The sequence below is a fragment of the Pipistrellus hanaki genome (assembly GCF_964339955.1).
Source record: "Pipistrellus hanaki genome assembly, chromosome: 3".
Lineage (NCBI taxonomy): Eukaryota > Metazoa > Chordata > Mammalia > Chiroptera > Vespertilionidae > Pipistrellus > Pipistrellus hanaki.
In genome coordinates this window covers 133,999,746-134,116,911 of record NC_140505.1, presented here as the reverse complement: position 1 = coordinate 134,116,911, position 117,166 = coordinate 133,999,746, and the positions used below count along the sequence as shown (strand labels likewise).

Below are 117,166 nucleotides of genomic sequence, written 5' to 3'. Positions count from 1 at the left end.
CAGGACTATCTACAGTTAAACTGGCCAACTTGGGGCTCTTTTTAAATCTGCACAGTCAATTAGAAAAAAACTACAAAACTAAGCAATGACCCAAACTCAAGCACCTAAGCTACCAGCTGAAGCAATCTTATTTAATAAAAGAGTAATGTGCAAAATGACTGTCACTCCAACACACAAGATGGCTGCCCCATGTGGTCAAAGATGGCTGCCACAAGATGGCTGCCACAAGATGGTCAGCAGGGGAGGTCAGTTGGGAGGGACCAGGCCTGCAAGGGAGGACAGTTGGGAGTGACCAGGCCAGCAGGGGAGGGCAGTTAGGGGCAATCAGGCTGGCAGGGGAACAATTAGGCATCAATCAGGCTGGCAGGGGAGTGGTTAGGGGGTGATCAGGCTGGCAGGCAGAAGCGGTTAGGGGCAATCAGGAAAACAGGCAGGCAAGCAGTTGGGAGCCAGATGTCCTGGATTGTGAGAAGGATGTTCCAGATTGGAGAGGGTGCAGGCTGGGCTGAGGAACACATCCCCCGTGCTCCCCCCGACCCCTGTGCACGAATTTTGTGCACTGGGCCTCTAGTTGGAGATATAAAAGATAACATTATGGAAGCACAGCATTTAGCTGTTTGACAAAATAGAAAGAAATGGTTAGAACAAGGCTGTAAATTTGACTCTGAAAGAATGACCACTCTTCTCTAATTGCATACAACAAGACAAATTACAATATGTACGACTTAACTCACTGGAATGCTGAGGAAATGGTTTTATGGGGAAAACAATACTACTGGGAGCCATTTCCATAGATAGCTTTCTAGGTGGACCAAAAATACCAAATCTTCCCAAAGGCAGCCCTGGAAAGCCCATTCATACCTCCGTGGGGCATTTTCCCTTGCCTTCAGGACCCTATGAGGTCTGGCAAATGCACTTTATTCAGCTGCTCCCTTCTCAAGGATACAAATGTGTGTTTGCAATGATTTGTATTTTTTCTCTTTGGGTGGAAACATTCTCATGCTGCAAAGCCACAGCCTCAGCAGTAAAGGAATTACTCCTAGAAACTATGTTCCCCACTTAAGGAATCCCCTCAGAGCTCCCCAGTGACCAGGGAACTCATTTTCACAGGGCAAATTATACGATCTGTCTGTAAGATCTGGCCGACTTCACATACCTGTTGTGTTTATCATCCCCAGTTCTCTGATCTTATAGAACAGACTAAAGAGTAATCAAAACTCAATTGGCAAAACTCATAGGGTCCTTTACTCTGCCTTGGTCTAAGGCTCTCCCCTTGGTATTGCTCAGCCTATGATCTTCTCCCTTTGGCAAGCCTCGTTTGTCTCCTTTTGAAATTATTACTTGGAGACCCATGAAATTAGATAAAAGAATGTAAGAATCTGCATTGCTGAAAGAGACCTCTTGTCCTATCTAAAAAAAGGATAATATGCAAATTGACTTTCAGTCTAACCCACAAGATGGCCAGCAGGGGAGGGCAGTTGTGGGCTATCAGGCCTGAACCAGAACTAGTGGCTTGGCCATTGAACCTTGAAAGCTTACAAAACCTAACTGGACATAACTCCAAATTTAAAGTCATTTTTTATTCTCAAACCTCAAAAAATATTGATGGTACAAATGACCTTCCTGTGTCCAGATCCATTCATAAGCTCTGCCAACCCACAAAGAAATACCTATATATACAGTCTGGACTCTTACCAATAACTTGCCTATCTGTTTTTAAAATATAAACAGTTCAGGCATACTTTCAGGTTTTGTCCCTTTAAAAATGTATGACTACACTCTTGTATGATGCAAATGACCATGAGTTCACAACTCAATGAGCATTAAGTGACTATAATATTACTTTAAAAATATATATATATTTTATTGATTTTTTTTACAGAGAGGAAGAGAGAGGGACAGAGAGTTAGAAACATTGATGAGAGAGAGTCATCAATCAGCTGCCTCTTACACACCCCCCACTGGGGATGTGCCCGCAACCAAGGTACATGCCCTTTACCGGAATCGAACCTGGGACCTTTCAGTCTGCAGGCCGACTCTCTATCCACTCAGCCAAACTGGTTTCGGCCAATATTACTTCTTATGTTACCTCTCTGAAGTTGGGAAATTCAAGGAATAATGCCACTCAGTCCTGCAAATGTCCTGCTCCCAAATACTACTCGGGGTCTAGATAAAAAATCTGGTATTTGATGTAAAACAGATAAAAATCTATCTCTTATGGAATTCCAGCCTGTAAACTTGGAACAAACTCTTTTAATCCTAACCCAAATCTATAGAAACCCCAGGTGCTCTTTCAATCATTCTCACGATAACTAGAGTTTCTTCTGTGTTGTCAACTATTGTGATCATCCAGCATATGAAGGCTACAAAGTCCCTCCTTCTTAAGTAGAACATACTACTCCCCTCAAAGTCTGGGTTGAAGGACCTAACTACATGATTTCACTTGAAGATACTGGCTGTTTATTCTTGTGTGGGATTCAAATATATCACCTTGTCAACCCCATGGTGAGGCAGATATGATATTATGGTATCAACACCTGATACTGTCACCGGAAGATTCTCCCTTCCTCTGCCATTATCCATAATCTATAAACTTCTACCAAAACAGACCAAATGGAATTGGTATTTTGGGGATGGTCTTTTCAGTCCTCTTTCTGCCTGATACCCCATAATAAATGCAACTTTGGGTAGGCCTTCACTAGACCTTCCTTTCAGGTATGGAGTAGCTGAATTAAAAGACTATCAAAAATCCTACTATTTTTGTAGCACAAATATTGAGTGCTACTACAACTGCTCTTGAAGGACAACAAGCAATAACTGAGTCTGGCTGGAAGTATACTTCACAACTGTGGGGCTCTAGCTGTGATAGCTGTCCAACAAAGCGATACTTATGCCCTAATGGGAGAAGGTTTTCTATGTTAACAAATTAGATAAAGTGGTACAATAGTTTGAGGTTCTAAAACACAGTGTTAAGGTCCTTGAAGAGACAGAACAGTACCCCATAAGTTAGGATTGGACAGACTTATTTAGCTAGCTGCTTAGAGGAATAGGGTTTCATTCTACATTACAGGACTTAATCAGATTGGTTTTTGTGATTATACTGTTCACTACCTTATTTTGTGATTATACTGTTCACTGTCTGACTAGTGCATCCAACAACAACTAATAGCCACTACCACAATAATGGTAGCCCAATGCCTAGAGGTGTTACAATGAATAAATTCAACTGAGACCACCTCTACAAAGGAACTTTTGATCTGAGGATGTGACTTAGCCCTACTAACTCTCTTACTGTATACTACCCTCTCTTCTATTTGGAAATGACATATCAGGAATGAGCATTCCTGGAGATGAGGGATCAATGTGGTTCTCCCAATGACATACCAATGATACTTCCCAATGGTTGATCATCAATGCTTTCTCATAAAAGATCTCAATCCAAAGAGGGAAACATGAAAGAAAAACAGCAAAATGGAGTTGATGTTGTCAAGACAGCACTGTAAAATACAGCTGGGAGGTCTCTGGGAAGCTGAGCTAACTCCCTTCCATGTGAAACTGAACTTTTGAACTGTGCTAAACCAAAGAGCTACATCCTCATACATATGATTTCCCATATGACTCTTATTCCCAACAAGAGTTGGGAAATCATTCCAACAAGTGCAAAGACCTTGACTTTGCTTTCCTTATTAGTTCTTATTTTGTCCATTTCCTCTTCTCAGGTAATTTGGTAATGATGGGAGTGAAAAATAACTTTGAAGTTCTGATTAATTTAACAATGTTGACCTGATGTTTTTCCTGGCCTTTGTCACCATCCTCTTTAGCTCATGATGAGTTTCTTTACCCACAGGTCCTGAGAGAGAAACCCTGGATGAGAACAGTGTTGAAGACTTAATTATCTCATCTCTAACTGGGTTGAGATAGAGAGAAAGGGCTGGGAAATCAACTAAGAAAAGAGATCCAATTTCAGTGTTTCCCTTTATAAAAGTCCTGTTTCTTACAAAGTTCAGCATATGAAGGAAGGTTCTCAATGCCAGAGACAATAGAAAAACAAACAAACAAACAAACAACAAAACACCTCAAAAAACAAAACAAAATCTATACATGTAAAAGGCTAATATGCTGTGCCCTTCCCTCTGGGTAATGATGTCACATAGCAACGCCCGGCTTCCTCTCCCTAGCAACGACTAGCCTGCTTGCAGTTTCTTCAGCCCAGGAACATGACTTGCTTTATAGCCAGGTGGAAACACTTTACACTATAATCAAATGTCTGTGACGTGTTTTACCGTGCCTCATCTCATTTGATCCTCACAGAAGTCATGGAGTAGGTAGATAGGAGATTTGGTTGAATCCTATTTTCTTTTCATTAGCTGGAAAATGGAGATTTTAGAAAACTTAGAAACTTGACCCATCTGAAAAGAAGAAATGGTGGACCTTGAAAATGATTTCAGGTTTTCTCACTGCACAGAATATAGTCAAACACTGCTGCAGTTAAATATTTTAACCTTTGTTCTCCCTGGGTGATCTACAATAATAATCTGCTTCATGTTGATATTTACTGCTGTGTTGCTGACAATTACCTGAAAGAGAAGTTGGGGTGCTTCACTGGGCTGGAAAAAGTTTAGCTACATCAGAAAGCAGGTCTAATTAAGCAAGAATATTCTATGTCTATAAAAGGCTAAGTTGACTCGTGCATGCACAATACATAAAAGCTCTCACTGGTGCCCATTGCTCATGTGTGTTTCCATCTTTCATTGTCTATCAGTGAATTTGGTTGACACTTCTATTATAGAGAAAGGGCAAATAGCGATATTAAAATATTTCTTCTAATTAATTTCCTTTCAATGTACATGAATTTGTGCACTGGGCCGCTAGTTATAAATAAATAATCCCATTCTATTTCATACATTTTAAAATTAAATAGATAACAGAGAGGTTGATACAATTTAACATAAAATAACATTTCTATTATAATTAAAAAAATACATCTTAAAAGATTTTGGAGAGGAAGGGAGAGGGACAGAGGTAGAAACATCAATGATGAAAGAGAACCATTGATTGGCTGCCTCCTGCATGGGAATCAAACTCCGACCTTGATCCCTCATAGGTGGTTCATAGGTGGATGCTCAACCAGTGAGCCATGATGGCCAGGTTCTAGTATAATTTTAAATATGGACACCTAAGAGAAAGTTATAAAACTTCTACTTTCCTTCTATTAACTCCAATTTAAAAAATGGTCCTATTGTTCTCACTCTATGTTTATATGTATTGTGGTGGTAGTGGCAAGGGATCTGTCGGGCAAGGCTCTACTATGAAAGTGCCTTGAAAAGTAAAAAGTGTGTTATTCAAACATCAAGCATCATCACTGTTCACTAGGTGCACTGTTGCTTCTTTTAGAAATATGGCAACAATTTAATAGCATTACAAGATAGACATGACCTCCTTCCCTTACCCCAGCCGGCCCTGCCCCCTGGTCAAACTCCCAGATGAACTCGAGGTGGAAGCGACAATTTGCATACTATGCTTTTATTACATAGAAGGAGGGCGATTGTTATACACCTCAAACTAATATAATGTTATGTGGTCAGTTGTACTCAATTAGACAAATAGTACTTACCTGCTTTATAGTATTAAAGTGAGATAGTGCCCGGGACTCCATTAAAAAAAAACAGCAACCAGTGCCTGGCACAAATAAAGCACTCAAAAACGCTGACAATTATTATTAAACTAGAGGCCCAGTGCACCCATGTCTGCAAGGGTAGGGTCCCTAGAGGCTGCCAGCTGCCAGCCAGAGCTTCCCTTCACACTTGCCTTGGCCTGCTGCCACCCACTCACCTGCTCCACCATCCCACCCTGGTCCAGCTCTCATGAAGGCCCATAGGGGCTGGCAGAGCCTCCACTGCTGCCTGCTGCCAGTGCCACATCACCTTGGCCATGTTACTCACTGCCCCCTGGTGGTCAGTGCACATCGAACTACCGGTTGGTGGAACTCCTACCCGTAGGAACAATATGCATATTAGCCTTTTATTACATAGGAATTTGCAAAAATACCTACAGTGGAAGGGCACCTCTGTGTTCTGTTGAGAACTACCATAAGCATACATCTCTCAGGATATCATGTCACCTTTTGTGTACTGTCAAAAAATCAGCGACATCAACTTAGTGTTAGTTTGGTTATCTCCTGGGCACTTATTAAATCCTTATTCTGTTAGGTCTTGTGCCAGAAAATTAGTTGCTCTTAATCCAATACTTGATCACTGGGGGAAACAGTTTGCAGCGCTGACATCTGAAGTATATGCCAGCGCTTCCAAAAGATTATTTTGAGAAAATAACCAAGGACACCTTGAAAGGCACCCAAGTCTGGCGGGAAGGTGAGAAGGGCTGGGCATTGTGCGCTGGGATGTGCAGAAGGGCGCTCCCTGCCTCTGACTACCAGTTGGTGTTCAGAAGGCTCCGGCATTCTTTCTTTAAAAAAAAAATTTTTTTTTTTAATTGATTTTTTACAGAGAGGAAGGGAGAGAGATAGAGTTAGAATCATCGATGACAGAGAGAGTCATCGATCAGCTGCCTCCTGCACAATCCCACTGGGGATGTGCCCACAACCAAGGCACATGCCCTTGACCGGAATCAAACCCGGGACCCTTCAGTCCGCAGGCCGACGCTCTATCCGCTGGGCCAAACCAGCCTCGGCTCCGGCATTATTTCTAACCGGAGGCTGAACAGATGGAGGAGCTGCTCTCCTTTGGAGTGAAGTCACGTGCCCACAGGCGAAGGTGGCAGCCCAGAGCGCCCTTCCCCCTCTGGCCGAAGGGGCCTCACCTGGCACAGGTGTCCCCAGGTGGCCGAGCGCGGGGCCACCCGGCTCTCCTCCCGCTGGGAGCCGGAGAGGGGAGAAGAAGAGGGGACGGGGGCAGGCTGGCCGCCGCGGGGATCCGGAGCTCGCTGGCCGGGCACCCGGCCGAGGGCACCCCGCGGGGAGAGGCCGCGCCTCCTCCCGGAACTGGCCGGCGGCCGGCGGGATCGGCGGGATCCGGGCGCCGCGCTCTGCGCCGGGGGCCATGGAGGTCCTGCCCGCGGGCGGGCGCCCGGAGCCTGAGGCGGGGCCGGAGGACATCGCGGAGGAAGCGGTCCCCGCAGGGCCGCCGGCTCCCCCCCGGCGGGAGCCCCCGGATGCCTGGGAGGGCGAGGAGGACGCGGAGCCCGGCGAGCGGCGGGGCGGGCGCACCGGCCGCACGGCGTCCCTGGTGAGCGGGCTGCTCACCGAGCTGTACAGCTGCACCGAGGAGGAGGAGGCGGCGGCCGGCGGGGGCCGCCCGCAGCGCCGCGACAGCCTCGACAGCCCCACCGAGGCCTCGGGCTCCGACGTGGTGCTGGGCGGGCGCGGCGACTCCCGGGAGCTGCAGGAGCTGCAGGAGCTGCGGGAGCGGCCGAGCCTGCGGCACCAGCGGCTGTACCTGCGGCAGAAAGGTGAGACCGGGAGGGGGCCTGCGGGGCTGGGGGTCTGCGGGGCGGGGGGCCACTCGGAAGGAGAGGCAGCAGCCCCCCACCTCCACCCCGCGCCCCGCCCTGCGCTCCCGGGCCCCGCGCTCACCTGTGCGCCCCGGGCCTGAACGGTCCAGCGCGCAGGTGTTAAGTTCGGGGTGTCTCCATCGGTGTGTTGCTGGCGTCCACAGTGTCACGGAACACGACTAGACGTACTTCTTACCGTCCCCCCCGCCCGCATCCCCTTGGAGCCGCGGAGCGCAGCCCGGTTGTTGGCGTGGCAGCCGCGGTCCCCGCCCCGCGTGTCAGCGGAGGCTCCGCGGGGAGAGGCAGTCCGGGTTCTGGTGTCGCCGGAACAGCTGTTAGGAGAGGTCTGGGGTTTCCGATAAGTGCACGCGACATAGGGCGCTGGGACCCGTGAGGCATCTGGGGGCTATTTTATTTTATTTTTTAGTGTAAGTAATCCGCCTCCCTGGGCACCCTACTTGGGGATAGTGTTTGACCAGGGAGGCAGAATCATTCCATAATTCGGTTTCCAAGCAGAACGTGTGAATTCCGTTTCTACCGGAACGGCTGGTTTCAAGAAGCTCGCTAGATGGGCTTTTTATTAGTGGAGGGCCCTAGTGTGTTGGCATTATCACTTGGAGGATGTTGATGTTATCGGCTGGAAAGGTCATCTGAACATGGCCTTGGTTTTCAGGGCGTGAGGAGAATTTGGTGTTTCTTTTGTCATTAGACTCTAATGCTGTGTCCTAATTGAGATCGCTCTCCCCTCCCCCCAACTGTTAGTAAGTAGTTTGCCCTTCTGGCACTAACTCAGTTATTACAGTTGTCTTTATTAAAACAGATAGGTCAAGACTTCAATTTACAAAATGAAGTGAGATGTGGAAAACAGGCTAAAACCACAGCATTTCTTGAATTCATGTCCTTGTGCTAATCTATCAGGGGAGAGGGGAAAAGAGAGGTTGCATACTAGAATGATATCCTGTCTGCTCCAATTGAAAAATCAGACTAGCTGGTGCTAGAAAACAAAAGGAAAGGAAAAAACATAACCAGAAAAGGAATAAATCAGTCTGCTTTCTCAAATCTATGTAAACAGCTTGCAGCTTCCTCTTTTGGCTTCCCAGTGAAGATATTTTTCCCAGCTGATTGTTACAAATGACTTCCACCTTCCTCCCCCTGCCTGGGACTTGGCTGGAGTTGTGCCATTTCGTTTTATACAATTATTTGGCTGCTCTCAGAGCGTCTGTTTATGCCTGGAGTTCTGTAGGGCAATAGTTCTTTTAGAACCCAACAAAATCAATCTTGGAGAATCATGATTTGGCTTTTCATTACCGAGCAAATTAGGTGGATTAATAGTAATTACTTAGTAATTTCCTTTTGGAAGAGGAAATACGGCAAGCTAATTTTTAAAGAAGTAACACTACAGCTTTGCAAGTGGATTTCAAACAAGTGACCACTGTAATAATAATTCTTTTATTTATTTATTTAAATTCTTTATTGTTTAAAGTATTACATAAGTCTCCTTTTCCCTCCATTGACCAACTACCGGCCGCCCTCACACCCCAGCACATGCCTCACCCCCCTATCCCCCTTGTCTGTGTCCATTGGTTATGCTCATATTTATGCATGCAAGTCCTTTGGTTGATTTCTTACTCCCTCACCCCCTGCCTTCCCTCATACTTTGGACAGTCTGTTCAATGCTTCTGTGACTCTGGTTCTATTTTTGTTCAGTTTATGTTGTTCATTATATTCCACAAATGAGTGAGATCCTGTGATATTTACATTTCTCTGACTGGCTTTTTCGCTTAGCATAATGCTCTCCAGTTCCATCCATGCTGTTGCAAATGGTAAGAGTTCTTTCTCTTTTACAGCAACATAGTATTCCATCGTGTAAATGTATAATAGTTTTCTGTAGTAATCATTCTTAAGACCTGTAAGTAAGTGTTGCCCAGGTCTCAGTCTTATTGCATGGTTAGTTGCTTGTTAATCTTTTCTTGCAGTCAATTCTGTAGGATGAACAAGATACCATATTCTAATAGCTACACCTCCTCCTACTTTATCAATAAACACCATTAGAGTACTAAGAAAGAAATAATCAGGTGACGGAAACAGCTGTCTGCTTAATTTTACAGCTTATTAGGTTACCTATTTTGTTTTGTGTGTGTTTTTTTCAGGGTCAAAAAAAAAAAAAAATCAGTATAGTGCCTAGTAGGAAGTCTCATATAATGCATATAACCTGTGTATTAATTCTCTCATTTTTTTCTGTTAGAGATTTTGCTGTAGCATCGATGTAGCACCTATTTTTACATATTTAACATGTGTGGGTCCTTTATTTATTTTTTTTTAAGAGTCAGGGTTTTGGTTTCTTTTCTTTCTTTTTTTTTTTTTTTAAATATATATTTTATTGATTTTTTACAGAGAGGAAGAGAGAGGGACAGAGAGTTAGAAACATCGATGAGAGAGAGACATTGATCAGCTGCCTCCTGCACACCCCTCACTGGGGATGTGCCCGCAACCAAGGTACATGCCCCTGACCGGAATCGATCCCGGGACCTTTCAGTCCGCAGGCCGACGCTCTATCCACTGAGCCAAACCGGTTTCAGCTGTGTGGGTCCTTTATTTATTTGAGGCACCAAAATAGTTTCTCAGGAAATCTACACTCTTCTCAGTGTTTTCGGGATGAACTTTGGAGTCAAATGTTTGAGCTGATATCCTGCTACTGTTCCTTAACTAACTGTGGGAACTCAGGCAAGCTATTTAACCTCTCTGTCTCATTTCTCTCACTTATAAGTAGGGATAATAATAATACCTACTTCACAGGACTGTACTGAGAATTATATAAGTTAATGTGTATAATGTGCTCAATAAGTGTTAGATATAACAATAATATTTATTATAGACACTGGGATTCCTTGGTATGAAAATTGTCCATTGTTTGTCACTTGATGATCTTATTTTTTCCTATTTATTTAAAACTGTGCTAGGAGTTGTAGCTGATGCTATGGGGCATACAAAGATAAAGAAGACTTTATTTCTGTCTTTGGGATGCTTGTATACCAGCAAATCATGATATACATTTCCAAACTCAATCCTGAAGATTTCCCCATATTGGACACTACATATAATTCAGAGACCCACAGAGATGTAGGTACCTTAAGAGTCACTGAAAAAAAATGACTCTTTTGTGGAAGAAAGTATAATTTAAATGCAAGATGATAGTCCTACCCCTAGAAGGAAAAATTTTAAACATTCAAAGAAAGCCTATCTGCTCTCTCTGAAGGAATCTAAGAATGAAGAGCCTCTGATCTCCTCTGGTAGCTGGTTCTCATAGTTGATCATTCTTAGGACCCAAATAGTAAGGGAGCTCTTATTTCCCATGACATGCCACCGTGTTTGAACTCAGGGTGAGAGAAATAACTGGTCTGTGTTCTCTTCTTCATAGCCATTCCTTATTCTTATTTTAGTGCTATTTATGTTAATGTTTATAAAGAATATTCACATTTGTTTCTCAGAATAACCTAGAATCCTAAGCATACTTTTGAGTCTTGGAGCACGACCTTGCCTGAGATCACACAGGTAGTTGGTTGGTCCATGGGAAGTTCGTATTCACTGAAGGTCAAATAGCATTCTCCAAATGACGTGGTCAGCTATGACAGAGGTTAAAGCAACGCCCTGCACTTCTCTTATACAGACCCACAAAGTTCACTTCCTCTGACCTCTGAAGTATTTTTCTTACTTTGGAACATTTCTTTTGTTCTCTTCTGATCCTGTCTAGTTTCTCCAAATCATTTTCAACATGAGTAGATCCAACCCCCACACAGGACCTCTACTGAGGGCCTAGCCAACGCCAAGCTGGGTGGAAGGCTTTCCTGCCTGGCAGGCCACACTGTGATGACTGCCGTCATGTCAGGAGTGACAAACAGCACTCCCAAACTGTAATGATCAGTCACATGATGATTGCTGCCACTTCCCATTCCCAAGTCTTTTTTCACTACTGCTGTTGAGAATATTAGCTTTCTGAATATAGAATTATCTTTAATTTATTCATTTAAAGGAAATTTACTTTCTGCACATTTGAAAAATCATACAGAGTCTCAGAGATAAAATATTGTACCTAATATTCAAGCTATTGGAAGGCGGAGTATTTTAAAACAAAACCAGTATTTTCACATTTATTTGCATTAGAAAATGTGGCAGTATTATTTACTTTTGACTGATTATTTGTGCCGGGCCAGCTCAGCCAAGAGTTCGGTGAGCCTTACGGTGAGTGAGGGCGGTGAAGGATTGAAGAAAAGACAAAGAGAATAAGCTGGTCTTATGGATCTCCTGTGCCTGGCTGAGGCCACAGAGAAGGATCCAGACGCCAAGCTCATGCTTTATTTTATTTTATGGTCAGAGGTAAACAAGGTAGTGGTTACCATGGTTACAGTGTTCTTGGTGGCTTTGCCAAAAGGTCAGTCTGAGGCTTAACCCTATAGCCGCTCCCTACAATTATTTACAAACAAAGGTGAATACTTTAAAAAAATCAGTGAATGAAATAAGCCAGCCAATGAAAAAACAAAACAAAACACCACATGATCTCACTCATTTATGGGTAATAAGGAACATTATAAACTGATGAACAAAAAGATAGATACAGAGACAGTAAAGAAACAAACAGACTGTCAAATTACAGCGGGGAGGGTAGGGAGATATGGGGAAGATAAGAGATCAACCAAAGGATTTGTATGCATGCATATAAGCATAACCAATGGACGAAAAACTCGGGGGAGGGGAGGAGGGCATGTATGGGAGTAGGAGGTGGGGTGGGGGATTGGTAAGGTATGTACACATGTAAATACCTTAATAAAAAAGTGAGAAAAAAATATTTATTAGGTTCTGGCTGGTATGGATCAGGCCCTGGCTGGTTTGGCTCTGTGAACAGAGTGGACTGAAGGGCTGTGGATTCTATTCTGGTCAAGGGCAGGCACCTCAGGTCCTGGTCGGGGCCCATGTGGGAGACAAACAGTCGATGTGTCTCTCTCACATTGATGTTTCTCTCTCTGTCTCTCCCCATCCTCCTTCCCTTTCACTCTCTTTAAAAATCAATGGAAAAATATCCGTCAGTGAGGACTAACAATGACAATAAAATATTGATCAGGTTTATCATTGATGCAACAGACTCAAAAAGATTATTTTCTTGCAGCTTAGCCTCTAAGTACATTGATGATACCAAATACACACGCCAATTTTCAGGCTAGGAAAGGAAAATTTGCAACCATAGCTAAATATGGTAAAAGTCAAGAGTCTTTCTTACATATTACAGGTAGATAAAATTTATTTTACAGTGTTTGTCTCATTGACAGGGCAAGAAATGGATGAGTGAATTCTTTGAGCAGGATATCTTAACCGAATACTGAGTGAGAACCCAGAATTACCTGCACAGATGTTCTAGAATCGAGATAATTATCTTATAATTAGTATCATGTTGGCATTTGTATTCCTCTCAGGGTGTTTATCGTTCTGTTTTAAATCTTCTTTTTGGATAGACACTAATGAACTGAAGACGATTCTCCGAGAGCTTAAGCACAGAATTGGCATTCAGTCGGCAAAGCTGCTCCGGCAGCTGAAGCAGAAAGATCGGCTTCTGCATAAGGTCCAGAGGAACTGCGACATCGTGACCGCCTGCTTGCAGGCCGTGTCACAGAAGAGAAGTAAGTGCTGGAGTCGGGTTAGCCCTTTGGCCACAGGCGACTGGAATGGTAGTGAGCCGAGCCAATAGTAGCGTTCTTTAATCTGTTGAAAAGTTTTAAATGGAAACTTATCCCCTCAGAACTAAGAACTAGGAACTAGTTTTGTTTTTCCCCCCCAGTTAAAATGTATGTTGCATGTCTGAAGTTACAAACTTAGTTTTTTTATTCTCAATTTGCAGCAGCACTTCACTGTGACATTGGTTATTTTTACGTGATGCTAAACAATGACAAAAATCTTTATTCTGAAAACAGCACCCAATAGATACAACCTAAAAGGCATATCTTTGTTTTTGTATTCTCGTTGTGCTTAGTAAGTGGATTAAAAACTGATTTAAAAGGAGGCTTTTGTAACAGGATCTTACCATTTGCTCTGAGACCTGAAAGGGACAAAATACTTTAACAAACCCATCTATAGGTAATCTGGTCATAGCTAAGAGATGCATGGTTTGTTAATTGAGTTAAAACTTGTTAAATTACTTGTTAATGCATGTCAAATACCAGATAAAAGCTTATGGATTAGTTTTATATTCTCCATGCAGTCATTTTATGTTTTATTCTGCTAACGTGTCCCTGTTTTTGTTTTGTATTCTTTATTAACATGCAGCATGGCAGAACAGTATGTTCAGGTATGGTAAATACAGGCACCAACGAAGTGTTTTGCTAAAACAGCTGTGGCAACTTTTTAGGTGCATGTGAAAGTTGCCTTTTCCTGTTCCTTTACTCTGTCACATTTAATATGTAAAGTGACACCTCTTAGAGTTTTTTTTTTTTAATTCTAAATTAAGATATGTTTCTTTTTATAAAACAATTTTCAGGGCATGGGTAGTTTCAGATTACATTAATGGTTATATTCTATTCTTATGTTTATTATTGGAAGAAAGTACTATGTTTTCTTCCTGCTCTTTTATTATATCACTGTTTGTTATCCCCAAATTCTTCTTCTTGCTGTTTACTAAAGAAGGTTTCAACTTAATGTGTATTAAATACAATGATGCTAGATTATCATCCTATATAATACAAGGCTAATATGCAAATCGACTGAACTGCAGAACGACCACTTGCTATGATGCGCACTGACCACCGGGGGGGGGGGGGGGCAGACACTCAATGCAGGAGCTGCCCTCTGGTGGTCAGTATGCTCCCACAGGGGGAGCGCCACTCAGCCAGAAGCTGGGCGCAAGGCTGGCAAGCGCAGCGGTGGTGGTGGGAGCCTCTTCTACCTCTGTGGCAGTGCTAAGGATGTCTGATTGATGGCAGGGAGTGGGCCCAAGCTGTCAGTTTGGACATCCCCTGAGGGCTCCTGGATTGTGAGAGGGCACAGGCTGGGCTGAGGGACCCTCCCACCAAGTGCACGAATTTTGTGCACCGAGCTTCTAGTAATGACATAATGGTCCATGTGAGAAGCAGGAATGTTGTTGAGTAGACTTTTTTTTTTTTTTAAAAAAAGCATATGTATTTTAATTGATTTCAGAGAGAGGAAGGGAGAAGGGGAGAGAGAGATAGAAACATCAGTGATGAGAGAGAATCATCGGCTTGGCTGCCTCCTGCACAACCCCCACTGGGGATGGAGCCCACAACCCAGGCTTGTGCCCTGACTGGGAATTGAACCGTGATCTCTCGTGGTTTGTGGGTCAATGCTCAACCACTGGTAACATGGGCCGGGTGTTGAGTAGACTGTTTTTGAATAGAGTTTTCTCCAGAGCCAGGAACTTGTCTGAAATAGCAAGAAAAGGAGGAGGAAATAGCTATGTAGATGTGTGTATATCTATGTCTGTCTATAAAACATTGGCATGCATTACAGTATCTGATGTTTCTCCATGGATTCTGATTGATTCACAAGTGCCCAGTAGATATGTTATCATTTTCCTCTTTTATTTTAAGATACAAGTTTTGATTTCGATATTTCTCTTTTCACAATTGTGTTTTCATCTACCCATTATTGTTGCTTGTATCAAAAGTTAAAAGCACAAAGTGGTAAGTGCACTTTGTGGTAAGTGGAGTTTGGATGTGTGGGATAGCATAGGGGAGATGGAGCCAGTGTGAGGAGACTGAGAGCAATGTCTGGCTAGAACAGGACCATGAGCTGGTGATTACCAGGGACTGATAGCCATTTAGGATTTGAACCTTCCTGCTTGATGAAAGGACCAGCATTTATGTCTTTTTAGAAAAATGTGTCCATAAGCATCCGTTTAACTTGTAAATTAGTGAATGCACACTTCCCATTGTTGATTTAAGACATAATGGTGCATCAAAATGACCACTTTCAGCATATGATACTGCTTTATGATGTAGATAAACAGTGTTAGAAATTTGATTAGGTGGTTCTTTGAAATCCCTTTTAGATCTCCAGAGGTTAGATGTTTTGTGACTAAATGCTTGCTTTCGGTAGTTTCACTTTTTGCCTCTTTCCTCAAGTCCAATAATAACAATTAGAGTTCTGAAGAGTTGAGATTTTACTGTCACTCTGAACTTTCATTTTAGTAGTGATTGGCACTGATGCATTCAAATACACGTCGACTCATTTACATTTAATATGCAAAAATCCAGATAACCTTTCCCCCTCACATGGATTCAGTGCTTATAGTCCTTTCCATAAGTGACTTTCCTCCTTCCATAACCTACTTTGGAATACAACTCTTTTAATATTTATTAAAATGGGTTATTTCCTGTTGATAAATTAAAGAGGTATAATAATTTTGAAATAATCATAAGTAAGTGTGGATTATGAACCAAAATGACTAGATCGTTTTTATTTCTAACAGAGATGATGTAACTACTTAGACTTTATAGTTCCTTACACTAAGCCTTATGGTAGAATCCCTTTATTTTAAAATGGGTGGAATAAGAAAAAGATCAAAATTTGCTTTATAGAATAGCAGATTTCCCCCTTATATTTACTCATTCATCTAAGGATAATCATGGTATAACCAATTTAATATTAATAATAAAATCAATGCCCTAGCTGGTTTGGCTCAGTGGATAGAGTGTTGTCCTATGGACTGAAAGGTCCCGGGTTTGATTCCAGTTAAGGGCACATGCCTGAGTTGTGGGCTCAATTCCCAGTAGGGAGCATGCAGGAAGCAGCCAATCAATGATGTTCTCTCACCATTGATATTTCTACCTCTTTCTCTCTCTTTCTCTCTCTCTGATATCAATACAAATATTAAAAAAATAAAATCAATAATAATAAGAATGGCAGCAGCTGTAACCATTCATTATATACTTGCTTCCTGCCAAAATGTTGTTTTTATCTCATAGCAATTCAAATAAATGTATGTATCTTTAGGCACATTGTGTTAGGAAACTGAGATTCAGAAAATTTAATTTGCTAAAGTCTCATAGATAAGTGGTTGAGATGGAATTTAAAGCTAGATACCTCAAAAATCTACTCTTTCTACCATAAATTGTGACAAGAGGGTTCTATTTCTAGCAATTAATTGATACTTCTGTAATATTATTAGAACACTAGAAGTCTGATACACGAAATACAAAGAGCAGGCCTTCCTTCTCCCGGCTGCCGGCACTGGCTTCCTTCTGGCACCCGGGACCCGGGCTTCCCTCGCAGCCCTGGCTTTGTCTGGAAGGACATCCGAAAGGACATCCGGTCTAATTAGAATATTATACTTTTATTATTATAGATGGCTGTCACAATAAGAAATTTGTAACATGCATAGGACATAATAGAATGTTCAGGTTTATGTATTCTGAATATGAGTCTTTGTCAGATATGTGTGTTGCAAATACCTTTTCCATTGATTTTTTTTTAGAGAGAGTGGAAGAGAGAGGTAAAGATAGAAATAGCGATGTGAGAGAAACACAGCAATCGGTAGCCTCCTGCATCCCCTGACCAGGGCCTGGGCTGGGGACAAGCCTGCAACCAATGTACGTGCCCTTGACTAGAATTGAACCTGGGACCCTTTGGTCTGCAGGCTGATGCTCTATCTTTTGGCCAAACCAGCTAGGGCTCTGCTGTTGCTTTCTCAAATTTCTTAGTTTTTGAACAAGGCGTCCATAAATTATGTAGCCAGTTTTGCCGTTATGGCTGGTACTTTTTCTATCCTGTTTAAGAAATCTTCTTTCAATAGCAAACTCATGAAGAATTTCTCCCACATTATTTTCTAGAAGCTTTATTGTTTTGTTTTCATATCTAGATCTAGATCCACCTGGAATGGATTCATTATGCTGTGTAACATGAAAGGACTCCTATTGCATTTTGTCCACATGGATATCTAATGGACCCAGCCCTGTTTATTGAAGAGACCATTCTTTTACCATGGCTCTGGGGAGCTATCTATCTGTCTATCTATAAAAGCCTAAGCGACTGTTACGATGTGTTGACTGAACTATTGGTCGACCAGTCGCTATGACACACACTGACCACCAGGGGGCAGACATTCAATGCAGGAGTCTTCTAATTTATAAATATGGTATTTTAAAATTTATTTGAATATTTTACAGTTTTCTATGTAGAGGTCTTTTGTATATGTTTTATTAGAGTTATTCTTAAGTAGCTCAGATTTCTTGGTATCTTTTTAAAAATTAATGATCTGTTTGTTTCTAGTACATATAAATATAGTTGTTTTTGCATATTGACCTTATATCTAGTAATCTTACTTTTTCTCTTTTTTTATTCTAATTATCTGTAAGTTATTTTGTATGTTTCTAAGTATATAATCTTCAACATCTGTGAGTATTGTCATGCTGGGGGTCTTAATCCAGCATCTAAAAGGGGTTCCAGAATCTGGAGAAGGTGCTGTATGTAAATTAATCAAGAGTCCAGAGACAAAACATAATTTTGAAAGGCATATTTGGGGCGCCAGAGGAGCTTGGCTAAAGAAACCAAATTCTCCCTTGTCTCAAGGACCCCTGTCTTTTTATTTACACAAATTGTCCTAAGGCAAAGTAGATATACACATAAAGGCCAGGGTTTAGTTTACAGAATCCATTGTCAGATTGGAAGAACTGCCTACAGCTGTTCAGGTGTTTGGCCAGTAGGAGGCAATAACATGTAGATTGAAATGCCCTCAGCTGTCTGGCAGCAAGCAATCCTTTATGCATCCTTTTCAGGTTTGGGAAATGCCCTCAGCCATTTCCAGGTGATTCAGTCCTGCTGACATGCTGGAATTGGCTTCCGGTACTGTCAGTTGTCTGTATTTAAAGATTAATTTTAATTGAGAGGGAGGAAAGGAGAAAGAACAAGCAGGGGGAGATTGAGAGAGAGAGAGAGAGAGAGAGAGAGAGAGAGAGAGAGAGAGAGAGAGAGAGAAACATATGCCTGATCAGGGATCAAACCCCAAACCAAGGTATGTTCCCTGACCAGGAGCCAACCCTCGACTTTCTGGTGCATGGGATGGCGCTCTAACCAACTGAGCCACACAAGCCAATGATGGATTTCTTTACCATTCTTTAATGTCTTTTTCTCATCCTGTGCACTGGCTAGGATCTCTAGAATAATGTTGTTGAATTTATTTTTATTTCTTTAATATTTTATTGATTTTTTTACAGAGAGGAAGGGAGAGAGAGAGAGAGAGAGAGAGAGAGAGAGAGAGAGAGAGAGAGGGAGAGGGAGAGAGAGAGAGAGTTAGAAACATCAATCAGCTGCCTCCTGCACACCCCCCACTGGGGATGTGCCCCCAACCAAGGTACATGCCCTTGACTGGAATCGAACCTGGGACCTTCAGTCCGCAGACCGACGCTCTATCCACTGAGCCAAACCGGTTTCGGCTCTAGAATAATGTTGAATAGGAGTAGAGACAATGGGATGAAAATTTTTGTTTATGTTCAACCTAAGAGGGAAAGTTTTCTTTTCATGTTTCACCATTAAGTGCAATGCTTCCTAAAAGTTTTCTGTAGAAATCCTGTATCAAATTAAGGAATTTCACCCTGGCCAGTGTGGTTCAGTGGCTGAGCATGGACCTAGGAACCAGGAGGTTCAATTCCTGGTCAGAGCACATGCATGGATTGCAGGCTTAATCCCCAGTGTGGGGCATGCAGGGGACAGCCGTTCTCATCATTGATGTTTCTACCTCTTGCTCCCTTTCCCTTCCTCTCTGAAATAAAAATATATATGTATAGTTTTAAAAACTAAGGAATCTCCTTGTCCAATTTGCTAATATGATGGATTTTAACATATACTTTATTGGTGTATTGAGCTAATACGATGAATTTTGTATATTTTATGGAATGTTAAAACATCTTTGCATTCTTGGAAAATACTAAACAACATATATTTATATAATCTGGATTTGGTCTGCTAATATTTTGTTTATGATTTTTACAGCTATGTTATGAGTGAGATTAACCTATAATTTTCCTTTCTTGAAATGCTCTTTTTAGAGCTTGGGAGCTTCATAAAGAAGTTACGGAGTATGCCCTCCTTTTCCATTCTTTGGAAGACATTGTGATAGACTGGATTATTTTTTCCTTCATCTTTGGTAGAATTCACTAGCAAAACATTTGGTCTAATTTTTTTTTTTTTTTTTTTTTTTTTTTTTTTTTTTTGTAGGAAGGGCTGAAATTATGGAATCAACTTTAAACAAAATATTATAGGATTATTTGTATTTTTAACCCTTTGCACTCCGCTGTTCCCTCTCAGGGGACATCGGAATTCTAGCATATCACTCGGATGTCCCCTCTCAGGGGACATTGCAGTTTATTAGTGATTACGGGGAGTTGAGTTAATTCAATGCACGTTTCCGCCACAAAGTAGCATCGAGTAGCTGGTAGCCAATGTCCAGAATGGTTCGGAGTGCAAAGGGTTAAATTTATTTTTGTATTAGCTGTGGGAAATTATATAGAATGCCCATTTCACATAATTTTTCACATTTATGGGCATAATATTCTTTGGGATCCTTTAGTGTTTTAAGATACTAAAACAATCTCACTGATTTAAACAGGAATTCACTTACTACTTAAAAATATTTTTATCATTGAGTGTATCCTTGTAAAGAATATTCTAATACATGTATATCTATTTTAAAAATAATTAAAGATCTGTGTATGTGGCTATCTACTTATCAAGATTGAATAATAGATATTACTGTCATGTTAGAAGTCCCCGTGTGTACCTTCCTGGTTGAAATCTGACCCACATTTATGTTAATTACTAGAGGCCCGGTGCATGAAATTCGTGCGTGGGTAAATTCTCTATGCCTGGCCGGCGATCGAGTGTCTGGTGTGGAAGGGCAGTTCCCAGCTACCTCTGGGCCCTGGGCAGCACCTGGGCCCTGGGGCCCCCATGCACCCTCCCTCCCCCTGAGTTACAGCACCCAAGTCCCCATGGGGAGATGCGGTGAGTGCACCCAGACGCCATGGCCATATGCCATGGGCCAGGGCACAGCGTGGGCCACTGGGCCGCCCAGCTGTGCTGCACGGAAGCCGGGTGGACAGTGTGCTCTCTCCCGGCCGGCCTCGCAGGCTGGCTCCTGTGCAAACCCACAGGGAGCACAACCAGCCCCTGTGGTCCCAGCGACTGTGGCCTGGCTCAATCGGAAAATGCTGCGCAGGTGCCTGGAACCTGAGCATGAGTGGTGGTGGGGGGGCAGGTGGTAGTTGGGAGGGGTGGGGGGGCTTCCTTCTCTGGCATGCGAGCCCTGGCATCCCTAGGGAGGGTAGCAGGGGGAGTGAGAGCGAGCTCGGTGAACATCCGCATTCTCACAGCACCTCTGTCCCTGTCAGCCCCGCCCCCAGGTAGCTGGTGAGAGAGGTCGCAGCTCATCGCTGATGCCTGCCAGGTTCCGCCTCACCCCCAGGTGGTCAGCACATGTCTTAGCAAGCAACCGAACTCCTGGTCTCCTGGTCGAACTCCCAGTCGAGGGGACAATTTGCATATTAATTGGGCTTTTATTATCAATATATAGGATTCCCTTGTTCTTCTCTATCATTCTTCCATCTCCTGTGTGTATTCATAAGCAACATACTCTGTAGTTTTGAAAAACTGAGTAGCAAACCCAAGCCTCGTTTGTAGGGGAAGGATGATGTTACCCCTGTTTAATGAAAGCTCTCAAAAGACAAACAGTCTCTGGGTCACACAGTCTGAGGTTGGGTTTCCCTGAGAATGCGCAGGGACCCCCCTTCTGGGAGAGCCGGGGGCAAGGTTATACATGAGTCATGTGACATCTGCCAGGGCTAGTTGCTGAATGAGCAGCTAGGCTGGGGGAGTGGCCTGCTTTTTATTTTTGATTCAAAGCTCACCATGACTTTGCTGCTGCTCTCAAAAGTAGGTCAAAGCTGAACACGGCCGTGGACATGGAGGGGAAGGGAGAGCAGGCACTTCCTCAGCATGCCATGAGATAAGCACAGACGAGAGTCCTGGGCGTTCTGTGCTCATGTGAGAAAGACGGTGCAAGAGCAGGAAGCCTCGCAGGCGGACTGTTCTCAGGACAAGTGTCGCTTGAGCCACCCTGCTCCCGCCTGGGCTGGTTGTGCTGTGCCTGGGACCTCCCTTCCCTCTCATCCTGGACGCTGTCTTTGTCTCTCTCCTCTGTTGGATATCTTGCTTTCTGTCTTCTCGTGTTTTCTTCTTTCTTGACTGTTGTTTTTATATTGTTGCCCATCACAACTTTTTTAGGGCTTGTGTAGGAATGAAAATGTCTTTATTAAATCCTCACTTTGATTGACAAGTCTGAAACTTGTTTCCTTTCATTCTCTCAAAACTCTTAAGTGTCTTGTCACTGGGCCATTTTTCCATTTTGTCATACTTTACTTATTCTCCTATGTATTGTAAATTTGCGTAATATTTAAAAGTACAGTCATAATTTTTGAACCTCCAAATTCTGAGAAATTAGTGTGGCTTTGAAAAAAACATGTTTCTTTGTTATTGCAAAGAAAACTGTTTTTTAGGGGGAAAATCTGAATCTCAAAGTCATAATAATTTAGAGCTAGAAGAGCACTTAAACCTGATTTCTGTTTTCTCCGAACCTATGCCTGAGCAGAGTGACACATGGGAGAGTAAATAGTGTGGCTGAAACTCACTCAGAGGGTTGGTGACTCAGTCCAGGCTCCCCTGGTTGGTGGGTGCCCTTGCTATCAGTTATGACCAAAGAAAATTCAATCTATGGCCAGTAGGGGGAGCTCTTTTTCTCTTTTATGCTTTCCCAAGACCTGCACATTTATGTTCCCTGTGTTGTCAGAGCTTGAATCCTGGTTCATCCACTTTCTGGATGTGCCATTTCGTGCAAGTTCCTTAACACCCCTGAGCTTCAGTTTTATCATCAGTAAAGAGGGGATGATATGATAATAACCACTTCATAGGGTCATTGTGAGAACTGAGTGAGTTAAAGTATCTATATAAAATGCTTAGAACCGTGTCTGGCTCTATTATTTACTGCTATTGCCATTATCTCTGCACCGGGGATGTTAAAGGCTGCCTTTCCCACCATCATGCGCATCCCTGCCTGTTTAAGGCAACTGTGAAGGTTGCTGGGACTCTTCACAGTAAATGAAGTCAGTGGGATGGGGTTAGTTGAGGAGGAGATATTGAATAATCGTAAGTAGGGATTTTATAATTTATCAGCTCTTTGAGAAAGGATGGCTCACTTTTCTTCAATAACATAGAAGGAGTTGCTACTCCTTTCAGTGTTTCATTTGAGATGATAATATGTAAATATGTTTTTCAGACACTTGTTATGTATCAAAGTAGGCAACTGTCCGTGTGTGCAAAGGCAATAGGAACAAAAGTAAGAACCAGCAAAATCCTCCTTGAAGCACCAGGAGGCATTTCAAAGAAGAAGTAGGGTTAGAAGGTGATTGAAATCTGCCGTGGGGATGAGGGGAAGAGGGCTGGAGAGACCTTCCAGGCTGAGACAGTGGTGCAGAGGCTGTGAGAAGATTGGGTTTCTCAGGTACTTGTCTAGCATTATTGGATATAATTTAAAAAATATATATTTTATTGATTTTTCACAGAGAGGAAGAGAGAGGGATAGAGAGTAAGAAACATCGATGAGAGAAAAACATCGATCAGCTGCCTCCTGCACACCCCCTACTGGGGATGTGCCCACAACCAAGGTACATGCCCTTGAGCGGAACCGAACCCGGGACCCCTCAGTCCGCAGGCCAACACTCTATCCACTGAGCCAAACCGGTTCTGACATGGATATAATTTTTTGAGGGAAATGGAAGAAGTTGAGGCTGGAGTTTATATTGTGTCTTGTAGCACCACTGCTGAGTGGCAGAATGGCACAATTGGATTTGCATGTTTCACAGGTCACTTGGCAGCAGGCTGGAGAGGGTGAGTGGATGTGAGGAGTATCAGGAAGAGGCTGATGCAGTAAGCCAGTGGAAGTGATGGGCCCTGGGCCAAGGAGCTCTGGGAATGGAGAGAAGGCAAAGGGAGGCTTAGGAAGAGATTGGATTGGACTGGGAGGGAGGTGTGGGAAGAGGAGGAATCTGGGACTGAGGGCCTGGCGAAGGTGTGGGAGGGACCAGTAAGTGCTTGCAGCTGAACTCCTGGCTCAGAGATCCACACAGGCCTGCTGGGAAGAAAGAGCCATTGGAGCCGAAATCGGTTTGGCTCAGCGGTAGAGCGTTGGTCTGTGGACTGAAAAGTCCCAGGTTCGATTCCGGTCAAGGGCATGTACCTTGGTTGCGGGCACATCCCCGGTAGGGGGTGTGCAAGAGGCAGCTGGTCGATGTTTCTCTCTCACCGATGTTTCTCTCTCTCTTTCTCCCTTCCTCTCTGTAAGAAAATCAATAAAATATATTAAAAAACAAAACAAAACCCAAAACACTAATCCTATAGGATCAGGGTTCTACCCTTAAAAAAAAAAAAAGAAAGAAAGAAAGAGCCATTGGCGTAGGAGCGCCAGGAAGCAGAGCAGTGCCCAGGAAGCTGCCAGAGGACAGAGGAGAGTTTCAGAGGTGCAGGTTTTTCCGCTCTAGACCATTTCTTCAGAATTAATAAAACACATGTGCATGCATCTGTAATTACCATAGAGAAGTCAAATAGGAAGAGAATCGTAAAGGGCATTGGATTTTTGCCATTTTAAAACGACATGCGCAGAATTTCTGTTTAATCAAGCGATGGAGACAGAAGCCACATAACACTCGGCTTCCATAGCAAGGGTGTGCTGTCCTTTCCCAGGGTGTTGGGCGGTGAGATGGGATGAGGACTAGGCTTGTTCTGCCTTCCTTGTAAAGAGACTTTTCCACCCCACCCCACCTTTGGCTAGAATCGATGAACCTTTTCTCCTTCTGAACCCATTTCCTATCCTAACTTCTATAAAAGCACACATATTTTATTATGTTTCCTTTTTTATTGGGGTAATTTTTCTCTTTATAACATTAGACATAGATCTTCTGGGGGAAGGACTAAATCATCATAGGCTCATTGAATGTTGGATGGATGGATGGCTGGCTGGCTGGATAAATTGGCTCCAAGTTACCGTGTGTGCACATGTGAAGCAGATGCTTGTTAATGAGAGCAAGAGAGACTGGCTAGAACAGGCTGGGCGCTTGGGAACAACAGTACGTGTTTGGAATTACCACTTGGATAAATGGGAAAGGGCCTGATGAGGAAGGAGCAGCCTCCAGATTGCTGAGATTGGAACTTTGTAGACGGTAAATGTGCATTGATTTTGTGAAGTTATAATATCTTAGGCTCTTGGAACCTCAGAATGAATCTAATGTAAACCACCCTTTGAACAAGGACTCTAGGGTCCTTCCTAGTGTTGTTTTGTAAGTCAGTGAGCTAGATACAAGATGCTTTAGCAAGCTAATTAATTAGTAGTCTTTTCTTGTGCACGGGTTCAGAGCAGAATGTCAAATTCTGAACCAACACATAGAGGAAGTTCTCTCTATTTTATACCTTTTGTTCTTCTTCTTTGCAGATTTTACAAAGAACTCTGTGTAAGTTATTTTTTGCAGATAGTTTGTGACCTTGGATGCATAACGAACAAACACTTGGCATGAGAATATGGGAATATTATCAGTATCATCATTAGCTTGTTATGGCAGAGGGCTAGCTTGAAAGGTCAGACAGCTAAGTTTATATATATATATATATATATATATATATATATATATATATATATATATATATATTTTATTGATTTTTCACAGAGAGGAAGAGAGAGATAGAGAGTTAGAAACATCGATGAGAGAGCCTCCTGCACACCCCGCACTGGGGATGTGCCCACAAACAAGGTACATGCCCTTGACCGGAATCGAACCTGGGACCTTTCAGGCCCCAGGCTGACGCTCTATCCACTGAGCCAAACCGGTTTCGGGTAGACAGCTAAGTTTTTATCTTTTCTGTTATTCAAACTAAAACAGTTATTTTACAAAATAAGAGACTGAGAATAACAGAGTTGACCTACAGAATAGGAGTCTGTCTAAGAATGACAGAGTAGTTCAAACAGCAGTTTTCCAAAGGAGGGATTACTGTGCTTCACTGGCTAGATTGAGAGCCATGTGAGAGTTTGGCCATTTGGCAAGTACACATTTATTCACTGATAATGTTAATATGCTCTTACCTAACACAAGGGTGGAGCGAGGAGAGAAAAGTAAGTTGCATTATTCTAGTTTGAAAATCTGAAAAGTTATTAAAAAATTTATGTATCAGGCAGCAGGAGAATAGCAAAGGCAGGTAATTCAGCTGTGTTGTCTTTATGGAGTATCTCTGTAACAGCATTGCACAATTTTATCTTCCAATTTCAAATATGCACCTGACTCTGTCTCCTTCCCCATGTTGCAGGAGGTTTTTCCCTACTTTCTCGTTGGCATTTTTGTCATCGTTTTTACTTTCAGTGGATTATATGCCTTTGAACAATAATGTAACTTAATTTTTTTTTTCTGGTGAGTGCATGAACAAGTAGGTGTTTGTAATGAACTCTGTATAGGAATATATTTTGATACCTTATGTTGGAACGTAATAGTTTCTAATGAATGCACCTCATAGCCTGTTGCCTGGCGTTTCAGACAGATCTCTTATAGTTCCGTCCAATATTGCCTTTTAAACATCATTTGCAGAAAGGTGTGCTCCAGGACATGGTCACTGAGGCAGCATCAAAGCTTGTCGTTGGGTCGAAACCGGTTTGGCTCAGTGGATAGAGCGTTGGCCTGCGGATTGAAAGGTCCCGGGTTCGATTCAGTCAAGGGCATGTACCTTGGTTGCGGGCACATCCCCAGTAGGGGGCGTGCAAGAGGCAGCTGATAGATGATTCTCATCGATGTTTCTAACTTTCTATCCCTCTCTCTTCCTCTCTGTAAAAAATCAATAAAATATATTAGAGAAAAAAAAAAAAAAAAAAAAAAAAAGCTTGTCGTTGGGCCTGCAAATCTCTCCTGGAAGTTTCACATGCACTCCAAGTACCGTAGCTGCGCACGATTGCGTTTTGCATGTCTGGGTCCTCCAGCTGAAGGTGGAAGGCAGAAAGGGCCTTCTTTTCACATTTAGTGCCACGACCCAGGGCCCAGCAGAGGACAGGCTTGCTGCTTCCTCTGATCTGGGATTGGACTCTCTGCTTCCTGGCTCTGATAGTCAGCAGTTTTCTGATTTGTGAGAGGACACCGTTCCTACAATCAGTTATGTAATATTCTTAAAAACGAGTGGAAAAGAGCCACAAACTAATTTCTTGTTTCCTCCATACATATTGCCTCTTTGGGGTCAGCTCTCTTTTAGTCCACAATGCTTGCCCTCTTTGAGCTTTTTTTTTTTTGCCCTAATTCTCCTAAAATCACCCATAAAGGTAAAGGGACCCAACACTCAACCCTTGTAATATGGGGAGGTTTGTAGTCCTCAGGTGTTGGGTGATGGGTTGTTTTTGGGTTTTTGAGATATAATTAACATATAATATTATATTAGTTTCAGGTGATGTTTGTATATATTGCAAAATGATTACCACAATAAGTTTAATTAAAATCCATCAGCACAGAATTCCAGATGATTCTGTGCTTTTATGAAAGAGGCTTTTATGTTTTGTGTTTGATCCCCTGTGAAGGCCCCCAGGGCTGCAGCTCTCCTACAGCAGACACGGGCTTTCATGGAGCTAAGCAGTCTGTACATGTCTATACCAATAGGTTTCTTTTGCTGCTCTTGGAAAGCTGTGGTAATGATGATCCTCCCTTTTAGAAGAGAAGCTACCTTTGGGAGCAGTGTTGGGCTGTGAGTTCAGGGGTCCCGGATTCTGTTTGAATACTACTGGTTTTTCTGCAGATCATCCTTTGCCTTTGTTTGTGAGCACAGCATTCTTCCCAAGGACATCCTGGTGACACTTGTTCAGGGATCTCATTCAGCAAATGCCTTTCCCTTTTCGAAGTTTTGGTCACATCAGAAAACATAACAATCCCTGGGGAACGACCACTTCTCTCTGCCATCCCAGCCTGACCATATTTTTATGTAGTTGCAGTTTTACCCTTTTCTATGCATGCAAACAGTAACCATCGGCCCCACCTGTGGGGGGTGGTTTGCAATGTAAAAGCGGTGCCACCTGGGCATACTTCTTCGCTATCCAGTGGCATCCACGTCCTCTGGATGGCTGGGACCAGGCTCTCTGAAACTTCCGCATTAAGTTAATGCTCCTTGCACTTGAATTTCAACCTGTGTTTTCCTTGAAACCATATCCAGCGTATGTGTCAGTGCTGTGAACATAGGGAATGTGAGCCTCACAGTGATTAAATGACCTGACTGAGTTTTTCCAGTAAATCAACCCAATTCTCCACTCAATTTATATGGCACCATGGAATTTGAGATCCTTGGGGACCATCTGGTTCAGTGCACTCATTTTACAGATATGAGAAAATTAAAGGCCCAGAAGGGTTAAATATTATAGTAGATGTTTACCACTACCACACACATTAGGGTGGCTGCTGTAACACAACAAAGCAGAACACATTAACAAGTGCTGGAGAGAATGTGAAAAGAAAAACAAAACAAAACACCTGCAAGCCGCGCCCACTGTTGGTGGGAGAGTAAAATGGTGCTGCTGCTAAGGAAATGTTATGACAGCTCCTCAAAAATGAAAAATAGGATTACCATATGACCTGGCAATTCTTTTTCTGGGTCTATACCCCAAAGGAGTGAAAGCAAGGTCTAGAAGAGATATTTATACCCCCCACATTCATAGCAGCATCATTCACAATAGCCATGGGTGGAAGCAGCCCAACTGTCCCTCACAGATGAATGGGTCGGCAAGACGGAGCCTCACACATACGGTAGGATATTATTCAGTCTTAAAAAGGAAGGGTGTTCTGACACATGCTACGACATGGATGAATCTAGAAGACCATTATGCTAAGTGAACGATCCAGTCACAAAAAGACAGAGTGTGATTTCACATATGTGATGTACTTAGAATACTCACATTCGGAGACAAGGATCCGGGGAGGGAGAGGAATAGGGAGTTATGCTTTACTGGATGGAGAGTTTTTGTGTGGGAAGATGAAAAGTGTCCTGGAGGTGGTTGCACAACAGTTTGAATACTTCCCACTACTGAACTGTACACTGGAAAAGTTTTAATATAGTCCATTTTATGTGTACTTGACCACACACACACATGCACACACAAGACGCTTATGGCCTCATGGGCAGTTGGCATTGCATTTCCTCTCAGCTCCCTCTTCTGTTTCTGTCCTAAAATGCCACCCATAGCATTCTTTCAGAAAACAGTGGTCACGGATCAAAGGCTAAAGCTTCCTTCCCCAACTGGTTTGTCACCGTCCAGAAAAACAATGTTCATTGTCGCTGCTCAGATGCTGTTTAACTCTCACCTTCCTCTCTTCTTCACATTGCTCCTCCTCCGCTGTGCTCTGGGCAGGAAGGGTTACACACGGTACCTAAGACGTGCCATGTTCTCTCTTGCCATGTGCTGAGCCCTCTGCCTGGGCCTCTTTTCTCCTCTACCTCTAAACGGCAGCTTCTGTGTTAGGAAGTGGCTGGGGCGTGATCTGTTCTGGAATGCAATTTTGACCACATAGTCTGTGTTGGGTGCTTATTACTCTTTTCAGGGTCATCCTGGCCACATGGAACTGTTATAACTCTGTTTCCTGGTCTGCATCTCATGCTGGGCTGTTCTTGGACAGTCTTGATGTTCCCAGTGTCTAGCACATTTTTCTCACAGAGTAAATGGTCGAAAATATTTGCTGAAAGATGAACTATACCTTGGAAGATACTGCTATAAGAGACATTCAAAACTGTCACCAGCCTAGTTCAGGGGTTGAGTGTCAGCCAATGAACCAGGAGGTCACGGTTCAATTCCCAGTCAAGACACATGCCCTGGTTGTGGGGCTTGATCCCCAGTGTGAAGCATGCACGAGGCAACCAGTCAATGATTCTCTCTAATCATTGATGTTTCTATCTTTCTCCATCTCCCTTTCTCTCTGAAATCAATAAAAATTTATTTAAAAAAATAAACATTTAAAAACTATTCCTCTTTAAAAACAAACCACTGACACGAATTGCTGATCTGCAAAACTTGCCTTTTTTTTTTTAAAAAGGTATTTCTTATTTTAAAATATATATATATTTTATTGATTTTTTACAGAGAGGAAGAAAGAGGGCTAGAGAGTTAGAAACATCAATGAGAGAGAAACATTGATCAGCTGCCTCTTGCACACCCCCTACTGAGGCTGTGCCCCCAACCAGGGTACATGCCCTTGACCGGAATTGAACCCGGGACCTTTCAGTCCGCAGAACCCGATGCTCTTTCCATTGAGCCAAACTGGTTTCAGCAGGTATCTCCTATTTTTTTATTAGAGTAAAATACACGTAACATAAACTTAGCCACTGTAACTATTTTTAAGTGTGCAATTCAGTGGTATTAAGTACATTCATGGTGTACCATCATCACCCTTACTCATTTTTAGTGCTCTTCCCATTTTGTAAAACGGAAACCCTTTAAACAATAACTCCCCATCCTTCTCTCCCCCCAGCTCCTGGCAACCACCATGTAGTAATTGTCCTTTGTGTGACTGGCTTATTTTGCTTGACAGAATGTCTTCAAGGTTCATCCATGCTGTCAGAATGTCCTTCCTTTTTAAGGCTGAATAATATTCCACTGTGTGTATAGGCCACATTTTGTTTATCCATTTATCCCACTTGGGTTGCTCTCCCACCACATTGGCTGTTGTGAACAAAGCTGCTGTGAACATGGGGTGGCCCTGACTTTTTAGACAAGGCTGGCCTGCCCCTATGCCTTCCATACAGCACCATATAAAAATACGCCTTTAGCACCCAGATTCTTTACAACCTCTATCCTGACCATTTCTCTCCATGTAGTTGCTTCCTGTTCTGTTCCAGTCTCCTCAGCTTTGATCTTATGACTTGTTTTCCTCACCTACCCCTGCTTCTAAGGCTTCCCTCTGCACTGGGCTGCATGCCTACCCATGTTTGGTGTTTGTGGTTTTGGATCAGTGATGCTACAGGTCCAGTCTGAAGATGTGCTTCTATACCTCATGGTGTTTGGGAGTTCTTGATAGACTGTCTTCCCTTTCCTCCTCCTCCCCCTCCTCCTCCTTCTCCTTCTCCCCTTCTCCTCCTCCTCCTCCTCCTCTTCCTTCTCCTCCTCCTCCTCCTCTTCTTCCTTTCTTCCTCCTCCTCCTCCTCTTCCTTCTCCTCCTCCTCCTCCTCCTCCTCCTCCTCCTCCTTCTTTCCTCCTCCTCCTCCTCCTCTTCCTTCTCCTCCTCCTCCTCTTCTTCCTTCTCCTCCTCCTCCTCTTCTTCTTTCTCCTACTCCTCCTCTTCTTCCTTATCCTCCTCCTCCTCCTCCTTTTCCTTGTTCTCCTCTTCCTCCTCCTCCTCCTCTTCTTCCTTGTCCTCCTCCTCCTCCTCTTCTTCCTTGTCCTCCTCCTCCTCCTCTTCTTCCTTTTCCTCATCCTTCTTCTCCCCCTCCTCTCCCCTCCCCCAGGTCTTTATCTCCCACATTTCCAGCTATTCCCATCAGAGAAAGGAGGATTCCCTGGCCGAAGCCCTCCCAGGCTCTGTCCATCATGAAGCCTCTCCTTATCCTTGCCCCGCCCCCCATCTCCCACGATGGGAAAGCCAAGGGACCTCCTGTCCTAGAGACGACCTACAGCACATATAACGCCCACTCCCAACAGCCTTGTTAGCGGGTCTGGGCGGAGAGAGGAGGTGAGAGCAGGTTCTTTCACTTCTGTTCCGACAGGGGCCGTCCTGCTTCTCAGTTACCACATGCTCTTTTCCTCCTCATTCCTTCACTTCATCCTAAACCTGTTCCTTCTCTGTCCCTCCCCAAAGTGCCACTGGCAGGAGGCTGGCCGTGAGGAACACACTTCACCGCAGGTGTCGCCTGGAGGGAAGCTGTGGCCCAGAGGGAAACGAGATGGCCGACTGGTGAACTGAGTCTCAGACAGTATCGTGCTTTGGACTTGCAAAGTGTTCTTTGAACTTCTTCCCCTTGGAATCTCTCCAGACAGTCTTTTCCTCTTGCCTGTAGGGATCTGTTTTGGAGCTCAGCTGTCCTTATTGTGAGGAAGCCAGGAGGCTCAGGAGCTGGGAGGGTAACCTGCATCACTGCCCTGTCCCAGCTTTTCCCTCATGGGAGAGCCAGGTATAGGTACATTTGCTGCCTGTAGCATCCCTTCTCTGTATGGCCAGGCAGGAGGGGGGAAGTATTTGAAACATCTCTGACTAACGTTCATTGCACCGCATTTTGTGATCAAAATGTCAGATCGGGCACCGCATTTTGTGATGCAAGTGTCTGACTCACTGCATTAGAGCTTCAGCGTCTCCAAATGGTTAACCAAGTGTTTCTACTGTGTGTGATTTTGTGCAAGTTTTCAAACACGCTTTTTAAAAGTCTGGTCGATTTGGTCTGAATCATCGCAGATGCTCTCCTCACTCTGAGACAGTGATTACGACAGCCGCTCCCTGCCCAAGAGGGCACACGACAATGGCACAAAAATTACTCACAACTGATTATCTGCCGGGTCTGTATCATTTAACATTTTCTGTCCATGGAGAGAGTTTTGGTTTGTTGCTTTCTCAGCTAATTAACAAGCTTCCTGTTTCACATTTGGGGACTTATGTTTAGAGACAAATCGTTTCTGTAGTTTCTTGTGGAACTTCAAAGTGGCTCCGATATTTCCTGGATGTGTTGTAGGGAGGGCTGATGGAGAGACGTGCACTGCAAGGTCTCTCTGTGGGACCTGCCACACCTATAATATAAAAGGCTAACATGAAAAGTGTCCCCTCAAGAATTCAACTGGGAGACTGGGAGTTCATTCGCTCGCTATGATGTGTGCTGACCACCAGGGGTGGCGCAGAAATTGCGGGTGACCCACAGCGGCAGCGGGTGCTGAGGGAGTGAGGGAAGGAGGAGGAAAGAAACCCGATCTGCCCTGATTGCAGGCCTGGCTTAGGGTCCCTACCTGTGCACGAATTTTGTGCACTGGGCCTCTAGTATCATATAAGGCCCAGTGCACTTATATGATACTAGAGTAATCTGGTCTTCTGTAGTCCTCACCTAAGCACTTCACTCATCTGCTCTGGTATCATGGGATTCTTTTGTTAATTGGTTGTGCTAAGCTGACCTTGTTGAAGATACTTTGTTATCTCTACCCATATCTTTTTTTTTTTTTATAGACAAATAATATAAGGGGAGAAATGTACGTAATTTGAGGAAATTGCGGACATTTCATTTACTTGGTAACATAAACGGGGCTGTGAACAAGTCATCATTCAGAGCTTCCAAAATGTTTTTTTGTTTTGTTTATCCTCATCCAAGGATATTTTTCCCATTGATTTTGAGAGAGAGAGAGAGAAAAAGAAACACTGATGTGAGAGACATTAGTGCCTCCTGAACTAGTCCCGACAGGGACCAGGGATTGAATCTGCAACCCAGGTACGTGCCCTTGACTGCGAATCAAATCTTGACCCTTTGGAGCGTGGGCTGATGCTCTAACCACTGATCCACACTGGCCAGGGCCCAAAATGTTTTTGATCGTGTTCAGATAAAAAAAAAAAATATCTGATTATATTTTTTCATGTGTGGCTATAGAGTGAGACAGTCCTGGGTTCAAATCCCAGCTCCATTGCTTATTTGTTTTTAAGAAATTGGAAAAGTTGCTTAACCTCTTGGTTTGCTTGTTTGATCATTCATTCATTCATTTGCTTGTCCCTTGATTCCTTCCTCTGTAAATAAAAAAATCAGAGAAGTATAAGGAAAAATACAATAAATCCCATAGTCCCACCACTGAGAATTAACTATATTTGACTGTATTTTCTCTTAGTCATTTTTTCCTATCCCTAGTTAAAAATTACCTCAATAATATATGTGTACACTTTCCTTTCACTCCCCATTGCTTGCAAAACAATATTTACCTTGTTCAATTAAAATGAGATAAAAAAAAATTAAAGCACCTGGCCAGTGCCTCGTCCACGGTAGACGATTGGTGTGTGGTCATTATTATCAGTTATTGCTCTCCTTCTCCTATGCTTGCTTCTTTCACTGCTTACATCTCCATTAGAGAATATAGTCCTGGCAAATGGACGAACATATGCAAACCTTTTCTTTTGAGGAGTTATTTCTCCTTCTAGGAAGTATTTGAAACCCTCAACTTGAGGAATTGTTATCACTACATGGAGGGATATAAAACTTATTTATAGCGCAAATAATGAAAATGTATTGAAAAAAGCAGAACTTACTAATATAAATGATAGGCTACATTTGGGGAACTCTTTAATATAAAGTGATTGAACCCAATTATAAAATATTTCACACATTACCTAAAAAGCTATAATAGTGGAGGGACAGAAAGCTTGAGGAAAAAAATTGCTTATTTAAACCCTGCCGAGGAAGATTGATTTATATCATGCTTGTGGTGACCTCGCAGAGCAAGCTTCTGTCAGGTAATTAATGTGGGGTTTTATTAATTTATGAAGAGCAGGGAAGGACTAGTGTGTCTTTATTGAAGCAAATTCTCTCCCAAGTGACAGGTTAAAAAAATCTAGGTGATGAAAAATGTGAGCAACTTGTCAACTTAAATGAATATTCCTCTTTATGGACTTCTTCGATTGTCTTTGCACTAAATCTCTATGCCAAAATGAGTGGTAGTAGCATAATTAAAGAGCATGGAAGTTAGAGTGAGCAGGTAGCGTAGTTTGTAATCTAACAGTGTTAATAATGTCTTCCCTTTTAAAAATACTCTCGGTGTCTTTAATACTGTAAATGATATCATAGGGGATGCTTACACAGGCATACCTCAGAGATCTACAGGTTGGGCTCCAGACCACCACAGCAAGTGAGCTGTAACCTTTTTGGTGGTAGAGGGTCTTGCCTTCAATTTGCAGAAAACATCTGTGAAGCACAATAAAGTGAGGTGTGTCTGCGAAGAGGGTATGTCCAGGCAGTGCAATGAGTTTGTTACTGGTATCATTTGATCCTTATGATAATCCCTCTGGAGTAGGCTATTTGATGATGCTATTATGAATGAGAAAACTGAGACAGTGAACTTACCCGGGTTTACATAGCTAACCCGGAGGAGCTGAGTTTCAAATCTTGCAGCTTGTTCTAGGGTCTGTGATTTTCAACTACTATACATTGCTGACTGCCATTATATCTAGAATTTCAAGAGCATCTCTTACCTGATAAGTAGAGCAAATATGTGATCTTGGAGCCTCGTATATTTTGGAAATTTGACGAGGAAACTAAAAATAATATTTGTGGATTTTTTTATTTTTTTTTTGTACATGGCACGAACGCCAGTCAAAATAACTGTTCATAAACACATCTACTCCCTTCTCTTGTGGCTGTATAGAAAGCCCTTCTTTAGTGAATGGGAAGGCATGCCTCTCTTCTTGACAGGCTGAGGTTATGATGTTCTTTATTTTATTAACTAGAGGCCCAGCGCACAAAATTTGTGCACTGGGGAAGAAGGGGGGTCCCTCAGCCCGGCTTGTGCCCTCTCACAGTCCAGGAGCCCTGCGATCAATCACCCCAAAGAGGAAGGCCCTGCCCACCCACCGCAGCCCACCAGTCGGTGGCCTGGGTCTCCCTCTTTGGGACAATCGTGGAGCCCCCTGTTTGACCTATCATCCCGCAGGTGGCCTCGCTCTGCAGGGCGATCGTGGGGTGATGGCCAGGCCCCAACCAATCACATCGCACCTGCCTTGGCTGGCCTGGTGCCAGTGGGTGCCATAGTGTAATCTTCCAGATGGTGGTTCCGCTGTTTGCCCGTTCGGTTGATTTGCATATTATGTTTTATTATTCTAGATATTTTTATTTATTTCAGAGAAAAAGAGAGAGGGATAAAGATAGAAACATCAGTGACGAGAGAATCATTGATTGGATGCCTCCGGCATGTCCCCTACTGAGGATTGAGCCCGCAACCTGGGCATGTGCCTTGACCAGAATTAAACCTGGAACCCTTCAGGCTGCAGGTGGTAGAGGGTCTTGCCTTTGATGGACGTGCTGTCCACTGAGCCAAACCGGCTAGGGCTGATGTTCTTTATTTTTAATGTTCATGAGCTGAGTGTTCAATATGCGTGGAGCTGCAGGCAGGGGAGGAGAGAGAGAGAACAATGAATAAGCTCAGTCCTTGTGTCGATGATCTATTGAGAGGAAAAGCTCGGCCTATAAATAATTCAAGGGCATGGATGAATCAGGTGGGGGAGTGGGCGAAGTCTGACATGTGGAGGACAGGTGTGAAGGCAGATGCCATTTTGAAATGTCAAGTCAGCAGGATCCTAAATCTGCTCTTCCTTGTGTGTCAGACATGCCATTGAAAACCACATTTCCTAGTGCCTACTGTGTATCAGGCCCTGTGCTAGACAATTGTTTTGAATTTTCCTACAATATGCTGTGGAACTTGTTTTTGTTTTTGTTAATCCTCGTCTGATACTTTTTCATTGATATTTAGAGTGGGAGGGAGGGGGAGAGAGAGAGAAAGAAACAGCGATGTGAGAGAGACATGTTGATTGGTTGCCTCCCATTTGGGTCCCGACCCAGGGCTGGGGAGCGAGCCTGCCCTGGAGCTGCATTGACCCTGTCAGTGGGCGGACATTCTATCCTAGGGGTGTCGAACTCAATCAGAGAAGGGGCCAAAATCTAAAATCCAGCCTAAATCGCGGGCCGAATGGTTTACTGAACAGTCATAAACTGACAATGTCATAAACTGACAGCGGAGTGCAGTGATGACAGCGCGGTGCGGGCCACATTGCAAGGCCTGGTGGGCTGGATTTGGCCTGCGGGCCTTGTGTTTGACACATGTGCTCTATCCAGTGAGCCAAACTGGTGAGGGTGGCGACTTAGTTTGATTTTTTTTCACTAGAGAATTTTTTTTTAAATTTATTGATTATTATTACATATGTGTCCCTATGGGGACTTAGTTTTTAAGTATTAGGAAGGTTTAACATTTAGAGAAACCAGAGGTAATAATCTGTTTGCTCCCTAGGAGCTGGCATTGCTGATTGATACTGGCATTAGGCCAGACCGACGTACTGCCGGTGACATTCTGGTGAGCTGGGACTAAAGACGGTGGTAATTAAAAGTGCCAGCGTTGCTATATATGGATGTAGGAATACTAGGCCACATTCATATTGCTTCTAGAAGAGAAGGAACACATAGAAAGTGTATTTATTAAGAACTGTCTGCTTCCTTAGGAGTTTTTCTCTATTACCAAAACTTTAAGTTGACTTTCAAGCACTAGAACACATACATTCCCAAGGATACACTGGTGGACTCCTGTATGTCTTTGTAGGTAAAGATAAAAATGAATGTCTGTCCCCAGATATGCTACCCTTTAGAATGTCGAGGCCTGTATTGACTAACATACCATAAAATTTCTCTTATCCCAAATCTGTCACCGGTATAATTCAGAAGACATGCATTTTCCTTTTAATATAGTTTCTACCATGATTTGAAATCCCTGTCTATTACCTGTCTTGGAGTCTTATACAATGGGAATAATGATGGAAAAATAATGTCAGTTCTTAATAAATACATAAAAATTCAATTTGTTCAGAAAATTCTTTAAATTTTTTTAAATGTATTTATTGATTTAAAGAGAGAGGAAGGGAGGGAAGGAGAGAGAGAGAGAGAGAGAGAGAGAGAGAGAGAGAGAGAGAGAGAGAGACATCAATTTATTGTTCTACTTATTTTTGCATTTGTTGGTTGACTCCTGTATGTACCCTGATCAGGGACTGAACCCACAATCTTGGTGTATCAGGACAACACTCCAACCAACTGAGTTACCTGGACAGGGATATTCTTTTGAAGTCAACAAAGTATAATGATACGTTAAAAAATTCTTAGGAATTAAGGATCTTTTTTTTTTTTTTTTTTTTTTTTTTTTTTTTTTTTGTTAAGCTTCATTTTATCTGAAAATATAATAACCCAAATTATTTTCTCTAAGCATTGAAGTTGGTCAACATTTATATTGGATTGAGGCATTTTTATAGAGGAATAGACTCTGAGCCGTTAAATTGATCTCAGAGAATCAGTGTGATGCTTGTCACCAGGAGCTCATAATACTAGGGAATACCTACCCTGTTTCCCCGAAAATAAGACAGTGTCTTATATTAATTTTTTCTCCCAAAGTTGCGCTAGGTCTTATTTTCAGGGGATGTCTTATCTTTCCATGCGCTAGGTCTTATTTTCGGAGGATGTCTTATTTTTGGGGAAACATGGTAGTATTCCCACATCCATATATAGCAACGCTGACACCTTTAATTACCACCGTCTTTAGTCCCAGCTCACCAGAACGTCCCCGGCAGTATGTCGGTCTGGCCTAATGCCAGTATCAATCAGCAATGCCAGCTCCTAGGTAGCAAATAGATTACTACCTCTGGTTTCTCTAAATTTCAAACCTTCCTAATACTTAAAAACTAAGTCCCCATAAGGACACATTGTACTGGTATCGGAAGTTAAACCTCACCTCATTCCAAATGTCCTTTCTCAGTGCTCCCGATTGCTGGGCTTTCAGGTTTCACCTTAGAAGTCCAAGGGACAAGACATTTAAGGCCTCCAAAGGCTATATATTTCTTTGCATCCTTAAATTTTGCTGTATCTGCCTCTCTCTAATTCCAGTTCACCAGTTCTGAATTGGCCCCTTCGAGTAAACATGAAGCTAGTCTCACTATTCCTTCCAGTGCCTGAGGGTACCGGGGTAAGAGAATAAAAGAGGAGTGTGTGGTGAGGACCCCTGGGGGCTGTTCTGGCCAGTGGGTGAGACCCTGGGTCCTCTGCAGGGCAGACTTCTGGGTTGACTGCCAACAGGGCCATCTTAACCTTCATCTTGGACGGTAACAACGAGCACTAAGAAAAGGAGGACACCCAAATATAAATGTGTTGAGGGCCTGTTTTGTAGCAGTACTGTGCTAGATGTTAATTCTAAAGGCGAGGAATCTGAAACCCAGAAATTAAGGAGCTTGCCCAAGGACATACAGTGATAAATATGGGCATTAGAATTCTAACCCTGGTGTGCCTGCCTCTGTGGCCAGCACTTTTCTGGCACACCACATTGCCTGCTGGAGGGCCTTATTGGGTGCAGTGACAGTACTTTCACACACTCCCTCAGCAGCCCACACATTCCGTCTTCTCTTCTGAATGAACCCCGCTGAGAGATGTCAGGCTCCCAGGCCAATATTAATGTTGGTTTTAATCTCTCCCCTCTTCCTGATGCTTTTCTTGTCTCACCATCAAAATGAAGCACATTTTCTAAACTAAACTAATCTGCATCAGTTTATAAGACACACCTCCTTTCACATTCCTTGACTGGGCCAAGGGAATCTTAGAGTGGCTGGGTGCAAAAGGTTGGGAAATCTAAGCTAACTAGTTAATCATGACCAGGTTAAACAATGCTTTTATCCTCTAACGTGATGTGTCTTCCAGTTACACTCACTCCTGATGTGGACGTAAAGTGTAATTGTGAATATCATAACTAAAGAACACAGCTGAGCTTTGTCCTAGGCCTACTTTCAGGTGAAAGTGAATAGTTCCGTTCAATAAAGCTCTGGGAAAGTGTTGGAATATACAATACTTGAGAGGAGGCAGAGGGAACGGTATCCCTACAAGTACTCGCATAGAATGAAAGGGAACCTTTCACACTGCCTTGCCACTACCCATGTGTCTCTCCCTCAGTAAAATGTATGTTTCTTGAGGGTAGAGAATGTATTGGATTCATACTTTCTTTGGCCATACATAGCATAATGCCTTTTCTGCAGCAGTTGATGAGTAAGTGTTTAATGAATGAATGAATGAATGAATGAATGAATAAGTAAATAAAGATGCCTTTATATAGTCAACATGAACCTACCTCAAGTGATATTGAATCAATTTCAGTTATTTCGAGACAAGAAAATACTTTACAGGAAACGACAAGCCAAGAGGACTAATAGGATGATTTGTAAAATCTTGGGTTATCTATGAGTTTCAGGTTACGAGGCCCTTTAATTGGATATTTCCAATTAAGTACATTTCTGGTATGTACTCTAAAATGGGACTTCCACTCCAGCTGTGAATTAAATAACTATATATGTTTTTAACTTATACATATTTCTGGTCTGTAAATAAAACTAGTTATTCTTAAAATACTTCACTCCAAATATTTGAGTGTGTTTGAGGAGGAGTGTTAGGGGTGATTTTGTGCCAATGAAAGGGGATGGTTCTGAGAAAGCATAAACAGGGACCCTCAGGAGGTAGAAGATAGGGCTGAGTAGGATCTGATGTTGGAATTTCAAAGCCTCTCTGTGCCATGCTTGACAGAATCCTTGCTCCGAAATAAACAAAATACAAAAGGCACACCTGATTGTCTTTAAGGATGCCTGTGTTTAAAAAGAGAAACCAGTTTTTATGACTCAGAAGAGAGAATCATGCAACAAGAAAATAAAATGTCTCGTACAAAATGCGACCTGTCAGATCACTGTAAGGTTTTTCCCTTCCCCCTCGATTTCCTTCTGCTGCCCTGACTCTGAGTCTCTCTCATGAGAGCCTTTTCTGATGCTTGTCAGCATGAGCTCATAGTGTGTGGGCTCCGTCCTGGAGGAGGAGTAGAAAGAACTGCTTATTAAGGCCCCACTTTAGGTCTAAGGAGCGTGTTAACATTGTACAGTGCTGGCCAGTTACTGTCCTGCTAGGTAGTGGCTCACAGACCTTCAGGAGCAGAGAGAACAGTGGCTTTTATGTCACCAGACCCCCACTCTTTCTGATAGCAGGAGTGCAGGGATGTACCCATTCTGCCAATGGGCGACAGCACCAGACCTGATGCCTGGTTAGGCGTTCTGACCCTCAGAGGCCCTGCAGGTGAACGGCTCCCTGCGAGCTGGTGATGTGGCTGCAGGGATGGGTTCCAGGCCCCTTTTCCGGGCAGCTGGCTCCCCTTGCCTTCTCTCTCCTCACAGCCGTCTTCGGGCCTTTTCTCTTGGTAATTGTCACCACCAGTTCTGCTCAGTCCCTGATGACAGGCACGTAGGCCCTTTTTATTTTAAGACTTTACTGTTACACAGAAATAGCAGCATTAGGAAATCACAGGAGTCCCAGACCTGATTCCCTTCTGGAAGCCCTTGGGACTCAGCTTTTATTTCTTATGTGGGGCTTCCTTTTTCTTCTGGCTCCTTCCCCCGTTTCCCGTTAAAGGAACAGTTTGCTTTTAAGACAGCCTTGCTCCCAGCACGTAGGCCTGGAGATCCCTGCTCCCTTGTTCCTGGGAGCTCCTGTCTCCGGGGATGTTCCATGGGAAATGGGATCTCTGAGATATTCAGAGCATTTCCTCAAAACATTCATTTTCTTTAGCAATCCAAGCCATCCACCGCCCATGTGAAGTTTTCACTGAGCCTTTTTCCCCCCACATTCAGCTTAGAACGTAATTGTTTGGGGCCAGACCAAGGTACGCTTTGCCCAAATACGAACTCACTGATACTGTGTGATGAGTAGCAGTCCCTTGGCCAGTAAAGAGTGCTGGTAAGGTGGATGGGGCGGACATCTCGCCTGCTGTGGGCCTCAAGCAGCGTCCCTGCCGGCCTTGTTTCCTCTGCGGGCTGCCGGCAGATGACATCTCTTGCTATTTGAAAAACAATATTCCAGACATGATTAAGAAACCATGACTCACACAATAACTATAATAGTAGGCTTGTGCCCCAGCCGCTTTTAGAGCGTTGTATTTTAGTGCCCATTTAATTATCCGTTTGCTATAAATGTTGGCAGTCTTGATTCTCTAATGTAAACAAAATAATATTATTTAATTCCCCAGCTAGTTATTGCTATAACAATAGAAACTCTTTAAAACTTTATTTTCTGGTTTCAATGTCTGTGTAAGCTTAGAATGGGACATTTTTAAGGAAGCTCTTGTTTATTTTTAAAAAGAAAAATGAGCCAGTTTTTGCTTATAGTAAGTCTAAGAGAGGTGAAATAGAATTTTCATCTTGAAAGTAAACATGCCCTGTCACTAACTAGTAAAAAGTGGAACTGAAGAAGGATTTGAGAGAGAGGCCCTGTTGTCAGCCATGATGTGTCTGAGTGGGCTACAGGCTCGGTCCAAGATTTTGGCTTTGGCCGTCCCGGAATTTGATTTTTTTAAAAAAATATATTTTATTGAGAGAATCCAAGATGGCTGCCGAGGTAAACACCTAGCCGCAGCTGCACACAACAATTTCAATAAAATAACAACTAAAATATAAAATGGACATTATCCAGAACTACAGGAAAGTCGACTGACTGGAAATTCTACAACGAGAAGCAAGGAGAAAACCAGAAGGAAGAGCAGAGGAGCTGTAAAAGCCTAAGGTACGGAGACACGCGGTGCGTGGAGAGGACGGAGCTGGAGAGGAAGGGCGGGGTGGCCGAGTGCCAGGCTGGCTTTCCCTAGCGGGAAGCAGATAAAAGATAAAAGCTCCGACTGTGCTGGGCCCCAGTTCCAACTGCTCTGAACCTCAGTTCTAGGCCAGACCCGGGGACCCAGGCTCATCCACAGGGAGCTGGGCTGTAAGGCGGAACCCCGGGAGAGCGGCGAAAGGAGGTCCTGGAGGCGCGCACATTGCGTGCAGAGAAGGGACGGTTGGCTGTGCCGCGGGATTGCCCTGGTGGGAAGGAGACAGGGGCTCTAGACTGCTCTGAACGCCACCTCCAACTCCACTTCCAACTGAACTGAACCCCAATACCGGGCTCATTGGGGGAAAGCCTAGACTGTTTGGTAGCAGGCGAAAATCAAGGGCACCTTTCTCTCAGAGGTGCTTGCAGCAAGTACTGAAGGACCCTGAGACCCAGGAGCCGCATAGGGTGGGGCTGATGGAAGCCAAGGCTGTAGGCTCCACCCTGAAACCCCACCCCATATGTAGCTGCGAAATGCGACAAGGAAATAGATCACAAATGAAAGAAATGAAGGACAAAAAGCGACTGGATATAGAGTTCAAATCTACGCTTATAAGGTTTTTCAAGAATTTCCTAGAAAAGATCGATAAGACCTATGAGGATATGAAAAGGGATCAACTAGAATTAATAAGGAATCAACAAGAAATAAAGAATACATTGTCTGAAATAAAAAATATTATACAGAGTCCTAAAAACAGAATGGAAGATTGCAAGAATCAAGTCAAAGATTTGGAACATAAAGAGCCAGAAGACACTCCTCCACAGAAGCTAGAAGGCAAGAGAATCCAGAAAATTGAAGATAATGTAAGAAAACTCTGGGACAACTTCAAGCGAACCAACATCAGAATTATGGGGGTCCCAGAAGATGAGAGAGAGCAAGATATCGAAAACATACTGAAAGAAATAGTGACAGAAAACTTCCCCCACCTGGTGAAAGAATTAGACTTACAAGTCCAGGAAGCACACAGAACTCCAAACAAAAGGAATCCAAAGAGGACCACACGAAGACAAATCATAATTAAAATTCCAAGAGCAAAAGACAAAGAGAGAATATTAAAAGCAGCAAGAGCAAAGCAGGTAGTTACCTATAAAGGAGCACCTATACGATTGTCAGCTGATTTCTCAACAGAAACCATGCAGGCCAGACGGGAATGGCAAGAAATATTCAAGGTGATGAATAGTAAGAACCTCCAGCCAAAGATAATCTATCCAGCAAAGCTATCACTCAGAATTGAAGGCCAGATAAAGAGCTTCACTAATAAAAAAAAGCTAAAGGAGTTCATCACCACCAAACCAGAATTATATGAATTGCTGAAGGGGGTTCTTTCAGAAGAGAAAGTAAATAAAGATAAAAATTATGAACAAAAAATACGTAACTATCAACAAGTGAATCTAAAAACCAAGGAAATTAAAAAAAAATCTGATGAACAATATTAACTGTTGAATATAATAGAATCAGAGGTATGGAAGGGGAGTGAACTGACGATTCTTGGGGAAAATGGGAGAGGGGGATGTGGGAAGAGACTGAACATAAACTGTGCACCTATGGATGAGGACAATGGGGAGTGGGGAAAGGGCAGAGGGTCAGGTGGGAACCTGGTGGAGGAGAGCAATGGTGGGGGGTTGGGGGAAGGAACATTTGTAATAATATGAACAATAAAAATTTATTTAAAAATAAATAAATAAGTAAATATAATAAGGGAATATTATGAAATTGTATGCAAATAAATTTGATAAATAAAATGGATAAATTCTTTTAAAAGCACAAAAATATATTTTATTGATTTTTAAATATATATTTTTATTGATTTTGTTCAGAGAGGAAGGGAGAGAGATAGAGAGTTAGAAACATCGATGAGAGAGAGTCATTGATCAGCTGCCTCTTGCACACCCCCCACTGGGGATGTGCCCGCAACCAAGGTACATGCCCTTGACCGGAATCGAAGCTGGGTGCCCTCAGTCCCCAAGCCGACGCTCTATCCATTGAGCCAAACCAGTTTCGGCTATTTTATTGATTTTTTACAGAGAGGAAGGGAGAGAGATAGAGAGCTAGGAATGTTGATGAGAGAGAAACATCGATCAGCTGCCTCTTGCACACCCCCTACTGGGGATATACCTGCAACCAATGTACATGCCCTTGACCGGAATCGAATCTGGGACCTTTCAGTCTGCAGACTGACACTCTACCGCTGAGCCAAACCGGTTTCGGTGGAATTTGATTTCTTCAGCTCACTGAGAGTTGAGTGGACTCAGGGGTATTGACTACGGTTAAGTGGTCAGTATGTTTTGCTCCTCTGTGGCAACGTTTCGATGGAAGTGAAATGACAATCAGAAGTTTGCATGATGAGCATGGAGCCGGAGCCAAAGGGACAGATGGTCTGAGGGGCGTGTCAGCCAGCCTTGGGAGCTGGATGTCGGCGTCTGTCCCCAGGGGCAGAGTTGGAGAGCAGAGGGCCTGGCTCCCCCTCTTGGCGGGCAAGGCTGTCTTTCCTGCTGGCCCAGTGCAGGCAGCTGGTTGTGAATAGCCTCTTGTTAGGATAGAACACAAACAGATGAGAACTCAGGAAGACCAGACCATGCATGTGGTTACCAGCTTGTTTTCCAGGATTCCACCTCTCCTCCCAGTTTTCTGTCTTTGATTCTGGGTGTTTATCACCCTCTTCACCCCAGAGGCCTGTTGCACCCTCTAAAAAACTGGCCAAAGCCAAGCATCAGACCTCTCTATTATTGAGATGGAACAGAAGAGGGAATGGAAAGCTCATTAAAATGAGGAGAAAGCTAACGGAAAACAAACATGTATCAAACCTATAATATCATCAGGCTGCCCTGCCAGTACGGCTCAGTAGTTGAGAGCATTGACCTATGAACTAGGAAGTCATGGTTTGATTCCAGGTCAGGGCACATGCCTGGGTGGTGGGCTCAATCCACATGCAGGAGGCAGCTGATCAATGATTCTCTCTCATTGATGTTTCTATCTCTCCCCCTCTCCCTTCCTCTCTGAAATCAATAAAAATATATTTAAAAAAATAATCATGCTGATGAAGGATAGATTTCTGCATGTGCACGTGGTGTGGAACCTACACCAGTTAGTCACGACCAAGTTGAATGATGACTTCATCTTCTGAAACGATGAGGCAGAGCACTGTCTTTTTCAAAGCATTTTTACTTTAGTCGGGCAGGCAGAATTGAATAGTTTATCCACCTGGTTTATTTGTGCAGATGACTAATCTCATTTTAACAGATTCTTATATATGAAATGTATATTTCATGCTTAGAGCTGTACTATTTCTGACGTTGTCCTCAAATTCCGGGGGCACTTCACAAAAACCAAAATGTACTAATATAAAACAAATGTGCCAGAGTTATTAGAATGACTTCTTTATTATTTTTTAGCTCTTTCAAAATATCATTAGGAATACATTTAAAAAAATATTCAACACTTTTCACTCAGTAACAGCCTTTGGTTTTGATGCTCAAATTGTTCCATCCTTGGCCAGTCGAAGCCTATGCATGTGGCTCTGTGTCCTTTTGAGATGACCCCATTTGCTTTGGAGCACCTGCTTCCTTTCTGAGCTCGTCAAGATGTTTCAGGCTCATCTTGTACTTTCTCTGGCCCAGATCTGGGATCAGTCACACCTCAAAGTGCCCTTGGTTCTTTTTAGTGGAGAGTTGTTTTAGAGACCACAATCTGGGGGCTGCGGGGGCTGGGTTGTCCTTACTTTTAAATGTACCCGTGGATACATGTGTATTTTTGAAAAGAAAAAAGATGTAAGAAAATCTGTTGTCCTTTTTGTTTTTATTTTTTTGGTATGTTTGTATTTTCTGTTACACTGAGAACATCTTGGTTCCTTTTGACATTACCATACTTATTTATTTGCTTTGTCTATAGTATATATAAGAATTTTAAAAAGTATATATAAGAATTAAAAAAATAACTCGAATATTGCTAATGACAATGAAGTGTAAGACTTTGTTTCAGTTCTATTTGCTTTGGAATCACCCTTCATGTTCAGTCGTAACAATGTATTCTAAAGCAACTTATTTTTTCCCTGTGTTCTTATGTCATGAAAAAAATCTCCCATTAAGTTAATTCATTTTCAATTTTTAAGATTTTCTTAATTTTATTAATATAACTTGAGTCAAAACTATATTATGTAAGGCACATCCAAAAGAAGGCTCAGTTTTTTATTCTTGTCTCTTATGACCATACTGTTTTCTCCCACATAAGTAGTCCTTAAAAAAAAAAATTATTTTTCAAGTAAGTTTACATTCAAAATTATTTTGTAATAGTTTCAGGTATACAGCAAAGTGGTCAATCATATACTATACAAAGTGGTCCCCTGATATTTCAAGTACCCACCTTGTACCAAATATAGTTATTATAATATTATTGACTACATTCCTTGTGCTGTATTTTATATCCCCATGAATATTTTGGAACTACCAATTTGTAGTTGTTGTTTTTTTAAAAATATATTTTTTATTGATTTTTACAGAGAGGAAAGGAGAGGGATAGAGAGTTTAGAAACATCGAAGAGAGAGAAACATCAATCAGCTGCCTCCTGCACACCTCCTACTGGGGATGTGCCCACAATCAAGGTACATGCCCTTGAACAGAATCGAACCTGGGACCTTTCTGTCTGCAGGCCGCACTCTAACCACTGAGCCAAACCAGTTAGGGCCCAATTTGTAGTTTTTAATCCATTCATGCTCTGGCAACCATCAGACTGTTCTCTGTGTCTTATGAGTCTGTTTCTGTCTTGTTTGTTCATTTATTTTGCTCTTTAGATTACAAACACAAGTAAAATCATATGGTATTTGTCTTGCTCTGACTTAATTCACTTAGCATGATACCAAGTAGGTCCATTCATGCTGTCACAAATAGTAAGACTTCATTTCTTTTTTATGGCTGAGTGATATTCCATTGCATGTATATACCACAGCTTTTTTATCCACTTGTCTATGGATAGGCACTTGGGTTGCTTCCATATCTTGGCTATTGTAAATAATGTTGCAGAGGTGTAGATAGTCTTTCAAATTAATGTTTTGGGTTTCTCTGGATATATACTAAGAAGTGGAATTGCTGGGTCATAAGGCAGTTCCATTTTTTATTTTTTAAGGAAACTTCATTCTGTTTTCCATAGTGGCTGCATTCCCAATAACAGTGCACCAGGGTTCCCTTTTCTCTACATCCTCTCCACACTTGTTTGTTGATTTATTGATGATGGCCATTCTGACAGGCGGGAGGTGATCTCATTGTGGCTTTAATTTTACATTTTTCTGATGATTAGTGACTTGGAACATCTTTTCATATGTCTATTGGCATATTGGTATGTCCTCTTTGGAGAGTGTCTATTCAAGTCCTGCAGCCATTTTGGACTTGCATTATTTGCTTTTTTATTTTTTGGTGTTGAGTTGTATAAGTGCTTTATAAATTTTGGATATTAATCCTTTATCAGATATATCCCACATGAATGTTCTTTAAATTAGTTTTTGTTTTATCCATCTAGTGTTCCTTTTAAAAATATATATATTTTATTGATTTTTTACAGAGAAGAAAGGAGAGGGATAGAGAGTTAGAGACATCCATCAGTTGCCTCCTGCACACCTCCTACTGGGGATGTGCCGGCAACCACAGTACTTGCCTTTGACTGGAATCGAACCTGGGATCTTTCAGTCCGCAGGCCGATGATCTATCCACTGAGTCAAACCGGTCTTGGCTAGTGTTCCTTTTTTTAATGTTAGCAAATACAAATATATTTGTATTTCCCCCACATCCTTCCCCATTCTTCATATATATAATTGATTTCAGAGAGGAAGGGAGAGGGAGAGATATTGTAGAAACATCAATGATGAGAGGGAATCATTGATTGGCTGCTTCGTACAGCCCCCTATTGGGGATCAAGCCTGCAAACCCGGCATATGCCCCTGACCAGATAAAACCGGAATTGAACTGGGACCCTTCAGTCTGCAGGCTGACCTCTATGCACTGAGCCAAACTGGCCAGGGCTTCATTCATTTTTTATGATTTACATTCCACTAGTGAGTGCCGTAATTTAAGAGTGATTTTAAAAAACACACAGTAATGGTACTTAGTTCTGAACTACTGAATCGGATCTCTAGCTGCAGAGATGAACCACTTTGAAAAACAAAAACAAAACTGCTTTTAATTGGGAACTACTTTTTTTTTTTCCTTCTTGAAACCCACACTTCCAAGATAAAGAACCAGCTCTGTGGTTGAGTATCATGGATGTTTCATCATTCCCTTCCTCTCTGAAACCAATATAAATATATAGTTTTAAAAAAGATAAAGACCTATTATTATGACTACCATTTTTTTTAAATGTGCTCGCTGTGCCTCTCCGAGCTGCCAGGAAAGAGTTAAAAACAATTTGGGATGAAGCTCGGGCTTCGCCCTGGGCCAGCCTCCGCTCAGGGGAAGGGGGCACTGGCATCTCACTGGCGTTCTGCACCGGAGACTTGCTCCCTTGGGGGCCCACTCCAGCCCCTCCCTGACTTTGCGAGAAGCTCGGAAATCTCTGGTGCTGCTTCTGGCTCGCTCACCCACCCGCTCCGGGTTTTCGGGCTCCGCAGCTCGGCTGCTCCCGGGCCCTAGAGCCGCCCCTTCCGCGCACAGTGATGCCAGCATTGGGGGCGGGAGCGCCGCCGCCGCCTCCCGAGCTCTCCCGCCCTCCTCCCCGCCCTCCTCCCCGCCCCAAGCCCTCTCCTGCCTCCGCCGTGCGGCTCCGGCTCCGCACTGCAGATGCCTGCTGGCCGCCTGGCGCTTGTCGGCTCCGGTGGTGCCCCGCAGGCCCCCTGCACCCCGAGCACCGGCAGGTCCCCTCCACCCCCGAGCACCGGCGGCTCTCACGCTGTTCCCAAGGGACCCTCGACTGAGCAGTCTCGGAGCCACCGAGAAGCCTCTCCGCCGGCGGCGGGGCGGAGGGGTCCCTGGGTGGACCGTGGCTGCACCGGAGCCCGCCCGGGGCGCTCCTGGATGCGGCAGGACAAGCTGCCCGGCTCCCTGCGGCGCGGAGGGAGATGCCTGAAGCGGCAGGGCGGCGGCGGCGGCGGCGGCGGCGGCGGCGTGGGCACCATCCTGAGCAATGTGCTCAAGAAGCGCAGCTGCATCTCCCGGACCGCGCCCCGGCTGCTCTGCACGCTGGAGCCGGGTGAGCACCCTGGGCTGCGGATGGGGCGCTGGGAACCAGCGCGGCGCCCCGGGAGCTGGTGCTGCCTCTGCCTTCCCTGGGCTCCGCCGGGGCTGGGAGCGCCCCGGGCCGCGGAGCGAGGGGTACCGCGGCTTGGCTCAGGCGGGGCTGGGTCGACCTGGGAAGGCGGATCGCAGAGCTGGGCCTGGGTGGAGGCAGCGGCCTCCCCAGGCGCGGAGGACCCGGAGTTCGCCCGCGGCCCGAGGGCCCCCACCCCTGCGGCCTGTGCGAGGTCCGGTCCCGCTTGTGCCCTGAGCTGGGCAAGGGCAGGCGCCTGCCCAGGCTCTCTGGGGCCGCGCTACCCATTGGGCGCCAGGCTCATTTGAAAGAGGTGGAGAAAATCAGCAATCAGCAATGGTTTGATGTTTAGGGTCCGAGGGGAAGGCAGTGGCTTCAAAGGAAAAATCGGCGGGGGACGGAGGGAGGGGGTGGCGGTAAGAGGGGAGGAATTTGCTGAGGGTCCCGCGGTGTGGGTGCCGGGGTCCGCTCGCCTGGAGCCTCCTGTGTGTGCTCCGGTTCGGAGCGGGCAGGGAACACTTATGCAGCCTAGAGATGCTTTCTTACAGGGAAAGTCGGGGAGCGCACCTGACGGTGCCAGGCTAGGCCCTTTTCTGCTGTCACCCTGTGTGGACACATCCCTGCTTCTCCAGGCTGCGTGGCTCCGCGCCTGCTCCACCAGCCCGCATCCCTCCCCGGGGCTTTGTGAGCCCGGCCCTGGCGCGGGAGCCTGGGCTCAGAGCTTCCTGGCCGGGGTGGCCGCAGAGGGAGCCAGCTGCGCCCGCTGCCCGGTGCTTACGCTCTCCTGCCCCTGGAGTGGCACCAGCTGGGTTCCCGGCGGGGTGGACCTCCCCCAGCCCCTTCCCCCCAGCCCCTGCCTCCCAGCGCCTTCGGAGACCTGCTAGCCTGAGGCTGCAGGGGAGAATCTGCCACGGCCCTGAGCCCCCACAGGGTGGAAAGCCTGGCTTCCTTTCCGAACCTCGTGGTTCCTTTGTTTTTCTCCCCAAGGAAGTGTCTAGTTACAGAAACTGGAGTGTTTCTTCACCGTCTTACTTTGCCCTTTAAGAAAAAAACAAAACAAAAAAACTCCTTCCCACATGAGAAGTGTTTTGTATTTCTGAACCCGGAACAGCTGTGATGATCAGATAAAATATAAACCTTCTCTCCCCTCCCCCCTTCCCCACACACTTCATTCACTTACAGTGGTCGGCAAACTAGTTAGTCAACAGAGCCAAATATCAACAGTACAATGATTGAAATTTTTTTTGAGAGCCGAATTTTTTAAACTTAAACTTCTTCTAATGCCACTTCTTCAAAAATAGACTCGCCCAGGCCGTGGTATTTTGTGGAAGAGCCACACTCAAGGGGCCCAAGAGCCGCATGTGGCTCGCGAGCTGCAGTTTGCCGACCACGGAGTTAGGCGAATCGGTGAAAATGACCTGATTTGAGGGTTTTTTTTTTTTTTTTTTTTTGGCCTATAGGCAGCAAATGATCAATTCTAGTTCAAGCCTGTGACTCATTTCTGACCAGGAGAAAATAGTTGAGATTTTGACTAACTAATGCCAGCTGGATGTCAGCGCCCCCGGGCACTCGGCAGGACTCTCGGCAGATGCTCCGAAAAAGTCCGGGGAGTGTTTTGGGAAATAGATCCGGGGAATAGATCCAGGGAATCCGGGCTTTTCGGTCGATAGAAATCATTCTGTGTGGCTGAACTTCCTGGTCTTTGTTATACTACAGCAAACGTCATGACTAGACCTCCTCCATTCAGCACCCTGGGTCTGGACAGCAACCGCACCACCGGCTGTGTTTCTTCCAGCCTTAAATCCTGCGCTGGAGCTGGAGGCACTCTTGTGCCCATTGCTTCGTTTCTGGGCACTGAGGCCTGGGCTGCCTCTAGACCAACCCGGAGAGATGAAAATCTGTGGGAGGTGCTGCATATATACTGGGGGGAGAAAATGTTATCTACCCATACAGTTTGGTTTTGAACCTGAAGCTTTGAAAAGAGGTATCTTGGGTTTCTCTACCACAGCTTGACCTTAGAAATGTGGGACCCATCTCATGTGTTCACAGCCTTCTTCCAGGAGTCCACCAAGGGCATCTGCATACTCTCCTGGGCTTGGGCAGGTCAGACACATCTCTTTCCAGCTTCTTGCCTCCGTATATATGTTTTTAAAAAGACAGGTCTACTTTATTATTATAATTTTGCAAATTCTGAAGGTTGTTCCTACCCACGTGCCAGCCCAACGTAGTTGTGGAGAGGTTTTCAGTATGCCTAATCGGCTATCGACATCTTAGAAGCAAACATTTCATCATAAACGCCATCATAAATTGTAAAACTGAATGCTCTGCCTAATGTTTGGTATATTTTGATCCTTGAGCTTTTAAGTCATATCTTTTAAAAAGTGACTTAAAATGTAATTGCTTTGAATTTGAAATTGTAGAAAAAGAATATATAGCATTTTTAGATTTGATTATATTATTTTAAAATACAATTGAAGTAGGGATAAAAATTGTCCTTTAATTTTACCTCAATAATGACAGCACATATGCTTCTAACATGGAATTCTGGAATAAAAAAAAAACACCAATATAAATATCAAGCATATAGCCTTTATGTGTTCTCCTATTTATGTACTTCAATTCCATAGATTTGGGATTTGGAGCAGAGAAGTTCCAAAATAAAGTTAAAACTTTGGAACTTTATCTCTAAAGTTGTAGGTAACTTAGCATTAGAGTTCAGTTATATTTTTAGCTTGCAGTCTATAATTAAACATACAAACTTTTCTTTTCTTCAATAGCTAAGTTTATGAAGACATAATTTAAAAACATGGAAATCTCCAAAGGACTACTAAGGATTCCATAATTGGGAAGGCAATGACATTATTTTTATAACTTTTGATATTCCACTGACATTTCCCTAATAGACATAAATCATTCAAATGCCCTAGAAAACAAATTCTGTAAGTAGAGAATTCTCTTCCTAATTTTCATAAATATTAATTATACAAGGCTAGGTGATTTACAGTTAATCGTCACAACTGTCTACTGAGATAAGTATTATTTATCCTAATTTTGAAGATAAAGAATTGAGACTTCCCTAGCCAGTTTGGCTCAGTAGATAGAGCATTGGCCTGTGCACTGAAGGGTCCTGGTTTTGATTCCGGTCAAGGGCACATACCTTGAATGGAGACTCTTCCCCCACCTGGGCCCTGATTGGAGCATGTGCATGAAGCAACTGATGTGTTTCTCTCATATGGATATTTCTGTCTTTCCCTCTCTTCTACTCTCTAAAAATCAATGGAAAAATATCCTCGGGTGAGGATTTAAAAAAAAAGAAAAAAAAATTGAGACTGAGGCAGGTTAAATTATTTATTTGACTCTAGGAACCAAAGTTGAATGGAGGCCTAACTCCAAGCCTGTGATGTCTTTTTTTTTTTTTTTTTTTTTTTTTAATGTATTTGTTTTTTGGCTTGGCACTACTCCAGACAGCTGTGCAACCCACCATCTTAGGGGGGAAGCACCATATTATTGCCATAGGATATTTTTTCTATAGTAATAACCAATTTTCTTTTTCTTCAACAAAATTGACTAAAAATTAGTAATAGTTTAAAAAACTTCATGATGGTTCAGTTAATTTTTACTTCTATTTTTGACATAACTTATTTTCTCCCAAAGTGACAGTTATGTGTTTTTCTTTTAGGAGTTGACACCAAGTTGAAGTTCACTCTTGAGCCGTCTTTAGGTCAAAATGGTTTTCAGCAGGTAATTTTATTTTTGGTTTTGATAATACTCTTCTTTGGGGGGTATCTACAGGAGACATATTCTCAAAATGGAAAAACTTTGACAAGTATAAGAAGACAAATCATTTTAAAAACATAGATGACACTTGGGTTTATACTTCCCATGAAAATTTTTGTATTTTCTATTAATGGTGCAAGTGTGAAAAAATTTACAAAACCAAACATTTACTATTCTGAATCCATAATACATGTTTTGGTTCTGACCAGTGTTTCCCAATTATTGTTCGTGGATTGCAGATGGATCACAGGTGTGTTAAGGGTGCTCAAGGTGGGGCTTGTGGCAGTCATAGTCCTCACACCAGTCATATCTGGCTGAAAGAAGTTGACTGTTACCCCAATGTGCTGTACAAAGTTTATGGTCTACAGATGTCAAGATGAAAAAAAGATTGAAAAATGCTTACCCAGGTCAATAGCATCATTTTGCCAGTATTTCTTCTTTGTTCCTAGTGGTATGATGCTCTCAAGGCAGTTGCCAGACTATCAACAGGAATACCAAAAGAATGGAGGAGAAAGGTAAGGAGGATTTGTAGGGCTGAAATACAAAAGGGCCATCACTCTGTCCCTCTTTAAAGCTCTGGAATGTAAAAAGTGACATTCTAAATCTAGCAATTTGAAACATGTCCCCTTTCATTATTCATTCATTCAGTATTTATTGATTATTTATTTTGTACCAGGTACTGTCCTAGGTACAGGGGATATAGCAGTGGAAAGAAAAACCAGACCAAAATGTTTGTACTTATGGAGGTTACAGTGAATAAAATATAAAGCATGTCAGATGGTGATAAGTGCCACGGATAAAAATAAAGCAGAAAAACAAGTGAAACTGTGGGAAATGGTGATAAGGAGGTGGAATTTTAAACAGCAAAGTGACATTTAAATGGGGCCTTGCAGGAGGTGAGCAGTGGCCATGCAGCTACCCTGGGGGAAGAGTGTGCCATAAAACACTCAGGTGGGAGCAACTCAGGAATATACAAGCAAATGCAAAAGGACAGGGTAGCTGAAGCACGGTGAAAAGGGGGAAAGCAATAGGAGAAAGGGTCATAGAGGTAGTGTTAAGGGGTTAGGAGGATGGCAGATCATGTAAGACCTTGTAGGCCATAGTAGGACTTTGCTCTGTGTGAGATGGGAAGCATTGGGTAGTTTTGAGCAGGGGAATTACATGATACAACTTATATTTTAAGTGGACCACTCTGACCACTAACTTGAGAAGATGAGGGACAAGGACAGAAGTGGGAGACTAGTAGAGGCTTATAATAATTTAGGCAAGAGATGGAGCAAGGGGTCTGATTCTAGGTATATTTTCAAGGCTGAGTTGACATGAATTCCTATTAGATTGAAGATGAGGTAATAGGATGCCAACGATGACTTCACGATTTTGACCTGAGCTACCGGAAGGGGAGAGTTACTATTTACTCAGGTGGGAGGAGCAGATGTGTGTGCTCATACGTGTGCTTGTGCAGTTGAGGTGGGGATGGGTTAGCTGTTCGGCTTTGTATCTATTAAGGTTAAGATACCTATTAGATATCTAAGTTAAAGGTGTCAAATGGGCATTTTGACATATGATTCTGATGCTTAGGAGAGAAGTCTGAGTGGAGATATTAATCAGTGATATTCCTGCTAACTATGCCCAGATACCAAAACTTGAAGTGCTCTCTTGTTATATCAATTTATAGACCTAGTCTAATTCTGCTAGAATTTGAATATCGGGGGTTCCTCAAAATATACATTAAAAATGACATTAAGAAATACATCTTTTAGAAGCAACTTTTCAAGGTAATGTATAAAAATTTCCTTTGACTCAAAAATGTTACAAGTTATTTATTATGGGAGCTCATCTATTGTGTTAATTGATGTGTGTGTGTGTGTGTGTGTGTGTATGTGTGTGTGTGTGTGTGTGAGAGAGAGAGAGAGAGAGAGAGAGAGAGAGAGAGAGAGAGAGAGAGAGAAAGAGAAAGAGAAAGAGAGAGATGATTTTAAAGCAGAGACCACCTCATAGTGAGAAAAGGCCCCTTTTCCATGAGTTGCCAGGTGGCTATTGCTCAAGCAGAGACAACAATTCAGAGTTAAATATAACAAGCTTGTAACATAATATAGCTAATTCAATGAACTGAAATATAATTTGAAAAAAATTAACAGTATTCCTAATGTTAGGACTATTGCTTCGTACATAGTGGAACTCAACAAATGTTAATTGAAATTTTGAACACATGAAAGGTCCTAAGATGAATTCAGTACAATACACATCTCAATGCGGCTCTTCTGGATTTCTGCATGTGGCTATTTCTGGTCTAGGAACAGGTCCCATTTTCTTGTTGCAATAACTAGTCCTAGTAAAGGTGAAATTATGTATTTGACTTTAGCATTCTTCTTTATTCACATTTTAGGTTTGGTTGACCTTGGCAGATCATTATTTGCACAGTATAGCCATTGATTGGGACAAAACCTTGCGCTTCACTTTCAATGAAAGGAGTAATCCAGATGATGACTCCATGGGAATTCAGATAGTCAAGGTAATGCCCCTGAGCTTGGCCTGCTGTCCTAACTTAGAAAGAAGATTCTAAGAGCCAGACATTTCCTGGATAGAGCATCAAGCCTTATGTTCTGAATGTCTGTATATTTTCTGTTTCTTCTTTAGTTAATAGATTTTTAATGAAGAACTTTGACTATATACTTTGTCTTCAAAAGTTTGTATGTTGCCAGTAAGAATAAAATGTTTCCATTCAGATTCAACTTACTTGCTCACATGACAAGATGAATTTATTTTTAGCACTGGTCAGTGATGTTAACTGAATTTTCACATAAAAATAAAGTTAAGGGTACTCCTATTATAATAATTGGGCTCTTATTAGGGTCTTTGATAATTTCTTAACTGTCAATTTATGAATATAATTAGATTGACTGGTAGGTCAATCTAATTACATTAGCTGGTTAGGTTCAGACTAGCTCTGGAGGCAGCGGTGGTTTGTCTACCTGGATTATTGCAGTTGGTTAGAACCTGGTGCCAAAGCTGCTGATTCGATTTGATCTCACTGTTATTCTCTTACATAATCCTGCAGCATGTGGCTTTAATTTTATATGAGTACATCACAGTGTGACACTAGGCTGTGGTTTTAAAAGGAAACTTGTTTCATCTAAATTTTGGTCACCACAAGAGGGCTAATGTTTTGGCAGATTTGAAGTGATTTTTTTTTTCTTTTTTCTGGAGGAAGTACTAACTAAAAGGAGCTACTTTCTGGTCTAATTTTGTCTGTTTCAGACAAATGGTAAAAATATATATGGAATTTTATATGGTATGCTTGAAAAGCCTTTACATTTTGACATTTCAGCTGTTTATTTAGAATTTCAGAATGTGTTTCTCACAGATGAAGCATTGCATATTTGAAATATTTTATTTCTGTTTAAATTGTAAATTAAGGCAATGCACATTTTATAACGATCACATTATTAAGAGGGTCTTTTATTTTATCATTGAAGTGAATACTATATCAGTAAAATGACTTCAGCTCCTGAGAATCATAGTCTCTGGGGCTTGGGGCAGTCACAGTCCTCACAGTAATTTTATCCTGGTAATAAAATTATGGATATTGCCCTTATTAAATGTTAAATTTTTGTCTGTTTTACACACATTTATAAAACAATTTGGATAGAATAATTTTTCTGTTTTAGACAGAATGAGTCTTCTGTATCTCTACAATACAGGTTGTACTTTCTGTGATTTTGGTTTTGCTCCTTAATACTATTTGGAGTTTTGATAGCTAAGTAAACTTTATATCCTTTTTTTGTAGAAAGAAGTAATGTTGGCATGTATCATACATATTGAAATGACTTGTTTTATTTCAGATATATTATTAAATAAACTGCCAACTTATATGAAATTTTATTAATACTAAATCCCTCTTTGTGTTAATTCTGGAAATACTTGAAGTAGAAAATTTGCCTGACTGTAATTCTTCTTGAAAGTGTGTAAGCATATTAGATAACATTAGGCAAAAAAGAAAAGGAATTTCTTTTGACCCAGGTTGCATATACAATTAAAAAAAATACTACAGTCCATGTTGATAATCTACTTAATGCTGAGGCAAAGAAATAACTAGGGTTTTTGTTTTTATTTTTTGGTTTTGAGAGAGAGAGAGAGAGAGAGAGAGAGAGAGAGAGAGAGAGAGAGAGAATAGTGACTCCAAAAATTACCGTTTTCCTCTTATTTAGGATCTTCACCGCACAGGCTGCAGTTCTTACTGTGGCCAGGAGGCAGAGCAAGACAGGGTTGTGTTGAAGCGGGTCCTGTTGGCCTATGCCCGATGGAACAAGAATGTTGGTTACTGCCAAGGCTTTAACATCCTGGCTGCACTAATTCTGGAAGTGGTGGAAGGCAATGAAGGGGATGCTCTGAAAGTGAGTATCAGGCTCTGAAGAGGCAGCTGAAATTCTTCAGAGAGTTAAATATTGAAACTATAATTTCTCTTCTCTGATGCCACTTTCTTCCAAGGTGTTTGCCATACCTTCTTAATTACCCATGATACCGTTCCTCCTAGGTTAAAGCCAGGCCAAGTGACAGATTCATGCAGCTACCAAATGTGAAGAGGATGATTAGGTGTTTAGATTCACTTATAAGACATCTATTTTTAAAGCAAGTTAGTTATTAATTATATTAATACTTACTGTTGCATAACAAATTAGCTGCTTAAAACAGCAAACTTGGTATTACCTCACTGTTTCTTTAAGTTAGGAATCTGGGCGTGGCTTAACTGGCTGAGTCACATGATTCTGGCATTCAAACTGTTGGCTGGGGTGTGGTCTCATCTGAAGGCTCCACTAGGTGGGAACATTTACTTCCAAGTTCATTTATGTGGTTGCTGGAAAACTTTAATTCCTCACAGGTCTTGAACTTGTTGGCTATTGGTCAGAGCCCTTCTTTAGTTCTGCTTTGTGCAGCTCACCATTGTGCAACATTCTGGTTGGTATCCCTTAATGAACATGAGAGTGAAAGAGAGTGAGCAACACAGAAGAGATTAAGTTACAGATGTGAAGCCTCTATATCAGAAGTCACATTTCATCATTTTTCCCACATTCTGTTCATTAGGAGCCAGTCACTAGGTCCAGCCCATGCTCCAGAGAAAGGGTTAATATAAGAGTATTACTCTCAGGATGTGGGGAATCCCCAGGGTCATAGTGGAAACTGCCTACTCCACCAGTTATCCTAAATTCTAGTTGGATCTCATTAGATTGCTTTATTCTTGCATATCTGAGATGAGGTATGGAGAAGGTAGGCTGAGAGTAAATGTCTATGATGGAAGCAGTTTGCTTGGAGAAAGGCTATGGAAGCGAATAATATTTTAATCTTTTAAAAAAATATATTTTATTGATTTTTTACAGAGAGGAAGAGAGAGGGATAGAGAGTTAGAAACGTCAATGAGAGAGAAACATTGATCAGCTGCCTCTTGCACTCTCCCTACTGGAGATGTGCCCGCAACCAAGGTACATACCCTTGACTGGAATCAAACCTGGGACCTTTCAGTCCGAAGGCTGATGCTCTATCCACTGAGCCAAACTGGTTTCAGCTAATATTTTATTTTATTTTATTTTATTTTATTTTATTTTATTTATTTTATTTATTTAAATATTTTATTGATTTTTTACAGAGAGGAAGGGAGAGAGATAGAGAGCTAGAAACGTTGACGAGAGAGAAACATCGACCAGCTGCCTCTTGCACACCCCCTACTGGGGATGTGCCCGCAACCAATGTACATGCCCTTGACCGGAATCGAACCCGGGACCTTTCAGTCCGCAGACCGACGCTCTACCACTGAGCCAAACTGGTTTCGGCTGGTTTCAGCTAATATTTTAATCTTTGATGTCTAGAGCCTTTATTAGTAAAAATAAATAAATAAATAAATTCTGAAAACACTTTGAGATGGGACACTAACAGTTTAAGCATGTAGGTCTGAATGTGATTCAGTGAATTACTAGAAATAAGTCTTCAGGAGGAATGAAGCATTTATATTTGGAAGATGACCACTTCCTTCCTTGCTTGGGGCAATATGGGATTGTTTCTTATTTGAAAAAAATATATTTTATTGATTCCTTATAGAGAGGAAGGGAGAGGGATAGAGAGTTAGAAACATCTATCAGCTGCCTCCTGCACACCTCCTACTGGGGATGTGCCCACAACCAGGGTACATGTCCTTGACCGGAATTGAACCTGGGACTCTTGAGTCCATAGGCCAATGCTCTATCCACTGAGCAAAACCGATCAGGGAAGGGGTTGCTTCTTCTTGAATCCCCAGGCTGCTGACTGCTGTTGATTGCAATGCTTTGTGGTGGATGTGATGATTACCTAGTCATTGTATTCAAGAGCACCTTCCCCCCACTCCCATTCTTTGTTTGACTGTGGCAAATACCATTGTGATACTCTCAACCACTGACTAATTCTGATATGGAAAGATAAGCAAATTTCCTCTGGTTCATACACATTATGTGGAATTAATTATAAAGCCTGACACGATCTCAATCTGTATTCACTCTCTCACTTTTTCCATTCATGTATTTAAGGAAACAGCTTTGAAGCTACTTGTTCATCAAATAGGCAGGGGTGGCAGGGGAAGGCAGTGACAAATCAAATACATGACTTTAAAACATTTTTTATTAAGAAGCAATTTTGTTTACTTAGGCTATCAGATTTAGTGATTCCCGCCTTCCCCCCCTCCCCCCACACACGATTTTACTTGTATGACTATAAAATGGGAACTGTTCTGTTGAAAAGCTGAAATAAACAGTTCAGGTTGGGGTTGGGGTGGGAAGGTTTGGGGAAAGGGTTATAATGCCAATCACATCATGAAATGACTCAGTGATGGTACTTGAGAAAGTAAAAAGTCACATAAAACAATGGATTAAATAAAGCTCAGAAACAGAATATTTAAGAAAATGAACTTTGTGGAATGAAATGACATTATCATCATTTAGGAATTGGGTTAGGCAATTAATGTGCAGGGAAAGGTTGGGTTTATGAAGAAACACTTCCGATGCAAAGGAAAATATTGGGTGTTGGTGTTTTTCCAACAGCTATTTTGGCCTCTGCAAGTTGTAATTAGTAATGAAATATATAATTTATTAAATGGAGGCAAACCATTTTCTTTGCTTTTTTTGCACTTAGTAACTTTTATTTTTGGTGAGGTGTCTGTTAAGGTTTTTGGGCATTTTTTTAATTGAGTTGTTTTTTTTTTTTTGTTTTTAAAGTTTGTTTTTTTATTATTGAATTTTAAAATTCTTTGTGTATTTTGGACGACAGTCCTTTATCAGATGGATCTCTTGAAAGTATTTTCTCCCTGACTGTGGTTTGTCTTCTAATCTACTTTCACAGAGCAGAAGTTTTTAATTTTAATGTAGTCTAGCTTATTAGTATTTCCTGCATGGATTATGCCTTTGGTGTTGTGTTATATCTAAAAAGTCATTCCTATACCCAAGATCATCTAGGCTATGCTATCATCTAGGAATTTTATAGTATTGCATTTTACATTTAAGTTTATGATCTCTGTTGAGACAGTTTTTGTGAAGGGTGTAAGGTTTGTGTCTGTATTCAATTTGTTTTGCATTTGGATGTTCTGTTGTCTCAGCACCATTTGTTGAAGAGACTATCTTTGTTCTATTGCCTGCCTTCTTTCCTTCCTTCGTTCCTTCCTTCTTCTTCTTCTTTTTTTTTTTTCTTTTTTAATATGCAATGTTTGGTCTTTCAAATACAGTAGTGGGTGGAGTGACGTTGCTGATATAAGACATAGCCTGCTCTTATGTCTTACATCTGACTTTGAGATGCTTTTGGATAGAGAATTTTATTGTATCGCAGAATTACTATGAGAATTGGTATTTTTTGTTTGTTTTTGTTTTCTTGTAATCTTGAGGTTCATAATTTTTTCATAAAAACTTAACCCTTTGCACTCCGCTGTCCCCTCTCAGGGGACATCGGAATTCTAGCATATCACTCGGATGTCCCCTCTCAGGGGAGATTGCAGTTTATTAGTGATTACGGGGAATTGAGTTTCCGCCGCAAAGTAGCGTCGAGTAGCTGGTAGCCAATGTCCAGAATGGTTCGGAGTGCAAAGGGTTAAATATTCTCTCAGTTTTATATAATTTACCTTCGGTGAAAAGTGATCCTGTATGTCCTCCTCTCCTTACCTATGGCGTGTGAAGTCTGCCCGGGCTCTGTGCTCTGCTGGAAACTCACTCCCCGCTCACCTGGCCTGGGCACTCGAGACTTCCTCCCTTGACACGGATTGAATATACTCTTTTTATTGCTAAGTTACCATTTTCAGAGCGATGATACTTTTCCCTGGTAAATTCCCTATATAGGAAGGCAACAGCAGCTCCTGGGCCTTCTAATTGCTGGAATAAAGGCCTCAAAGGGAGTGGGGGGGTGGGGGTGATGCGGGGGGAGATGAGTAGAGGGTGTTTCTTGAGACTATGTCTCTATCTTTATTGACTTAGTTAAAACTCTCACCTTAAAAGTAGAGATTATAAGCCAAAGATGAGGGGGAAATGGGCCATTGGCGGTCTGGGAGATAGTTTTTGGGGGAAATTAGGTTTTGCAAAATGATGAAAATCAAAATGTGAGACAGCTCCTTTCCACATGTAGGGCCAGCTGTGATTTTGTTTTCAATTTTGGCTTTCTTGTGCTCTGGAGAATGAGCAGGTCTTCTAGAAGGGAGGGCATATGAAGAGCATATGTGCTGACAGGGAAGGGATCAGAGATTAGAACACGTGTTTTGCTGGGCCATTCTAGAGGATCTTGATTTCTTAGAAAAGGTAATGCAAATAAAAAAAAAATCAGAATGAAAATAGTAATTTGAAGAACTTAGTATGAGACATCCTTAGAAAGGAATCCAGATTTTAAAAGTATCATTTGTCCAAACAAAACCTTGTTGCATTCTCCCAGGAAAGGAAAGTGGACAAAGAGCCCACATGAGGTATTCTGATAACCCAGGTTGAGGGTAAGTGAATCCTGAGACCGTCTTCAGGGGGGCGTTTTGTGATGGGCCAGTCTTGATTTTCGTAGTCAAGTTGGAAAAGTGCTGACTTCAAGGAGCCAGTGGTGGGATTCCTGCTGGCTGCTGCTGAAGCATGTGCTCCATCTCGTACTTCTCAGAGTGAGGCTGAGGGTTGTCTGATCACAGTCACTCATGGGTAGCCTCAGGCCTAGCAGCCCATGTAGAAATTGTAGACCGTAGCAGTCTGTGAGTCTGAGCTGCTTTGATAACTTACTTAGATAATTATGAATTATCTAGATAATTACGCACATGCTCTTCGCCCAGGGTGGAGATGAGCCTCAAAGATCCAGAACATTTGGTATTGACACATTTGAATGATAGTGCGCTTTAGCTAACTGCATTTTATCCATTTAGATATGTTTTCTACCTTTTTCTTCAGATTATGATTTACCTTATTGATAAGGTACTTCCCGAGAGCTATTTTGTCAATAACCTCCGGGCATTGTCTGTGGATATGGCTGTCTTCAGAGACCTCTTGAGACTGAAGCTCCCTGAATTATCTGAGCACCTGGACACTCTTCAGAGAACTGCAAACAAGGAGAGCGGAGGTAGTGATGACTCAATGCTGTTATACCTTTGAAATTGTTTACTTCTTTGACTCCACCTGGAACGGAAATATATCTTTTCACATATTTCTGTTGATGAGAGTTTGATGCTATGAAATAGATTTTTAGAGAATGGAAACAAAACAAAACAAAACAAACAAAAAACTAACATAGGGCCACATATTGAACCCTTGAATGGTCATAGTTAGGAAATTGGTCAAGAACCTCATACGTCATCAGTACCAGATCAACCACTAAATCTGCTGTCTTTTAGATGAAGAATGGTGTACATGCCTCGCCATTGAGTTAAACTCTACGTTTATAGGCATTTTAAAGCTGAGCCGTATGTACCATTTAGCACACACTGTGGTTTTTCCTGTAGCACTGAGGTTATGGAAAAGTGGAATATGTATTTTCATAAAGCTGTAGGAGATAATTTGAATTGAAATGTTTAATGTTACTTTTATTGATTCATGCTAAGGGTATGCAGATTTACTTGAGATGAATGGGCCAGTTCTTGCTGGAGAAGGAGCTCCAGGAAGAACTCGAAACCTGAAGGAAGGTGCTGGGCTGGGTAAGGTGGCAATGGAGACAGCTCTACCTCAGCTCTGAGAGTCACCGCCTACAGCAGGCATCAGCTAGTTTTCCGGAAGCTAGTGCTGTAGTACACCCTGCATGCACTTCCCTGGCTGTGCTCAGGGCCCAGAAAGAAGAGTCAGAGTGTATTGTGTTTTCTGTAAATGGTTGCTAGTTACTGGCCACACATTTAAACCTAGGAAAATAGTAAATGATTTTGAGGACCTAATCTATGATTAAAATACACTGGAAATTTTAGTGACACCTGGGTGTCTCTAAGCATTTCCTTCTAAGTGATTTGAATAATCTTCTTATTTAATTTGGCTGTGCAGTATAATTATGCACCTGTGTGGATTTCATAAGACTCCCGGGTCGGACAACCTTGATCTGTCCCATAGTCAGACACGCTGTACTGGGGTCCATGTTGTTCCCCAAGTGCTCTGCATTGGCCTGCAAGGGGCGACCTCAGATTTCAGTCTCTGGGAAGAGATGCTCCCTTTGCTCCTAGGTGAGAAGGAAGGAAACAAGGGCAGGAGAGATCTCTTTTGCTTATACTTGGGTAAATGCATATTCTGACTGTAATTAGGAGGGAGAAGCAGTCCCCATATCTAAATTTTATTTCATTAAAATACATACTTATGCCATCACAGAAAATGAGAGGGAGCTCTGTGCTTTTTAGTGAATTTAGAAACTTCAAAGTGAGCTGGATCTCAGATGTTTAAAACTGTGTAGTTTAGTTCAACATATTTTAAAATTTCATGTTTTAATGAAACTACCAAGCACCTTACTAGACACATATATATTATCTCATTAAATATATGCATACAAATTCATTGGTTGATGGCTTCCCACTCACCCTCCCCTGCTGACACATTCTTGATTGTTGGGAACAGATGGCATCTACTTTAGAGAAGGGGTCAGGCTTGTTCAGAATTTAGAATTAAAATTAGAATTTTAATCTCTAGATATCTAGGGGTTTTCCAGCTATCTTTCTCTAATTGATTTGTAGTTTGATTCCACTGTGGTCTGAGAACTATGTATGCTTTAAGAAGTAGACAAGCAATTCCTAATGAGCAATTTTACTTTTATGAGCAGGATTTGAATAAAAGTGGGCTTTAGGATATTTTGGAAATCAGTGTTTGCTTTTGAGGGACTAAAATCTTTTTTTTTTTTTTTTTTAATCTCATTTTTGGTGAGGAAAACATTCTCCTTAATTTTCAGCATCCCATAATAGGTAGAACCAAATTAAGCATTAGGTTAAGATTTCTGAAGTACCATAAAGAATTTGTGAAGTTCATATCACTGAGATCTTTATTAAACACACCTATGTTCTTCTAGAAAAAGGGAGGAAGAAAGAGGAAAGAGCCATAGTTTAGCCCCATAAACAAATCAGTCAGGAAGAGGAACACAGTAAGTAGGGTGGACTTGGGAGGCTGAACGAGGGCGCCTTTCTAGCTTGCAAACTGTCCATTCTGAGGAAACGGCGTGTTTGCTTCACTGCAGGTGGATACGAGCCCCCGCTCACGAATGTCTTCACGATGCAGTGGTTCCTGACTCTCTTCGCCACCTGCCTCCCTAACCACACCGTTCTAAAGATCTGGGATTCCGTCTTTTTTGAAGGTTCAGAAATCATCCTAAGGGTGTCGCTGGCCATCTGGGCGAAGTTGGGAGAGTAAGTGACTGCCCCTTCTCTTCTGTTCTGTGGTGTTGGGGGCCTTGAGCCGTTTTTTATGCTCTCACATGTAAAGCACCGATAATTAAGTGTGAGGAAAGGAGGAAGTTGTGAACTTTGTGCAGTGGCTTTAGTCTTGGGGATCTCAGCTGGCACATTCTTTTTTTCTTTTTCTTTTAATCTTTATTGTTGAAAGTATTAATAGATTCTCCTTTCTCCCCATTAACCTCTTCCAGCCTACTCCCATCGTCCTTCCCCACCCCAGGCCCTCACCACCCCCTGTCTGTGCTCCCGGGATATGCATATATGCATACACATTCATTGGTTGATGGCTTCCCACTCACCTCCCCTGCTGACACATTCTTGATTGTTGGGGACAGATGGCATCTACTTTAGAGAAGGGGGCAGGCTTGTTCAGGCCTGGAATTCTCCTCCTCCTCCTCCTCCCAGTGTTTGTCCAGCTGGCTTACTCTTTGTCAGCATCTCTCTGGACACTAGTTTTGAAGAGGGAGACTGAGGTGCATGAGGAACTGTGAGGTCCGGAAAGAAGTAGGTGGATTTGTTGGTTAATGCCACAATTTGGATTATGTTTGAATCCTTATTATTTATTGTGTCCAGCGTTTTAGGGCTGTGATGAAATTTAATGAGGTAATATATATATAAGGTGTCTAGCAAAGTGCTTGGTACATTGTCAGTAGAACATGGGCAACTTTTTTCCTTTCATCAAGAATTAACACTGTGGGGGGCAATCTATTACTATCAAATGCATCACTAAAGAGATTTTACTTATGTTCTTTACTAGCAGCTGGGCTGAAAAATACAGGGGTGGGCAAAAGTAGGTTTACAGTTGTAGGTATGTGAAACAGTTTATTCTTGTGTCATTATTTATTAACTAGAAGCCCGATGCATGAAGATTCGTGCTAGAATGGGCTTTCCTTTCCCTGGCTGCCGGCACCACCTTTCCACTCTGGCCCAGCCCCTTTCTGCTCAGGCCCGGGAGCTGCCTCTTTCCGCTCTGGCCCTGCCTTCCCACACTGCCCAGAGGCCCTGAGAGACCTGGGGTGGGGCCCCTGTCACTCAGCGTCTATGTATGCAAATTAACCACCATCTTTGTTGGGTTAATTTGCATATACTTCTGATTGGCTGGTAGCATAACAGAGGTACAGTCAATTTACATAATTGTGTATTATTAGGTACGATTATTGTATTATTTTCCATATGAACAACAGTAAATCTACTTTTGCCAATCCCTGTATTAGGATGAAATTGTTATAGTGGTAACTTAAGATACAAAGGTGTTTTTTTGTGTGTGTCAGAAGTTTGGCGTGTTTTTTTAAATCATTACCTGAGGATATTTTCCCATTGATTTTTAGAAAGAGTGGAAGAGAGAGGGAAAGACAGACAGAAATATCAATGTGAGTGAAACATACCTATTGGTTGTCTCTTGCATATGCCCACCAATCCTGCAACGGTGGTACATGCCCTTGACCAGAATGGAACCTGGGACCCTTCAGTCCCCAGGCCAAGGCTCTATCCATTGAACCAAACCTGCTAGGGCTTACTGACAGTGTTTTATTTCAAAAGCCTTTTAGCCTTTAATGTATAAATTGTTTTCTGGGAGACATAAAGCATTTTTAATTTTTTTTGTAAGAAAGATACACCAAACTATTGATTCAAGGATTTAAAAAAAAAATCATGATTGTGTGTATTTTAAACATCCCAGAGCTCCTACAATTGTTTTATTGTAGGTTACTTTTCAATATCAAATAAATTCATTGGTGCTATTTACTTATCTTTTATTTTTTTATCCTCACCTGAGGACATTTTTTTTTTTTTTTAAAGAGTGCTAGAGGGAGAGAGAAAAGGGACGGGGGGTGGGGGGGGGGAGGAGAGAGAGAGAGAGAGAGAGAGAGAGAGAGAGAGAGAGAGAGAGAGAGAAACATTGTGTGAGACTAACACAATGATTGGCTGCCTCCAGCACTCTGACTGGGGTAGGGATTGAGCCTGTAGTCGAGGTACATGCTCTTGACCTGTTATTGAACCCTTGACCTTTCGGTCCACAGGCTGACATTCTAACAACTGAGCAAACTGGCCAGGGCTTTGCTTATCTTTTCAATTTCTCTCATTATCTCCCTCTTTTTGTAGTAGTGTACTTCCAATCCACTCTACATCTTGTAAGTTCTTTGAGTTTTGATAGTTTCTCTAGGTGTGATAGCCCAGTTACTGAGTAACTAGCTCATCCTATATAATAAAAGGGTAATATGCAAATTGACCAAAGGGCAGAATGACCAGTCTCTATGACATACCAGGGGGCAGATGGTCGACACAGGAGCTGCCCCTGGTGGTCAATGCGTTCCCACAGGGGGAGCACTACTCAGCCAAGAAGCTGGGCTCATGGCTGGCTAGGGCAGGAGCCTCTCTCACCTCTGTGGCAGTTGCACATCCCCTGAGGGCTCCTGGACTGCGAAAGGGCTCAGGCCAGGCTGAGGAGCCCCTCCCCACCCCCATCCAGTGCACAATGTCCTGCACCGGCCTCTAGTAGGGTTATAATAGTAAAGCCCTTTACTGTATGCTGACTCAGTTACAGTCACCTTGGATTGGTTCTTGATTATGTGGCAGGAGGAAAGAGGTGATTCTGGTTTTATTCCCATCTAGTCATTATCTATAGGATTAGAATTTAGTCATATTGTCATTCCAGGGATGTCACATTGTTGAAAAGGTAATGGCTACACTTTTAAATCCAGTATTCATTGAGTGCTTGCAATGGACTGGCATTGCTCTGAGCACTCTACATGTAAAACTAACTCCTTTGGTACTCATCATCATCCTATGAGTGGATCCTACTATTATCCCCATTTTACAGATGTGGGAGCTGAGGCACAGAGAAGTTAATTGCCCAAGGTCACCCTTGTTAGAAGTGGAAGGGCCTGTGATTGAACCCAGGTCTCCTGGCTCTGGAATATATGATTTTAATAATGTGAATATACTGATAATATATGGCTACTATTTATGCAGTTCAGAGGATATATGGATCAGACTGGAAGAATTTTAAGTGTTTCAGAGACTTTGTTCACTATAATTTTAAATGTTTTGAGTGTGCAACTTGTTAAGCAGAAAGAAAGGCGACCAACATACATCAAGTGCCTACAGTGCCATCATTTCCTTAGACGTTGTAAACACATGGTCTCATTCATCCTGCCCATAGCCCTGTGATGTAGGTGGGACTTAAACCTGGATCTTTTTGACTCCAGGGCCCGTGCTCTTCCCCACAAACTGTCCCTTGGGAAAATCATAAGCAGCAGATAGGTAATCTCCAGGCATGCATGCCGGAGTAACATGTGCCCTGTGTATGGTTATCCATAGGACCTCTCCTTTCCCTTCGCTTCTGCAACTTGAATGCCTCCCTCTCACTCACACCGAGGGCACTTTTAGAATATGTAAGTTGTAGAGCATCAGCTCACCTTCCCTGGCATCTCTTTTGCGTGTCCTTTCTCCTCTGACCCTGCTGCTCTGGCTCGCTCTTTCTTGACCTCATGCCTGGCCTGTCTCGATGTGTCTTCCCTGGTTTCCCCATCACACCCACCCTTGCCATGACCTCCAGGCTGACCTTGCCGAGGGCATATCTGTCCCCACACTCCCCATTCAGAGCCTTCCAGGGATGTTTGCCCTAAAGGAGCTCAGCTGGAGGTGAGCCCTTCTGTGTCCTCTGTCTGCAGTTCTCTCCCTGCAGCTCTCCCCGGCTCCATCCTGGCCCTGGGGAGCCACTTGCAGATTCTTGGGTAGGGCCTGCAAAATACTTTTCCATCAAAATACTTTTCCTTGTCAACCTGGAGAATATTTTTCAAAATTAATCTTCAGCATTATTTCTCTTCCTCATCCACCAGGGTAAACGTAACCACTTTTTTTTTTTTTTTTTTAATTGATGCCCACATACTACTTTGTATTCTTGTAATAACACCTCAACAGCTCCTCTCGTTTATTTATTTATTTACCTGATTGTGGCAGTGAGATTTGAACAGCACTGCAGAGCCTGAAGTTTTCTTTCCCATCATCTATTTTTTGGGGGAGGGCTCTATGAAAATCCCCCAGCGTACATCATAGTGTATCTTGTGGTTGGTGAGCCAACAGAGTCATCCTCCCACACAGAGCATGTCATGGTGGATAGAACAGATGCACCGCGCTCTTTGTTTCGGACCACTCCTTTTTTTTTTTTTCCCCTTGAGAAGAAGGATTAACATGTACCCTGCCTCACAGGTTGCCAGGTAACAGCTTCTTTATTTACATGTGGAAACGAATGTAAGAAGCAGGGTGCGATCTCCAGCTAGCAGCAGGGCCCTGAGAAGAACTGAAAAAATCCTGCCTGTGAAAGCATCCTGTGGACTGATGACATAGGCAGATAAAGTTCTAGTATTTCTCATCTTTTGTTTCTCCTGTGGTTTGGTTTCAGTCTATCAGTGAGACCGCGGTTTGTAGATTAACAGCAAGAGATTTCCTCCTGGGGATAATTGTTCTTCAGATCTAATTTCATGGTTATGATTCTCATCAGCGGTGGGTATTCTGACATGTAAAATGTGTCACATGGAAGCAGTAAAAGTGCCACCGGTAGGGCTGGGAGGCTGGAGGCTGGGGAGCCATGTAGGAAAGATGGGAACTCATCCCATAATAAGACCTCCGAGATGCCTTGGGTATTTTTTTTATCTTTTCTCTGTATATGGCAGGCCATATGGTGAGTGTGTCCAATATTTTGATATTTGTTGATTGCTAATGTTACTGATGTGATGGCCAGGGGCTATAGATTCTGTCGGACCTGGAGTAGGTACCTAGGAGACAGCATGGGTGTCCGACACAATTCCTTGTTCTGTCCTTCTGCTTCTAGGCAGATAGAAAGCTGTGAAACGGCAGATGAATTCTACAGCACCATGGGGCGCCTCACCCAGGAGATGCTGGAGCATGATCTTCTAGAAAGCCATGAACTCATGCAGGTGAGTGCGCAGCTCAGCCCCGCCTTGGCTGGGGGACTCGGGCACCGTGGGAACAAGCAGTCCGGAGCAGTGGTCTTGGGAAAAGTATCTGGCCAGCCTTCAGATTTAATTCTTCAGTTGACCAAGATTGGATAAGAATCTTAACCATGTCACAAGAGGAAAAAAGAAATGAATAATAGATATTTATTGTGGTTTTCATTCAAACTTGTTGCTTAAAAATCATGAGGTGCAATACAAAAATGAATTTAAAAAACTGAGGAATAAAAGAGTACATTTGAGGTGTTATTACAAAAATACAGTTATTCTCAATCTGATTCTTAGTCTTTCAAGGGGAGACTTGTGGGGGTGAAGTAATTATTTGGGGGGAGGAATGACTGAGGATTAGAAGGTAGATTGTTGTAATCAGCACTTTGGTTTGTTTTGCCCACATTTTCAACTGATGTTATATGTGAATCATAAATTTCAACATGTAAGACGAAGGGTTTTGTTATTTTGCGGCATGTTACTCTATCTCAATATCCTATTTACTAAGTCAGACAGAAGAGAGTGAGTATAGGAAAGAGCAGATTTGTTAACTCTCTTCTGTGAGATTCTGTAAAATAACTTCATCTCCATTCTCCGATGCTTCTGACCACTTTCCTCTGGTTCTTCCTCTTGCCCTTTGACCAACTGTAGGTCTTCCCAAAGTTGTCCTTGGGCCTCGGTTACTTCCTCTCTCTCTTCTTTTTCTTGTTCCCATAGTTTATTTTTATGCTGGGTTCCATCCCTGAGGTCAATTTTGGGGCCCAGTCAAACACTCAAGCTCTGTTTTAGGACATAAGATGTATGGAGCTTCCATTCCTCTATTCTTCTCCCAGCACCACAGCTCCTTTTTAGAATTCCCAGTGTTTAGCAGACAGTTATTGATTTGTTGAGAATATTGACCACTTAATATAACTTCCCTGAACATTGATATTTTTTAGTTCAGCTTTTCTTTCCATTCGCATCTCTTTTCTTCCTTCCTGTGTGTCTCAGAGGAGGAAGTGTTCTGATATTGCCATCTCTGCTTGATTTCACCTCTTCTCACATTGTCATTGCTCCCTCTCTCTCTCCCTCTCCTTCTCCCTCTCCCTCTCCCTTTGTGTGCCAGGTCCATGCCTGACATTTCCTTTTTTCTTTTTCTTTTTAAAAAAATATATTTTATTGATTTTTTACAGAGAGGAAGGGAGAGGGATAGAGAGCTAGAAACATGGATGAGAGAGAAACATCGACCAGCTGCCTCTTGCACACCCCCTACTGGGGATGTGCCCGCAACCAATGTACATGCCGTTGACTGGAATCGAACCTGGGACCTTTCAGTCTGCAGACCGACGCTCTATCCACTGAGCCAAACTGGTTTTGCCTTGACATTTTCTTTTACATAATTTTTTTAAATATATATATATTAAATATATATATGTATATATGTATATATTGTATATAATATATATATACACACACACACACATACACATACATATATATACACATATATTATTTCAGAGAAGTAGGGAGAGAGAGAGAGAGATAGAAACATCAATGATGAGAGAGAATCATTGATCGGTTGCCTTCTGCATGCTCCCCACTGGGGTTGAGCCCACAACCCAGGCATGGGAATCAACTGCACCTCCTGGTTCATAGATCAATGCTCAGTCCCTGAGCCATGCCGGTTGGGCTACATCATTTTCTTTTAGGACATTCATAGATGATGTCCTTCCTCTCAGATTCCCTCTGCGCTAATACAATCAGCATTTTGCTGCCAAAGTAATAGTCTGTTTGCCCATTTCATTGTCATTCATAAAACCTTCAGTGCTTCCCTGTTATTAACTATAGGATATAAAATGCTTCAGCCTTGTTTCAGAGGTTCTATGTTAACCTCTGCAAAGATTTATTGAACATCTCTACAGGTCAGAAGTCTTCCTTGGCCCTGCCCAGTGTGGCTCAGTTGGTTGGAGCATTGTCCCATACACCAAAAGGTCTTGGGTTGGATTGCCAGGGAGGGGACATACTCAGGTTATGGGTTCAATCCCTCATTGGGGTGCGTGCAGGAGGCAACTGATGTATCTTTCTCATATGGATGTTTCTCTGTTTCCCTCTTCCTCTCTCTCTAAAATCAGTAAAAATCTATCCTTAGGTGAGGATTAAAAAAAAATCTTCCTTTAAGACTAATAACAGTTGGTGAGGCTCTGTGTGTGCTCGCACACATATACATGGGTGCACACACATGTAAGTGTGTATATGTGTGTATGTGTTGGAGGCAGTGATGCAGAGCAGAGAGGCTGTTCCTGGTGGAGGGGGGCAGGGTGAGTAAAAGCATGGCAGTGGAAACCTCTGTTGTGTGTGAAGGAAACTATAAGTAGTTTGGTATTTAGGGAAGGGTTATAGGAGACCTCAACCCATGTTGAGGAGCTTAGCCTTGATCTTTTAGGTCAATGGTTGTGAAATGGAGTTCTTTTTTTAAAATATATTTTATTGATTTTTTTTACAGAGAGGAAGAGAGAGGGATAAAGAGTTAGAAACATCCATGAGAGAGAATTATCAATCAGCTGCCTCTTGCACACCCCCTACTGGGGATGTGCCTGCAACCAAGGTACATGCCCTTGACCCGAATCAAACCTGGGACCTTTCAGTCCGCAGGCCAACGCTCTATCCACTGAGCTAAACCGGTTTCAGCGAAATGGAGTTCTTGAGCTTGCTGGAGTTCTGGGGCTTCTGTGAAGAGCCTTCAGAAAGGGAAAAACAACTGTGGAGCTGAAAGGTTTTAAGGAGAGGAGGGTTAGGGTCTGAGTTCTCATATCGACTACAGGGGCAGCTCTGTGAAGGGTGGACTTGACGGGGCCATGTTTGATAGCACAAGGCCTGTGAGCAGCAGTAAAGGGTAGAAACAAACATGGAATAGAGACAGTACTTAGAAGGTGAAGTTGATAGGACTTGGCCACAGAAATGATATGGTCTGATGAAAGAAATGGAGGGGACAAGGGCAATCACACATTTCTGGCTTAGAAAGAGGAGGGCAGGAAGATGAATTAGCTCTCAGAGAGGCTGCATGGAGGTACACTTTGGCTGCCCGTTACTCTCCTGTCCAAAGGTATTCTTCACCACTTTGCAACCAGAACCTATCACACTGGTTGTAGCACTGTAAGTCCCTGCCCGTGCCAGTTGAGGGCTTGCACTGCCTTCTCACACCATCTGTGAAAATCCTACCCACCCACCTGGGTCCTCCCCAGTCTCCTTCCTCCCACCCCCACACAGCCTCTGTACCTCAGCCCTCATTAGTTATGCCTCCTCTGTATTTAAGATTTCTAACAACTGGTTAATTGCTATTACAGATGATTCGATGTTGTTTGGTATATTTTGTATGTGTTCATCTTATTTCTCTAATGAGGTAGCAAGCTCCTTAATGCTAGGGGCCTCATATTGCTCTGTATGTCCATGACAATCTATCGAGTTCTGAGAATACACCTGGTTGCTCAATGAATACGCAGAATCACAAAACATTAGAACTTGAGGCAGTGGTTTTCAAAGTTGACTGTGTATAAAAAACAGCTCAACAGTGTATTAAAATTCAGGTGTTTGCTCCATGGGTGGTTCTGAGGCAGATGGCTTAAAAAAATACTTAGAAAAACTCTGGCTTTAGAGAAGCTTAAAGATTAACTAATCTAATTCTGCCACTTTACAGAGAAGAAGCTAAGACTTGGAGAGCTAGCATCTGCCAGTTTCTTAGGTTGTCTAATGGCAGACCCAGGACTGGAGCCCAAGGCCCCAACCTCTGGTTATACCTTATTTAAAAAATGTCTTTCTAAAGCTGAAATCCTCCTAAGAAGAACAAGGCAGCATTTTATTTTACTTAAAGCCCAAACACTGCCAGAATGAATGAGATTCATGTTGAGATCTACTCCTGTCATCTTTGTCCTCTAGGAATTTCCAACCTTAGGGATTAGGAGGAAAGAGGACCCTTTGTTACCTCTTAAAGGGAATCCTAGAGGGGAAAATGCTGGCTGGGGCTTGATAGATTAGATCCCCTTTTAGTAGCATTATTTTTTTCCGGCCCAAGAAAACATCCGGGTGATGATAAACTGAACTTAATTTTATACAACTTATGTTTTCATGTTTCTTGTAAAAACATGTCAATAACGAAAAAGAAATAGAATTTCTTTTCAGTGGAGCCTAAATATAAATGTCTATGGGAGTGTGTGTTGATAGTTTGGGTAGGAAATAGACTTGCTGTTTTTCCTTGGCCTCATAGAGTATTAAGAGAGAAATGCTGGCTATCATTTCAAACCACTCTTTCTGTATTCACTCGTTAAAAACAGTTAATCCAGTGGCTGGGACCCAATTATGGTGCACCTTCAGTCTGTCTGCAAACCTGAGATGGCTCCGGGTGAAACATGAATGGTGTGTGAGGCCAGAGAAGAGACGAAAGGGTTCTGCCTGCTTGGTCTTCTCCATTTCTTTCAGCTCTAAGTGCCAGACACAAAGTACTGTTTTTCTCCCCTGTAAATCACATCACTTTTTCTTTTATTAGCAATGGCTATTTAAAAAAAAAAAATTGAGAGTGTTAGAAAAAGAGATTGGGTGCCCTAGCTGGTTTGGCTCAGTGGCTAGAGCATCGGCCTGAGGACCAAAGGGTCCCGGGTTCAATTCCAGTCAAGGGCACATACCTTGGTTGCAGGCTCCTCCCTTGCCCCAGCCCTGGTCAGGGCTAGTGCAGGAGGTAACCAATCGATATGTTTCTATCACACTGATGTTTCTCTGTGTTTTTCCCTATCTCCTCCACTCTCCCTAAAAATCAATGGAAACATATCCCTCTTGTGGATAATTTCCTGTTTCCTGGGGCAGCTCTCATGTGCCACGGGCGGGATCTGCCCTTGGATTGTTGGCTGTTTTCCATCAGTGATGGAGTGGGAATGACAAGGATGCGGATGCTTGTTCAATAGAAAGACGATGTTTGGTTAATTAGTGCTGCCAGAAACGGAAACCGTCTGCCTGCAAAGCAGTGCGTGCGGGGAGCGTCCCGGCAGTGCCATCTGCGGAGACCCTGAGAGCAGCGCCTGCCGGGGAGGGAGATGGAACTAAATGACGTTTCAATTTTTTCCTGACCCTCAGATTCTGCGAGTCTACCTTATTTGGGTTCTGAGATGATGAGTACAATTTATTTCTTGGAATTGGTTGTAAATCCGTGACTTACAAAGTTAGAAACCCAGAGCTACTTGGGAACCCTGAGCACTATGGGGTTGTGCCAGGAAAGCTTATGTTTGTGGGGTCAACATGCCTCCACATACATGAGACCTTCAAAGGATTGAGTGCATGTGGGCGAAGAAGGACTAGACACTGTTTTTCAGGCACACTGGTTTCGTCTTTGAAGGATTAACTAAAAGCAGACGATAGGGAAAGGAAGCGCAAAAATAGAAAATGAAAGCTCAGTGGAGCCAGTTTTCTTTTGGTTGAATGTCTTTTGTTGAGCGGTCTTTGAAGGAGCTGGCTCAGAACCCAGGCCATCTACCCCGAGGCCAAAGTATTGTCTATTCCTTTAAAAAAAAATAAAAAAAAAATATATATATATGTTTTATTGATTTCAGAGAGGAAAAGAGAGGGAGGGAGGGAGGGGGAGAGAGAGAGAGAGAGAGAGAGAGAGAGAGAAACATCAATGATGAAAGAGCATACTAAGTGATCAGCTGCCTCCTGCATGCACACACTAGGAATTGAGCCGGCAACCTGGACATGTGCCCTGACCAGGAATCAAACCATGACCTCCTGGTTCATAGGTGGATGCTCAACCACTGAGCCACACCAGCTGGGCTCCATTCCTTTCTTATAAACTTCCTTCATGAGGCTGGATAAATAATTCTGATAACTTTTTCTAAAACTGGCAAAAATAAAATACAGTGAACCTTCAGCTATTTTACCCCACTAATTGTCTTTAGTGAGACATTTTACCTCATTTGGAAGAAAATTTTAAATGTATAGCATTAATGAGTTCATCTGTGAAGCTTGAATCGAAACGGCATGGGTTTCTTAAATATCTGAACCAAGTTTCTAAATTGTTCCGGAAGGAAGGTCCCGTGAGTGGGGGGCAGGCTGACGCTTGGTGCGGCGGTAGGACCCCGCTTGGTGTGTGGTGGTCAGAGGCTGGTGCTGCTTAACTGAGGCCCCTGACGGTGTCCCACTCTGGACTTAAAGTTGGGGTGGTGAGGAGAGGATGTCCCTTCTCTCCATTTCCCTCAAAGGGTACACGGAGCTAAGACAGGTCCCAGAGCAAGGAAGGAAGGATTCTGTGCTGGCAATAAGGCAGCTTCTTGAGGGATGAGCTGTTGGCAACCTTTGTGGGAGCAATGTGAGAGTTCACTCTGACCATATGAATGAAATTATATGAAGTATTCCAGGCATACAGAAATGTATTAAATGTATTAAACATAGTATTACAGCCGAAACCGGTTTGGCTCAGTGGATAGAGCGTCGGTCTGCCGACTGAAAGGTCCCGGGTTCGATTCCGGTCAAGGGCATGTACCTTGGTTGCAGGCACATCCCCAATAGGGGGTGTGCAAGAGGCAACTCATTGATGATTCTCTCTCATCGATGTTTCTAACTTTCTATCCCTCTCTCTTCCTCTTTGTAAAAAGTCAATAAAATATATTAAAAAAAATAGTATTACAAAACTACACACCCATCACCCATCTTAATAAACCATTAACAACACATTTGAACACCCTCATATGCTTATCTTTGGTTTTCCCATCCCTCCTCACCCCTTTTCTCCCCTTTCCTTTTCAAGTTACCCACAATCCCAACTTTAACACCCTTCATTTTTCAGAGGAGGAAAATGAGGCCCAGAGAGGTTGGGATCTGGCCAATCTGAGACTAAAGGGAACCACAAGATACTCCTGCTTCTCTCCATCGGGGAGCAGCTCACTGTTAGTAAATTTGTACTGCGTCTGAGCCTTGTGTGTATAATCAGATATGTGGCATATAGAATGGCTCAGAGATGACTTTTTGGTCCCTACGATCTGTGTAGCTTTGGATAACAGGCAATAAAGAATAGAGGGGAAGGGATTTTAGCCAACACTCACTTGTGTAGAATCTGCGGGTGGTACAGGAAGATGTAAGCAGATGCCTTATATCTGTTTGGGGACGGTCTGATGGACAGACTGTTTAGAATCAGATGGCAGTGGGCTGTCCCTGTGGTGGCTCTGAGCTGTAGAGTAAGACAGCAGCACAGTCAGCCCCTTTCAGAGCCCTCCATTCCTGCCCATGCATACAGTTCATGTCTCCGCTAAACCTTCAGAACAACTCTCCTGCTGAAATGAAAAATACCACCTTAAAATATTTCCCCCCAAAATATCAGGATATTTAAGAAGCTTCCTGGGAGAAAGTTAGTGTGATTAAGATACATTTTCTGGCCGTAGCCAGTTTGGCTCAGTGGATAGAGCGTCGGCTTGAGGAGTGAACGGTTCCAGGTTCTATTCCTGTCAACGGCATGTACCCTGGTTGCAGGCTTCTGGCCCTGGTTGGGGGCATGTAGGAAGCAACCAATCAATGTGTCTTTCTCTCCCTTCCACTCTCTCTAAAAATCAATGGAAAAAATATCCTCAGTTGAGGATAAAAAAAAAAAAAAGATATATTTTTCTGGTGAATAAAAACCTTAAAGATTGAATAAATAATATAATTAAAATTTTGGAGCAATTAAATTTTGATAAAATTAAGAAAGCAAATAAGATTATCTCCTTCCTGCTAATAAAATGGCATATAATTTTGAAATTCTGGAGAAAGCACAGGTGTTTTTCTCATTTTTATTTATAGATTTTTAACATTCTGGGCTTTTACACTGTCACTTAAAAAAACACACATCGAAATCAGCAATTTTCACCTCGGCTTTATTCACAGATATTTGAAAAGGTGTGTTTGGAGAAAGCATGCAGCCCATCATATGATTGTCCACTTATTTTTATCCAGGCTTGCGTAATGTCTATAAAAATCATCAAACAGCTTTGAAAAAGCAAGTACGAGTACTACATATGAAAAACATCAATGGGTTCTTTATTAAAGAAGTAAGGGAGCTGCCCTGGTTGGGTAGCTCAGTTGGTTGGAGCATTGTCCTGTGCACCGAAAAGTTGCAGGTTCGATTCCCTACAGGGCACATACCTAGGGTGTAGATTCAATCCCTGGTCGGGGTGTACGTATATGGTCGCGTTGTATATGAGAGGCAACCGATCCTCTCTCTCTTCTCCCCCCCTTCCTCCTGCCCTGTCTCCCTTCCCTTCTCTCCCCCCCTCCCCTTTTCTCTCTCTCTAAAACCATAAACATATCTTCAAGTGAGGATAAAAAGGTAAGGGGGCTGTGGCTTTCTGAATTCACGCACCCTGAACCGAGCAGAAGGAACGGACTCCCCCGTGGCTCCCCCTTGCTCACCAGGTGGAATGCCTGGTTGCAGTCGGGTTGGTTTGAAAACTCACCGTTGTGTTTAGCATGTTCTTTTGTCTTTCTCTAAAGCGGACACTGGAGGAGGACCTTTCCACTCTCTGTTTCAGAAGCAGTTTTTACCTTTTCACACTCAAATCATGTCTTTCCAGGCTGATAGAGTTTCTTAAGGGCTCCATTTCAGCTGTGGCATTTTTGCTCCTGGTTTTCAGACGGTTTACTCCATGGCGCCATTCCCGTTCCCACAACTGGCAGAGCTGAGGGAAAAGTACACCTACAACATCACACCGTTCCCAGCTGCAGTGAAACCCGCCTCCGTGTCTGGGTAAGGCCTCTTTTTCCCCTACTTTAACTTGTTATTGTAACTTAATAGTTGGGAAGCCCTAGAAATATATTCAAAGTAGTTTGGTTCTTAAAATCTGGATTTTTTTTTTTTAAAGGTTTTGATTTAAATTCAAGAGAGTGATTTTTAAAACCATACTTTCCAAGGAAGACTAAGAATATAAACTGAAGGGACCTGCAGCAACTCCACAACTTATGTAAAAATATAAAATACTAAAAAAAACTCCATAATTAAAATAGTGTAGAACTAATGCATGAAAAGACAGATGAGCTTATTTAAAATTCTGTAAAGACCAGACATTGACAGATACACAGGAATACAGCATATGAAAACTTGGCATATCAAACTGTAGTGAAAAGAGGTATTACTTAGTAAACGGTACTGGGCCAATGAGACCTACTCTGGAAGGAAATAAAGTTAGAGTTTTCCTTCACATCAGACAGTAGGATACATTTCATATAGTTGAGAGACGTAAATGGGAAAAAATGAAGTAATAACATTAGCAGAAGAAAATGTGGAGAAATGTCTCTAGGTCTTTGGAATTGAGAAGGCCTTAATAATCAAAATAAAAAAATAAAAAACAATAAGGGAAAAAAACACTAAGTATTTAAAAATAATGTTCTGGCCGAAACTGGTTTGGCTCAGTGGTAGAGCGTCGGTCTGCGGACTGAAAGGTCCCGGGTTCGATTCCGGTCAGGGGCATGTACGTTGGTTGCGGGCACATCGCCGGTGGGGGGTGTGCGGGAGGCGGCTGGTCGATGTTTCTCTCTCATCGACGTTTCTAGCTCTCTATCTCTCTCCCTTCCTCTCTGTAAAAAATCAATAAAATATATTTAAAAAAAAAATAAATAAAAATAATGTTCTGTATGACTAAAACCAAAACAGAACAAAATAGAACCCCCATAAGCAGACACAAAAATATTCATGGAAAAATATTTGTAATTGATACCTCTCATAAAGTTCCTAGAAATTAATACAGAATGACCACCCAACTGAAAAACGATGGGAGGATGGGACTAGGTAGTTTACATAAAAGGCAGCATCAAGAGAAATGTAGCATATAACTAGATTGAGAGTATGTTAACTTTGCCTGTCAGATTTACAAGAATTCAAAAGGTTGATGTGCACGCTTGATAAGGCCAGGGGACACAGGCACACTGCAGGTGAGAGGTTGCTTACTACAGGATTCGTGGCAGGCAGTTTGGCAGTATTGTCCAAAATTCGTAATGGATTTTGACCCAGAAATTCTACCTCAACGAATTATCACACAAATATATTTCTACACATGCAAAACACAGGATGCATAAGGTTACTTACTGCAGCATTGTTCAAAATGGCATAATATTGAAACCCAAACGTGCACTTCATGCATACAATACAGTGCAGCTGTAAAAAACAATGAGGAAGCTCTTTGTATGAATATGGAGAGGTTTCTTCAGTGAATAAAAGCAAGATGCAGAAAAGTGTATATAGTATGCTAATATTTATGTAAGAAAGAGGAGAAAAATAAGACTATCCTATATAATAAAAGCCCAGCAACTGAAACAGTGGAATGACCAGAGATCAGAAGGACCACGGCCTCTCACCCCAGTTGGCCCCACCCCCTAGGGAGCAGTTAGGAGCCATGAGACAGGCAAGCAGGCAGAGGCAGTTAGGGGTGATAAGATAGGCAGGCAAGTGGTTAAGGGCAATCAGGCAGGCAAGTGAGCAGATAGGGGTTATCAGACAGGCAGGCCAGCAGTTAGAAGCCAGTGGTCCCGGATTGCGAGAGGGATGTCTGATTGCCGGTTTAGGCCTAATCCTGCAGGAATCCCTGCAGGTGGTGCCTAAACTGGCAGTCAGACATCTCCCGAAAGGTCCCAGATTGCAAGAGGGTGCAGACCAGGCAAGCCCCACCCCCACCCCTGTGCACAAACTTTGTGCACCAGTACTCTAGTACAGTGTTTCCCAACCTTCTCTCATGATGAGAATCACCTGGTGGAGTTGTTAAAACACAGATTCCTGAATCCCAACTAAGAAGTGCTAAACTAGGATTTTTGGGAACATATAGGTAAAATTGCATACCTAACTTAGTGCTCTGTATATAACATCTGTCTTAGAGCACTAGTTAAGTATACAATTTTACCTATATGTTCCCAAAAATCCTAGTTTAGCACTTCTTAGTTGGGATTCAGGAATCTGTGTTTTAACAACTCCACCAGGTGATTCTCATCATGAGAGAAGGTTGGGAAACACTGCTCTAGTATAGTCATATCTGCTTATCCATGCATAAAAAAACTAAAGACTAAATAAGAAGTTAGTCCTGCATCACCTGTAGGGATTAGGTAGAACAGCTGGGCAGAAATTGGATAGGGATAAGAGACTTATATATTATATTCCATCATTTTTCAGTTGGGTGGTCATTCTGTATTAATTTCTAGAAACTTTATGAGAGAGATCAATTACAAATATTTTTCCATGAATATTTTTGTGTCTGCTTATGGGGGTTCTATTTTGTTCTGTTTTGGTTTTAGTCATACATATGACTATATATATATATATATATATGTCATTTAAATCATGTGACTGTGTTACTTATATTTTTTTAAAAATGCCAGTATTTTCTTTGAATATTTTTTTCTGTTATGTTTTCCAAGACGACATGGTAGGATCAGAGACAGTGATGAAGAGAATGACCCAGATGATGAAGATACTATTGCTAATGCTGTGGGGTGTCTTGGACCTTTCAGTGGGCTCCTGGCACCTGAACTGCAGAAGTACCAAAAACAAATTAAAGGTAAAAAAGGTGGCTCTCTATTTAGATTATCACAATGTGTTAGTTCACTATTACTGTATCCTATAACTGCCTATTTATTTCCTGAGCTGGTTACCCCTATTGAAGGTCTTTGTTAAAAGTATCTTTTCTGGATCAGCTGTTGTGGCTCAGTGGTTGAGTGTTGACCTATGAACCAGGAGGTCAAGGTTCAATTCCCGGTCAGGGCATATACTCAGTTTTGTTGGTTTGATCCCCAATGTGGGGCATGCAGGAAGCAGCCTATCAATTCTCTCTCTCCCTCCCTGAAGGGACCTTCCTGGGGGGGGGGGGGGGGGAACATATATATATATATATATATATATATATATATATCTTCTAAGTACTTTTCTCATTTATTAGGATTTCTCTGTGTTATGGGTTGCATGCATAATATATATTTCTTCTTTTTTTTATGATGACTTTTGCCCGGTACTTGTCTGATTCAGTTCCTTAGCATAGAGCCTGGGATGTAATAGTTGCTTGCTACCTTGTGTTTGAGTTTAAATTGAATTCTTTCTAGACTGGCTCCTCTTCCATAGAGAAGTACCCTCTGAATCTAAAACATTATTGTGGCCTCTCCTTCAATTTGAGAGATAAGAAACTCATCTCATAAGGCATTCTTCTGGGTTCCTCCACTTAGCCCATGGTTTCTAGTTTCAGAGAGATAATCTCTGCCTACGAGTTCTATTAATAGTTCATCTCTTTGGGACAAAACAGAATGAGTCCGCTCCCTCTTTGACTGGATGGCTCTTCGGTTTTTTGAGGACAACCATCACATCTCCAAAAGTTTTCTTCATGGCCCAAGGTCAGAATTTCTTTAAGCATTTCTCATAAGATATGATTTTCAGAACTTTGAATAGTATTTAAAAATTCACTGCTAAATGTCCCGCAGTGTGGCAGAGTCCCTTTTAAAATGCGGTGCTCTGAACAGAATGCCATCTATATATTTTTTTTTTGTGCAGGATAAGCTTCCTGTGGTCTAGACATTCTTGATAATGAACTCTTTTGAAGCAGTTCATGGTGCTCTCACTTGGTTCTTTCCCATTCTGAGTGGCAGCTCTTCCTTGAGGATATTCATTCTACATTTTCTAGTTTGAAGACCATTCTCCTTGCTAAAAGGGCACAGTGACAAGATCGATGTCAGACACCCTTGCATTCTCTTTGTTATCTGCTAACTTTACCTTGAACCTTCTCAAAGTCATGTGACTGTCTTCTCATTTTTGTTCTTCTTGCTTAGTTTTCTTCTTCATCTTTATCTTGTTTTTCTTCATTTTCCTCCTCTTCCTCATCATCTCATCATTGCTTTTACTTCTTCGTCTTTTTCCTAGTGCTAGTATGAGTGTTTTCCCTAAGCCTTATCTTGTTTTGAGTTTTGACCTGTTTCATGGTTTGGGTTCATACTTTTTGTATGTAATGTCTTTGGTATGCATTTTCCTCTCACCTTTTTAAAAGGCTTTTAAAACTGTGAACCCAACAAGAGCCCCATTGATTTCATAATGCCTTCCACCCTCCCTCTTGTTGCCTGGATTTCAGCTTTTGGTTTCTAGCTACGGGATCAATGCGGAACTTAATTCTAACATTTTTGAATCTGCATTTCTGAAGACTGGCTCTGTGCCCCCTCCTCCTCCCCCCCCCCCTCCCTGTTTTTCTTTCTGTGCAGGTCTGTGCCCAGGATGACCTGACCATGGTCTCCTCTTTTATCATTCCTCTGTTTGTTGGTTTTACTTAAATTCAGATGTGCAGATCCCCTTTTAATTTCCTTTTCCTCGAACATGTGTCTCAGGGAAAAAAGGAAGTAAGTAGCCAGATGTTTAGCACTCTAACACTTTCAGTGGCTGTTAGGATGGTCGGATCCCTACTGAGGGTTCTATTTCAGCTCGTCCCCTGGCCAGCTGTGCACATTGTGCTGAGGAGCCCGGGTCTGCCCCCCTCGGCTGTGCAGTCTAGAAGCGTGCTTCCGCACAGTGCTTGTTTCTCTCTCTTGATGTAATCTCCGTTTTATTTAAGGGACAACCCTGCTGGGTGTAGGTGTCCTGGGAGCAGAAACCACAACGGACATAACACACATAAGTGTATGGTCAGGAAATGGTTGTTAAACAAATAAAAACATGCATTAGTAGGGATAGAGTGATTCAAAGTCTTGATCATTTCATAGAATGTATTTTTAACTTAAAAACTTACTTAAAAAAAAATCCTTACCCATGGATATGTTTTATTGATTTTAGAGAGAGGGGAAAAGGGAGACAGCGAAGCATTGATGTGAGAGAGAAGCATCAGTTAGTGGCCTCTCACAAGTGCCTTAAACAGGGATCAAACCCATAGTCTGGGTATGTGTTCTGATTAGGAGTCGAACCCACAACCTTTCAGTGTATGGGATGATGCACCAACCAACTGAGCTGTACCAGCCAGGGCTAAAATCTTACCTTTAATGGCTGATTAAACACTACAAACTACAAGTCCCTTATAAATCCTCACTCATTTATGTGGACATCTGTACAATGACTTGACATCTGCAATTACATTTTTCTGAGGGCATTTTCGAAAATAACAGTGACTTTTATCTGGAAAAAATTGATCTTATGTCTGTATAATAAACAAAGTGGTAATAACATAAAACTATGAACCCAGACAGCTCATTTCAGACCCACAATTAAGCTAAGAAGAAAATGCAGAAGTCTCTTCAGGACTGATTCAAAAACAAGCACTAGACAAATTCTAGTGTACATTTTTTTAATTAATATATTTTATTGCTTTTTTTTTTTTTTTTTTACAGAGAGGAAGAGAGAGGGATAGAGAGTTAGAAACATCGATGAGGGAGAATCATCAATCAGCTGCCTCTTGTACACCCCCTACTGGGGATGTGCCCGCAACCAAGGTACATGCCATTGACCGGAATCGAACCTGGGACCTTTCAGTCGGCAGGCTGACGCTCTATCCACTGAGCCAAACTGGATTAGGCATGTACATTTTTGTGTGTGTATGGTTTAGAATTTTCTGGAAGTTGTGATACCACTCTGGTTACAGTGGAATCAATTGCCCTTTTGTCCCTTTCTCCTCCACTGTCACCTCTCCTTGTCTCTGCTGCTGCGAGTACAGAACCCCACGAAGAGCAGAGTCTGAGGTCTAACAACATTGCGGAGCTGAGTCCGGGAGCCATCAATTCCTGCCGCAGTGAGTACCACGCTGCTTTCAACAGCATGATGATGGAGCGCATGACCACGGACATCAACGCGCTGAAGCGGCAGTATTCTCGGATTAAAAGGAAGCAGCAGCAGCAGGTTCATCAGGTGTATATCAGAGCAGGTAATGGGCTTCTTCGAATCAACTTCAACTCTGTGCCAGCCTGGTAAGGGAGAGCACGTCCTGCTCTGGTCTCACGGCAGCTGCTCACTGCAGCTCAGCATCCAGAAACTCAGCTGGCATGGGTGATGGCACATTTAGCATCTCATTTTTAAAATTTTATTTTATCAGGCTCTACGGAAGACAAGGACCGGGAAGCTGATGGTATTGAACACATCTTCACTCTGTGTGCTTCTGGAGAGGGGTTTACAAATGATCACAGTGTTGCAAAGCCAAGCAATCCTTGGACTTGAGACATTTTGGAGCTGTTGCCTCTCAAATTCCAGGCATTGAGAAATAGAACTTTGCGATCTGTACATGACTAAATCGAGCTACCGATTGGTCATTTAAATGGTTATAATAAAGGGTTATGTAATCTGAGAAAAGGGAAAGGCTGCCCCCACGCCTGACTCTGCTGAAAACACACGGTAATGCAGTTGGAAATGCTCTTTTCCCAGGATTGTCAGGCTTCTTTTCTTTTTAATTCCCCAAATCCCAGGGAGCAATAATCTGCTTTGTTGTTTAATATACGCTGATTTTGGAATTGGTTTGTCTTGTTCTCGGTGAAATTTGAATGAAAATGATTCCTGTCCAGAATATACCAATGTATAAATTTGACATGTTTTTAAGAGGCTTGGGAGCATGTGACTGATCTTGACCCAAAACTGAATTTAGCTCCTCCTTCTCAGGAAGGGTAGGCTGTGCCGCAGTCAGCATGGCCAGGTTCGGTGAGCCTTAGGAGGGGCGGCAAAGGATTAAAGAAGACAGACAAAGAGAATACAGCTGGGGCTAGGTGGATCTCTGACACAGACACAGCCTGAAAATAGAAGCTTTATTTTATAGTCAGAGCACACAAAGCAAAAAAAGGGAAGTGGTCAACATGTTTAAAATGTTCTTGTGGGTTTGACTTGTTTTGGCAGCACTTGCTGCACCTCCCACAGCCCATTAACTACCTAGGAAGGAGCAAGGGAGGACTATAAGGTCAGGCTTAATTGTGCCAGGAGGGCTCTGCCCTCCAAGCTGAGGCTTGTTGGTGGCCCTGCCACAGGTCAGTCTGAGGCTTGACCCTATAGCTGCTTCCTACAGTAGGTGACTACCTGAAGATTTGTACTTTATCCTGAATCACACATTAATCACAGAAGAAACGAGCAACTGCAGCTCTGCAGTTTTCAAAGCATTGGTACATACACATCCTCATGTTGTCCTTGAGGGGAGTCTATGAGGAAGGCAAGGAACAGGTATCTCATATCCGTTTAGAAGATGAGGAAGTGGTGACTCATGAGGACTTCTCAGTCGTCAGAGATGATATAGTGATAGTGAGTGGTCCAGACAGGGCTGGGATCCATTCGTTCTAATTCTTTGTAAAGTCCTTTTTCAATCGAACTGTGTGAATCGTCGGGTGATTCTGTGCTGACTCAGCCCAGCGCCTCGTTCTCTAGTCAGGGGTCAGCAGACTATGGTCTGCAGGCCAAACCCTGCTTGTTGCCTGTTTGTGTAAATAAAGTTTTCCTGGAATACAGGCATGACCATTGTTTACACACTGTCTGTGACTGACTTTACACTACCATGACTAAAATATTTGTAATCTGGCCCTGCACAGTAAAAGTTTGCCAACCCTTACTCTGGATCATGGTTTATGTGGCTCATTTTAGGGAGAGATTGTTCTAGGGCAGTGGTCGGCAAACTCATTAGTCAACAGAGCCAAATATCAACAGTACAATGATTGAAATTTCTTTTGAGAGCCGAAAACCTTCTGCGCATGAGCCACAAAGTTTCAACTGCATGTACGTGCGTGCCCGCACGTGGCATTTTGTGGAAGAGTCACACTAGAGGGGCCAAAGAGCCGCATGTGGCTTGCAAGCCGCAGTTTGCTGACCACTGTTCTAAAGCATTGCTCCTCAAACTCTCCTGTGCATAGGGTCCAGCTGGGGGTCTGTGAAAAGGAAGAGCGTGTTTCTGTAGGTTTGGGTGGGGCTCAGGTTATGCATTTTCAACAAGCGGTGGGTGCCAGTGCTGCCTGGTGGGGCTCACATGTGGAAAGGAAGGTTTTAGAGGAGGTGGTGGAGGACAGGATTAGCAGCTCCGGTGCAGACTGATCTTGAGCTAGAAGCCAAAGACCGTAGTTTCTGAGACTTAACGGAAGGAGGGAAGGAAGTTGGTTGGGGTACCAGCCTCCTAGGTTACAGAGGGCAAGAAGTTGAAGTGTTTCAGACTTGATAGCTTGTTTTTATGGAGAAATTGGGGGCAAGTAGTTTTCCTCTCACCCTGCTCTCTCCCACATTAGTCATACGCAGTATGTTCTTTGCCTGCCAGAAGTCAACTGATAACCCCTGTTGGACTTACTATGTTTTAAAAAATCTTCAACGTTTTCTGGATAGAAGACCTGTGAGGTTGTGCCTCAGAGACAAAAGCTCCCCTCACCCCCAAATCATTAGGCCTCTACCTAGTCACGAGGGGTCAGTCTCTGTTCCTTTCTATGACCTCGGCCCCTTCTCTCCACCTCTTTAGAGAGGAGGGAACAGCGCCCCGGTTGGAATTCAGTTTCTGCGTCTGCAGTCACATGCTCCCAGCGCCTGGGAACCAAACCGCGTGGGCAGGGCTGGGGACAGGCTGGGACCCGGTGACTTGAGGGCACGTCTCTCACCCGCTTCCTTCCGATGTTTCTTTCAGACAAAGGGCCGGTGACCAGCCTCCTCCCGTCTCAGGTGAACAACTCCCCAGTGATCAATCACCTCCTTTTGGGAAAGAAGATGAAAATGTCCAATCGAGCCGCCAGGAACGCCGTCATCCACATGCCCGGCCACGCGGGGGGCAAAGCATCCCCGGGGCCCTGCGAAGACCTCCGGACCAAGCTCAACTCCCCGTGGCGAACGCACATCCGAGTCCACAAGAAGGCCCTGCCGAGGGCCCGGGGCCAGCCGGGCTGCGGGGACACCGTGGGGCTGATCGAGGAGCCGAGCGAGGGCCGCCCGGGGGCCTCCGAGCCCAGCGCGTCCCCTGCGGGCGAAGGCGCAGGCGGCGGCGCGGAGGGCAGCGCCGGGCGCACCATCGAGGGCCGGTCCCCCGAGCCCGCCTTCGGGGAGGCCGATGTGTCGGAGGTGCAGGTGAAGTTGGAAGCCTTGGAACTGAGCCAGAGGGAAGCCGCTGCCCACGCGGAGCCCACGCGGCACCCGCCCTGCCAGCGGCACCTCCCGGAGCTGCCCGAGGCGCCCGGGGAGGACAGGGCCGCTGGCAAACCCCCCCACAGCGGCCGCCCCAAAACCCCTATCTTCAGCCCCTTCCCCAGCGTCAAGCCGCTGCGCAAGTCTGCGGCCGCCAGGAACCTGGGGCTGTACGGCCCCACGGAGCGGACCCCGGCTGTGCGCTTCCCGCACCTGAGCCACAGCCTCAGCACCGCCGCCGCCGCCGGGGGAGGCGGCACCAAGAAGCGGTGACTCCCCAAAACCCCGCGCCTAGGCCCCCCTTTTCATCCCTTTTCATGGCGGAGCAGGGGTTCCCCCTCAATGGCGCCGGAAGAACAGCAACTGCCCGGTGAAAACAGATAGATGGGCTCGGAGATGGAATGGGAAGATTCACTATGGGAGCGAGGTGAGGGGTGTCTGTCCATCCACTGATGACCGGTACATGGATTCTTGGTGGCGAAATAAATAACGGTGGTTTTAAAATGCGAAGTCTTCCCACTTTTGTCAGCTGTTTCGAAAAGACTGTGTACCTAGACTTGTTAGTCCCTCTTCCTTCTTCCTGTCCTGGGGCCTTCAGGGTCCCTTGGGTGTTAATACGCACGCATGCACCACTAGCTTGCTAGAACAGAAACTGTAAAGAGAAAGTAAGTTTCTTTTTTAAAAATATATTTTATTGACTTTTTTTACAGAGAGGAAGGGAGAGGGGTAGAGAGTTAGAAATATCAATCAGCTGCCGCCTGCACACACCTACTGGGGATGTGCCCGGAACCTAGCCGCCAAGCCGAGGCTCTGTCCACTGAGCCAAACCGGTTTCAGCAGAAAGTAAGTTTCTTAGTAGCAAAAAACTTCCTGATTTCCCTCTTCATGCCCTATGGGGGAAGGGCATGTTTGTATGTGTGAGTTTTCCTTCAGTTGTTGCTTTCAGCCAGTCTCAAGATGTTTTTGATTCTTATGCTAAAGAGCAGGAGAAAACTCCAGATAGCCTTTCCCTCCCTTTCTACTAGTATCTCTAGCTGCAAAATGAAGGAAACTTTCATCTGTTGAAATTTAGGTTGATGGCTAACTTGAAGATCTTAACGCAGAGAACACAGATGGGGTAGGCACTCGACTACTGCTCACAACAGCTTGCTAAGTCCCCTAAGCTTTCCCCAAGGCCCATTTTCTACTCTTAGGAGCGTGGTGGTCCTCCGTGGTGGGGTGACATGATGGGCTGTATGGGCAGCTTGTCCCACGTCCGCTGTACAGCTCACTCCCCTGCCAGCTCTCGCGGCAGATGCAGAGGCTGTTACTTGAATTTTGTGCTGCTTTTGACTGGAATGCTTGGAATACTTTGTTCCTTGAACACTACCTTTCTCTGGAGAAGGGCCAGTGCTTTCCAGCTCTCTCACCCACTCCTCCCTGGTCCCAGCAGGTCAGAGAGGGACCTGCTGTTGCCACTCTGCAATGGGAACTCAGCCACCGAGCAGTGAAGTAGCCCCTCAGATACGCCAGGTAAATACTGCCCCTCTTCAGGGTGACATGGCCACGGTTCCTCCAGTGCAGCAGCCGGGTTTCATGCTCTTTCCATGCAGATGCGCTGGCTACAAAGGTTCTACACACCACCACTGGGAAGCCATACACTGCACGCTCTCCTGACTCCCAAGGGCCCTCCTCCAGGCAGGGACAGCCCTGCGGTGGTTTTACTAAACCACCTCGACCCCTTTGACCTCAACAGTTAGTGCATTTTAAAACATGCCACGTGCAGCTCTCATTTGGCTAAACCAAAGGCTCACTCCTCGGTCCCCTTCTCCCAGCATCAGGAGAACAGACTCAGCATCTTTCCTTGTCTTGGAAGACCATGGCCGTGCTGGCAGGCATAGTGCTGAGGCAGCCACTCTTATCTGAGCTAGTTGGGTCGCTAATTCTGAAACCAAAGCTGTAGTTTTAGACAAGGCTTTTCCTAGGAGAGGTACATGTTTTTATAATAAAATAGGAAATGTGGTGGTGTGGGCTTTTTTGAACAGGAAACACAAGAATGACATATATAGCAAGAAAAAGCCACTTTATCCCTTTTCCGGTATTTTGACCCCCCGATGAATGGAAGATGGAAAACATGACTGATAAGATACTGCAGTTTTGCTTGAAATCTGTGCCGCTTGAAGTTAGCAGGTAGCTTCTTAAAAAGCCGCCAAGCCTACAGCCTGTGTCTTGTTGGGGGGAGTGTGGGGGTGAGGGGGGAAGGTGGAGGGTTGGGCTGACTTTGCAACCCACCCGGAAACGGAGACCCACTGCGTTTCCCAAAGTGAAGCAAATGACACGATTTCCTTCCACCTGTTCAACTGTACAGAAAAGAATGATTCCACCTCAGATTCTTCCCTCCTCTCCCCCCACCCCCTTGCCCCCAATGACTGCCTTGTTCCCCTTGAGGGATGTCTGACAGCACAGAATTGTTCTTTCCTCTGTCAGGCAGCTCCCAGCAACCTGCGGTGGGGGCCCAGGAAGGCAGTGGTGGTGTGGAGGCCCCTGGCTGCGGCCCAGCTGTCTCTGTTCCCAGCACACGCCCGTTGCCCAGGGCTGGTCTAGGAAAGGGATGGATGAGAGAGCACATTGTGTGGGATGAGCATTTGTTGGATGAATGAATAACTGAAAGCATAATAGTCTTTTGAAGAAAAAAAAAATGACCTTGTCAAGGATGTAAAAAACTAACAGATTTCCTGTGGAAGCATTCTCTGTTCCGATACTGTGCATGCACTGTACCATGGACTCACTTTCCGTTGTGAATTGGTGAGCTTCTAAGCCTTCCTACTTTGGAATATAAAGAATCTGCAGTAGCCTCGACCACACAGCATGGACAAAGACCTCTATGGACTCGTTCTCGTATTGGACACCATGCAAGCCCAAAAGCCCTCACCGGGCAGTGCTCCTTCATCCTCGGAGATGCCTGCACCTGCCAGCACGGGCACGAGCTCCCCTGGCCCTCCACACCTGTCCTCCCAGACCACCCACACACACCGAGTTTGTAATGTCGACCTCTGGGTGGTCACTGATTGGGATATTCTATTCCATTTTTGTCTCTCTCGCTGTTCTAAAGACTGTGTCGATTACAAAGATATGTGCATAAAGACGTTCATTGTTGTAGCTGGGGTGCTGTTTTCTGTCTGCGAGTGCACAGAACCCTGCTGGGAGGCCCCCCACATTGGTCACGTGAACCAGGGAAACACCGCAGTAAGCTCCACCCCACCCCCTATCCCCCAGTCTAATATGCGGGTTGCATGGTGGCCATGGCCTGCTGAGCCCCTGGCAGAATAGAGGGTTCCTCAATATGAGTAAGCAAAGAGATCACTGGAGAGTGTGTGTGCGTGTATAAGATTAACCTTTAGATTTTTCTTTGTTTTAATAAAGTAGAACAATAAGAATGCAACTTAGCTTTCTGGTCTGAGGATTCTGGATGGATAGAGAGCCGTGATGGAGCACACAGCAGCTGCCCTCAACCCCCACAGGAGGCAGCGTTGTAAATACATATGCTTCCTAGTTAGAAAAGTGACATCCGCTCTAAAAGAATTAGGGAAACAGCACAAGGAATCACCCATGTCCTAGTGTTGGTCTTTCTGATGTGTGTGTGTGTGTGTGTGTGTGTGTACACCAGTGTCTATTAAAGGTGTGGTGAGCACACTAGTTTAGGTGGTCCTTCCAGGAATTGCTCTTGTGCAGCATCATTTTCAGTGACTAGTGTGCTCACCTGTGTCCATGCCAGAATTCACAGAACCAGCACCTGCTGTCACACAGGTTGTCTCTGATTGTGGAGAGCACTGGAGCATCCTAAGGCTACATCCTCAGCTGCTTTCTAGGGCGTGCTCATAGACGTAGGATTGCAGTCAGAGAATGTACGCCTTTTTCAGACGTACATACACTGCCGCATTGCCATCCTTAAAGGTGGGACTTAGGCGAGCAGTGAGCGAGCATGCCTGCTTCTCTTTGCCTCTGGGAGGGGAGCACGTTTCTTTTGTCCTAGGCCTGCACTGTTGATAGAAGCAGTGATACCAGGCATTCCTCTCACTCCTGACTCTTAAAGGAACCATTCACTAAGATGTTCGCTGAAATTTCTGGTAGGTAACTTACCAGGTTAAGAAATTATCTTTTTATTCTTTTCTCACTAAGATGTTTGTTTTTTTATAAGTCAACAAGTTGGTTTCTTTAAACATTTTTTTTAAATTAATTTTATTTTAGGGAGGAAGGGAGATGGGGAGAGAAATAGAACCATCAGTGATGAGAATCACTGATCGGCTGCCTCCTGCATGCCTCCCACTGGGGATTGAGCCTGCAACCTGGGCATGTGTCCCAACTGGAAATCAAACCTTGACTTCCTGGTTCAAATTGATGCTCAACCACTGAGCCACGCCTGCTGGGCTCGGCTTCCTTCCCGCCCCACGTGCAAAGTGCGTACCACTGACATAGGGACTAAGAGGGAGTCACAGGGAGCCGGGTAGAGAGCACAGAGCCCGAGTCAGGACCACCATGTGCCTCGGCTCCTCACACAGGTCTTTGAGGGAAAGATATTCCAAGTGGAGGGAACAATCGGTACAGAGTTACTGGGACCCATATGTATAGAGACATCCGTATAGGTATGGAAATGGGACTGGGATAGTCTAGGTAAAATAGACATACACACACACACACACATCTAGAGATTAGCATGAGCTTCACTCAAGAGTGGGGAAACTTTCACACAGTATCCTGTTTATATTAATAAAAGTAAGTTCCTATGTTATGATTGCCACACGTCACACTGCTTGCGTTTTCACAGCACTCCTGTGCTAAGCGAATCATCGCTAGGTGCTCACTTCCAATAAGTGAGCATTTCCTTCCCAGTCCCTCCCACTGCAGCCTCTGGATCGAGGTTTCGGTGCCAGCCTCTGTGGGTTTGGATAGACACAGTAACTTCTCATGTTTCTGGAACTTGTGGGGTGGAGGGAGAGAGCCTGTGTGGTTGATGCCCATGTGAGGAGAACATAGCTCTGCACCCGATGAAGTCTGTCCCAGGCAGCCAATTCTGGCCTCGTTTTGAAAACTCGCAGAGATCAACTGTGGAACCCCTCAGACAGGAAGTGGACCATCGCTTGAGTGTGCCTCGTGCATGGGTATGAGTGTCATGGAGGGACATAGTGACTGTGATATCATTGACCAGTTACACTTAAGTAGCTTAAATGGTCACTAAAGTAAAGAATAAATGAAACAAATTTAATAAGAGAGTCTCAGTCTGCAACGTTTGTAACAAAAGCTTACCAGGAAACAACTACCATCCAACCTTTAATGATCTATAAGGCTACTAAAAGCCCAACGACCGTTATGGTGGAATGACCAGTCACTATGATGCACACTGACCACCAGGTGGCAGATGCTCAATGCAGGAGCTGCCCCCTGGTGGTCAGTGCGCTCCCACGGGGGGAGTGCTGCTCAGTCAGAAGCTGGGTTCACGGCTGACCAGCACAGTGGCGGTGACAGGAGCCTCTCCTGCCTCCGTGGCAGTGCCAAGGAGTGGCGAGCCAAGCAGTAAGGAGTGAGCAGCTGGGCGGTTAGGAGCAAGGGGTCCCAGATTGCAAGGGGGCGCAGGCCAGGCTGAGGGACCCCCAAGCCCCCCCTCCATGCATGATCTCGTGCATCGGGCCTCTAGTATAAATATAACAAATAATGATTACATCACACACAACCATTGGATTTTCAGATTTAAAAAAAACAATTTCAGAAAAGGAATTCTATCAAGTGAACCTTTAATCTCCCTTGAATTGGTTCTCTTCCAAAACAAAAAAGAAAAATAATAATGAAAAACAATTGTCTACTATTGACCCAGAGAAATGGGTGTACTCCAGGAATGATGCTGGCCACAACTGAGCTTTGGCCCATGCAGCAGAGAACGAGGGTCGGTGTAAGCTTGGGTTGCAGGGCTTTCCTGCCTCCTTTCACCAGCAGCTGTGTTTTATATCCAATTCCATTGGCCTGTGGTCTGTGGACGTCCTCCCAGGTGCTGACAGTGAGCTGACTGCCACACTGATTTTGACACCAGAAGATCTGGCTAGGGCTGTGAGACGAGCTGCCACCTTGAAATGGCTCTGGATGCCTGGGGGTCCTTTGATGAGACCATGAGGTCAAAACTATTTTGGTAAGAGCGTTAAGATCTGATTTGCCACTTCCACTCTCCTGAGTGCACAAGGTGTTTCTCAGAGGCTCCCGGGTGTGCGGTAGTGGAACAGGTGAGTGCAGAGCAGACGAGGGAAACCAGTTGTCTTTGTCACAGCCAGGCCTGAAAGAGGTTTGCGAAAGTGGAAGACAGTGCCACTCTCTTACCAAAAATCTTTGTTTTGGAAAGTGGAGTTATTTTTCATAAAATGTTATTTCCTTTCATGTACTTATTGTCATTTAGAAAAAAAAATAAAGTACTTTTGATTTGTAAAACAGTAACTATCAAAAGATATAACATATCAGCTTAGGCTCGTTAGGGTCCTTATGATTTAAAAAAATATATATATATATATATATATATATATATATATATATATATATATATATGTGTGTGTAAAGTGGTCCTAAGACCCAAAGGCTTGAGAACTGTAGGTCTACAGGATAACAAAAGAAGATAAACACAAGGTAATCCTTCTTATGTTACAGGTGAGGAACCAGGCTTGGAGGGATGCGTAGCTTTTTTTCTTCCTTCCTTCCTTCCTTCCTTCCTTTCTTCCTTCCTTCCTTCCTTCCTTCCTTCCTTCCTTCCTTCCTTCCTTCCTTCCTTCCTTCCTTCCCTCCTTCCTTTCTTTCTTTCTCTTTCTTTCTTTCTTTCTTTCTTTCTTTCTTTCTTTCTTTCTAATATATTTTATTGATTTTTTACAGAGAGAAAGAGAGGAATAGAGAGTTAAAAATATCAATGAGAGAGAATCATCTATCAGCTGCCTCTTGCACGCCCCCTACTGGGGATGTGCCTGCAACCAAGGTACATGCCCTTGACCGGAATCAAACCTGAGACCTTTCAGTCCGCAGGCCAACGCTCTATCCACTGAGCCAGACCGGTTTCGGCGCGTAGCTTTCTTAAGGTCATAGACTTTGAAAGCAGTAGAGTGTGGAATTGAACTGAGGGAGTGTGGCTCCAGCCCTTACACCCTAACCTACTTAATGGAGGCTCTTCTCGAAGCCTGTGCCTCCACCTGCCTTTGTGTGGCCCACTGCCCCCAGTTAAAAACCTGAGGACGAGTGAGGCAGAACTGGGAGGCAACTGGAAACTTACTACAGACACTTAGAAGATCTCTCCTCGCTGAGTCAGGGTTGGCCCGAACCAGCTGCTGGACTTCCATGGTGTGGTGGACACCGTCTGGCCACTAGATCCCCACATACTGAAACCCATGCTGGGTCTTTCCCCTTTTAAGTTAGTCTTGGAGCACAAGGGCCATGATTATTAAACAGTGGGACAACTCTGAGAAAAAAACAAACCATAATATCAGTGGAGGAAAGCTTGTTTCACAGATGTCTGAAGGTTCTCACCCATTTAAACAAACTAAAACGGGGCATTGTGGATGATGTAAGTGGTTTGACTAATGCAACATACCCCAGCAATAGCTCAGCAGATCCACATTCGGGAAATTATAAAGGCATAGTTCAGGTATAATGCATGATTCATTTTAACGATTCACTGTTTTACTGGTTTTTCTCTTTCCCATCAACTTCCCATCAGGTATGGGTAGGTAAGAGGTACAAAGGATGGGAAAAGGGTTGGGTTTAAATTGTTTTTTTCCTCATTGAACCTGAGCATGGGTGTGATTAAGTATGTAACCATTAGATGTCACTGTTGCTTCATGCAAACCTCACCAGCCACCTGGGTTCTAGGGATATGCTAGGACTTGCACACTAAGTGTTCAGGGTGTTTGTGTGGGGACAGGAGCAGGAAGGCTCCCATTGTCTCTCACCCCCTCCCCCCACCCCGGCCCCCAATACTCTCATCTTACACATTTCCCAAGGGTACGGATTTCCCAGCCAAAGATCATTATTTCTTGAAGGACTTCAACAGTTTCTTTGAGAAGCAGTAGAGTGTAAAGCATAGTAATGGAAAGCAAATGCTAGGCTGCTTTAGGGCAGAAGCACTGCTCTTGGCTGTGCACAGGGTCAAGTTGCAGCTTGTAGCCCAGCAGCGTCCCCCTTTGAAGACTAGGACACACAGTAGGGCTCACGGGGAGGAGTAGGAGTAGGCAGACTGAGTTCTAGGTGATCCACAGAGAAGACTCAGTAAGAGGAGTCCTCAGGGTCCCCCATTTCTCTGTGCTGGTTCCTTTGCCGGGCACCCCTTTTGTTGAGGGCAGCCCTGTTAGAAAGTACAGCCCAGCTAAAGTACAGCCCAAACTAAAACCCAGCTCCCCTGGACCTCCCTTCATCATCCTATATAATCAAAGGGCAATATGCAAATTGACCCTAATGACAGAATGACCACAACGACTGCTGGACCAGTCACTATGAGGTGCACTGCCTACTACCTCTTGGTCCCTTCCCGGCCTTCAGGCTCTGATCGCCTGCTGGTGAAAGGGGAAATGGGGTTGGATGGTGAAGGATGTGGGTGGCACGCCACCCCCCCACCCTCACCCCATACACAGAGGGCCACCTTCAGCGGAGGCAGGGGCGGGGCTGGTGAGCGGGAAGGAACAGCCAATCTCTCAGTTTCTCCCCCACTTCCCCCCCTTCCCCAGGCTCCAACAGCCCATGGCATACCAGTTTCCATTAGTGGGAATAAGATACAATAGAAGAGCCTGGAAACAGCAAATCTTTTTCCTTATTGATTCTTTGTTGCTGGGCTCTAGAGAAATAATGTCCAGGAGCCCAGAGCTGGCCAGTAAGGCCGGGCTGCGGTGGCTCGGAGGTCCACTGATCCCCGCAGGCCAGGCCGAGGGACCCTAGTATTTAATAACCAATCTGGTGTTTATTCCAACAATAGGTCAGTTAATTCGCGTCAGGAGCTTAGCCTAGCACTTACTTAGTGCTTGGACTCCCTTGATGCGGTCATTTCTTGCAGAGCTGCAGGTGAGTATTGGCCTGACCTTGTGGCATTCATGGGTTATGTACAGATGTGTGATAATGTCCAAGGAGCTCGCAGAATAATGTGTATGAGGGAAATCAGAAGCGGACGCGATGGAAGCATATGCTGCCATACACATGTGAAGCGCTGCACATGGCGTCTGAGCTCGGTTACTGTTTGGAGGAAATATGACCTGGGAGGCCTTTTTCAGTCCAATCCCTACTAGCTTTTATTGAGAAGGGTGACCAGAAGCAAAGACCCAGCAGCCTCAGCTTCATGGGGAGCAACTGCCTCTAAGAAACCATCTGTGTGGACTAGAAATATGGCAGGCAAAGACATTGCCCTGGGTTTCGGTTAATAAGATAAGTACAACCTGCCTGCCTGGTCACCCCAACTGCCCTCCCTTGCAGTTCTGGTTGCCCTTAACCCCCTGCTAGCCTGATCTCACCCCTAACTCTCTTCCTGCCTGTCTGATTGCCCCTAACTGCCTCTGCCTCAGCCCCCACCACCATGGCTTTGTCTGGAAAGAAGTCGGATGTCCAGAAGATGGCCGGTTGACCCGGTCTAATTAGCCTATTACCCTTTTATTAGTATAGATTGTGTTTCCTGGGTTTTGTTATGATTAAGTTTAGAATCAGGAGCAGCTCTTTTTTCTCCACCTTGATCCTTCACTACTCATTTAGGTAAATGACAAAATTAATAATTAGATAATTAATTCTTGCATTAGTCATGTGTTGATTTGGTATTTCTACATACATATGCCCTATTCATATAATGCCTAAGCTTTTAGGTTATTTAAACAGTGATACCATCATAAATAGGAAAACAGAAGAAAATGAAATGGAGACAAGACTCTGAAAACCAAGAACTGTATGTGATAAATTAATGGGCAATTAAGCACAGTGGTGAAAGAAATACTTACACTGTGTGCTGCATTTTGTTGTGCAATAGAACATACATTTCCCAGAGCAGTCCCTATGATGAATCTAGGTTTATAGAGAAACCTTTGATGCACAGATTTCAGTTTATTGGAAGATTACTTCGCTTAGCTTGCAGGTTCTTCCCCTTCCCCCATTGGTTTCCCTCCCACCTTGCTGATAGCTACTTTTCAGTCCCCCTTGCTGGTTCCTCCTTTTCTTTTCACTCATTTAATTTTGGGGTTCCATGGGCCTCCACTCTTGGTCGTCTTTAGCTAAATCTACTACCTTGGGGACCTGTTCCAGGCTTATGTCTTTAAATACTGTGTGCCAATAACTCCCAAATGCATATTTCCAGTCTGGAATCCCTTTGAGTTCCAGACGTACACACCCAACACCACACAACATCTTGCTGTAAGAACCTCCAGACATGATCTCTTGGTCATTCCTTCTAGACCCGCTCCCCTCGGCTTTCTCCTCTCAGCTGATAACTGAGAGTAGCAGTTTGTAAGCTCAGAGAGTAACAGGGGCCAGATCACAGAAGGACTTGCAGGGACCTTGGGTTTCCTCTGAATAAGATGAGAAATCATTGGAGGGTTTTGAACAAGGAACGAAATGATCAGACTTGTATTTTAAGTCTCATTCTGGCTGTTTTTCTGAGAATAGGCAATAGTGGCACAAGGCTATCACTGGGGAGACCAGTTAGGAGGTCATTGCCATGACCCAGGTGTGGGATCATGGTAAGTAGTGGAGCTGAGATAAGTCATTAGATGCTGGATGTGTTTTGAAGGTTAATAGGATTTCTTGGCAAAATGCAGTGCTTAAAAAAAATAGAGGATGACTTCAAGACTTTTATTTTGAGTAACTGGAAGGATGGAGCTACCTTCAAGGAGAGGTGGAAGACTACATGTTGAGTTTGGGATATTAGATATAGAAGTGAAGTGTTTGAATGGGAAAATTAAATAGTTTAGTCTGGAATTCATGAGGTCTGAACTGGACATACCAATTTGGGAATTATCAGCATACATATAGCATTTAAATACTACAGAGTGGAAGTGATCATTAAAATCTAGAATATTTAAAGGAGAATTCCCTATAGACCCAGAGCAGTGGTTCTCAACCATAAGTGATTCTCCACTCTCCCCAGAGGTTAGTTGGCAATATATGGGAACATTTTTGATTGTCACAGCTTGATATTGAATGGATAGAGGTCAAAGATGTTGCTTTAAGTCCTACAATGCCTAGAACTATCTGGCCCCAAATGCCAATAGTGCCAAAGTTTAGAAACCATTGTGTAGACGGAGAAGAAAAGGATAAGGATTGAGCCTAGGATACCCCACTGCATGTAAAACATAAGGAAAAAGAGGAGTAAGCAGCAAAGGAAACTGAGAAGGAGCAATAAGGCAAGTAGGATGACCCAAAAGATGTGGGTCATGAAAGCCAAGTGAAATAAGTTTATTAAGGAGGAGGAATGTCAGATACTTCTGATTCATTCAATAAGATGAGAACTGAAAATTAATCGTTGTGGTTAGCAACATGCACATTTTTGGTGATCTTGACAAAAATAGTTTCAGTGCATGTGTTGGTTGGGTTTGAGATAGAATGGAAGGAAAGGTTTTGTAGATAGATAGTGCCAGAACTTGGTGATCAGAACGCCAAATGAAGGACATTGCTGGAAGAGAAGGATTTACAGCCTGGTGTCTGGTCAGCACGGAGAGTGACAGTGTGGAGTGTGGGACCATTGAGATCAGGTGTACCTGCAGTGCTGGGAGAGTCCAGAGGAGGGGCGTGTGATTTAGACTACGGTGTCAGGAAAGTTGTGATCCATCTGAGTGATGAGACCTAAGAGTTAACAGGAAGCTAATGGGGGGGAGGGGGGGGGGAAAGGAGAGGGGTAAAACCAGAGGTGGCTTGATGGTAGTAGAACTCCCTATACATTTCACCAACCCTAACCCATACTATCCCCAATGAATGTACAATCCAAGTAAAATCATTTGTGCTCAGTGGGTAAACATTATTTTTATGACAACTCCCTAATTTTCATTACTCTCACACCAAGTCATCCCAAATAAACATATAATACAAATCCCCAAATTCAGCTAAATTTCTACCTGAATCCCCTCCTTTAGAGACTTTTGGAAGTGTTAACTGCCCAATTTCCCTCTCCCCACCTCACCCCTCAAACTCATCCTTGTCAATGATGCCTACAAGTTGGCATCATCCTAGGGCTCAGCCAAGGAGAAGGAAGAGGATGGGTGGAGTTGAAGGACTAAGCATGGCTCAGGGATGGATGAGGCTTTGGGATGAGTAAGGACCAGGAATAGGGTGGGGCTGATGGCTGCATGCATTATACAGTATCATGTGACATGTCTTCTCTGCCTTATACTTTCACAGAACTCTTTCTCTCTGGTGTGACGTAGAGGGGGAGGAAGAGAGGTCTCACTCGCTAGTCAGGGGCTATGGAAACAGTCCAGGTACAATGTGAAGAAGGGGCTCTTGCTAAGAGCTGCAGTGAAGAAGGGACAGATTTGAAAGTGTTACTTTTTAAAATGCATCCTTCTGATTGTAAAAGAAACACATATTCATACAAAATTTGGATAGTACAGGAAATTAGAAAAAAATTTACCAGAAAGTTCAACATCAAGTGATAAGACCTGTTCCTAGGGTGAAGTATTTTTCCAGTGTATTTTCTATGTATTGTATATTCAGATTAATTACATATGTTATCTATTTTATATCATTGGGATACAACTTTATGTACAATTTTTTCCTGATACTTCTTTTTTATTATTGTGGTAAAATACACATTACCTACAATTTATCATTTCAACTATTTAAAAATTTTTCATTTTAACTATTTTAAAGGGAACAGTTCTGTGACATTAGTACATTCACATTGTGACTCTTGGTTCTTGGGCATATTCTTTCTGGAAACACTGATCCTTCCTTCATTCAAGAAAATTCTTTTCTAGCATTTCTTTTGTTGTTCTTAATCCTCCCCTGAGGATTTTCCCCATTGATTTTTTAGACAGAATGGAAAGGAGGGGGAGAGACAGAGAGAGAAACATTGATGTGAGAAAGACACAACTATTAGTTGCCTCTTACACATGCCCAGACTGGGGCCAGGGATGGAGCTTGAACCAAGGTACATGCCCTTGACCAGAATTAACCTTGGACCCTTCAGTCCACAGGCCGACAATCTATTCACTGAGCCAAACCAGCTAGGTCCTAGCATTTCTTGATGATTTCTTCGGCTCCATTTGGTGTGTGTGTGTGTGTGTGTGTGTGTGTGTGTGTGTGTTTTAACCAACACATCAGACTTTGAATCTACATTTGGAGGAGAGCACAAGAAGGGTTTGAGTGGCTTCTGTAGTCTTACCCACTTGGGCTGCTTCAGGATTTCGGTGTTTGCTTTGATGAGGATGAAGACCTTTGTCTTGGAGACAGGCCATCAACGTACTGTGCAGATAAACCAAGGATGCAGAAAGAAAAAAAGCGGTGGGAGCCTGCTAAAGACCCGGAGCACATGGCGTGAATGCCTTCCCACGAGCAGGAATGTCCCTGCTCTCTCAGGTCACCTGCAGAGAGGGACATGTGGGCTCTCAATAGAGAATTGTTTCTGTTTGATGATTCGTGCATCTTGGCATCTGGAATGCAATTGACTGTTCTCTGTCTGGGAGCCAGGAATCTGGGAAGTGGGTGGGAACAACAGATGTGGTTCGCTCTTTCACAACAGCACTGGAGAGAGCTTATCAACACTCAGTTAACAGGCAGCCGCTTAATGGGGACGATGAAGAAGACGGGACATGTGTGAGGGTGTGAGTGAGGACAAGGGCTGAGCTTGAGGAATTTTGGAGACTATTTCAGTGTCTCACTCAGTGCTGGGCACGTGATGCTAACTTTAAGCTGGGCATTTCCTTATGGGGGAGGGGAGTCTGATTGAACCCGATTTTAAATGAACTGTTTGATTTTCTAATTTTCTTATTAGCAAAATCAATGAGATGCTAGTCATGTGCATTAACTAACTGCTTCATTGATAATAAAACACAAACATTAAACACTTGTGTGCTCCAGAGAAAACCAGTTATTGTAACAACATTCACACTAAAGAGATAGTTCAAGACCAACAAAATGTTGGGAAGGAACTATTTTTAAATTAAAAAGTAAATTTGATACTCAGGAGGCATCATGTTGAAAGAGATGGCTAAAGCCCCAGATTTGGACATCCTAAAAATGGTAAATGTGGGTTGAATTAGATAACTTGGAAAAGCCCTGCTTTCTCTAAAATTCTGAAAGCCTCCTTTTCTTTTCCTTGTTTGGGTGGCGGAATCACCATCCCTCCAGTTCCCCAATTAGAAAGTGTGGGAATCACTTTTGAGTTGTTTCCCTTCCTCACCTCCCGTGAACCAAAAGCAGGTGTAGAGGAAAGAACCAGGTTTGGACCCCTGTCTGGCCTTCCCACAGACATTCAGAGCTCCATGGTTTTGGTCACACCACATATGCTTCCAAGTCTGTTTCCTTATCTGTAGTAGAAAACAGATTGCCACCGAGGTGGAGATAATGCATGTAAAGCGCAGAGCTCAACACCAGCCACAGACTAGGTCCTTGATACATGTTAGCTATTATCAACTAAGAGCTAAAGCTTCAGAATAGCTCCACGCTAGCTCTTCCTGGCTGCTAGCTTCCATTTTATGAGCACTTTACACATATTTAATTTTTACAGCAATATTATTGCTCCCATATCTATTTCAGCTGAGGAAACTAAGGCAGAGAGAGGTTTATTAAGTTACCCAAGGTCACAGAGCCAATACACTGTAGGACCAGGATTTAATCTTTGGTCAGTCAGACTTCAAAGTCTGTGTTCAACTACCAAAGTATTTTGATGTTTGCTCTGATAAAAATGTCCATTCAATTCTCAAACTTAGGTTATCGTCATATTCCTCAGACTGACTTCCCTTTCGCCTTTACCTTACTCCATCAATGCTCCTCTCTGCCCCGAAGGTGTCTTTCTAAAGTACACCTGTTTACATTTCACCCCAACTTAGAAACTGAAGGCTTCTATTTGCTCACAGGATGGAGTGGACAATCCCGAGTGTGGCGTGCAAAGTCCCGTAGATGTGGCTTCTGCCTCCATGTTTAGCCTTATTTTCCTCTGGCCTCTTTCCTGTGCTGGCCATTGTAGCCAACGAGAGCATTTGCTGCCGTCTGTGTGTTCCTGGCTGTTTATGCTCATTCTGTCGCCTGGACTTGGACTTCTCCTTTCTTTGTCTCAGCATCTTTCACAGTCTGATTGGAATACAGTATCAGCTCCTTTTTAGAGCCTCTCCCAGTCCTCCAGATTCCACTGTGTTTTCTCCACACGTGGCCAGACTTTCCAGGCCCTGATGGCCTGCACAGAGTTGCACCATTACTGAGGCAGGGAAAGCCCCCTCATCCGTTTCGGTGCCCTGGCACAGTAGACACTCTGTGAACCCTGACTAGGTTATCTAAATGTAGAAAGGTAAAGGAAAAAGCTTTCTTGTCTTGCTAAGTTTAGCGCTAACAGGCTCCTTGGGATGGAATCAGGCAGTAAAGCCAAGAGTCAAATCACCTCTCAGCCTACCACATGGAGACAACCACTATGAATATTTTAGAATATTTATCTCTGGACCTTTGCTAGGTATAATATGGACATGGAGGTAGAGATTTTTCTAAATAAAAACGGGCTCGCACTGTGATCCCTTCTTAGTAAGGTGTCCTTTAGACTATGTGCCATAGGCATCTTTCTGTGTGAATAAACATGAGGTGGGATTACCTGTCTAAACAGTCACCCCACATTTGGGTCTTAGACTATTTCCAGTGTCCCCTGTTACAGTCAATAGTACTGGGTTAAATATTCTTGTAGAAATATCTTTGTGCCCTTTTCAGTTATATATATCCCATAGCTAAAAAAATATTCAGGTTGTTTCCAGTATTTTCTTGCTACCTTAAATAATATTTGGATAAATATCCTTGTACACACATCTTTGTCTGTTTTTCAGTTCTTTTCTTAGGATAACTTCCTAGAAGTGGCCTCATTGGTTACCCATTGGTCAGAGAGCAGATGCTGTATAAAGATTTTGGATACATCTTGCCCACACTGGGGTTTATGGATGTTTTAAAAGTTGGTGGCGTGGCCTCTTGTGGACCAGTGTCAGGCCTGACCCACAGACAGCAGTTTCCCAGGGAAGTGCATCCTACCTACGTGGCCAACTTAGAGACAGCCTTCCTCCCCAGGGGGGACCTGTGAAAATACCCCCATCTGCCTTTGACACCATTCACTAGAAAAGGTACCCCACGGGAGGTGGGTTCCTCTGAGTTGGCTTAAACGTTGTGCAGTCAAGGATTGGAATACAGAGTAACTTCTCCTTTAAAGCAAGCATGTGGCGTGCGGCCTCCTGACCACAGTGCCACGCTGTCCTGGGGGCATTTATTATGCAATAATGGGGTAAACAGGTCAGTGTGCCGAGACCCTTTGAAAGGATTCAGGATAGGAGATTCATTGGTGGTGTTCCTCCAAAGATGGCTTTTAGTCCCACAAATTATATTTAGACACCCGGCAGTCGAAATATGTAGACAAATTGGAGAGAGTTCAGAGAAAAGCAATAAAAATGATGAAGGGAATGGAGGGACTGATTTATGAGGAGAGATTAAAGAACCAAAAAACCCCCCCACAAAACCAAAAACCCCCAAAAAACATAGAGCCAGGGCCCAGAAATGACTTCAGGGAATATGATAACAAACAGCAAGAATTTGAAAGGTGGAACCGACCAACATGAGGACGTATTTAGCTTGGGACAAAAAACGTAAGCGATGGCAGTGAGGTGAACAGAAAAAGAATCGTACCCAATCACTTTTCAGGAGTGTCTCTAGCGAGAGGTTAGATGTTCTCTGGAAGCATTTAGCACAAGCCCCCCTATCCCCCAACCCCTGACGAAAGCAGAAGATTCTAGACCAGCAAACAAGAAAATACACCCACAGATTAGACCATGCCAAACTCTTCCTGTTGTTGCTCAGGGTGGCTGGATACATATACTCTCTGGGATCCCGAAGGTATAGTAACCCGGCTCATCTCTTTCTCACTCCTGCCTTTTGTGCGCTGTATGTTAGCAAGTTAACTGTGACTGAACACATACTTCTTCCATCCTGGCTGCCCCCGTGTCTTAAGCTATTGTTAGGGAAGACAATGGGATATCCTGGGTGTCCTCCATGCCTGTCTGAAGTCATGAGGGAGGAAGGGGGATGGGGGTGAGGAGAGACGGAGCAGACAGGCTCAGAGCCCACCCAATTTTGTTCCAGCATTTACCCCAATCACAGAAATGTGGGGCTTTGTCTCTCCAAGAATCACACAGGCGAGCAGGTCCCAGGGGAGGTGGGAAAGCATGTGAGGGCCTTTGCAAGGCATATGGTCCTGATTTGGGTCTCCTTGTTCCGCTGTCAGTAATAGAGAGTTAATTTGTTTGGATTTTTTCCAGCCAGCACTCAATTATCATAAAATGGGAACAGAACACTAAGATCATTGAAACTAACACACACACACACACACACACACACACCCCTGCCCCACCCCTCCACCCCACCTAATCCATTGTTTAAAGTGTTTTTTGCCCTCCACCACAGGGCAACAAGTATCTAATAAGCAGTTATCATGTGCTTGATGCCGGCACTGGCACTTGAGTAATGCTGAAGCCAGCTTCTGTGTGATGCCCAGAGTCAGAGAGAGGCAGGAAAGGTGGCGACAGATGGTGGGAGGACAAAGACAGACAATACTGCCATCTCATATTAGAGGTGTGATGGGGAGCAGAGGGGAGGAGCGGGGAAGATGGGGAGAAGAGGGGAAAGAAGAGGAGGGCAGGGGAGAGGAAGTAGCCCAGGAGCCAGTCTTTGTAGCCTTGGCCGTAGACAACTATGTGATCCTGGGCCAATGATTTCCCCTCTCTATCTCAATGGCTTCATTAGTAAACTCAGAGATAACAACAGTATCTAGCTCGTATGATTTGGAGAGGTTAAATAAATAAAACATACACATGCTGAACCAGTCTTTTACAAAGTACACACTCAATAAATGTGAGCTATAATGGCCCCTCCCTCTTTCTGTGTACACACACAGCAACTCCTGTCTCAAAGCCCACGGGGTCTACTTGCACTCACAGTGAGACAGGCAAAGGGAGCTCCACCTCTGAAGGTGTTTCTTAAGCTGTCGGCCATGAATTCCCAGGAGATCCATGAGTTCAGTGAGAAGTTCTAAATTTTTATTTTTATGTTAGTATTTAATTAATTAATTAATTTATTTCTGGAATGTAAAACTCTCCAAAATTAAAGTATAGCTGACATACACTATTATATTAGTTTCAAGTGTTTGACATAACGATTTGGCATTTATATACCTTTCACAGTGATCATCACAAGAGTCTAGTAACTAACCATTTGTCACTGTACAAAGTCATTGAGATGTTACTGGATGTTAGCATTTTAATATTTAATGTATTTAACGTTTCAGTATTTAAAAGAACCATCTAATCTGACTTTGGATTATATCTGTGATCCAAAATTTAGTGCCCACATTTGCAGTTAGTTTCCTAACTGCTGATCACAGAGAGTGACCGCTATAAACTTTCTCTTAAAGTACAATACTAGTCCCCCTGCCTGCCCCTGCTCTTCCTCCCCCCGCCCCCAGGCAGGAGGGGGTGGGAAAGATGGGAGTGCCTGTGTGGACAGTCACCTAAAACAGGGAAGGTCTGGAAATAGGAGGCAGCATCAGGCAGCAGTTACATGGGAAGTGCGAGCCAGGCTGTGACCTGGAGCATAGAGGTCATCCCAGATACGAGAGAATTAGAGAATCATTTATGGGAAATTTCTTGTCCTGCCTACCTGCAGACCTGGACTTGTCTCCTATAGCATAACACATGCTGAGAAGGAGTGGGTCTGCAGCCCCGTCGGGGAGACTCTGGGCATGCTCTAATTGGGCAGCCTGGGTGGATGGCCATGCAGACTCACCCCACTCAGCCACCACGAAGCAAGAGATTGGGCAGAGGGCAACCTCTGTATCATGAGTGCAGAATCAGCAGGGGCCAGCTACCCGCCTGGAAGGGCAGTGGCAAAGAGGTTCTGCAGTGGAGGAAATAGGAAGGTAGCCCACCTGAGACTGTCACTGGGAGGGTGGAAGCAACTGTATACAGTCTCTGGTATTGGGGCTTGGAGCTGGACCTTGTGGTTTGGGGGTACCTACCCGGCATGGTCCTGCAGTGGCTGGCTGTCCTCATGCACCAAAACGCGAGTCTCGATTCCACGAGCTTAGTTACATCTCCTGCAGCCCCTGTGCAGAAGACACGCCAGATGCACTTGGCCCAGCCTCTGGCCCTGCTGGCCCACAGGGTCCTGACAGCCTCTCCTCTTCTATGGAGAGAACACACGGAAGGGCATGCTCCTCGTTGGCCAAAATGTGGCCAGGAGCCCAGCAGCAGGTGTTGAAGGCGGACCCTGTGGGTTAACCTACCCGAGTCTCAGTTTTCTCATCAGAAAAAGAGGTGTTTGTGTGGACACAAGAAAGGCACTTAGTCCAGGCCTGGCACCTAACACATTGTAGCTATCATTGTAGCTTAAATTCAGGAGTGGATGGAGCAAGGTGGAGAAGCTCGGCTTTTGTTCCAGAGAACAAGGATTGAAGAAAACTTGAGCTACTCTGTCCTGGAGGCCATGATACCTGAGCAGGACGCCCTAAGGATCTCTGGAAGATGGACAGCTGTTCCGTGCATCAGGCACAGAGTGTGGCTGAGGACCGTGCTTGTGGGGCCATGCTTGGTTTCCCAGGACTGGCTACACCAACCTCTGTCCAGCTTAGTTCTGGGGCCTCTGACACAAACCTACCTGGCTGACCAAAGGATCCCTTTTCATTTCCAGTCTACAGCTTATCAAGGTGAATGTGAATCCTGTAAAGGAGAGATTTTTAAATATTTGCGTAAGGACCAATATATATGTACTAGAGGCCCATTGCATGATATTTGTGCAATAGGCCTTCCTTCCCCTGGGCTGGCAAGTCCTCCCTTCTGTCGGGAGCACCACTCCAGTAGCTCCTTCTGCTGTCCCCCTTCCCCTCACAGCAGGCTTCACTCCACTCCGCCTGCATATACAAATTAATCTCCATCTTTGTTGGGTTAATTTGCATACTCACTCTGATTGGCTGTGGGAATAGCGAAGTGATGGTTAATTTGCATGTTTCTCTTTTATTAGGTAGGATAGTGAATGTAGCTCATAACCTTGGAGACCTTGGACCTTCAGGACCTTGCTCATCCTGTATAATGCAGCCCTGGCCTCTTCCCTGTTTTGGGCCTCGATTTCTTCATTGACAAATTCCTTGGGAGACTTGACTAAATGCCATCTAAGAAAGGTGCCCTCAGAATTATCAGCTCATCTATGGATGCACTATGGGGTACCTACTAGGTGGTTTCTATCTTTTCAAAGGTCTCAGAGCTGACCTCCACGTCCTTACAAAGGCAGGTTTGGGAGGATCTGTTCTTCAAACGCTCAAGGACAGGGAGTGAATATTTAATGAGAGGATCACCTCAGCCTTTGCATTCATCTTTTCCTTCTGCTGTCTTCTTCTGGGCTTACTCTAAGTTAGTGTTTCCATAATACAATGGGGATAAAAGGAGGTGATCACCCCATATATGGTGGTGAGGGACTCCAATAGTTGCAGTGAATGCTGAGTTGGATGGAATTGAAGCCGGCGGAGGTCTGTCTAGAGAAGGGAGAAGCAACAAGAAGATGCAGAACAGGCGAGGAAAGATCCCTCCTTGCAGAGCTGCCCCCAGGTGAAGGCTCAGGGCGCTGGGCGCCTTTAGGAAAAGAACAGGTCCAGCAGCGCTGCAGACCTGGAGGGTGGCTGGGGTAAGTGTCAGGAGGGCCAACTTAAGGCCAGTCTTCCCAATTCTTCCGTTTCATCTTCCTTTTTTTTTTTTTTTTGAAATACATTTTATTGATTTTTTTTACAGAGAGGAAGGGAGAGGGATAGAGAGCTAGAAACATCGATGAGAGAGAAACATCGACCAGCTGCCTCCTGCACACCCCTTACCAGAGATGTGCCCACAAACAAGGTACATGCCCTTGAACAGAATCGAACCTGGGACCCTTCAGTCTGCAGGCCCGCGCTCTACTGGCTGAGCCAAACCGATTTCGGCTGAAACTGGACTTTCGGATCCATTTTTCTGTAAAGTTTACAGTGTAAACCTAACACTGCCCTAAAATGAAAGTTTATTAGTTAAAGCAAATGAAGGAACTACAACGGGAGCTGTGTGCCATAGTCCCCCCTTCACCCACGTGCCGCCCTCCACGGTTTCCGTTACCTGTGGTCAACCACGGCTGAACACATGACATGGAAAATTCCAGAAACAAACAATCCCTAAGTTCCAAGTTGCGCGGTGTTCTGCGACGCGTGGTGAAATCTCGCGAGATCCGCCCCATCTCCCCGGATGTGAATCACGCTTTTGTCCGGCGGCGCCTCGCTGCTCCGGCCGGGTGGCCACTGAGCGACTGTGGCTCCGTTATCTCCCCGGCTGTCTGTCGAGTGGCAGGGCCGGTGGGCTCTGCCATGAAAGTGTTTTCTTTTTTCTCAAGTTCAAGTTACCCTTATTTTACTTAAAAATGGCTCCACAGCGCAGGAGTAGTGACGCTAGCAGCTCGGATACACGTTCTCGACTTAACACGGCATTTTATCATCGCCCATCATCACAGCGAGGTGAGTACGCACAATGGGCTCTTTTGAGAGAGAAACCACATTCACATAACTTTTATTACTGCAGTGTCATAACTGCTATTTTATTAGTGTTGTTAATCTCTTACCGCGCCTGATGCATACATTACACTTTACTATAGGTGTGTGTGTGTATATGTAAGAAAAAAACATAGGCTATACAGGCCTCCGTACTGTCTGAGGTTTCAGGCATCCACAGTGGGGGAGGGGGTGCTTTGGGACGTATTCAGTTAAGGGCAGTGGTCGCCAAACTAATTAGCCAACAGAGCCAAATATCAACAGTACAACGATTGAAATTTCTTTTGAGAGCCAAATTTTTTAAACTTACGTAAACTTCTTCTAACGGCACTTCACCAAAAAAAGACTCTCCCAGGCTGTGGTATTTTGTGGAAGAGCCACACTCAAGGGGCCAAAGAGCCGCATGTGGCTCGCGAGCCGCAGTTTGCTGACCACGGGTGTAAGGGGATGACTGCAGATCACTTCTAAAGCTACCAACCATTTATCTGTATTTGCCCCCTTTTCATTGTTACTGAATTAAAAATCATTTCATAATACCCTGTTTCCCCAAAAATAAGACAGTGTCTTATATTAATTTTTGTTCCCAAAGATGCACTAGGTCTTATTTTCAGGGGATGTCTTATTTTTCCATGAAGAAGAATACGGTACACATTTATTGTTAAATGAAAATAAAGGAAATTTATTACCTGTATAAGGTACGGTAGTACGATAGTTGTCAACACAAACCAGACAAACTGTGAATCCTACAGTATCAAGAATTTACTCATTTATTCAATGACAATCATGTCATCATCTTCTGGAACATCATCATAACAATCCAATTCCTGAATTTCCTGGTGAATTTCTTGTGACTCCATTTCTTTCAGAATCAATGGACCAAATCTCTCATGTTTAGCCTAGGGGGGCCTTATTTTCGGGTGATGCCTTATATTTCACTCAGAAGGAAACCTGTAAGTAGGTCTTATTTTCAGAGGATGTCTTATTTTCAGGGAAACACGGTAATAAGTTGTATGCCAAACAAAGAGTAGAAGGCAGGGATATTGCTGGCCTGGCTCCCGCCGGGTTCGCCAAGGGCAGAGAGGAGCCTGGACCATGGCACATAGTAGACAGTCAATAAGTGTGAAGTGGATGAATGGGTAAGTGGACGAATGTGTAAGTGCCTCCGTGAGGTGAGTAGCTTTGGATGGGACACATGGGTCTTTTTAATGCTATGCTGTGGGCACCCTCAAGTGCAGGCTGCTTCTGGGGATCAGCCTTGTCCCCTGCCATCCCCAGTCTATTCCTAGACTTCTTAAAAGATAATACCATCAACTTGTCTTTTTCTCATGGTCCCTGAAGGCAAAGGATCTGGCTTTTTTTTTTTTTCCTTAAGGGTTTTGCTATCAATTATAGAGTAATAGAAACGAGTCAGAATTTTTCTCTAAGTTGCTAGAATATTACAAAATTCTTAGTGCCCTGGCACTTGCACCAGGGTTCTTGTCTTGCACCTGCAGTGTGGCAACTGGTGATCCAGGAGTTGGGCTTTTATTTACTACCACATAACCTTCTTACCATCCAACATTATTTGTTTTCTTTAAAATTTTAGAAAAAATGAATTTCAGAGAGGGAGAGATAGGAACATCAATGATGACAGAGAATCATCGATCAGCTGCCTCCTGCACCCCTTCTACTGGAAATTAAGCCTGCAACCCAGGCATATGCCTTGACCAGAATCAAGCCTGGGACCCTTTAGTCCGCAGGCTAACACTCTATCCACTGAGCAAATTATCTGCCTCATTTTCTGTGGATGTAAATTCCTTGAAGAAAGCATGGGGCTTGAAAAGGACCCAGCTGTAGTGGGTGCTCTGGTCGGAGAACAGATGACTGGAAATCCAAGAGTCAAAGCCAGTTTGGAGCAGAAATTTGAACCTGAGTTGGAGATCTTAGCAAACTTAGACACATTTGACAGACAATTGGAAATTTGATTATCCAACTGCTTCCTTTATTCAGAAATTGTTACCTATACACCTATAATGTGCCAGCTACCATGTGGGGCTTTACTTATAGGTTTGGTTTTCAGCCTCAGACATCCAAGCCCAGGAATAGAATATCCAGGTCAAGTTCTCAACTTGCTTCTGCTGCCAGTTTGCTGTTTGGATTGGACCAAGTTACTTAACCTCTCTGTGTACCAATTATGTTAGCTGATGTTTCATTGCCTTACAGGGCAGTTGTAAGGATTAATTGGCATTTATAGGGCACTTTCAGATCCAGAGATGAAAGGTGTATTGCTTCTGCCAAATCGCATGATTATAGTAGTGTGGTGAGGATGAAGGATTTAGAGCTTATGAATGACTTTGAAGATGAAAGGAGACTAAGTTTATTATGGTTTTGTTAGCTCCTGGACAGTACTGACCTGGAGGTTCATGTGCCCCTGAGCTTTCCACGCCACTGAGATTCTGTCTCTTTTTCTGGTCCTTCTAAAGAAATTACATTGACCCCTCAAAAATTTTAATTTGCATAGTTTCCAAAAGAAAAATCCAAGGCAGCATCCTGTGCTATAGAAACACAACTTCAGTGAGCTTAGAGCTAAGGGAGAAGGAGGAAAGCAAAGAGTAGATTTTTCTCTGACTTTCTCATTTCTGGATTCCTATCCAGTTCACTGAGTATTGGCTCCAAAGAATTCTACTGAAGAATGGAGTGATTCTGTCAACAAAATAAATTAAGCAGTAACGAACCCAAAGGGTGGCTTGAGTCATCAGTTTGTTTGATGTTAGATTGAGAAATATGGTTCAGAGATAAAGTCTCTGAGGACACATTAACACTGCTTTACATGAAAGGCAAAATATTTAGCAATATCCTGTCTTTCTGGAGTTTCCCTCACTTTGGGGGACCCACAAGCCTCACTCTTTCAGGTGTAAAGATTCCGCCTGGTACTGTATAGCCTCCCAGAACCTTCTTCTGGTTCCCAGGATTCTGGACTCACTGCCTCTGGAATGTAGATTAAAGTAGGGCCATACCTTGGAGGAGGGGCCTGGGCGTGGCATAGCAACACCTATATGGGCTCCACCCTAGATTATTATACTTGAAAGGAGTCCACTTTGTCAGCATTTCTCAGGCCCCTTGGGACTAAAGATCTGAAGTAGATGCTCATGATATTCAGCAAAGAGGATGTGGATAGGCCTCCTTCCTACCCACCCTTTAAGTGTGGGGTCCAAAGTCACTACCCAACTTATCCTACCTAAAACATAGGCCCACATAGGAGGATGCTTGGGTTCAGGTGGTGCCTTCTGATTCCCACCTGTAGGTTTGAATCCTTACCAGGGCACTTGCCTGGGTGGTGGATTCAGTCTCCATTAGGGTGTGTGCAGGAGGCAGCCAATCAATGGTTCTCTCTCATCGATGTTTCTTTTTCCCTTCTCTCAAGTCAATAAAAGCATACTTAAAAAAAACCACACAAAGCATTAACAACTTAAGTCAACTACAATAAAAATATGAATTCTTCTTGAGACCTGTTTCTGGGAATTCTCATCACTTCAAAAATTACTACTGTGCAAAGGTTAAAGGACACATGTAATTCTGTGCCCTACCTAAATGCACAGGCATTTTTGGACAGAACATTTGTGTCTGAAGGATATGCATCTGAGTGCCAAAGAGAGAAAGCACCATGTCTAAGTGAGAGTGGATTTTGCAGTTTTCATCTATTCTTTCAAAGCTTTGTAGTAATTCATAGTCAGGCCATTCAGTGGTATAATTGAGTTTTTCATTTCTAGATAGTTATATAATAACAAAGTAGTTTGATCCAAAATTCTGTCCCAGAGATGTCCCATTTCTTGGCAGTTATTTTCAATGGGACAACTGAACTTTATTGGATTTGGGAAATATTTCCTATTTTCTAGCCAGTGCTTTCTCAAGTTATAAGATTGCTTGATGAAAGGTGCTTTGTGAAAACACTGCCTTGTTTTAAGAAAATATTATTTCAATTTTATATTATAACTTTCTACAGTATTTGTGTTAGTATAATGCCTTAGGTATAGCTAGAGTTGCATGGTTTTTAAGCACAGTTTCTATATATAGTTATTATTATGGTGTTTTTTTTTTTTTTTTTTTACTATCTCTGAAGATTGTTCCAAGTAGCCTTCTATACATCTTGTTTTTGTTGTGTCTGATTCTAAATTTATTCAGAGTCGGCTGTGGTTTGATGAGTTTAAATCACAGGAAGGACGTGTGCCAAATTAAAGGCTTGTTGGTAAAATTTTTTTTTTATGCTGGGTATTTTTAACCATCCCCTCTTGCCAAGGAGAAATAGGTTTTTTGATTTTTTTTAAATAAGAATGTATATTTTAGAATACTTTTTGATGCATGACTTCTGAAGAAGGTTGGGAATGCTGTGATCCAGGAAAGATCTGGGGGATCATCTGCAAGAGAGCCATAAAAATGATATATTAATACATCATTAATATATAGTTTCAAGTAGTTTGTTCTCTAGAGAATAAATGCTGCCACATTTCATGTCTCTAAGCCCACTGTCTCACACAGTTGATATCTCTGTTTCTGTTATTTCATTACAGGCCCAAGGAGTCACTGGGGGGCGCATTCGGTCTTACAGTTGGTCTTATTTCTTGGTTGTCTTCAGGTTGGACATCTGCTCAGGAAGCAGTTTCTGAGAAGAGCAGATTTTAGATGTTAACTTAGTTGTTCTTGTCAGAGCTATTGTTTAACCAGAGCTCAGTAGCTGCCTGACCAGCCCAGGTATATCACACGAGTATCATTATCTCTACTGGTGAGTTCATACAAGTTAAAATGGGTGCTCATGGTAACAATCTCCAAAGTTAGCCCTGGCCTGTGTGGCAAGGTCAGTTGGAGTGCTGTCCTGTGTACCAAAAGGTCGCGGGGTTCGATTCCCGGTCAGGGCACATACCCAGGTTGTGGGTTCAATTCCTGGTCTGGGTGCATGCAGGAGGCAACTAATCGATGCTCTCTCTCTCCCTCTCCCTTCCTCTTTATAATCAGTGAAAAACATATCATTGGGTGAGCATTAAAAAAACATCTCCCAAGTTAGACTTGAGGAGAGAAGTGAGACTTGATGAGCCAGCTGGACTCAACATCATTCGAGTTAGAATCTTAATTTTGAGTTGAATTTGATTTGAATAAGATACCAGGGTCCTATAGTTATTTAAACAATAAGCACTGTTTTGTGTGGCTGTGCATTTTTTCTTGGGAGAGAGTGAAGAGGCTTTATGAGATTCACCCAATGAGCCACAACTCTGAAAAGCTAGAACTTGGAACTAGGCACAGGGTTCACACAGCCTTCCCCACACTGTACACACAGCCTTCCCCGCACTGTGCTCACACAGCCTTCCCCACACTGTACACCAAGCCTTCCCCGCACTGTGCCCAGCACCTGCAGTCTCCAGCACAAGGCCCCAGCCAGGGAGGAATATCCGCTCTCGATGAGCACCGTGTGATTGACCGAGAGCTGGAATGGGACAGCAAGGACCATGCGGGAAGTGAGTGTAGTGGGATTGGAGATGTGGTGGTGACCGGGGAGGGTTTTTTTTTTTTTTTACCCTCTCTAGGGTGAGTTTTTATGCTGCTGTTTATGTATCTCCCAGTGTTCAAATGTCAGCAACTAGTTAAACATTATGAAGAATGCTGAAGAGACCCCCCAAAAAATGCCTGCAATGCAAATGTGGCCACATTTTTAAATTTGTCATCTTTTTGCCAGAGTAGTGGCTCACACTGAGAGCAAACTCCGGGCCCATTTCCAGAACATATATTTAGTGACCACTTCTTTTTAGTCTAAATGAAACTCACAGGTAATATAACTAAACACACATGATTTAAAAAAATGAATATGTTGCCTGTAACTGTAATATATAGGAGAAGTAACAGGAAAGAAACTTAAAATAAATATGTAGATTTTAATCTGTGAACACTCATGTGTGGCTATATTAGAAGTCTAAGCAAAGTAAGTCAGAAAAAGTTAGCAACTATATGATTTCACTCATATGTGGAATATAAAACTGAAAGCAACAAATGAACAAACAGGAAAAACAAACAAAAACTCATAGACATAATTATGGTGGTTACAGAGGGAAGGGGGGATAGGAAAGGGAAAGGGTGTCAATTATATGGTGCCAAGGATTTTATTTTGATGGTGAACACAATGCAATACACAGATGAGGTACCATAGAAATGTGCTTTAAACCTAAAAAGAATACTTTTATCAACCAGTGTCACCCCCATAAATCTAATGTTTTAAAATGTAAAAATAAAAAAATAAATAAAAATGTAAACCCCATTCATTTAAAAAATGTTCCCTAGGGAGCAGGATTGTCACCGTTGAAAGCTATAGTGCTAGAGGCCTCCACTCATGAATCCTATCTTGCTTTCTTAAACTTTTTGCTCATGAGTCTTAGTTCTGTCCTCTAGTGCCAAATAGATTACATTCAATTTTGCCTTTAGGTGACATCTTTAAAAAAATATAAAACTCGTGTCTGTCTCTCCCCTCACACTACACCCTTCTCATACTCAGATATTTTCTTCTCTGGCCAAGCATTTCCAGTGCCTTTAACTATTCCGGATATAATTTGCCTTCCAACCACTGCCTTCTTGACCTCTGCCTCTGTCATTCTCATTTCCAGAGGTGTGGGATCCCATCTCATTTCCTGAATTCATCCTGTCTGTGTCATAGGACGTGTCTGAGCTACCCTGCCCTTCCTCTCCTCACTCCCAACTGGTGGACATTTGGGGTCACCGTGCAGCCAAGGCTGTTCTTGATATCACAGTGATTTAGGAAATGAAGACCTGGTTCTGGTGATTACAGAGGGAGGGAATAAAGGGGAGCAATTATATGGTGACAGGGCACATTTATTTGATGTGCCCTGACCTGGAATCAAACCCGAGATTTTTCGGTGCGCAGGACAGCACTCCAACTGACCTTGCCACACTGGCCAGGGCTAACTTTGGAGATTGTTACCATGAGCACCCATTTTAACTTTTTATGAACTCGCTCTGGAAATTTCACATTTGGTGGTGAGCACACAATGCAATATGCAGATGATGTCCTTGAAGTACCTCGAAGCATCTGAATGGCTAGGTTTGATTGTAATAAAATAAGCTATAGCCTAATGTTTTCACTCATGCAATTAACTGCAGCCACATCTCATTTGTTGGTTCGATTCAGCGGGATCCTTCATTGTGTCTATCACCTGAGTGTTGACTTTGTCAGTGCCACGAGTGAGCTGTTTATTCAGTGCTCTGTTTTGCAGAAGAGACCTTGAGAGGAGTTGTGGGAAGTGGATGAAAGCATCATTTGTTGCCTTTTGTCTTAATGGGCTATCTCTATCTCACTCTACATCCATTTAATATGAAACTCAGCCTTGTCTTTAAATCACAAAACAGTAAACCACTTTCATAGGTACTCATGATCTTATTTTTTAAAACTTCAGAGTATCAATAGGAGTTCCAAATTGTATAGCATGTAGACTTTCTGCATCTCCCTGACTTCTCTAGCTCCTCCTCACTCCTTCCTCTTGGATTGCTTGTGAAATGTCAAAACTGCATTTCTCTTTATACAGA

General features: G+C 43.5%; 1 protein-coding gene across 1 annotated transcript; it reads left to right on the top strand.

The window, feature by feature from the left end:
* The first annotated feature begins 6,705 nt into the window (after nucleotides 1-6,705).
* Nucleotides 6,706-88,371, top strand: TBC1D30 (TBC1 domain family member 30). Its single transcript, XM_084877579.1, is given in 14 exon segments — nucleotides 6,706-7,029; nucleotides 7,032-7,464; nucleotides 13,011-13,175; nucleotides 52,879-52,940; nucleotides 53,426-53,491; nucleotides 55,363-55,488; nucleotides 57,185-57,370; nucleotides 62,393-62,561; nucleotides 64,638-64,806; nucleotides 69,683-69,788; nucleotides 78,434-78,546; nucleotides 81,201-81,340; nucleotides 84,455-84,661; nucleotides 87,368-88,371. Coding segments are annotated over 14 exon segments (3,015 nt in total). The 5' UTR covers nucleotides 6,706-6,720; the 3' UTR covers nucleotides 88,132-88,371.
* The last annotated feature ends 28,795 nt before the right edge of the window (nucleotides 88,372-117,166 follow it).